The 121896-nt window shown below is 42.8% G+C and overlaps 1 protein-coding gene across 2 annotated transcripts; it reads right to left on the bottom strand.

The window, feature by feature from the left end:
* Positions 1 to 765: 765 nt before the first annotated feature.
* FAM124A (family with sequence similarity 124 member A) lies at positions 766 to 63096 on the bottom strand. Of its 2 annotated transcripts, XM_055244519.2 has the most exons (5): positions 62877 to 63096; positions 53821 to 53852; positions 39821 to 39928; positions 33056 to 33789; positions 766 to 4547 (listed from the first exon to the last, which is right to left on the bottom strand). In XM_055244519.2, the coding sequence occupies exons 1-5, from the start codon at positions 62942 to 62944 to the stop codon at positions 3741 to 3743; spliced, it is 1749 nt and encodes a 582-aa protein (XP_055100494.2). In that variant the 5' UTR covers positions 62945 to 63096; the 3' UTR covers positions 766 to 3740. The 2 variants fall into 2 exon arrangements, with proteins under 2 accessions (XP_055100494.2, XP_055100495.2); XM_055244520.2 differs by lacking the exon at positions 39821 to 39928.
* Between the last annotated feature and the right edge of the window lie 58800 nt (positions 63097 to 121896).

Here is a 121896-nt window from a genome sequence, read left to right as displayed (position 1 = left end):
TACTCAGAATGCTGAGGTGGGTAGATCACTTGAGCCTGGGAGGTTGAGGCTGCAGTGAGCCATGATTGTGCCACCGCACTAAGCCTGGGTGACAGTGATATCCTGTCTCAAAAAAAAAAAAAAGGAAAATGGGGAGGTAGGAAGATACCTGAGTTTCTCCTGATTTCCTTGTGGCCAGGAGCTCATTCTAAGTAAAGTAAACATGTGGTCTCACCTGGGAATGCACTGGGTGGTACAGTCCAGTACACTCTGCTGTGACTGTCCCCCTGCCCTCAGACCCAGGGGCTCAAGGAGCAGCCAGTACTAAAACCCAGTTTATTCAAGCACACATCAACCCTCACATGTCACAAAAGTCTCTGCAGTGGCTCACCCACTGCTTCCACCAGTTTCTCTTATGCTCCTTTTAACCAGTTGAGGTGACCTAAGATGATTTCTGTAGGACTTGCCAGGTGAGTTGGGGACAGACAGAGAAAGATTTGCTCTTTAAAGCAGATACTAGGTGGTGTTTAGTGTAGGCCAAAGTGGGACTGTGAGCAGTAATTTGGGGGTGAGGGGATCTTACTTGGAAAAGAGGCAAATGAGGGATGGGATGTAACTCAACCAGAGCACTTACCAACACACCCCCTTCCCTGGCAATGCTGGAGGAAGTGCAAGGCCAAGGAAACGAGACACGGTTCCATTAAGTAACAAAAAACCAGGGCTACAATCTAGACTTCTTACACTACAGAGCCTAATACATAGAAATAATTTATGAGACAACCTCAATATCTTTCAATTGAACGCATTTATTGAGCACCTACAATGTGCCAGCATCTTTTACAAGGGTAATACTCCAAACGAGTCAGGATCCTCCAGAGAGTATTGGGAGGCCTTCTGGATGAGGAAGATGCTACTGGAATGGCCAGAAATGGAAGGGAAGGCTTTGGTAAATGTGTTCCTGTGACTCCCTCTCCATGGAGGGACTGCCATTTCCATGCGGTCTGCAGTAGGCGTCCTCTCCCTGCTCACCTGATGCTATGGGAACATTTTGCATTTCTTGCTTTCAAATGTTGTCTATGATGTCCTTTGGGGTCACTCAGTTTGGTAGATTGGACTGTGATGAGGGCAGGTCCCAGAGTTGTACTCTAAAGCAGTCCTAGGCGAGCATGTGAGCATACTGAAATAAGGACACCGATTAGGGAGAAAGAAGGAGCCATCCCTTGGCCGTTAGCCTTTTTTTTTTTTTTTTGGCCTCACTGACTTTTGCTACTGATGAACTTGCTTCTCTGTTCATTGGAGGTGGTATCATCACCTCTGAATTATTTTTCTCCTTCTTCCTAATGTTTGCAGGTTGCTTTTCATTATCAGCTATTGACTGAATCACATTTCTGGGCAGAAGGTGCAGTGCTGGTGGGTTTCCAGGAATTGGCTCTGCAGAAAGAAGCTCCTTCCTGTTCTGAGCCCTGTGGTTCTGTAGTCATTGGTCTAACCTGAGTAGCCCACTTTCTTGGCATGACACACCACAGCAGCATTAGGTGGGAGACTTAGAATTTTTGTTGTTGACTGGAGCTGGGATGTTGAATCAACCTCAGGCAGCAGCCTAGCTCAAGGGATAATAAACTATGACACTTGGGCCAAATCTGGCCCACCAGCTGTTCTTGTAAATAAAGTTTTATTGGCTGGGAACGGTGGCTCATGCCTATAATCTCAGTACTTTGGGAGGCCAAGGTGGGTGGATCACAAGGTCAGGAGTTCGAGACCAACCTGGCCAACATGGTGAAACTCTGTCTCTACTAAAAATACAAAAAATTAGCCAGGCATAGTGGTGCGCACCTGTAGTCCCAGCTACTCGGGGGGCTGAGGCAGGAGAATGGCGTGAACCCGGGAGGCAGAGCTTGCAGTGAGCTGAGATTGCACCATTGCACTCCAGCCTGGGCAACAGAATGAGACCCTGTCTCAAAAAAATAAATAAATAAATAAATAAAGCTTTATTGGAACTCAGCCATTCCCATTCATTAACATTATTACCCATGGCTGCTTTCATACTACAGTGGCAGAGTTGAGTAGCTTCAACAGAGACCGTACGACTAGCAAAGGCTAAAACACTCATTATCTAGCCCTTTTCAGAAAAAGTTTGCTTACTCCTTATCCTAAATTAGGAGACTATATGTTTTTAAAAATTTAAATTAGAGCAGAATATTACAATTCTGAGTGTTGGAGAGTCCAGAATGCTTGGGGCAAGACCTAAAGCTGTCATTACAAGGATGGCAAAGACTTGAAGCTTCAGCTGAAGACCGATGGTTGGTAACTGCTGCCTGGAGGGTCGTGTTGGAAAGGACTCTGAGGCTGTGTCTGGGCTGGCGTGGGCATTTCCAGAGAGATGAACACTGTGCCATGATTAATTTAAGGAGCACCAGCCTGGGAATTGAGCTTGGCAAACCCACGCTCTTCTTCCTCAAAGGTAAATAGTATCCAGGGACGGCTTGGCACTGCCCCTGATGCCAGCCTTTGGCATTGCTGAGGTTGGAGCTGTAAACAAACATACTCTTACTGAGGTGAGAGGGAGGTGAGATTCAAATACCATTCACAGTGTGACAGTAGCAGAGAACAGGCAGGAAAAGCCAAGGTCGTTGGGCTTCAGCGTTAATTAAAGCTCCCATGCAGTCATGTGAGGCTGGCAGTGCACTGGTGTTTGTTCAGGAGAGCGTTTCATGTAAAGTTTCCCGTTTTGGGGAGAACATCATTATTAATCTGTGTGATCAAAATGCTGGCTAAAATGTTCCAAATCATTAAAAAATGAGAAACATAGGTGTGTGACCCAGCATGGTCACAGCAGAAAGCAGTATACAGTCCAGCTCCTGTCATTTGAATATTGCCCTTAGACTGTAGTTTTTGAAAGTTGAAGAATCTTAAGACTACCTACCCATGATGTCTAATTCTGTAATCCCAACAAATGCTCTTCCTCAGTGATCCAAATAAATTTAGGTAGTGGAGTGGTCTTCAGAAGCCCATCATCCATTCCAGTGAAATGTGCTATTGAAAAGGTGTATGCAAATCTACTTTCTGAAACTCACATATTTTAAATGCACCAAGAGTCTGTTACTCATGCTAAATCTTTATAAAACACATTAGCGACCTCTGTATAAATCCAGATTTTCAGGTGTTGCATGGCTTCAAGGTGAGAAATTACCTGTAGTCTGATACATGTTTACTTCTCAAGCTGACTTTTTCCACTATAAGCAGTGCTTAAACATCCCTAGGGCCACTGTTCTCTGGTAATGTAAATATATATGGAGAATCCAGTAAGGTGTGCGTCCTGTTATTATGCAGTAATCCCTCATACAAGTCACTTACTATCTCTCCCACACTCAACGTTTTGGCCTTAATTGATTTTCCTTCATACCATGGAAAAATTGCCAAATTGGTTCTGGCTGACTAGGTTTTCTTTTCATTTCAAATAATTATATAAGCCATTTAAATTGTATAAACCCACTAAACCATATCTCAAATGCTGAATATTCAAAAAATATATTTTATGACAAGTTTGTTGAGAATTTATTTGCATAAAAATGCCAGTATTTTTCTGCTGTGTCTCTAGAGATATACCACCCCCCAGCTAAGAGTGGGTGGTAGGCAAATGTGCTACGGGCTCCTGGGAAATGGATCATGAAGAATGTGGTGTGCTCAGTGGCCAGAGGGGCAGTGGGGCCTGAGTCTGTGTCTCTGAGTTTGTGTATTTCGAGAACAAGAGCAGAGGGCATTCAGATGTAGAATTCCTCCATGTCATTATCCCCGGGGCCAGCCGACCCTGGGGGTGGTGGCACGTTTCCATCAGTCTGCTTGACTTTGGGGGTATCACATGGGAGCTGTGGGGAGGAGTCTGTGAGGGTGGAGGTGCTGGGAGCTGGGGGAGCAGCACCAGCTGTCGCTGAGGAGCTGGAAGACCTTTTGATGAAGAAAGGGAGGGAAGCCCAGGAGGCCTCTGTGGTCACCCTGCTGACAGCAGGCAGTGGTCCCTCCCTGGAATCCTTGTGAGCTGCCCAGTGGCTGCTGCATCTTTCGGAGGGGAGAGATGTCTCCACTGTGCTGCAGAACCTACTGGGTGCAGAATACGCAGAGACCACAGACAGGTCCGATGAGGACAGCCGCAGGCCTGTGTCCACGTCTGTCTCCTGGGCCCCCTCTAGATCATCGATAGAGAGGAGGTGGCCATGCCTCCACTCTGATGCCCTGTGCCCTGGGGCACCTGTGCTTGAAAACCACTGTGGTTCAGCTGAGGAGGCCAGGGAGGGGCCACCCGTGGGCAAACAAAACAAGGACTTGCTTCTCTGGAAAGACCAGGGAGGGTTGGGGGTGCTGTTGGCTCGTCCGGCAAATTCCTGCTGGTGCCCAGGAGGCAGGCCTGTCCGGATGGGCCCCGGGTGAGGATTGTTGAGCAGGGACTGCTGACTGCTGCCAGGTGTATGGCTCGGTACAGCAGTGCTCGGCAAAGGAGTGGAATGACGTTTCTTCTCGGAGGAATGATGCACTCTGCCAGGTTTAGGAAACTTCTTATGCACCCTTTGTGCCTGTGGGGGGAGAGGCAGATCATATTAGTGCGGGATGGGAATTGTTAAATGCATCAGGAAACACAGTTAACAATCACTGGAAACTCCTGGCAATGTCATGGCAATAAAGCATTACCATCGTTACCAGTTCTGCAATCTCTAGAGCAAAGACAGAGGTAGCAGAGCTTTGAGGAGCACCAGACAGACTTTTCAGTCTGAGGAGCCATCTCCGAAGCTAGGAGGAGATTCAGCTCCTTATGACAATACAGAATACTTTTTAAAGCATACATGCCCATTGCGCTCAACAAACTGGCAAAAAGAACACGGGCCTGGCTGAGTAGGATAACGGAGATAAGAATTATCACAAAATGCAAAAAGAATGCTTGCAGGGTTTGTTTCCTTCCAACCAAAGAGTCACAGTGTGCTCACCTGATAGACACTGTTTGGAAATGTTACTGATGAGAGGACAGAAGTGATCAGTATGGGCTATGCACAGACAATTTCAGACCAGAACCACATGAGATGTGATTCTAGTACATGCATGATAGCCAGGACACAATCTTAGGGTGGGGTGGTCCATGGTTCCAGACAGTAAATCCTCCATGAGTGAGGGGCTGTCGGGGTTAGCATTTATCTACTTGTTGCTAGTAACTACTGATTCCTCTATATACGTTGCCTTTCAGGAACAGTGTACAGGAAAGGGAGCTGCCACCTGCTGACTGTTCCTGCAGATCCTGCAGGGGTTGGAAGAGCAGCTTTGCCCTGTCATATCCCAGCCTGTCCTCCTGGTCCAGCAGCCCTCTCCCGCCCTTACTGCAGCTCACCAGTAACCCATTTCTGTTGTGCCGAACTGGAGACCTCTCTTCCAATGCGCATTTGCACCAGGGTCTGCTTCTCCCAGGTTCTCTCTCTGGTCTGTGTCCAAGCCTACAGGCCAGAACCCAAGGCCAACCCTACTATGCATCCAAGGTTTCAATTAAATAATGGGTTTGGGGGCAGTCGGTCTGGCTTGACTTAGTATATATTAATAGTATCTGATTTACAAATCCCTGCAATAAGAAAAGGGTTCTGACTGGGGTTTACTACAGGGGCTCTCTCTTGGCATCCAGCAGGAATGGAGTCACCCCTTTGGGACCGGGTAAGGAGCAGCCCCAAAAGGCTCAGATGTGCCTGAGAGGTGTCACAGGTGGGTGGCTGCTGGGGAAACAAACCAATTTTCTTAATCATTTGAATTGGCTGAATAAAAGAGAAAATAAGTCATGAGGCTATTAAAGAAGTCCTTGGGTACAGAGGTTGTTTCCGGGGGACGGGGACAATGTTTATTAATTCAAATGTCTATCTTATTTTTTCCAAAGGCCAATTCCTTTGGGTGCCCTGATGTCATTTTCTTTCTTGATAAGTATGCATCACCTTGTAACTTCTGTCTGCAAAGTCTTATTTGAGAACATGCACTTGGTGAAAAATTATTGCAGTCCGAATCTGCCTGAAAAAGGAAGCCTTTGTGGTTGCTTTATGAGGAGCAGAAGGTCAAGGTTCCCATGCAAGGAATGCCAGGGGACGTCTAAATCTTCCCACTGTCAGGGAATAGGGCACTGTTCAATTTGGCTTAAAATCAGGCACAACTGATGGAGGATGAACATTGTGTAGTTTTGCAGAGATTTTCATGACTGTGCTTGTTTAACAGAAATCTATCTGTACTCTCTTATTTTTACCACATGATGAAGGTAGGAATCCAGACAAACCCTACATTCTGCTGCTTTGAAGAGAGATGGTACCCGGTCTTTGTCACTGGAGGGTGCCCACGTGCACAGTGGAGCTGCCTGCTGGGTGGGCAGAATTTGAGGCTGACATGGCACTGTGAATAACAGCAGGAATCCTGGGCGGCAGCAGGAGGCAGGTGGCTGAGGAGCCTCCACATCCCTCCTGAGGCCTGGAGCTGATGTGCCTGCAGGGTTTGGATCTGGGAAGATCTGGTGGTATTCTCTGGCTCTGTCCAGTGGCAGAGGGGTCAGTTTCTAAAAGTGGGGTCTTGTTGGATTTAAAGACAACTTGCACCTGTGAAGGTTGGAGCTCCTTTATGTGCTGTTCCCCTGGTGATGGTTCCATCTCTGGCCTCTCCTGTGTGCTTGTCTGCTGACCAGAAACACTAGAGGCTGAGAGGGAGTTACTTTAGATGTTTCCAGAGACTCCTCCTCAGTGGACCTTTTTAGAGTGAAACGGGAACCTGAATCCTCCTCACACGGAAGCCTCCCCCAGGGTTTCAGCTCTTGGGGGCTGCCCTCCTGAGCTGCTCCAAGTGACAGCAGCGATGTACTGGTTCCTTTCTTTCTCTTTGAAGCAGTGCAGGCTAGCTGCCTCCCTGGAATCCAGAAGCTCCCTTCTTTCTATTTAAGGAACTCTATCTAAGGAACAGAATAGCATCACATAAATTGATGTGCTTAAGGCAACCAGCCTGGGAAATTTGGTTATGTCCCTAAAGTCACCAAAAAATTGGAATTCAGTAACTGATCCAAAAGTTTTCCCTGCACCTTTGAGTGCAGTTTGCTGTTGGGGAAGCAAAGGGGTCTGCGGCGGACCACTGAGCCAAAGCACCTTTTTCAAGGATCTGGGTGTCAAGAGGCTCATTCTCTGGCACATGGATAGAATCCTTTCTCTTTTTTGAGACAGAGTCTCGCTCTGTCGCCAGGCTGGAGTGCAGTGGTGCGATCTCAGCCCACTGCAACCTCTGCCTCCTGGGTTCAAGTGATCCTCCTGCCTCAGCCTCCCTAGTGGCTGGGACCACAGGCACGTGCCACCATGCCCGGCTAATTTTTTGTATTTTTAGTAGAGACGGAGTTTCACCATGTTAGCCAGGATGGTCTTGATCTTCTGACCTCGTGATCCACCCGCCTTGGCCTCCCAAAGTGCTGGGATTACAGGCGTGAGCCACCATGCCCGGCCAATTCTTTCTCTTTAATTTTTTACTTTTTATAGATTTAGGGAGTACAAGTGCAGATTTCTTATGTGCAAATACCACATAGTGATGAAGTCTGAGCTTTTAGTTTACCCATCACCCAAATAGTGAACAGCGTACCCAGTAGGTAATTTTCAGCCCTCACTCCCCACTCACCCTCCCACCCTCCCACCCTGTGGACGCGCCAGTGTCTCTTAGTCCACTCTGTATGTCCATGTGTACCCATTGTTTAGGTCTCACTTCTAAATGAGAATATGTGGTATTTGACTTTCTGTTTCTGAGTTATTTCACTTAAGATAATGACCTCCAATTCTAACCATGTGGCTGTAAAAGATGTGATTTCATTCCTTTTATAGTTAAGGAGTATTCCATGCTATTTACACACAATTTTTTTTCCAGTCATCCACTTGATGGACACTTAGGTTGATTGCATATCTTTGCTACTGTGGATAGTGCTGTGATAAACATACGAGTGAAGCTATCTTTTTGGTAAGAATCTTTTCTTCTTAAATCACTAGTAAGGTGATTCTGCCCCTCCCCCAGGAGCCCTGGCAGAGTCTCATGATTTGTTCATGGTCAGGGACTTTACCCTCAGCCTCACACCTCCTCTTTCCCAGTAAGATCATTTCCTCTTGTTTTTTCCTTGGCAGAAACATAAACAGTGTGACAATGTCTGCTGGTAATGAGCCCGTGATGGCCATTTTAACACAGGGACTAATACAAATTTGGGGCTGTCTCAAGAAAATTGGGCAACAGGTTCACATTGAGAAATCAGAGTCCTGCTCTAAAGAAAAACACCATGTTTTGTTTTCCTTTCCCTTTCCTTTGGGTGGTTTTCATACACTCACTAAGGATGCTGGCCATGGGCAAAGCCTGTGTTGTCTTTTTGGAATGGTCAGTACAGGAAGAGGATTTGGATGAAAAGGGCAAAGTTCACTCTAAGAATGGACAAAGCCCATACATGTTTTGTAAAATCAGTGATGTTTTTGGTAGAAAGTTTGAAAGTTGTCAAAGAGATGCTGAACTAGACAGGATGGCGGTTGAGCAAACGCTTGCTGGATTGTCATCTGTCTACCTTCTTTTCCTGTCGCCATTATGGAAGTGTAAGGCTTTCTGGAAAATCATCAGTTATGGCAACATACCAATTCCATTCTCTGCATAGAATGGCAGGTAGTATAATACAGGGTAAAAGTACTTATTCCCCCAAATTGGTAAAATGGCAGCAAAGTGATAATTAGCATCGCCTGTGGCTTCCTGCCAAGAGTTACTTGGCCTCCCTAGCTTCACCCCGCATACCTCTTGAGTGATCTTTCTGGAAGTCAAACCTGAACAAGCTCCTTGGCAAAACTCACTCCTTGGCAAGCTCTACAAGACCCGGCCTACCCCTTGAGCCTTGTGTCTTTCTAGAATCCTAACCCATGTGCTCCAGCAGTTTACAACTACCATGCTTCCAAACACCTCATGCTCATCTGTATCTCCTGACTTTACATGGTGCTCCCAGTGTCTGTGCACTTACAGAATATCTGCCATCTTCGGAGACAAAATTCAAGGTGCTGCTGTGAAGCCTCATTTGGCCACTTCCCCTCATTTGGTGAACAACATGCACTCATTTCTCTTGGGCATATTCCTAGGAGTGGAGATGCTGGGCCACAGCATGAGCATGTTTGCAGCTTTAGTAGATACTGTCAGTTTTCCAAATTGGTTGCATCGATATATAATTCTACCAGGAATTTATAAGTATTCAAGTTGCTCCACATCCTCACCAGCATTTGGCATTGTAATTCTTTTTAATTTTAGCCATTCTGGTGGGTAATGGCATTTCATCATGTTGTTAATGCATTTCCCTGATGAGTGATGATATTGAGCATCTTATGAGATGTTTACAGGCTATTTAGGCATTCTTTTTAGAGACATGCCTGCTCTTTATGCATACTCTGGATTTAACACCTTTCTTAGGTATATGCATTGCAAAAAATATCATCGGCCAGTTTGTGGCTTACCTTTTTGTTCTCTTATTGGTATCTTTTGATGAGCAGAAGTTCTTTTTAAAGTCATTTATCTTTTTTTCTTTAAGGCTGGTACTTATTGTGCTCTGGTTTATTTCTTTATTTCTTTAGAGACAGGGCCTCCTTCTGTTACCCAGGCTGGAGTGCAGTGGCACGATCATAACTTATTGTAGCCTCAAACTCCTGGGCTCATGTGATCCTCCTGCTGCAGCTGCCTGAGTAGCTAGAGCTAAAGGCATGTGATACTATGCTCAGCCATTTTTTTTTTTTTTTTTTTTTTTTTTTTTGGGTATATACAGGGTCTGGCTATGTTTCCCAGACTGGTCTTGAATTCCTGGCCTCAGGTGATCCTCCTGCCTTGGCCTCCCAAAGCACTGGGATTTCAGGCATGAGCCATCATGCCTGGCCCCTTGCTCTATTTTAAAAACTTTTTGCTACTGCATCCAGTAGCCATTGTGAACCAGGATTCCTGAGTACTGTGGATGCCCACAGGTAGGACAGAAAATAAGCCACTCTTGATTAAGCCACGATTCTTTAGGTCCCTATCATTCTCCGTTGAACTTGAGCTTACAAATTACCTCAACAAATAAGAGATATTGATATATTTAGAGGAACTGGGTTAATTGTTAAATCTTCACTTAGTTCTGTGAGGCTTTTAGAAACTGGGTTGCTTGACATCTGATCCTGCAATTATGTGTTTAAACAAATGTTCAGTTTTGTACATAGCAAGCACTCGATATATTCCTGAATGAGTAAATACAAAAATACATGTGACATACAAGTACATATCTTCTAAAATAACTTAAGTAATTTTAAGGTACTTATACATGTGTAAGTTATGATATATGCCTATATATCATAAGTCATAAATACCAATAAATATTATTTGATTTTAACAGAAAAAAGTTATGAGGACTCTGATATTTTTGGGAAAAGCAGTAGCAACATCTAATGATAAAGAGCAACTTTTCAAATAAAAAAAATATCTGAGTAGTTGCCTCAGGGACCAGCTTTGTTTAATACAGGTTGAGAATTCCTAATCCCAAATCTGAAATCCAAAATGCTTCAAAATCTGAAACCTTTTGAGTGCTGACATGATGCTCAAAGGAATGCTCACTGAAGCATTTTGGATTTTGGATTTCCAATGCTCAAGTGATAAGCATAATGCAAATATTCCAAAATCCAAAAAAAAATATGAAATCTTAATCACTTCTGATCCCAAGCATTTCAGAGAAGGGATAGTCAACTGGTATCAGTAGCAACTCTTGTGAAAATGTGGCAAGGATCCCAGGAGATACTATTAATAAACAGAAAAGGGCTGGGCACCTAGAAGTTCTAGGAAACAACATGGATATTGATCTGATGTATATTAAAAAGCTATTCACTTAAGGAGGAACAATACAGAAAATCAAAGTGACAGCTGAGGACCCGGAGCTAGCGCCAACAAATCTAATGATAGAATCTGTAAAACTTGAAAGAATATCATGCCCAGGTGCAAGCTTTCTCTTTGTATAAGTTCTGCATCTTTCCCCGAATATTTATTTTTGGTGTAATTTGTGAATTACCCTGCCCACTGGCTGTAAAACACAGGAGTAGACAGAACTGATTTTTATATTAACAAAGGATCATCAGAGTTTCGTTAAGTATCATTGATTTTAGGAAATTTCCAAAGAGAAATATCCCGTGACATAGTTCAATGACCAGGAGGAGCTGACAGAAATGATTAACAATAACTTAGGTTAAAAATCTCATTCTTACTTTATTTGAACAACAAGAGATAATTTTGTTTTTGAATTATCCAGATAATTTCTTCAATTCTCCAATTTAATTTTCTATTGCACTGAGGGTATAATGCTAGCTTGTGGGACTGAACTTTAGCTAATTACTGCATTCTAGCCCAAAGGATTCAAGTTAAAAAAAAAAAAAAATTAAGCCAACACAGTGTTACACGCCTGTAGTCCCAGCTACTCAGGAGGCTGAGGTGGAAGGATCGCTTAAGCTTAGGAGTTTGAGACCAGCCTGGGCAACATAGCAAGCCCCCGTTTCATTAAAAGAAAAAGTACATGCATACATATCTATCCGCGAGCCTGACTGGAATCTTGGATATTCAGTTTAATCTCAGTTTTCTCTAGCTCAGCACAATTGACATTTTCGGCTAGATAGCTCCTTATTGGGAGAGCTGTCCTGTGAGGATGTTTAACCGCATCCCTGACCTCTATCCACTAGATACCAATAGCACCCTGGCTACCTCCCAGTTGTGACAACCAAAAATGCCTCGGGACATTGCCAAATGTACCCTGGTGGAGGAGAGATGCCAAGTGCCCCCAGGTGAGAGTCACTGCTAAACTTTTGTATTATGAAAATATAATGCCCTTGTATAAACCTGGGGGTATAAGTTCTGCAGGAATGCCTCTCTATCATTTTTTGAATTAAATTTTTATTTTTATAAACTGATAAGTAAACAGAGTTTTAAAAACAAAGTACACATTAGTTCTACAAAGCTTATAATGGGGGGAAAAAAGGTTTTACTCTTATCCAAGTCTTATTTCTTAGAGCAGTGCTGTCTGTAGAACTCTGTGCAGTGATGCAAATGTTCAATATCTGGGCTGTCTGATTTGGCAGCCACTAGCCTCCCAGTTCTCCCCAGAGGGGACTCCCTCAGCCTCCTGCCTGGGCAGGTGTTAGGAATCTGGCAATCCCAGAAGTGTAACACAGAATTGCACTTCTTCCTCCTGGGCCCAGTATGGCACTCCTACCTTGACTGTGCTTGGTGTCCTGTGGCCTAGGTCCCTGGTCCATCTTTCCAGAGAGTAAGCTCTGGCCTTCTGATGGGAAGGAGAAGAGGTAGCTGATCTGGGGGTTCAACTGGTGTGTGTGTGTGTGTGTGTGTGTGTGTGTGTGTGTATGTGTGTATAAAGCTTTCTTTACAAAAATAGGTGGCGGGCTAGATTTGGCCTGTGGTCTTTAATTTGTTGACTCCTGTCAATTGCTTTCTGTACAAACTTCTAAACCAATTTTTCCCACTCTCTCATCTAGGCATAGACACTGTCTGTTTCCCATTTAGCCCAGCCATCTCCCTCCTGATCCTTTCTTAGGGCCCAGGCCTGCAGCATCAAGTCTTGGCCATTCAGTGTCTCAGAATGATAAAGACAAGAGGCAATCAGTGTGGGCAGGAGGGGAGTGTGGTTTGAGGACTCTTGATTTGGTAGGGAGCAGAGGGTAGGTGTGCCCCCAAAGCCAGCCTACTGACCTCCTGTGCCCCCAGCTTCCTTCTAAGAAGGTAGGGGGAAAAGGATATTCTGGTTTTGCAGAACTGGGCCACCCAGCCTGCCTTGAAGAGGGAAGTGGCTGGTCTCACAGCTGGAGCTTCTCTGAACTTTAAGTGTGAGATACTTATCACTGTTTTTGCTTTTTGGCCTGGACTCCAATCACTAATTCAGAGAAAAGTGAGCCCCCACTACTTGACATAATAAAAATGGATTATGAAAACTCAAAAGCAGTGCTACTGCAAGGCTGAGCTAGCTGACCATATCAGAAAAGGATCCACGCCTAAACTGTGGTTAACACCAGTGAGTCAGGTCTCCTCAACACCGTCAAAACCTTCCACTGGACTTGGCGAGGTTATATTACTGCCTAGACTGCAGCTGGGCATCATAGTCCCCACCTAACCATCCTCCACTCTGGCCACCCACACCATCATTAGAATCAGTGAATACACGTATTTGCCAGGAAAGATACTGGCAGCGTCCTCAAGACTGAGATTGTCATGAAATCAAGCCAAGAGGAAAAGAAATGAGAGCAGAATTTACTGTATTATGTGAGCCAGTACTCTGCAATCCTGGTTGCACATTAATAATCACCCAGGAAGCTTAAAAAAAACCATTCCAGAGCAACTGAAACAGAATCTCCGGGGTGGGTCCCAGGCATCAGTTGAAAAGCTCCTCAGGTGATTTGAATTAATGTGTAGCCGGACAAGGGCCAACCTTCTGATTTTCCCTGCTGCCTAGCTGGCTTCACTTCTCTTGTTCTGGGGCCCTTATCTATTTTTATGGCTACTGAAATTATTTTATTCTGAATGACTTTATATTTTCATGACTATATACTCTTCAAAACTTAAAAAATGCCTTTTTTTACTCTATGTGAACTAAACTCTTGCAACCTCCCAGCTCCAAAAATCTGTCATTCTGGAAAGCTGTAAAAATGGAGACCTAGAAAAACTGTGCCCTGTATAATGTGCAGTGAGAAAGCTAGTGGGAGAGGCAGCGCCAGCACACAGGAGTGTTCTGTCCCTTTTGTCTTATCCCTACTGTGTTAATTCCTTTAGCATTCACATTTTCCCCTCTTTGTATACAATTATCTTTGCTAAAGTATGCTGAACTTGTCCTTTCAATTAACCTCTGTCTGGAAAATGATATGGATAATGGAAATTCCAGAGAATGATTTCCACTGCCACATTTCCCTCTCAATAAATTTTTATTTTGTTCTTATCTGCAGATCTGTTTAAATAACAAAACTTGCTTTTTAGCCTTGAATCCTCATCAGTTCCACCCATTTCTACGGCTTACATAAGTTTGCTCTTGCAGTATTATCTGTTAACTCACTTAAAACAGAGAACTATTGAATATATTTGCAATGCTTATGCCAAAAACACAGGCTGCCTACATCAGAAGAGATCAAATAACCGCCCACAGGACAAAGACTCAGGCTGAACAAATGGTCCGTCCAGCCTTCCTCAGAATACATGGATGTCATGGACATTGTAGATTCTAAAGAGTAACTATAGATCTAATCTTTTCCACAAATCTGCCTAAGGGGGGAAAATGTTGATTGTTGAGATTAGCCTTGTACTAACAATGCCTCTTCTCAGCAAATAGAATTTAGGACAGCACCTCAAAGTTTCATGGGTTAGTAAGATTCATGCTAAGAATAGGTCAAGAATTCACTGTGGCTATTCTATTATCTGCAAAGCAGCAGTCCTTAGGTGCTCTCCTGGCCAGAATTCTGCGTGGGCTTTCTTGAGTGGTAAAAAACAAGTAAGAACATTATAAATTTAAAAAAAATCCCATCTTTGAAGTGCATAGTATTTAAGACACAGATGCAGAAACAAAAGGACCTAAAGACAGGGCAACTTGATAGATGTTCAAAGAATATGTCAATTAACTAAGTATCTTCTCCAGAGACAAGATGGGATGCAAGTACGTTGTAAATAATGACTTATCTCAAGTTTGCATTTTCAGATATGGCAGCAACCTCGTATGTAGTCAGTGGGCTATTTGCCTGAAAAAGTACCAGCCTCTTAACTTGCTGCGGACCCTTAAGGCTAGAGGATGATCTGGGTCTGGGGTCTCTGATTCAGGCTGGGCCCACCCTGGAGTTGCAAAGGGCCTTCAAAGAGACAGGCCAGAACCCATGTCCACAGGAGCTGGAAGAACCCAGAGTAAACAGGATGTTTCCAGGAACACTGTGGGTGAGAACTGGCCCCCAGAACTGTCTCACTGATTCTAAACTCACCCAGGATACTAGTTGGGTCCTGGGATTCTGGCTGTACCTAAGTAGTCCTGGCTGGGATTAAACTAACCCTCCATTAGTTACCTACGGTGGGGGTTTACATAATCAGATAAAATTCTGGAATATCGAGGTAGGTTTTCTGATCTACTTTTGGATACAGAAAAAAAATCCAAAAAATACTTTAAAAAATTAACATTCAATTAATTAAAGTTACCAATTTCAAGCTCAATTTTCCCTTAAACTGATTGAGTTCAACTCACAAATCTTTTTTTTTTTTTTTTTTTTTTTTGAGATGGAGTCTCGCTCTGTCGCCCAGGCTGGAGTGCAGTGGCGCAATCTCGGCTCACTGCAAGCTCCGCCTCCCGGGTTCACGCCATTCTCCTGCCTCAGCCTCCTGAGTAGCTGGGACTACAGGCGCCCGCCACCACGCCTGGATAATTTTTTGTATTTTTAGTAGAGACGGGGTTTCACCGTGGTCTCGATCTCCTGACCCTCGTGATCCGCCCACCTCGGCCTCCCAAAGTGCTGGGATTAACAAGCGTGAGCCACTGTGCCTGGCCTCAACTCACAAATCTTATTCTATTAATAAGTCTAGCAAATGTTAACAATTAACAATTATTTTTAAAAGGGCTTTGTAGCTTAATTTCCTTTAACATCTTAAACTTCATTTATACATTTAATGTATTGATTTTCTTTTTAAGTAGTTCAGTGGTCTTATTCATAAACAAAATCTTTAAAGTACTTAAGTAACTCTTGTAAATCTAATCAATTCAACATATAAACATGGCGACAATTAGATCCTCTTAACTGTTTCAATGTTACAAATTTACTAAAACTTTGCTTTCATATTCCTCAACTTAAAAGTACAAATCTAAATCAATTCTAAACTACATTTTACATTGGAATCACAAGGTTGACCTCTTGTCTTAATAGGTCAAATTCTCTAAAACACAACAAATTCTTAAAATACCAAACATGACCAAATTGTTTCTCAGCTACCACAAAAAATGTTAATATCATGTATTTTTACTGTATTATTTCTATTCTAAATTTTTCTGAGATTAAGTGTCCATTAAGCAGGTAATTATATCATTTCCAACAGTCTGGTGTTGCTTTTCTAGCTGACTGAGGTTGCACACAGACAGCAATTCTGGCCAGGGGGTGTCCCAACAAGGAGGGACACACAGCAGCCTCTTGTGGTTTCTGTAACAGGGATTCGGAACTGAAAAGAGCTGTGCACATGGCCCATCCTCTCTGCACTTTACTAAGATTGCGGCTAACTTCCATCATGGCTTCATTGGCTCTGCATGTGTTTGTTTCTCCTAAGTTACTTACATCTTATTCAGCTGGATTCTGCATCTCTCTTGAGGCTTTGCTGCCTCTGTAGCCCTCTGATAACTTGGTGTTCCTGAGTTAATGGAAGAGAGGAGCTGGCTGAACCTGGAAGCCCCAGCTGTTTAAAATGTCCCACTTGAGTGTGATACTAAAGGAGCAACCCCAAACCAGCCAGGCAGCTGAAGAGAGAAGCAGGCTTAGGAAAGAAAGCCACTAAAGGTGCTCAGAACTTGGTGACCCACACCATTACACTTCAGTGGATCTTGGAAAGCAACTTCCTTTATTGACATCTGGGCCCTACAACGTGGTGTCCTCTTGTGACCATGCGCAGGCCGCCTCCTGAGGTCCCAGTTGCACCTGTTCATGCTACAGGACCCTGATCCTGCCACCTAAGTGACTGAGCCAGGGTAGACACCTGACCTAATGAAAAGCAACTAAAAGACTGAGCTAAGCCAACTGGATTCCCCCTCTTCTTAACAGTGTGGATTGGGTTTTGACTTTCATCCATTTCCTCTAGTGAAAAGGAGATAAAAGACCTTTTTTTTGTTTTGTTTTGTTTTAATATGACATTAAGAGAAGGTTATAAAATTATTTCTTCACTCAATAATGACCAAGTTCTGGAAACTTCCTCCTTGGTCCTGTTATTTTTTCAGCCGTTCTCATTACTCCTTTCCATTGCCCTTTCAAAGGAAAGATGTCAGAACTGAATTTGTCCCTTAAGACTGTTTTACTCTTTCGTTTGTCAAGGACAGAAACCCAACTCACACTATTAAGAAAAGAGATTTAATGAACTGGGGAGATGTCCACAACTGCAGGAATGCAGCTGGGCCATAGGATAAGTGGAGCTAAGGGTTCAGACGCAACAAGTCCTGTTCCTTCTCTTCTCTGGCCTTCTCTCTGCAGGTCAGCACCCTTCCTCTCACTCAAGGCAGGATGGCTTTCTCTCCCTGGTGGAAAACACAGCTGCTGACCACTCCCCAAGCTTTACATGGAAGAGCCAACTTTTCTTTCCCAATTCCAATCCCCAATGCCTCGTGACATCTGGTGCACAGATAGTCTTGACACACCCACTACCGCTAGGGAGGCGGGACTGGGTTATTCTAACATGGCACTTCTGTGTGAATGGGGTAGGAGGCTCTCAGTAAAGGAGTACTGAAAAGGGAACACTTCAGTTGGCCACAATCTGGAGCTGACCGGTGCTGAATATTAGTAGAAGGGCAGCTTAACCCTTATACTCAGAGCATCGCTTAGGTGGTTCAGTAGCAGCTGTTTCTCTTAAAACAGCTAGATTACATTTCTCATTTACATTGTTCAAAATGAATCAGAAAAGGAGAACACTTTTAGAAAAAAAATCTTATTTACATGAAACCTATGTGACAAGAAACCTATAAAACCTAATTTCTTGGAAATTTATAGGAAATGAGCAGATAGCCATAGCCTAAAGATTTAGCTCTGACTTCAACCCTGCAGTTCTAGGCATTTTCTTGGCTTCTCAATTTCAGGAAGTTATTCTTCTCTTTTGAGGTCCAGAAAAATCTAATGCAATTTCCTACAAGTATTTCAGATAAGCAATATACTAGGATCAAACTAAAATGACATACATTTAAAAAATTTCAAAATCCTATATATTTTGTATAATATATATTATGTAAACACAAGGGAATATATTTGAAAACAAATGTGGTCATTTCTTCCACAGGAGGTTTATCTACATGCTTCCAGAAGTTTTTGGTTTGGATTACTAGTGAATCTTAGCATGTGTGAGGACAATAATGGCTTGATTCAAGTAACCAAAAATCCTTATGCTTTGGAGGTTTAGTAAACAGTGATTTGAGAAACAGAATCAGCCTCCCATTACAAGTTTTAAAAAGCAGGTTGAACCCATTTCCCCCATCAGCTCTCCTAATACACTACATAATTTTTATTACAGCTATTGTTTATTATCTGCCTGCCCCTGCTAGAATGTAATTTCACTAGGGCAGGGACTTCTGTCTGTGTTGTTTACTGATGTATTCTGAGCTCACAGAGCCTGGCACAGAGCAGGCACTCTATAAATTGGCTGAATGGACAACTGGTTAAATTTAGGCATGACATAAATTCCTCCAGACCTAAAGATTACAGGTCTGTGTTGATGCCAACAACTGCCATAAGGATTAACTACAGTGGCAGATGCTGTGGCAGGACTTTTCTTATTCCTGAGTGTCACTATGAGGGCGGTGGTGCATGGTGGAAGCCCAAGGGCTCTGTATGAGCAGAGGCCAAGGAACGTGGCTATGCAGGAGGCAGGTCCCCCTTCCCAAGTAGATGGCCTTGTCTTTCAGGACGATAATACTCAAGCTTCCTGCCCTTGCCACTTCCATTCTGACTTACAGACATTTTTACAATTGCTATAAACTTGCAGTGTTGTTACTGGTAAGTCATCAGTCTCCGTGGCTCATAATGGGCCCCATCACCTTCTAAAATCTAGTTGTCAAGTTCTGCCATAAACGAACACCTGCAGATGCATCGTTAGAGCATTACTGAGTCCCTGCTAACTGAACTGGCTTTGGGGTTGGACGGGTAGATTCCTGGTCACTAACGCACATTAAAAGTACCATTTTATTTGACAAAGGTGGTTTCAAAGAAAAAAAAAAAAGGAAAAGAGTACAACTTAGATACCTACTTTAGGAGGACAGAGACACTGTGTGTGTCTTATGTTTTACCTAGCAGATGTTAGGTTTTATATATTCTAAATAAAAATCTGGCAATGTTTATTCAGTGCCTCCACTGGGAAAAGGCCCCCAAAACTATCCCCTAAAAAATGGCTGAAAATATGTGCACTTTTCTCCAATGTTTATTATAAAACTTTCAAACATCCGAAAGTGTTAAAGAACAACACCCCTAGACCCACCACTTAGATGAAGTTGTCTTATTTTAAAAGTCTACATATGCACATATTATCTAAGTATGTATACATATATGTATGAGTATATATGTAATATAATCTGTATAGCTTTTTGGTGAGCCACTTGAAAGTAATTTGTGGCATCTTCTAGAATAATGTATATAAATCCCACATATGTGAGTGAGATGGGCACATGTTCCCATCGACCAATCAAGCACCTTGAATTCCTATCTCAGTCAGGAAGGTGATATATTTTGTGGTCTGAAAAGAGGCCCTTGCTGTTGGGAAGTCCCTGGGCAGCCACCAAATTCAGCTAATGGTGGAGCTGCCTCTGTGCATTTCAATCCTTAGTGGTTTATGGACTCTGATGATGATGGTGGTGGCGGCGGTGATAATGATAATAACAGCAGCTAATTCTTAATAGTCCTTACCGTGTGCCAGGATTTACCATGCTACATTCTTTCCCTATATTTTGTTCATTTCATCCCATAACCATGTGGCCTTGGCTGTGTTGACTTAGGCATGTGAGAACCACCCAGAAGTCCCTTCCCTGCAGCATTGTATAGGGTTGGGTGTAAGGTGGAAATGCAGAAGCAGCCATTTCTTCATGCTCTGAAGGTTAGAGTAGGGCTATCCCCAATCAGCTGGCTCAGTGCTCCCAGGCCTGCAGCTCCTCAGCTCTCACTAGATCTCCATTATTAGCTTCACCTGGCCCTGGGCAGGTGTGTTTTAGGACCATGGCAAAGGGTACCAGCTCCTCCTCAGGTCACCATGTCACAGAAGTTGAGGCGGTGAGAGACAGACGTGGGTTCCAGCACATCTCCCCGACTTCCCAGCAGCCTTCTTTCCCATCTGGTGGCCAAGCTGACCTGGGAAGATCTCAGCCCCAGCACCAAGAGTCTCCTTCTCCACCAGCTCCTCCAGCTGTGTGCCATCCTTAGGCCAGATCACTCCTAAGCCTCTGAGTGAGCCCTGACTGGTACAGCCATCCTATGAGATGCTTACTTGTATTACCCCCATTTTACAGATAAAGAAATAGAGGCACAGAGAAGGAAAGTAACTTGCCCAGGGTTGTAGAGCTAGCATTTGGAAGAGACAGGATACAAATGCAAACCCTGGCTCAGAGACCAGTCTTTGAATCATTGTTTTACTAATACACAAAACAGGAAAAATGATTCTTAGCATCAAAGCTTAAAGATGATATATATACAATGTCTGAACCATGACAGGTGCAAATATATGCTTAATAAATGTGATGGACATCTCAGTTACTCTGATTTGGTTATATGAGTGTATCAGACGGCCACAAGTACTGTGAAAATATGTACAGCTATTATGAATCCATAAAATGCATAAACTAGAATTTCAAATAAATAGAAGCCACTGCTGTGGAAGATAAACAGTGTATGCAATTTTTTTTTTTTAAGAGATATGGTCTTGCTATGTTGTCCAGCCTGGAGTGCAGTGGCTGTTCAAGGACGTGATCATAGAGCACTGTGGCCTGGAACTCCTGGGTGCAAGTGATCTTCCTGCCTCAGCCTCCCAAGTTACTGGGACTACAGGCATATGCCACTACATCTGGCAGGTGTATGCAACTTTGAAGCTGTCTTCAGTTTCAGTTAAGAGAGATCTCAAAGCACAGGCCACTGAGGAGGGACTGATACAGAGGGGCTGACAGACAGGCAGGGCTTGAGTTTCTGAGGATGTACAAGGTGAAGGGTCAGGTTTTGAGGAATCCTATAGGATAATGGAAACATGGACAACTGGCAGGGAGAGGGGGTGCCTTGGGGGTCAAACCAAGTGGCTGCTTTCATCCAGTGACTACAAGATTTTATTTAAAGCCAATTCTTGTTTCCTCTTCCAAAGTTGGACAAATAGCAATCATGGGCATTAAAACCATTCCAGAGCAAGCAAGACAGCACCACTGGCCTAGAGTACCAATGGGTATAGCTACTAAAGGCATCAGTCACCCTTGTCTTTGTCCTTGGCCACATGAAAAACATTTATACACCTTCAAATAGTCATAATGGAAGGCCATTTACTGTTATTTTGAATGATTCTCCTAAAAGGACCTAATGAGATTCAGCACCCAGAAAAGTTTGTTTTCAGATCTGGATTTTTGTTTTAACTAATAAAAATTTCATTTTTCTTTCTGATTTGGCTTCCAGGAAGCTGAGCACTTAATCCTCAATTCCTTTCTCTGCCCTTGCTGTATTTACTTTCTGATCTCTTAGTGAGGACAACTATCCTGCTATGTATATATTTACTGAAATTTTTTTAGACGGCAGTATATAATTTATAAATACCAAATACAGACACTGAGAAGTACTGAAGAAATACAAACTCAAACTAAACGGGATTATAGGAAATTCCCAGTAAGCAGAAGCACAGTGAAGGGGCACTGTTGACTTGCTTCTCTCTCAAAGGGGATTGGAGGGTTTCAAGTGCCCAGGCGGGGTACTGTGCTTGTTTCAGCCAGGTTTTCCACCTACTTACAAAGCACTGAGTCTGAAGCTCATGTAGTAGAGGGTTCACTCGGCCAAGCGAGGGTCCCCCTGAGAGGCATGTGGGGCTCCATCTCTTGTTAATCCCATCACTCTCCAGCCAGCGCTGTGCAATGCTCTTGTCCCTGGAAGGGTGAGGACGCAGGGGAGAAGAGGCGTCTTCAGGGATGTGGTGAGGTCCAGGGGAACAGAAAGGTTGGCAAAGGGACCAAGGACCATTCAGGCCCTTTTTCCATCCCATGCTGGGGAATGCACAGAGAGCAGGCTCTCTGCCTGGTTAAGAGTAACCAGGCAGGGCTGGCATTATGGCAGGCGGGCCAGCATGGGCTTTTGGGGAGCAGATGGATGGAGCCCCTGTGGGCTGGGCCTGGAGGTCTTCACTCCTTACCACCTCCCTTAGGGCCAGCATGTGCTCTCCCCACCCTTGGTCCGAACACCACAGGGAGATGTCAGAGTGAGAGGCCCCCTAGTGGGAGAGGCTATGGCTCCCCACTAAGGGCCCACAGACTTCCAGCTACACTGACCCAGCAGGGACTACAGTGGGCCCAGGAGCCCTCTGCCTGACCCTGTGGCCTGGGTGAGTGCTTGCAGATGTCTGAGGCCAGTCGATGCTGGTCATGTGGTGCTAACTTTTTAAAGCTTACTAAGAGCCTGCTGTGAGCAGGTGCTAAGCTAGTTGCTTGGGGTAAATAGTAACTGGATTCTCACACATGCCCCCTTCCAGACTACCTCGGGAAGATAGTGACTCAAGATGACAAAAATCCAAACTAGTAGAACCTAGATTCTTTGGTAGCAAAGCATGGACTCCCTTCACGTAAAGTCCCAGGGGCCCAGAGGCTCATTCTCTCAGCATGAAGCCAAGAGCCAGGAGGAAAGTTCCTTAAAGTGAATGTAATGTTTGACCTTCCGTTTGAATGGGAAGGAGGGTGGCAGCAGAAAAGAGACTAACCCAAAGGTCTCAAACCCATTTAGCAAAAGGTTCTTTTCCTACATTTTTGGGGATAAGTGAGGAAGAGAAAGAAAAAAAAATTTAAAGAATTTAAAGAAAAAAAATTGACATGTAGTTCACATGACAAAAATTATGTGGATGAAAATGTACCAAAATGCTCTGTGATGGTGGCAGCACCATGAGTGATTTTTTAAAATATTGTGCAACTTCCAAAACTTTTTTTTGGGTAATTTGGTTTTGTTACTAATAAAATTATAATTAAAAGTATGAACACATCAAAAGAAGGATAAATAGAAGCTAACAAAAAATAACTACTAACATGGGGGAAAATTCAGTGGAGATGAAAGTAGGTTTTTGATCTGGTGTTTGAACAGGCTAATCTGACAAAGCTGGCAGGTCGCAGGACAGACAGGATTTGGTCTCTGCTTTGTGAGATCTAGAGCCTGGACTTTTAACTGCTGCCTCCCAGCAGGCATTGGCTATGCCTTCCTGTTTTCCTGGGCCAGGAGGGTGTCCCTCCAAAGCCACACCCCACTTCCCTGTGCCATGGCTCTCATGAGCCATGCCACAGAACAATCGGAACCAGCTGTGAACTTGGCGCACAGGGACCCTCTGGTTCATCTTTGTCCCCCTCAAGTACTGTACCTGTCTGAAAGGAGCTGTTCAAAGAGTTTGCTGACCTGAGCACCTCCTGGAAGTGCTGGACTGGCCATTTTTGGTGTGGTTTACTCACAGGCACAGAGAGGTTGGCTTGTAGCCCTGTGTCCCAGGGGATGGGCCCTGCCTGCTGGGCACCATTTGCTACATGCAGAAGCAGCAGCACTTTCTTCCAGATCTCCCACCAAACCTCTCTTAGGAAATGGAACCCTGAACAGACCAAACTAAATAAGCTAAGTGAGAAAGGAAGGGCAAGAGGGAGAGCTGTTCCAAGAATGAGAGCAGAAAACATCGCTTAAAACTCCTCACTTTCCTTCCTCTACCTCAAAGATCTGCCTGTAATCATAGTTCACTTCTTTTTTCCTAAAAGAAAATTACTCTTCCTCTCAGGGCTGAAAAGGCAATGATGTCACTTATACCTGCCGCAGGAATATTAAACCCAGATGATGCTCTGAGAAATGATTTTCTGGGGGTGACTTTCAAGCACGCTGGGTAGCCGGCACAGATGAAATGACCCTGTGCAGGCAATGCAGTTGGCTGAAATAGCGATTTCCTTCAGGGTCTCGGCCTAGGGGCAAGCCCATGGGGGGCACATTAGTACCACTTTCCCAGGTCCGGGACCCTCTGCGCTAGCCCCGTGCCCCATAGCCTGCTGTTCGCAGGTGTCTTCCTGCCCCCACATGTGGATCTCCCGCCCCTCAGGTCACTGCACCCCTGCCCAGAGAATACCTAGAGCCCAAGCGGGAGTAATACGGCAAGCTAATGCTTACTGAGTAGCTGCCGTGTATCAGACATCAGGTGCTAATGGGATAAAATCAGTTTGAGGAAGGTTTGTTCACTCTCCAGATACCTCTTGAGACTTGTATTCTTGATGGTCTTACTGAGCCTGTTATGAATTAAAACTACAAATATTTTAAAAAGTGGCCGTGTCTTAGGTGGTGGTAATCAAACCTGAAGCAGCAGCTGGGCTATCCTGCCCTAGAGTGTGCTGTGCCTGGCAAATGTCTAGGAGGGTGTTACTGGCCAGTTCCTGGAGCCGGTCAGAGAGGCAGAACTTCAGCCCCAGCCCACATCTGCTGGACCAAACCCTCTGGAGGTGGAGTCCAAAAGTCTGTCTGACAAGCCCTCCAGGATTTTATGTCTTCTAAAGTTGGGGACGACGCCAGCACTGGAAATGCCAGGTCTCTACTGGGTCCATGAGTCGACTGTGCCTCCATCCACTCCAGTCCTACCACTTACCATCTGTAGTACTGGGAAGTAGGCAGTTTTCTGACCTAAATATCAGTGTGTGCATCTGCAAAATGGAGATAAAAATGGTCTCTGGCTGGTAGAAATGCTGAGGGTTAAGTAAGATATTAGATCACACTTAGCCCAAAGCGTGGAACCTATTAAGCGTGCAATTAACATTAGTTATCACATTATTATTTCTAGGGTAAGTGCTTTCCTGCATGAGCTCATTCCCAGGCAAGACCAATTGGGGATAGTCTGTCACCACTTCTGGCAGCAAGAAGCAGAGATGTCATGCCAGGAGGGTGGACCGTGGCAGTGTGTGTCTCTGGCCTTCCCAGGGACACTGGCTGAGCCCTCCCCTGGGAGAAGGGGGGCTCTCTCACAGCCACATGGCTGACCTGGGGACGGAGGACTCCATCAGCACAGCCACCATTTTTTGTGTGTGGAAGGGAAGCTGGCCCACAGGCCTCAGGCTTGGCATGAGGGTCAGGGACAGGGTACAGGATGGCCACCTCCAACCTGCTTTACTCTCTGGCCCTGCTTTCAGTGGCTGGAGGTTCCTGCTCACAGCCAGCCAGCAGACACCATGGCCCCAGGAGCCCTCATCCCAGATACCTCCTGATACAGCCTCCTCCTGTGTCCTATTGGGGGGTCCTCCTCACTCTGCACACACCCAGGAACTGCCTCTGAACCGCCCCCTCTGCCGAGGCTCCCCACTGCTCCCTCAGTCTCCTGCACACACCCCTACCAGCCCAAGGTCGCCATCTTCACCACCTTCTCTCTCTTTCCTTCTTTTATTCATTCCACAAACACTGGGTGTCTAACACATGCCAGACACTGTTAGAGGTGCTAGGGTGACAGCAGTGGGCAAAGGAGACCAAGTCCCTAACCTCAAGCTGCTTGTCCCTGGTGGGAAGGTGGCCAAGCCTGTGATGTGGGCACCTGCCGTGTGCTGGCAGCTTACAGTGCTACGGGAAGGAACACAGCAAGGTGAGGGGGATGGGCTGGAGCATCTGTGCCTGAGAATGAGAGAGGGACAACTGCGTTTTACTGCGGGAAGACGGACCATTCTTCGCACGATCTCAGTGAGCCTCCCTGTCAGTGAGCCTCCAGGGAGGCCTCACTCATGAGGGGATCCTGAGGGGAGACCTGTGGGGGTGAGGCAGCCAGCGTGTTTTTATGTGGGGAGGGGATCAGGCGGCGGGGACGGGGGCGGCGAGCCTGGGAGGTACCCTGCGTTCTGAAGGACCCCAAGTGACACAGGGTCACAGGCAGATGAGGGGAGAGGCAGGAGGTCAGCGGGAGGGGGAGGCAGGCCTCACCGGCCCTGGGAGGAGCTGGGCTTTACTCTGTGGATGAGCAGCCGCTGGAGGGTTCTGGGCAGGAGTCACATGATCTGATGTGCATTGTAAAAGGATCCCTCGGCCATCCAGTGGAGAAGTGGCTGTGGGAGCCCAGGGCAGAAACAAGAGGAGATGTCAGTCGCATTTAGAGACAAAGGGGGCAGCAGAAGTGGAGGAAGTGGCCGGGTTCTGCAAGCGTCCTGAGGTAGAGCAAGTGGTCTCACGAGAGAGGACTCGGGGATGACTCTGCTGGTTTTGGGCTTTGGAACTGGAGCATGATTTGCCTGTTCTGGAGTTAGTGTCTCACCAGACGTCTCTGGCCCAGGGAAGATGCAGCTCGGAACCGTGACGGCTGCCCCGGCCCCGTCCTGCCCAGGCCATTGTGCCTTCTGCTCCCTGGGGCTCCCCAGTGCCCCCGCAACAGCATCTGCCCCAGCTCTGCTCAGGCATAGGTTCTTCTGAGCAGCCTCTCGTGGCATCTTCCTACCCTGGCCACACAAACCCATCCACCTCTGTGTGGTAACGGTTGCCATTCCCGGGTCATGGGTGCTGACCGAGGGCATGCCAGAGGCATTCTTCCCATAGGTCTCAGTGACCCTGCTAGGCAGGAATTACCATCCTACGCGTTCAGATTTGGAAACAAAGGTTCCCAATGCGGTGGAACATGCCCCTAGCCACTCAACAGGTAAGTACAAGAGTTGAGACTCTGAAGCCCATGCCACGTGCTGCCCTGGATGAGTTTTGAAGCCATAGCGCTGGAATGCTTTGCTAGCTTTCTTGGTTTGCATGTCTGCTATCTCCATTGCTCTGAAAGGTGAAGGCTGGCAATATGGGGCTGCCCAATAACCCAGACATTAGAGTCTGAAGAGGGTTCGGGGACCCATGAGAGATCCCAGACGGCCCTCACTCCTCTATTCCCAGCTCACACTCATTCATTTTTTGACAATATAATAACTGAGACAGATCAGATACAAGTAAACAAACAGATAAATATACAAGATAGTTGTTACGGGTTGAACTGTGTCCCCTCAAAATTCATATGTTGAAGTCCCATCCCCTAGTAACCTCAGAATATGACCTTATTTGAAAATAATGAGTTGTTGGAGATGGAATGAGCTTAATTAGGATGAGGTCATGCTGGAGAAAGGTGAGCCCCTAATCCAGTAGAACTGGTGTCCTTACATAAAGGGAAAATTTGGAGATGACACACACAGGGAGAATGCCATATGAACTTGAAAACAGAGACCACGCTGGTGCGTCCACACACCAAGGAAGGCCAAGAAGGCCAGTACAACAGCAGGCTGGGGGGAGGCATGGAACAGATTCTTCCTCACAACCTTTGGAGGAACCAACCCTGCTGATGCCTTGATTTTGGACTTCCAGCCTCCAGAACTCTGAAACAATAAATTTATGTTGTTTAAGCCACCCAGTTTGTGGTACTATGTTAAAACCAAGACGAAAATTTGGAAAAGTGATTAAAAGTGTGTGAGAAGAAAAACCAGAGTGCTGAGGGTTGGGGAAAGGGAACTACTCTAGGTGGGGAAGGCAGAGAAGGCCCCTCTGAAACTTGGATGATGAGAAGGAAATCATGGAGGAGATTATTCCAGGTAGAGAGAACAGCAGGTTTAAATGTCCTGAGGCAGAAATGAGTTCGCTGCATCTGAGGAACAGAAAACAGGCCAATGTAGAAGAAGGAGAGTGAGCAAGAGGGAAGGGAAATGAGAGATAAATAAAGCCAGAGAGCCGTAGGCCTTGGTGAAGATCTGGAAGGGACTGCAAGGGCCATGGGAAGCCCTTGCAAACTCTGACTCTTGAAAGAGACATGATCTGATGCATCTTTTATGATGACGCACATAAGCACATGCACACAAATGGTCTAGATCTGGAGTGTACAGGGTGAAGATAAAACAAGGCCCATCTCAGTGTCTGCTCCACTCTTTCCATCCACTGTCACTTTCTGCACCTCCTAGTGGAGAATACCATGTGCTTCACCTCAGGAAGAGCAGGCCTTTCTCTGCTTCCCTAAAAAACAAGTTTCTGCCTTGTGCACTCTTGCTGGGAATGTAAAATCACACAGCTGCTATGGAAAACAGTGTGGTGGTTTCTTTCCTCAAAAAATTACACACAATTACCGTACAATCCAGCAATTCCACTTCTGGGTATACATGCAAAAGAACTGAAAGCAGGGTCTTGAAGAGGCATTTATATACCCACGTTCATAGCGGTGTTATTCACAATAGCCAAAAGGTGGAGGCAACTCAAGGGTCCATCCTGAATGGACATGAAAAATCTATCATATTCCTGCAATGGAATATTATTCAGCCTTAAAGGAAAGGACGTTCTGACACATTCTACAACATGGATGAACCTTGAGGACATTATGCCAAGTGAAATAAGCCAATAACAGAAAGACAAATACTGTATGATCCCACTTATATGAGGTACTTATAGTAGTCAAACTCACAGGAACAGATAGTAGAATGGAGGTTGCCAGGGCCTCGGGGAAGAGGGATGGGAAGTGGTCAGTGGGTACAGACTTTCAGTTTGGCAGGATGAAAAAGTTACAGAGATGGATGGTGGTGATGGTTGCACAATAATGTGAATGAATAAAACCACTGAACTGGAGGCTTAAAATGGCTAAAATGGTAAATTTTATGTGTATTTTACCACAATTAACAATTACAAAATAAATCTCTGGAGCCCACATCAGTCCCTCATCACATCTTCAGTGGCATCTGTCTCTCTGTCCTCACAAAACCAGTGTCCCCAGTATTCCAGGAATGATGGCCCAGTCAATCTCCTTGCTGCATGCAGAAGATAAGCAATACTGGCTGGTGTGGATGAGATCTGAAACGCTCTCTGGTGATAACAGTCCCATTCCTCCGCCTGGCAACTCATTTCAACTGGTAATAATTCTCCATGTCAGGTTTTCCTGCCTTTTAAGCCTTATTTAAAACCTTTAGTTGCAGCTCTTTTCTCTTTCTACCTTCTAAGGACCCAAGGGATAGAGGTGAGCATCTTCTACAGAACAACTTTTCCATAGACCTGGAGACCATTGTTAAATTATCTTGCCACTCTGAAGACATGGAACTACCTGCTCTCACCATTTTCCAGCCTAAAAGTACAGCCACAATCTCATTGTGGAATTGAGCTTTGGGTCCTTGGACTGTGCTTCTGTCTGTTGTTTTAGGGGGCCCCAAGTCACTTCTTAGGGAGAACTCTGGCCTTGCTCACAGCACTCCCGTAGCAGGCTTCCAAAAGAGGCAGGTGGCCTTCCATTCATTCAGGCCTGTGTTCCTACCAGGCTGCTCGGGACTCCCTGAGAAAGGAACAGTGCACAACCCCACATGGCCGAATTGCAGGACACATGAGCCTGTCCTTTACCTATCACACAGAGAATAGGCTCCGGGAACCTGGCTGGGAATAAAAAAGGCTAATTCACTGACACTCACTAGCTACTGAAAGCCTGGCTGAGAGAAACAAATTGTGGGAGAGTATCTGAAGGTGCATTCTTCCCTCTGAGATTAAGCAAAACCACCAGAAGGTGTGAGTGGGGGCTACTCTGTTTGCCCAGCCTCCCCCTGTGCAGCAGCTTTTCTGAACTACATCTGGCTGGGCAAACCTGGCCTCACTGCAGCCATCAGTTAAGAAAGACTTGTGAGTCCCCTGCTGTGTTATTCGAGAGGTGCGGCTGAGCACAGGCTGTTGACACCACTGAGCATGTGAGATGCTGGGGGTACTTTGCTTCCAGGACTCTGAACTGGGACGATATGTGCATCTAAAGCATAGTTGATTTTTCCTTTGTGAACTCTGAATCATATCATTGATGATTTTCCATTTTGCTTTTGCTGCTACAAGAACTCAAAGTCAACTTTGGGGCTCATTTCTGGAACAGTGCTGGCTGATAGAACTTTCTGCGATAAGGAAAATTTTGCAGTGGTGCTATCCAATACAGTAGCCACTAGCCACATGTGTCTAGTGCCAATGAGGAATGAAATTTAAATTTTAATTTTAATGGCGACATTAACTATGTAGCTAGTGGCTACCATTGAACAGTATAGCTCTAGAAAGTTGACATGCATTTTGGATGTCACACTTGGTTTATCTAATTTTTCTATGAATACTTGCCTTCTACTTGAAATCCCTTTGTATCTAATTGTTATCACTAATCTTCTTTCATGGTATATATCTTTGCCAGCCATCTTATAGTTTTTTAAATGTGAGATCCACTTATAAATATTAAAAAAAGGATAACAGCCATATGCCCAATTTTTTTGGACTAGAAATTTCTTCTCCCTCCCCTTTTCATGTAATATAGAGTAATTAAGATGTTCATTTAAGTGGAGGGAGTCCCAGGGCGGGGGAGGAAGAATCTTTTCTTTGTTTACTGTCTCTGTTCTGTTTTTTCATCTGTGTGCTGCTTATACAAATGTTAAATTTGTGAAAATTCACTGAGCTATATATTTACAATGTGAACTTTTTGGTATATACATAATGAATAATATTCTTTAATAGAAAGTAAAAAACATATAAGGAGAACCTACTATGTTCAAAGTAGAATGTCAGTTTAGTTCTATGGGGGATCTGGAAAGATTCATAAAGCAATCCTTGACTCCACAAAGCCATAGTTTAGTATCATCAGGCATTAGTGCAAATTTCTACAAAATTCTTCCAGGGGGCACCAGGAAGAACTGGGAACATGTTTGCTGACAGTGAAATGAAAAGAACCAATGGGAAGAGTCTTTCATGCCCTCTCTGCATTTTCCAGAGGAATCTTCGGCAACACCTGATGCTAGTAACTGCCCACCTACCTCCCTGCCCTCCCCCCATGAATCAGGCAATGCCAAGAATGAAGGGAAGATACGTTTCAGGAGGAGGACAGCTTTCCTTCCATTTTATCTGATCTCAGTACGACACATTTCCAAATTCTTACAAGGGGCTGAGTAGATCCCAGAAAAAAAAAGTTTCAATTTTTCTTCTCTGGAGGAATTAAAATGGGAGGAGGAAGTCCCCAAAATATGGAATGTTAAGTCAGTGGTGTAGGATGAGGAAATAAATGCAATCTTTCTTAACAAAAAAAAACTGTATTTTAAGCAAGCAACTAAAAACTACCCAATCAAGATTTTCTTCAATATATAGCTCCATTCAACTAAACAAAAAAAATTTGTCTTAAACATTACAGTTCAAAATGGCACTCAGGGAAGATACGCTGCTAAAGAGAATGTGGATAGAAAGGTTCACTCTCGACTGCTCCTCCCTCCAAGACCTAACTACCTTAATTTTGCTGAAGACTGAAATACAAATTTTTACTTTGGAAAGTAACTTACAGAGATGGGCAGGTGTGGATCTCGTGCTAGCTATCTGCACTGATGCAGCAAAACAGGAACCTGCTTGACGTTACGAGAATCTTGCGGGAGGAGGTAACGCGTCCTTTCTGCCCACATTCATTTAATTCCTCAACATATTACCATTTGAACAAGGGCCTGCATTCCTGAGTCCCAAGATACAAATCTTTTTTCTACTCTTTCACACTCTGTTGCTCTAACTAACTTCAAAAGCCTGCGCCTGTATAGATTTTATAGCCATTTAAATATGTGGATCTTCTTTGAAATATTCTTTCCATGGTTCCTTTGAGCAGAGCCCAGGCCAAGCTTTCACACTGCATTCTGTTATTTATCTTATTAGAAGGATCAGGAGAAAAAAGTGCTCTAATTACGGCAAAAAGGAAGAAGTCACCTCAGAAACAGTCACATTCTTTTTGGTCTTTTAGTATAAACAATATCCTTTGCATTTCATTAACTTTTACTTGGTGCAACTGTATTATATTTTGCATAAAGATCTGGCATTCTTCAAACACAGAGACAATTTTTCTCACATTTCAAAAGGGATTATAGAGTAAATGCTAGAATATTGAATAATAAAACATTACTTAGTTCCTTATCTGCACAGTTCAAAAGGAAGTTTGAAAATTATCTAGTTCCTATAAATAGTTAGTAAGTATCTCAAGGTAACCTTTCTGACGAGAAATGAGGCCTGGCTGTAGTCTGAACCAGTTATCTGACATGTGCCAAATTCTGACTTCATTTCATGTTATGTGGATTATAGTTCTGGTGCTTAAAGCCAAAACCAACAAAAACGATGAAACTTTACCTGTGATTCAAGCAACCACAATCTTTGCCTCTTAAGGCAACGTCCCCCAATTCACTATCAACTTTCTCTTTTCGGGTAGCCAAACGTGAAAATTGAGACATCAGAGGTAGAGGCTTTTCAGAAAAATAAGGCCCTATACTCCTGGAACTAATTTACTTGTAAAATCAAGAAAGCCTGGGTCTGGAAAGCATTTATCAGGTAGGACCAGATGTAGGATGTTCTGTAATATACACGCTGAATTTTGAATTGAGTATAACTAATGACCTTTAACGAGTCTGGGACAACCACTGCAAGGATGAGAGGAGAAAGGGGGCTGATAATGAAGCTAAAGAATTTACCATGGAAGGACTACGGCAGCCTACTTAAAATGAATTCGCTCACCCCTTCCAAGCTTAGTGAAACCAGAAGCTCCCAAGGCATCACTTACTCCTTAAAATGTTTAACGGGACATCCTTTTCCAAGTGATCACAGGATTTCAACAACCTGCTGCCCAGCAGTAGAAGGATGCAAGAGTAGAAGGTGGGGGAGGCACCTGAAGGAAGAGAATAGCTATCTCCTCTATGAACATCAATATATATTTTAAAATTTCCAGATAGATGGGCTTTCCTGAAGTTCCTTTGTGGGAGGGAAGAATCCAGTGGTAAAAACTCTCTAAGTACATGGGCACAGATTCAGGAATCTTTAATAGCAAATTCCCTAGCTTATAAGCTCATCTGAAATCCCCAGAAGTCATGGGTGTTTAGTGGATGCCCAATAGGGGAGGACAGAAGGGGCACCTGGAAGAATTGGGAACATGTTTGCTGACAGTGAGATGAAAAGAACAAATGGGAAGAGTCTCTCATGCCCCCTCTGACTTTCAGGCCACTTTGACTTCGACTAGGAGCTGGGCAGAGGGTCACTGATTCCTTCCTTGATCATTGCTCTGTGACTGTTACTATAGGGTTTGAGGCAAAGCTAACTGACTTGTTTCCTGGGTCCCCTAAACAGACAGACAGGCGTCCCCCCAGTACCTGTAGGAGGATCTTGTTCCCATCGTGGTCCTCCGTCTGCCAGCGCCCCTCGCTGATGGGGCTGCAAGGGTTGGGCAGGAGAGGCACGAGCTCGCCTATGTCCCTCACTCGGAACTCCAGCACGGAGGAGTCGGTGGGCACCGGGCACTGGTCACAGGGCAGTCTTTTCAGGGAGAACTGGATGTCCACATCCAGATTGGAAAAAATCGGGAAGATGCAGAAGTCCGCTTTCTTCTGGCTGGGGCTCCTCCGGAGAATCAGCTGGTAGAACCTGAGGCTGTCGGCGTAGTTGTCGTGGCGACAGTAGACAGTGAAGCGCACGATTTCCTTGCCATAGTGCACGGGCCGGATGGCCCAAAGCGGCGTCCCGGGGGCCAGCGTGAAGAAGTCCTGGCTGCAGGGCAGGTAGGGCAGGAACCGGCCGTGCACCTGCTCGGTGTGGTGGTGGCGCCAGGGCGGCTGCTGCAGTGTGCGGTGCAGCTGCAGGATCTGCTCCTCGCCGTACTCCTCCTGCAGGAACAGCACCACAGCCAGAGCTGGCTGAGCACCCTTGGGGGGCTTCCGTCGCCGCCGGCACGCCCGCCTCTCGGACACCCGGAACAGCGGGAGGTCCGGGTGGATCCACGCCAGGACGTTGTCGATGGCCTCCTGCAGGGGCTGGGACTCCCCTGGGTCTGCGATTATGTGGATGCTGACCAGGAAAGGGTCCTGCGCCTCTTCAACGGAAAGCTCACCTGGGGGCACGCAAAAAACGAATGGATGAATGAATACAATTATGATTATTTCATTAAAGTGTCCAGCGATGATGTGTACTGGCTTGACAGGAAGAGAAGTCAAATTCTAACAACTGAAGTGACTCCATGACCTGTGATTTTCTGATCCCAAGTTTACCTATAAAAACTACTATGCCAGCACTCTAGCAGCCAAAGAGGAAAGGGCTGTTGCTATGTGAATAGTTTCCAAGCTGGACAGGGTGGGGAGAACCTTGGTCCTGTATTTCATCAGGTTGGTTGGTATAGGGAACATTTGACTTTGTATTTAAGTATCAGACAAACAGAAAGTCAAGTCCAGTGACTTGGAAGGAACAACAGGCCCATTAGAAAAGATGGCATAGCATCTTGTGGACACCATTTAGTATTTCCTGAAATAACTGCAGGGCCTTGCCCCATACATGTTCCCTACACAAATGCACTCCTCTGGTTTGCTTATTTCATTTGTTTATTTTGTTAACACACACTCATGGGCTCCTTCCTACCTGCCTCACAGGGAGTGAGGCACAAGGCGAATGATGGAGGACAAGGGAGACCTGTGCTTGCCCCCTGGGGCTTACTCTATAGACAGGTCATGCCCTGGCTGGTGATGAGTCCTGCCCACAGCGTCCCCTACTGTGGGGGCCTGGCCACGATCATGTTGCTGCTGGAGACACAGGGAAGGCTGACCCCTGGAGCCAAGCACAGAGTTCTTGCTGTTAGAGCTTACTGGGGCTGAGGTTAGGGTGGAAGGAAAGCAGGGTGAGACCATGACTACCCATGAAAGGCTGCCTTTTGTGCCCCTTGCTGGGCCACGTCCACTCAGAAGCCCACACATCTTGAATGGGTCGGTTACCCTCCCTGTGATCTCTGGTGAAACACCTGAAAGTATTGAATTCCAAGCATGAAGTTGACTGTTTAACTTGGCAATAGTTTCCCATGGGGTGACAGTTTTTTGGCCACACTTGGCATATTTCTAAATCATATAACTATACCTGATAAAAGGCTTGCTCTTTTAAAAGACGGTTCTATTTGCATTTATATAAGTTTTAGGTCTCATTTAAGGGAACTGAGACATCTTTAGGCCAATTGTGATTTAGGGGGCTAGATTCACCTAGAACCTAGATCTGCCTTTACAAAACACATGCCTCACAGTGTCCACTAGCGGTGTCAGGCATAGAGTGATCATGTGGTCAATTGTGTTCTATCAATGTGGTGTGCTTTTCAGAATCATAACCTTGATCAAGTCACAGGATGAAAATTTTTTTGTGGTAGGCAGACATTCCAAGTGGGCTTACAAGTCCATTTCACCATGTACAGCTGCAATAACATGGTTTTAATTTAATTGGATCAAAACCTGTCTGAATTTTCATCCTGACTCTATTAAGTGTCTCACTTGAAAACAGTCCAGCTTGTTGTCTTCTCTCTCATTCATGCATTCATTTGCACATCTGTTAAGCAATCAGTTTGTACCAGGCACTGGGGACACAAAGAAGCTGGCACTAATTATGTATGCCCAAGCACTATGGGAGTACATTTACGTATACTCTGGCATGACATGCTCCCTGAGAATTGTGCAGTGCACAACCTGCACAACCATAGGCAGCAGCCCTCTGAAGACCCATAAGCCCATAAGATGAGAACTTTGTGACTGAGTGGGGAAACACAAACATCAAAAATTAAAATTAAATCTGATATATGCCTAAAGGGAATACAATGGAATAGTAACTTGGGGTGGGGGCTAGATTCTAAAATCACTGTGAAGAAAAGGTTATCTATAGACACTGAAAGTCTCCTAAATTTCCAATAAAGCACTAACTTGTAACAAGACAAGATGTCCAGATAGATGTTTCTTTAGTTGAACACCACATAAAATAACCATTTTGCTGCAGGGCCATGTATAAGAGAATAGTCTGTTTCTTTAAACACTAAACCCTTACTCATCAAACCCTGCCCTTCACTCTACAAGAGGCTTTTGGGAACCTGAGAGGCTTCTGGAACTTAAGGATGACTAAGGTGAGAGCAGAGTCAAGTTTCAGCTCTCCACAATCAAGGAGTAGAATGGCAAGTGGAATCCTTTAAATTGTGTTCCCTCTCTTTCTTTCCTGCTGGCTGAGCATGCATTCTTTCTCAAATTTGTATGAGTTAAATGAGCATAAAGCAATTCCAACTTACCACATATGACAAAAGAAGGAGGGCTCTGCAGAAGGCTTCCTGGAGGAGGCACCATATGAACTGGGTCTTGAAGGGTAAAGGCAGAGCACATCCTCTTGCTCATGATGCCCTCAATGCTAAGGAGATTACGAAGTGTTTACGAAGGTATAGAACTGTGCAAAAAACAAGCACATTTGGAAGGGGGCCATGGGGAATTCTGAGACGTGGCAACAGATGCAGCTGGAAAAATGGATTAGAACCAAGCTGTATGGGGCCTCAGCTCAATTCAGTAGTTGGTAAGGGGCAAAGGAAGGTTTTATGAAGGGGTGTCAGGATCAAGTTGGGGGAAAGTTGGCTACAGGCAAAATGAGGAGTTAGAAGACCAGTGAAGAGTCCAGACAGGAGATGACAAGGCCTTGGCAGAGTAGGAGATTATGTTAGTGGCTTCAGTTCCTTATCCTATCATGTATCCTTACTTTCTGCCATGTGACTACGTAGTTCCTCCCACTAAATGGGTGACGTATTTCCCCACCCTTTGATTTCGGATGAGACTATATGCCTAGCTTTGGCCAGGAGAAAGAGACAGCAGTGGCATGTGTTTTGGCTTGCCTCCCTGTGCTCCCAACATTTCCATAAGAACATGCTTGGTTGGGTGAGCCCACCAGTCCCGGTAAGGGGATGAGACACGTGGAACAGACCCACTCTAGCTGAGCCTGCCCTAGATCAGCCAACCTTCACACCCAAAGACACAGGGCAAGAGCCACTCAGGTGAGCATGGTCCAGATCAGCTGACCCAAGACAAATGGGAAATAATAATGACGGTTGTTTCAAGCCTGAAACTGAGACTGGAGGTGGCTGTTACCCAGCAGTACTTACAGATCCAGGACAGTCAGTCAAGTGGGTAAATAGAAGAGGCACGGATTCACAGGCTATAAAGATGCAAATGGCAGGCCAGGGAGCCCACAGGCCTGGTGGGTGGGGTGTAGGAAAAGTTGGAGAGGAGTATATACCTTGATGTTTCCAGCTTGAACAAGTGATCTGATGTGATGTTTAACTGAAATAGGAAATAGAGGAAGAAGGGCAGATTCATGGGAAAAGACAGAAAGTTCCACCTTGACCACTTGGCTTGAGATGCCCAAATGGCTTCCAGGAGAGATGTCCTTTGGCAACTGGACCTTAGTGTTGCGTAGGTGAAGGGCTGAATTTAAGGATTGGCCAGTTACTTTCAGATCATATCCTCATTTTTATGCAGTTATCTGATAAGTGTGTGCCTCCATATAGACATGAATCATGAAAATTCATCATGATGGCTAGGAAAACAATCAGAATTCAGAGATAATTCTGGCCCTTTTCTTTGCTTGCCCTTTCTGCCTGCCTGGCATCTTTCGGTTTGGTTGAACATTCATGACACTATCGGCAGAAGTACAGTTGACGCGAAAGTAGTAAAGCTGCAATGAAATTTTCTGCCAGTCAGTAACTCCAGTAAAATTAGGAGACAATACCACATCATCTAAATGGATTTCACTTTTCTCTGGTGCCTTGAACTCCCAAAAGTGGAGACATGCGACTTTGCTAAACATCAGTGAATGCTCCATGTGAATGGAAAAGGACAGAAAGGCTTTGAACAAGGGCATCAAGAATTTTACCTGAAAAAATGACAGATGATTTTAATGAGGGGGGAAAAACGCCATGCGAAGTAAAGGAACGTCTGGGAAAAGAAGCTGCCCGGGCCACCAGGCAGTCCCTTCAAGGTCCTAATCCCACCCCCAGGTGTGCATGTGGCCAGGTACACAGGGTGACATGTTAGCTAACATGGGTGCTTTCTCCATGTTCTACATGTATGAACTCGTTTAATCCTTACAACCACCATAGAAAGGGGAGGTGCTATGATTGTCCCCATTTTAGAGACCAGGAAATTGAGGCACAGGAGGTGAAGTAGCCTGCCAAGGTCACACAGAGTATGAGCACTAACTCCAGCATCCGAGTTCCGTGTACACCATCAGCCCAGGCTCTGCAGAGAAGTGTGCTCGCCTCTCCACTGTACCCGTTTCACAGCAGAGTGGCCAGCTGCCATTCTCCATCCATGTGTGGCCACGGCAGCTCCCGCCTGGCCCCTCTGCACAGCTCTCCCACCTCATTCTGACTGCCTTCATTCCCGGCCACCAGCCAACAGCTTCATTTCTTGGACACCCACTTACATTTCTTTCCTCTGGCCCCAGGTCTTGGAGGAAGAATAAGCTAGAAACTGCCCTCCCTGTTGGCACATGCCCAGGTCTTCACATCTCAGCAGTGCCCTTGAGGGCAACTCAAACAGGCCAGCATCACAGGTGGGTGCACAAGTGAAAGGAATGCACAACAGTCACCCAAGAAAGCCTACAGCATGGTGTGAGAGGCTTGGGTGTGAAGAGGCCCGGGAGAAGGTGGCTTCTGAGACTCCCCAGTGGAGCTGTCAGGGCGCTCAGCCCTGTGCCATCTCTATCAGTTACACAAAGGTTTCCCTGAGAGCAGTAACAAAGACCACGCTGAAGTCTGCATGGATAAGTGAATGTTTACAGCTCTGCAGAAGGGCAAAATGCCCGGCCTCAGAGCAGGGGGGTGAGCTGAAAGGCATTCCACCAAGTATCAGCTCGCCTGGCAGTTTGGGAGGCAGCCAAGAGCAGTCGAGCCAGGATGACGAAGACCCAACCCCCAGAGCCCCCTCTGCACTGCCTGAACCAGGGACATGTAAGTGGCTAAGACCCTGCCCCAGAAGAGCTAAGGAGAATGAGCAATAGCATTAGCATGCTCCGGCCATCACTAGCATGTACCCGCTGCACGTGACCTGAAAACATAAACAAAGAACACAGAACACAGCTTCAAGCTGTCATCAGGTGTTAGAGTTACCCCCCAGAGAAATGTGCCTCTGTGGAGCTGGATAGGAAACCAAGTATTTGAGGGGAAGGACAGAAAATGTGAATAATTAATTGCCACAAAAAGTCTCTATGCCTCCCTGGAGAAGCACAGACGACATGACTGTGGGATGTGCTCTGCCTTTATCATATCTATTACATGTCTTCTCAAAGGACCTAGCGAGCACCTGCTGAATTAGGGTAAAACACAGACCAGAACCAAACAGAGCAGTGGCACAGACTGCCCCAAGGCTGGTGGGAGGATGGGAGCTCCTAGCACACCATTAACAAGGCTTTCAAATTAGTTTGTGTTTTCCTAAGGAGAAGGGAGATTCTTTTTCATTTGATTATAGGCAATTAGGCTTTCCTTTGATAACAAAAAATGAAAACTGTTAAAGAAAGCAGTGCACAAGCTCAGGCCTTCTATGATGCAGAAAGTGTACTATTAGCCTGGGCATTTGTTATATATATATATTTTCCAACATTTTACCTCTCCTTTGTATCCTATTTCTGGCCATTTAAATTAATGGCAGAAAATTAATTTAGACAATAGCAACCATTTATTATGCTCTTATTATTTGCCAGACATTGTCCTACAAGCTTTATGTATACTATCTCGTTTAATCTTTAAAGCAACACTATGATAGATGAACTACTAACTGATCCGCTCAAGACCATTTGGAGAACAGCAAGGGCTGGCTGTCTGAACCTCAGATCTGTGCTCCTCACCAGTATGTCCTCTCACCACTCAAGGGCACAATCCTTGTGATACAGAAGATGGAAAGAAATTATTTAGGCACATAGTGAGTGTAAAAGAGCCCTTGGCAGAATTTTGCTTTTAACAAAAAAGCAGCCCCCAAATCATTTCTTTTCTAACAAAGAGCAGTCTGAAAATTCGAGCTGTAGACATAGATAAGCAACCTGGAAGCTTGCACGGATGAATGCCGGCAGCTGCGCCAATAGAAAAGGGCTACCTGAGGGCCAGGTATGTTCAGCCTGGAGGCTCCATCTTCCCTTTTCTTTGTCACCGTGTGTACAGTAAAGGAACAGGCAACATGGTGTCCGCCAGGTAGAGAACCCATCTGCATAATAAAAGATTAAAGTGGGGGGCGGCCAGATTTTCGCATGCTGTGCAAATGGCACACCTAGTCCTAACAAGTTTTTTGCATCTTATGCAAATGACATACCTGGTCCGACCAATCTTTCGTGCCCTATGTAAATCAGACACCACCTCCTCAAGCTCATCTATACAACCCTAAGCATTTCGTGGCAGACCAGAAACCCGCTTGGGCGCCTTCTCTCTGCAGGAGATAGCCTTTCTCTTTCTTTCACTTATTAAAGCTCTGCTCTTAATCTCACTCCTTGTGTATCCACATCCTTGATTTCTTTGGCAGGAGACAACAAACCTCGGGTATTATCCTGGATGAATGACACCCCTTCACTTGGAATCATTGCGTTGGTTTTTCTAACCCGCTCTGAAATCATGGCTTAGCTCCTTCACCTACCTTAGGTGGGAGAGCCTGCTGTGAATGGGCTGGCTGTTTCGCCTGGGTGGGCATCCTCAGCTGGAGTCTTCGTAAGAAGAGGGCAGTCTGCCTGTTGACAGACTTCCGGGTGCTGGACCTACCTCAATGCTGCTTGTGCCAGGGCCCCTCACAACCACTCTCTGCAGTCTTGGGCTTTAGATCAGCCATGCCTGCACTGCCTCTTGCTGCCCAGTGCCTGTCAGACTAGCCCTCCTCCCAGAACTGGCCAACTGGTGTGTCCCCAGAGCACCCCCTCCCCAGCAGTGGGCATGTCTAGTTGAAGATATCTCTCATTCCAAAATAACTTCCTAGACAAGTCTCAGGATATGACACGCTCAGGTACCCCTTTCTAGAATTTTTGGGCAACGATTAATATGATTGTCACTTTAGAAACAATTTGTCATTGACAATTTGCAATTTAGTTTCATCATTTATTTAATCAAAGAATGTTTACTGAACATCCACCATGTGCCAGGCACTAGAGGATACAGTGGGGAATAAAACAGTCTCTGCCTTCAGAGAGCTTATAATCTAGTGAGGGAGACAGACAATAAACAAATATATAAGATGAAGCCGGGTAGCTAAGTCCTACAGATAGACACTTCACTGAACACACACATGCTCAATGTGGTTTCCAAGGCAGCGGCTGTAACAATTTACCATTGACGGAATAAACTGCCATGCGCCATTCCAGTGCCAAAATTACTGCCAACACCGCAGTGCCCAGTAATCCCCGACAAGGCCAACAGACTGTGAAAGAGGGCACCTCCAGCTGTTGCAGGCTGTTTGGTTTAGGAATCTGGCCCTGGAGCCTGGCTTGAGACCTGCATAAGGTTGAATAAACACTTATTTGCATTTCTAAAGCCCCCATCAACGGCACTGAGTGGCTTGGGGGCTGGGATACTGGTCTGCCAACCAGACCCACATGATCCGGTGGCAGAAAACTCAGGTGAGACTGCGTCACATACACAACAAAGACACGTCCAGGGCACTGGCTGACACTGTGAATAAAGACCAGATCTGGGCTGGGCGTGGTGGCTCATGCCTCTAATCCCAGCATTTTTGGAGGTCGAGGCAGGTGGATCACCTGAGGTTAGGAGTTCAAGACCAGCCTGGTCAACATGGTGAAACCCCATCTCTACTAAAAATACAAAAAAATTAGCTGGGTGTGGTGGCGGGCGCCTGTAGTCCCAGATACTTGGGAGGCTGAGTCAGGAGAATCGCTTGAACCCTGGAGGTAGAGGTTGCAGTGAGCTGAGATCACACCATTGCACTCCAGCCTGGGCAATAAGGGCAAAACTCTGTCTCAAAACAAACAAACAAAAAACAACAACCGGATCTGAAAGCAGAAGGGAAAAAGGCTCTGGGTGACGATAAACATGAAACTTGCAGAGGGCTGGCCTCCCCACATTGAGGCATTCCCCAGAATGCCAGAAACAAATGCCTTCAGAAAGGGGCCTCCAAATTCACTCCTGGGAGACGCTATTCATCCGGAATGTAACCAATAACCTGCCTTCATCTCTTTTTTTCACAGTTTTAGAAGCCAGTTGTTTGAAACTTTGAACTAATTAAAAATGTGTAAGCAACTCCCTTACTCCACCAATATTTAAGACAAAATCTCAGACTTTGTTAATTCTTAGTAATTTTATAATTTTGACAAGGCCTGTTGGCCTGCAATTTTGGGCTGTGAAAATGGCGAGACTGGTTGCAGTGCTGGAAATAATGACCTGTGGTGGCAGTGAAGTGACATATGGGATTTTTAACATGGAGATCCAAACTGCATTTATAATATAGATCATAAGGTTCTTCCTCAGCCTGATTTCACAGAAGTGTCCTATAATTGAAGAACTGAACCTAGGCTGAAATGATTAAGCTAAAGCTTATATTTTCATCTGGCAGAGGAGTACAATAAAGGATCTTTCTGGTCTATAGGCCCTCTCATGTTTTTATAAGAAGGGTGGCTTTGCTATAACAGTTATTCGACTGCCCTCTCATTTTTTTTTATGATTTGCTGCAGAAACAATGTCAGTGATATGGATGCCTAATTCATACTCCTGAGCTCATTCTAAAACCAGGACACTATTAAGAAAAAAAAATATAGAAAGTAAGGCAGATACTTTAGATACTCTGCCGGTTTTTTTTCCACTTGGAAATGGGACATCCATCTTACTTTAAATGTATTTCTAAGCTTCATTCAGGTCCATCATTCTGAAACATAATTTCCTGATGGGAAAAGGAGGGGGAGCAAAAGCCAGACACTAACCAAAGGAATGACAGACACTTTAAATTCTGACACAGCTTGACAGATTCTGGGAGAAGACCAGGAGGTTGATATGTAATTAGTTTGAGGAGGTGTAACTGCAGCTAGAAACACTTAAACATATCTAGCATACGTGTGTAAGTCCTTGGGACTGCAAGGACTTTGAAAGTTTATGAGAGGTAATGCAGGCCTGACACCCAGCAATGTACCATGCTTAATGATGTACTAAGACTCCTCTTGCATAAAAATTTGACAGTTCAAAATGCCTGAAGAGACTATAGCATTCTACACAGAGTCCTGTCTTCTACTCAGTAATTTTAATTCTCTCTAAACCACATTATGGCTTGTCATTTTCATTTGTAGCAAAATCATCCTGAGAAAGTCAGGATCTCAACAAATATTGGAGATCCGGAGATGACAGAGCAGGGCTTGGAAACAAGAGGAACAGAATTAATATTCGTCTTGTATTAGGAAATGAAAGAAATCTGCCAAAAAGAACAAAACAAAAAAGACAAAAGAGGAAGATGTTAGCCTAAGCCTATCTCAAGGATTTGTTCATCAGGAAACTCCAGGCCTCTGTCTTATGCTAGAGCTCGTGGGAGGAATCTTTACAATTATATTAGTCAAGATTTATCTTAAAAAGGGACTTATTCTGGCAGGATATTGAGAAATCAGATGAACAATGATTAGCTGTTGCAACTCTTCTAAGAAAAGCCACTGCATATGTGCTTATAAAACATGTCCTGAATGCAGTAGACGCAGCAGTGACGAAATCCAGCATTGGCTTTGCTCATGATCAAACGAGCAGTGTAGGAAGTGGATGGAACCTGGGGACTCATTTTTTTTTGGCCTAAAATTCAGTGGAATATTCAAATATTTTGAAAGTTTTAATATAACACTGACAAGTCTCCAGTCCTTGTTTCTAAGTCTCCTTAGAAAATGTGTACTTTGGGCCCATTTGGAGAACAAACTTACTGGACATGACTAGAAAATTAAGGATGGGTAAGATAGTCCAGCCCCCTCATTTTACAGTTGAGGTCAGGCCACTTGTCAATGGTGGGTCTAGAAAGAGAACAAACATCTCGGAACTCCCAGTTCAGGGCTTTCTCCTTTATACCTCAGCGGCACCTAGTCCTGAAGTGCCTGCCCCAAGGACTCCAAGTAAGAGGAGACAAAGCTTGTCCTTGCCTTTGGGCAGCTTACAATCTAATTGAGAAGCCAAGACCTTCACACGTGACAAATGTAACAAAAATACAAATGGGAGATGATACATTCTAAATGACATAGAGAATGAAATGCAGAAATAATAACCAAGTTTCCCTTTCCCACAGTTTTCTTAATCGCCTTGGGGCCCTCCACCTACAGAGTCCTAGCTGTTCACTGCATCAGGGAGGATGGCAGCAGATAAACTTAGTAATTGAATTTCTGAAAATTTTGTTTTAACTCTTAACAGAGGAAATGGTCTTGAAGGGCAAGGCTCTCTATTGCAAGAGCTGGGCTTCTGGAGACAGAAAAGGCTTTCTGAGCCAGGAAAGGGTAAAAACCTCGAGCAGAGTGTTCACACTGTGAACCAGAAGGCAGAAGAACATGTGGGGCTGCAAGGGCAGCTTTTCCAGCTCAGATGCCAAGTTTGGGCTTCTGGTGGGAGGACGATGACTGGAAGGAACTTGACCAAAATCTGTGTGCCAGAAGGGTTCTAAGAAAGGATCATGGATCGGACCTCTCCTGGGCTGAGCCCTGCAGGCATTGGGATCCCTGAAAAGGGCAGGACTGTGTCTTCACTTGTTAGGGGGTGAGGGCAGCAGCTCAAGATGAAGTTCAGCTCAATTATAGAGAAATAAAGCAGTACTGCTTTTATGTCTGAGTTGGTGACTGAAAATTCATACTCTTTATAATAGGAGCTTCTTATAGGAGTTCTCAATGAAGAGCAGAACATGTTATAATCTAACAGATGGTGAGCCCTTCATCACACTGTCTCATAGAGAGACCTCTAACTTCCCAGTTCAGTCTATCTGTGGCCCTACATGTTTGAGCCTCACTCTCCTCAAGCCTGGGGCAATGAAATATTAAATATGGACTTGTAGAGAAAGGCCCAATTATCTCCATAATTGACAAAGGAAAGACTTCTTGCAACTATTCTTGTTACGAAAAGGAAAATCATTCTTCTAAGCACAGGTTGAACTGCTCAGCTTCACTTCCTTTGTGTGCCAATAATAACATCAGAAGATGTCAGGGTCAGGTCAAAATAAAAAGGGGAGTGAGAGCATGTGGAACATTCCTTCCCTTCCCGAATCAGGTGATGTACAAAATAGAAGTTTCACAAATGTGGAAGAAGGAGAGAAGGTTTAGAAAGAAGGAAGAATGATGGGATCATCTTAGTTTTCTTCGACTCTGAATTTTGTAACCTTGAAAGGATAGGACTTGGCTTTTTGTATCACATTTTTCAGCTACTTCTAACTTGTTATACCATCAGCGGTTAAAGGCAGCAGTATGGATGTTGAATAAAGATAGAAACTGTACTGGAGTGGAAAATATTTTCCATAAAGGCTGGATGGAGAACCAATGGCTTTGCTGTGGCTGTTACTGTGGTCCGAGGCTGGAGCAGGATTGTCATCAATACCACACTTCCAGTGAGGGCAGCAGAAAAGACTTCCCTGTGGTTCTCCAAAACCTGAAAGTCTCCCCATTTATAACCTACTCCATAGAGTAATTTTACTCATTGTTATTGTTTAAAAAACCTACTATCTATCTATATATGTATCTATCTATCCAGATAACCTTTTGTGTACATAAAATCACAATTTTTATGACACTCTCATCTGTGTCTGTGGGAGAGTGAAATGGCACCTTTGGAGAATACCCTAGCAATAGGGATCAAAAGCTTTAAAGAGTACAGTTTTTACCCCAGCAATTCCAATTGTAGGAGTTTTTTCTAATAAGGAAGGATATGCACAAAGACCTATTAGAAAGATGTTTTTGGCAATGCTGTTTACAGTAGTGAAAAAGTGAATACAACCTATAGGACCAACAACAGGGAACTGGTGAATGAAGTACAGTGCAAAAATATAAGGGAATACTGTATGAATAGTCAAACTATTATAGAAATGAGTTTCCTGGCATATAAAGATGTTTGCACTATAGTTAGAAAAATTAGACTATAAAACAAAATATACAATGCCATTTTTTAGTAAATTATTACCCAAAATGTTATATATCTACATAAACATATAGACGCTCAGGAAAAAATCCTATAAAGGCAGATACCAAATTATGTATAATGGTTGCATCTGGATAGTAGTATTCTGGGTTTTCTTCTCTTTGCTAATCTGTATTCTCTGATTTTTCTGCAATGACTATGTATTATTTGGGTAGCAAAAAATTATTTTGAAATTGAGAAAAGCACCAGGCACATCAAGGTAAGGAGTAGTGGCAGTTATTCACTTTCGTTTCCTCTCTTGGGGGAAATCCTGACGATTCTGGTAGACCAGATATCCCTGAAGTACCACTTCAGCTTTTCAGGTGGGGGAAAAAAGTAGTCATGAGAAGTCTGCCTCCATTTTTCTTTCATACGCCGGATGGAAATCAACACCCTCTGTCGAGTTGAAGTCACACAACTAAAACTGACCTTTGAAACCAGAAGGACTACACCATATTTTTTTTTTGGAAATGGATGCCAGCGTAGCAAAGCATCAAAGGAGTTGTCTGTATCATATATTGTCCTTACCCTGTGATTTCCTGATGCATATCTTTGGTTATTGCTTTTTTCTTATCAACTGTCAGATAATACTGCCTAGCTTTTCAGGCCCCCATTCAGAGGACTCTGAATATACAGGCCCCACACCATGAAATAACAATCTAATAGACTCACACGTTCAGCTTCAGTAGATTCCTTCATCTCAGAGGTTTCATTTGCCACTTCCATGGTCCAACAGGTAAGGCTGCTACCTGCTTCTCAGACAAACCCCAAACACACACCTCTACCCTCTTCATATGGGATATATCCTGTGTTTTAGAATAAACCACTCTCAATGGATAATCTTTTCAATTATCAACTTAAAAATGCAAATATCAAGTGAAAAGTGTTTTTCATCTAGATATTAGGTGGATCCTAGAGACTATAGGTTTTAAAAATTAGAACCCAAAAGTAAGAGATTCAGATAAGCCACCTGTATCAGGGATGATTGAAGAGTGAGCTTGCATAACGAAGAAATGGGCTAGCTCGGTGCTCCTCAAACTTTCAGTACATACAACTTACTGGCCTCGGGAGGCCTGGGATTCTGCATTTCTAACAAGCTCCTGGTGATGCTGATGCAGTGGTCCCTGGACCACACTCTGAGCAGCAAATTTTCCAGTTTGGTGATTTTATATGCTCTATCAAGCCATTAACACCTTCCCTGGGCAGCTGACAAAATGTGAAGCAGCAGGATGCCCTGACCCACAACAGTTGGCATTCTGTGGCTCTGAGGCTATGGCTGAGCCAAAACCTAAGTGGCTGCAAAACCCAGACCTGCCATAAATGCCACACCCAGGCCTGTGGCCTATTAGTGTCACCTACCAGCTACGTGCTAAATGGCCCCAGCCCTAAGAGGAGGGCCCAGGAACCTGACAAGTATCCCAAAGCCCCTCCACAGAAAGCTTCAATGCCTGGGGTTGCGGGAAGAGCCACCAGCAGCAGGGCCCTCTCTCTACAGTTAGGGAAAGCTGGAGTGAGGCCCCTGGCTTCTGGGGCGGGGAAAAGAAACCTTAAGGGTGCTCTCCCATACCATACACCTACAGGGACAGTAGCTATAGGTATACCAGATGTCCCATGCCTGGAATGCAATAGATACTACTGAGTAAAAGTTTGAATTCTGCAGTCACTTTGAAGGAAAAGCCACAGAAGAAGGCAGACTGGATAAGGAAATCAGATTGATCTGTCCAGACGTACAGCATTTCAGTGGTTTCTCACTGGTTTCTGCAGCCATGGCCACACACCAAGATGGAACATGTTATCACTGACACCATCGACCAACACTCAGCCCCTCATGGAGAACCCGATCCAGGGCTGCAGACTCATTCCAGCTGTGCCGCAGCTCACCCTGAATCTCCTTTGAGAACAGTTTTGTGAATAAACATGACTGTTGTGCCAGGACATGGTCTTAAATGTAATAAAAATGGAAATAGTTCTTATTTGGGGTTCGTTGGCTGGAAGTTGCTCACTCAAGTGCTTCCAGCTCTGTGGATGGTAGAGTAGAAATTCAAAACCCTACGATTTTCCTCCAGTTGGAAATAAATACACCCTCTCCCCAGTGCTTTTGTTTTATGTCAACTGCTGGGTTTACTACAGTATATCAAACAATCATTAGTATTACTAATAAGCCCTTTGGAAGCTAAGGAAGTAAAAAACTAATGAAAATAGGGGCAAACCTGAACTGAGACACTCAAGATATACAACTAACTCTAACAGACTATATTCTAATTTAGACAATATTGGTGACTTTTCTTTATGACACTTTTACTGCAGTAGGGTGTGAAGCTGGGGATGGAAGAGGTAGATTTTTGAGTGTTTTCACAAACCTGTGAACACTGCCAACTCCATGCTAATCACAAAATTAAGCAAGTTCAATAGCTAAAATTGTTCTTTATGAGAATTAATAAACAGATTTGAGTTTTGCCTAGATCTTATGGAATAAGACTCTGGAAGAATATTTGTTTTGAGAATTATAGGGAAAGTATTTTACACAGAAGAAAAAATGAAGACTCTAACATTTACAAATGGATAAAAGTTAAATTGACTACTAGCATCTCTTCTGACACATTGATCTTCCTTTTCTGGAGATGTGATAAAAAACTGGTTCTAAAATGAGCAAAATCTGTCAATAAGTTATCATCTTCTCTAATGAAAACAGAAAGAAAATAATAAATACTTCATTATCCCAAGTCTGAATTTAGCCCTTGGATATGGAAACACAGATCATATGTATTCACGTATTCCCCATTGGGGAGGAGTTGTACAGTATGCAATCATATCTTTTGCATGTGTTGCTTTCAAAGCTCCTACATTGGCTTATCACAAATGTAATTGCTTAATTATATCACAATGAGCTCATCTTTCCCTCCAAAATGCTGAGGGGTTGCAAAAATGTGGCCAAGGCCAAAATCAAAACACTTATTGCATCAGTATCCTGAACTTGTAAGAAAATGTTGAAATGACTGAGAAACTAAAGGGAGAAGGCAGCATTTATGAGGAAAGAGACAACTGTGAGGAAAGAGAGTCTCAGGAAGGGATGAGATGTCTTCCCAGACAGAGCAGCGAAGCAGCACTGACAAGCCCCGGTGGTGGCTCTAGACCAGCTATAGTGACTTGTAATTAACCAAGACACCTGGACTTGCCTATTTGAAAAACACCTGTGATCCACCTGACCCCTTTTCTCTCAATAAGAGTGTATCCAGGGGCCCAGAGCAGCAGCTGTGCCTAGTTGGGGCTGCTTCGAGGGCAACCCCAGGAAAGCAGCAGGGAGGATGTCGGCAGGGAGGGAGGCTATCTGAGTTACTAGAGGGACAGAGCAGGAAATTGGAAAAAGAAGGTAGGGCCAAAATGGAAGAGGGCAGGAATCTGAGGCCCCAGGAGGTTGAAAAACAGTTTCAGTGACTCACAGCCACCCATCGTGTGTGCCTTTTTGCATGGCTTGGTACATGTTCCCAGGCTCAAATCAGCAGAGCACACTGTTCATGGCCTTTTCTCCCTGACTTCCACAGCCACAGAGAATTCTTCAGGGAACTGTCAAAGGGCTAGGAGAAGCCCTCTATCACTTCACCCAATCTTTTACCATTTGTGCTTTCTGCTGTCTACAAGGCATTCCTGCCATCACTGGCCGTTCCTAAGGTGCCAGCTAAAGAGTTCATGACTATCCTGAGTTTTGAGGAGGAACAGTTTTAGAGGCAAAATTAGGAGAGAAAATAGAGAAGGTTCCTTCAGAACAGCCTCAAATAGGACTAGTTAATTATTTGACTACTTCCTATCAGCTTATTCTGGGGCTAGATATCCTCAAAAAATGTCATATTTTCCTAAAAATATAATTTTTAGGTTCCTAATATCTTCTAAGAGTAATTCTCTAAGTATGATTATAATTTTAATTTGAATGGAAATATTCAATCACACATGATGCAAATTTCATTAGCATTACGTGGCAGAGTTGATTTTTTTTTCCTGGCATAATTATTGTTTTTCTTTTCTCCTGTTTATAAATAATTTCCCCCCTTTTATTTAAACCGCATAAGAATGTAAATTGTACATAGCGGCTTGATGATCTCACTAGATTTCTGGAAAAACAGGATTCTGGAAGTAAAAATTAATCTTCCATAGCAAGTATTATGATTTATTGAGATCTCCTGAGTGCCAATAGTGTGTTTAGCCTTTCAGAAAACATTGAAAAAAAAAATAAAAATCCTGTCTTCCTTGTCAATATGAAAAAGGCAAATGAACCAGTTGCAACTGGAAAAAATTCATCCAGACAAAACCAAACCATCCATTAAAGAAGCCCCTCGGTCACGCCCCCCAGATCTGGACAGGGATAGAGGACAAGTCAGCGAAGTGCAGTTCCATGATCTGTGAGGTGGAGGAAAAGAGGATGATGTCCAGCAGTCCACATGCCTGCCCCTACCCTAGACCTGTGCAGTTCTGTGAGGGGAGGGGGACAAAAAGCAGCTGCTGCCTTTCACCACAGTCTCTCTACTGTGACCGACTTACAGGCAGCTCACAGTTCAGAGAAGCTCGGGTTGATTCTGGCAGGCCCTTGCTTTAGGATTTACATTACAGGCCACGAGAGAGGATGCCCAGGCCTCCAGATTTTTATTCTGGGTCAAAAAGAGAGCAAACAGAAAAGGTGTAAGTGCCTCAGTACTTCCCTGCTTCTTTCTTTCCTCCTTTCTTCCATCTCTTTGTAGAAGAGTTTCTTGGACATTCATATCTCAGCCTCCTAGAGCTCCTGGAAGGGCCCTTAAAGGCTTTCCAGCCTAATTTTCTTATTTACAGAGGAGGAAACAAAGGCCCAGAGAGGGTGAATGATCCAAGAGCATGTGGCTAATTCATGGTGGAACTGGGACTAGAACTCAGGACACCTAACCACGCCACCACTCTTATACCTTTCGCTTAGTGATAACTTTTCTTTTTCTCCCATGGGGCAGCTGGCATGAGGAAGCAGCCCCCTGCATTTTGAGGAAAAAGACAACTAAATAGAATGGTGCTCTCTGGAGGGAGGTCTCATTACAATCCCTAGTAATGAAAACTCAGCTGTGGACAAACAGGCAACAAGGTCGATGCTCTTGCTAGCTCACCCCAAGGAAGCACTTCTGCGCCTGTGAACTCAGGAACAAATGAGTAAAGGAGCATCATGTGAATGTTGTGTAAGAATCACTTGCAGACGCAGAAAAATCCACTTTGTAATAGTGAATGATTAGAATTAACTCTCAATTCCCAACAGGAATCAGGAATCATTCAAAAGCCACTGAGTCGAGAGAGGCTGACAGCAGTGGCAGAATGACAACGAGATGCAGGAGCTGCTCCCAGGATGTCAAACTGGGACTGGGACAATGCAGCCGTAGGGCAGGGGCAGCCCGGGACCCTGCTGGACACAGACAGTGCCACCCCAAATCTCGACTGTGACTGGGAGAGGCCCTGTAACTAAATCATTCAGGATAAATAAGTCACTACCCTTCTCTCCACTCAGACCCCTGTGATTATGTAGTTTGTAGGGAAACATTATTTTAAAAATCTACTTAGAAAATATTTTTTTCTTATTGTAGCATTGTCAAATTGATACTTTAAAGGATTTAAGACTTTAGGTTTTAAAACTGTTTCCAAATATTTTCAGAAAGTCAACTATGTTACTCTTCACTGACTGCTCAAGGGGCCTTCTCCTGAAAGTGGATGGGGCCAGGATTTATGCTCCTGGCTGGGAGAAGAGGCAGGCCAGGCACCGTGCTGGTGCTGAGGCAGGGACAGTCAACCCTCCCGGCTTCCCCTCACCCGCCCCGCCCCGGTATTCACTCTCCCCTTCTTCCTTATTAATGGAACCATAGCATGTGACAATGTAACCAAAGAAAACAACATTTTTCAGACTCCCTTGTAAGTAGGGTTAAACATGTGACCCAGGTCTGGCCAATAGAGATAAAAATTACTGTGTAGAGTCTCTGGGAAAATTCCTTAAAAAGTGGGGATGGCTCAGCTGGCAGGTACCTTCTGCCCTTCCCCTTTCCTTTTTCCTGCCCAGAACAAGGATGTGATGGCTGGGGTGGAGGAAGCCATGTTATAACTCTGAGACAAGACTGAGGAAGGAAGCCAAAAGCTGAGAACGGTGTAGTCAGATGACAAAAGGAGCTTCTACACCAGACCTGCGCTGCCTCCTTGGACTTTTTTTTTTTTTTCTTCTTCTTAAGGGTTAGAGGAAAACTAATCCCTACTTGTTTAACCATTATTTTCCACCATTATTTGTAGTCAAATACATTTCCTAACCGAAACACATATGCACACTCACTCACCAAGAGGCCCCAACACTGAAGAGTGAGGCAGGAACCACCAAACATTTAAAGTAGAAAGGAAGAGCAATAGCAGGGTATTGATCCCAGCTGCACTAATAGAAATTCCAACTCAGAGGCTGCAATTAAAATAACAGGAAAACATCCCAAACCAAATTACCAGTTTTGATAACTACAGAGGTGTTGTGTTGTGACCCAGAGGACTGATTTGTGAGCTACAAATTGAGCTAAGGCTTCACACAAGTATTTTAGAAAAATCATTCTGAAAAGAAATGTAGCCTCTGGGCAAAACTGAGTGGAATGAAAACGGTGGCACAGAGAGACAGAGTTCAACTGAGCTTTCTCTGGTTTTAGGAATGCAGGAGCTTTGGGGAATGAGTGCAAATCTCTGAAGCATTATTCTCATTATTACTAATGGTTCTTAATAACTAAGGGGCAACATTGGGTCTCCAATTGGCTGAACTGACCAGAAATTGCTCAATGCAGTTATACTAATAATGAAATATAATTTGACACTAAATTACAAATCCAGATATAAAACTATCTGCTCAGTCTGTTATTGCAAAGGAAAACTAAGCCAGAACATCAATAAATAGAATAATCCAATTAAGTGTCTCTCCATTTGGGAACTATTTAGAATTGAGAGTTTAACAGGCTAGTGAGATAGGGCAAAACAATTTAGTATTTACTGATTTAAACAATCAGGGCTTTTATATTAAGACAATTACTTTTGTTAATTTAAAATAAGTATTCAATCAATCTGAATGGCTTTGGTCATTTATGTAGTAATCTTAATCACTCTCAATTCTTTCTAGTTATGAGGCATAATTTCTCATGAGTACATTTACCTGTACTTTAATATTAAACATAAGCACCTTTTTAATAACCAGAGTGTCTTTGCGAACATATTCCTGATCATTTTTTGCTGCATATAATAACCACCTATAAGCCAAGAATTACAAATACAGGATGATGGATTGATAAAAATGTCTGTATTCTTTTAGCCACATTTAAGTGGAAAAGTAATAGCTAAATTCCCTAATTATAACCTACATCGGTTATACATACTGATATATATGCATATCAATGTGCATATGTATTGGTAGATATGTATTGGCATGTATATCCAATGTAGGTTATAATTAGGGAATTTAGCTATCACTTTTCCACTTTAGCTGTAACTGTTCCAACTGTTAACACACTTTGCAGGATTTTGCCAGAGATAGATGTTCCCTGCATTGGAGAGGGAAGGATATTTGCCTGCAGATGCAGACATGCAAGGGAAGAGATTTTGCAAGAGATGAGCTGGAGCAACTGCAGGGATCCAGGAATTGTGCTCTGAACTTTCTGTTTGCCTGAGGGTAGCAGGTATCTGATAGATGTTTGTTCAATAAAAGCGCTACCTCAGATTCTTCAGAGATGATGCTCCTAGAAGCATCCATAAGCAGCTGATAAAGCCTGGGTTATATCCTTCAGGCTGAATTTCTGTATGATCAGATTCTCCAGGAAAAGCCTCCACTTCCAGAGTTACAGCATCCTGTACCACATTTCTTTGGCAAAGATGCTTTGGTGATTCTTACCTACTATAAACCATGTACACACATGGCCTCTATGGTACTGACCTCTCCGGGGACCGTTAGACAATGCTGAAGAATGTTTAAAAGATACTTACTGCTCGTGGAGGACAGGTGGCTGTAGTCGGACCTGAAACACAAGACCTCAGTGTTAGTAGAATTCTTTATCCAAATGATTTATTCAAGCCAGAATTTTAAACAGTCAGTGGTAAGTAGCATTTACCTGGTAAAGAAGTGTCACCAATTAAAAACTGTAGTGCTAAGGCTCATTTTATGCAAAACAAAGTTATGTCTGAATTTGAAAGAAAACTTTAAAGGAACTTTAGAATTCTGGGGGCTCTCATGTGAGTTCTGCAAATTCCTCTGATGAGGTTTGGAAGAAGCCATCTAAAGGTTTAGCAAAAATTTTGAATGGTTATTTTTCTGGGGAGAAGCCCCGAAGTTTTCAACAGATTCACCAGTCACGGATTCACTCCAAAGGTTACTGCAAATGAGCACCCTTCAAATGTTCGCACCACACCATGGGGAAATGTTCTTTGCTGACATAAGCAGAGGATCCCAGCGCGAGGAGAGAGGGAACCTCAGCTGTGAAGGTTTCCACATTCAAGGTGGGGCTGACCACCAGGAAAGAAAAGCACAATGATATTTCCACTGATTTCAATTCCATCTGAGAAGAAAGCCTGCTGGATATTAGAGCAACAGGATGTGAGCTGTGATAGGGAAAGGGAAAAGGCAGGCTAAGGCTGGGGTGAAATCGCCCTTTCAGTTTCTATGCTGAGAAATCAGTTGCTGGCATTCAGCCTCCGTAAGAGTGGGGCTCTGGCCAAGGATCTGCTTAATCTCTAGTAAGTTTCTGCCCTACTTCTGTAGCTGTTAAGACTTTCCTCTCTGGCAACAAATTTGATATGGAAGCTATTTATTTTCTTCCCCTAGCGTCCCAAAGTCATTCTCAGTAGGAAATTAATCACTTTAGCACGTAGGGATTTATTCTGCCATGGAAGTTGGGGACGTAGTTATGCAAATAAACTGCTTAATTATGTTTAATTTTATAGATATACATTCCTTTTATCTCCTGAGTCTCCTGCTGCCTTTCCTGAATCATCCAATTTTCACTCCATTGAACTTCTTGCCACATTTAAAAAAGTACATGCAAAACTTTTTTAAAAAATTATAAGCAGCATGCCTCTTACTGATTAAAATAACCTACATCACTCAAAATGCTGCATTGATTTATTGGTTGAGGAACAAAATGGAAGAAAACAACATGTGGTTTTCACTTTTGCAAATGAAATACTTTAGTAGTCATGGAATCAATGAATTTTAAAACTGGAAAGAATAACAACTACCAACATTTGCATATCCCTTTATATATTACAAACTGCATTCATATATATATATATAAAATTCAATTTTTTATTTTATTGACTAGGAAATTAAAGTGATACTATCTGAACAGAGACCAGGAGGTGAGCAATGATTAGTGACTGAAGTTGAGTGTGCAGGGTGGGTGGAGAGGAAGGACTCCGAAGGCAGAACGGATTGACTGGCTAGCACATGGTGACATACTGGCTAAGGGAGACAACAGAGAGGGGAGGGTCAAGGATTAGCAACGTTCTGAAGCCCAGGATTTGTAACCCAGTACTGGTGCATTAAATTATTTCTGGAACCATTCAGGACATAAACTTTAGAACAATACTTGGAAATGTAATTATTTATAAACTTAGAGTGCTCAGCAAATATCCACTCTGGTAGATGCAACAGGAAAACAATTCGATTACAATAAAATCATCTTAAGATGGACAGACTTTAAAGAAATGTCATGACTATTCAAATACAACACACAATAAGAATGTGCGATATTTCTATTTCTTTTATTCTTTAAAATGTGTATTTTCAGCTAGGATTTTCCAAATTCTCTTGAAGCAGATGGGATTCACATATGCATACATTTTAAAGATCTGCATACAGATGGATATGTATGTAGAATGAAATTTACACTTGAAACATAGTTCAAGAATCTTAAAGTGCAACAGTATTTTAGTGTCTTAGGACAGGTGCTGGCATAACTGATGCCCCTCTATGAGTCCCTCCACGTTTCTAGAGACTAAGGGCACCACCGGGTTGGGCCCGCCGAATGGTCAGCCTTCTGACAATCACGCTGATCCTACTCCAGTTCCCTCCACATACAGCAGCCAATCTTTGCAAAGGATAAATCTGATCATGTCTCTCTCTGGATGAAATTCAAGCTCACTAGTGTAAAACACAAACCCCTCTCTCCGTGACGGATGGCCCAGCTCTGCAGTCCAACTTTCACCCCGGTCCACTGTCACAACAGAAACACACGGAAAGTCACCTACAGCCTCCCACTGCTCTCCAGCCTCTGATCCTCAGTATATGCAATTTGTACACAGTTGCCATAATGACAGAGACACAATTTTGAATTGCTCTTTTCACTTGATACCATCATAACATGCTGCTACACATTTCCTGTAATTATCATTTTAAATTAAGTAATGATTGTTCCTGGTTGTTCACCTTTACAAAACACATGGCAATGAGGTATTTATGAATATAGCTTTATATTTATTTTCTTTTCCTTAGAAAAATTATCATGGGTGGAAATATAGACTGAGTTGAGGTATAAATACTTTTATAGCTCTTAAAATATATTCCAAATAACCTCAAAAGCTTATTTACTAGAAATACTGCTAGGAAACACAAACTACAAAGCTTGAAACAATTTTGCACATAATAAATAGGTTCAAACCATTTCAGAGAACAACCAGGTATTTGATTAGGGTTCTCTGGACAAGTCTGTACTCTGGCCAAGTTTTTTTTTTTAGGCAAGAAGGAACAGCAGTAGGGTACCTGCCTTGAGATTTCTGTTTATTGGTCTCACATCATAAGAATTTAGTTAGCTGGCTATGCATAAGACATTCAACCCTGCCAGAATGAAGCATGAAAGGTGAATTTAGAATGAAAAATTTATACACATGATATAGAGTAGAATACAAGAATTATGTACATTCACACACCTGACAAATATAGACACATTTCCAAATATTATTTAGTATTTGTGCCAATAATGAACAGAAAGATGCAGTCCCTTGACTATATTAATTACAATATTGCATATAGGGATTATATAGAAGTTCTGTACTTAAGACAGTTTACCCTATCAGACAGCAGCCTAGTTACCAAATGATATACTACATATATACAGAATACCTTCCTAAATTATTTTCCAGGAAAATCATGGCATAAGAATTGATCTTGGCATTCCTGTAAAATTGATCTTGATGTTTCTGTAAAACATCAGCTATTGAGCATCATGAACCTCATCTGTTAACCCTCATTGCACTGAATTAAATTTAATGTTAACTAGCTCCACCTTGAATACAAAGAGAACAAAGTACTAACAAACGCTCTGGTCTTCTATACAGCATTTCCCCTTTCATCTTTTTAAAAGGCCTATCCCATTTAAAAATTCACCCCACCTATTCTTTTCCAACCATCTATTTAAAGTCTAGACCCTTGATTTTTTGTTATGTCTTAAGTCACAGCGAAGTATCAATTGGAGGTCCTCCAAAGAAACAGGGCATGGTATGGCCCTACAGGTTCAGAAGCTCAGTGACAGCTGAGGTGGAAGTGGAAGTTCATTAATGCCAGACCAAACTATTGAATGAAAATAATCCATCACATGCAAAAGAGTGGTTTACATGCCAAATCTTGAAGACATCACTAATGAAACAGTCATTATAAAGCATTGGCTTTTATTTGGGTTTACAAGGAACTTTCTATTTAAGGGATTCTGTTTCTTAAGATAGTTTACCACCATCAGCAGCCGACTTGCCAGTTTTTGCTAACAGAAAGTACATAAGAGCACAAGGCTTCTTTCAAGTGGATTTGGAAAATGAGAGTTTCAAAAGGACATCAATTGCTACAGAAGAATACTAGTTTGCTTTTAGTCTTTGCCTGTATTAGGTGGGTGAGACAGCAGCAGCAGCATTTCAAGCAAAAGAAAATGTCTGAGCAGAAAACAAGAATTAATTACAGATCAAACAGCTCCTGGAGAGGCAACTTCACTAGGTGGGAAGCACACTGGAGATCCAGGCTTCAATTCATGCCTCTAACGAGCCATGTGCCCTCTGAGTCTCCATTTCCTCATCTGTAAAACATAATTATTAGAATACCGAGGCATGCCCTGTAGTCTCTCAGATGTTCTGAATGATCAAATTACTTAAGGTATTTAAAAGCAACAGAGGATCTATTGTGATGAGTTTGAAAAACATATGGTCTTGAGTTCACAATTTTCATTATACAAAACTCTAAGTTTATAATTTGGAGTGTTCTTCATAATAATAATAATATAGCATGGTGAGAAATAATCATGTACTAAGGTTCTAGACACTGAACAGCCACTGTTCTAGGGGCTTTAAATATATACGCTCATTTAATCCTCACACCAACCCTAGAAGGTAGGTACTACTATCATCATCCCCATTGTACAGAGGAGGAAACTGAGAGCAGAGAGAGGTTAAGTCGCTGGATCAAGGTTTCACAGTCCCTAAGTGGAGGAGCCAGAATGTGAATGCAAGCAGGCTGGCTCTTGTGACTGTAACTTTCAAAGTGGCCAACATGGCCACTGGCAGTGGGACCCACAAAGTTTCTCAGAACTGTTTCTTCCATCATGCTGCTGAAAGGATGGATAATCAGCTTAAGCAATACCCTGACAGCCCTTGTTTCTATGTTTTGTTCACACTCCCTTACCCCAAATTTTGATGATCCTAACTACCCACTCTCTCTCTCTGCCTGACCCTAGGTAGTTGAGCATTGCTGCGAGAAAATAAATAACAAGGGGAACCTGTACCTCTTGTTATTTATTTAAATACGTAATTGCAAATTTCAACTGGGCACCTGCTCAACATTGCTCCAAACAACTATTCAAATCTCCATTCTCGGCCGGGCGCGGTGGCTCACGCTTGTAATCCCAGCACTTTGGGAGGCCGAGGCGGGCGGATCACGAGGTCAGGAGATCGAGACCACGGTGAAACCCCGTCTCTACTAAAAGTACAAAAAAATTAGCCGGGCGTGGTGGCGGGCGCCTGTAGTCCCAGCTACTCGGAGAGGCTGAGGCAGGAGAATGGCGTGAACCCGGGAGGCGGAGCTTGCAGTGAGCCGAGATTGCGCCACTGCACTCCAGCCTGGGCGACAGAGCGAGACTCCGTCTCAAAAAAAAACAAAAAACAAAAAACAAATCACCATTCTCCTCAGATGGTGGAGGGCTGTATTTACACCAAAGAGAAACCCCATCTTGGCTGCCCTTCTAATTGCAGGAGGGGATGTCCTGCCTCCTACCTAAAGCCATCCATCCCCCTGTGGTCTGAAGTCCATCTGCCTCCACTTTTTCAGAATGCTGACACTATAGGGCCAGAAGCAGTGGCTGACACCTATAATCCTAGTGCTTTGGGAGGCCAAGGTGGAAGGATTGCTTGAGGCCAGGAGTTTAAGACAGTTTCTGAGCAACATAGCAGGACCTTGTGTTTATAAAAATAAAAATAAAAAAATTAGCTGGGCATGGTGTCGGTGGTGCAGGCCTGTAATCCCAGCTACTCAGGAGGCTGAGGCGGGAGGATTACTTGAGCCTTGGAATTTGAGGTTGCAGTGAGCCATGATTCCACCAATGCACTCCAGCCTGGGTGACAGAGAGAACCTGTCTGTTAAAAAAAAGAAAGCAAGCCGACATTACAGATTATCATCTTTTCTCTTCCTCTCCTTTCCCTTTCTACAGAATCCTTTCTATCACACTGATTGCTCAATTAGCGCCTATGTTTAAGAAATCTTTCTTCACTCCACTCTCCCCTTTAGCTACTGCCTCTTTTTGCCTCTCCTTTTTCCAGACAAAGGAATCCACCTGTCTCCTTTTCTTCACCTTCTACTGCCTTCTAGAGCCACTCTAATCTGGCTCCTGCCTCCACCACCCCGCTGTGAAATACCACTCTTCCTTCACTTCATCTCCATTTTAAAAAGACGTTTAGCGTTCCTCATCTTCATTAGTTTCTCAGTAGCATAGTTGATCTCTCTTTCCTTTCTCCAAAACTTAAACCTCCCTTGGCTTCAATGATTCATATTCTTCTTTCTTTGACTCCAAGTCTACTCTTTCTCAGGCTCCTTTATCAGCTCATTCTCATTGACTGCGTGTTTAAATGCAGTTTCTCAAGGCTGGTCTTAAAGAGCAGCTGCTGCACAGAGTTGCTGAAGGATTCGAGGAGTCCATGAAATACATAACGGCTTAGAACAGTAGGTGGCACATACTAAATGCTAAGAAAGTGCTTGCTATTACCTTTAGTTGATTTAGTCTCTCCCAGGACTTCCATTGCCATTTTTAGGTAAATAGTACCCAAATGCAATGTCATCATGCAGACCTCCCTTCTGAGTCCCAGACAGATATACCCAACTGCTGATTTATCATCTTTACTTGGATGTCTTGCAACACCTCAGACACAGTGTGTTGAAAATGAAATGTCTCATACCTTGCCCAAACTTGGTTTGGAATAGATCACCAGCTACTTTGAGAATTTGATAAAAAAAATAAGTTCTTTTCTCATACAAATTCACAAAGCACATCATTCTGCATACAACTTGAAGGAATTCATGGACCCCAAATTAAGGATCACTGCCTTAGCAGATGTGTCACTTGAGCTGAGTCCTGAAAGAAGAGTAGAGTTTCACCTGGCAGACAGACATGTCAGGTGGGAAGGGCAGAGCTGGCAAAGAGGGCAGCTTGACAAAGGCGAGGAAACACAAAAACCTGTTGAATGTGGCTAGATACAAGGCGCAAGGAAGGACCTGCTGAGAAACAAGGCCAGGGAGGGAAGAAGGGACTCCATAACAGGAGTCAGGGCATATAGGCCACATTAAATTCCTTGCATTTGTAGATAACAGAGCCATACAAGTTTGAAAGGGAGAGACATGATCAGATTTGCATTTTAAAAATACTAACAATAGCAAACACTTATTGTTTTCTATGTGCTTTCTACACCATCTCTGTGAAAGCTGGATAGGGTAAGGGGTGGGGGCAAGCTCTTGAAAAGTAGGGAAACGAACAGCTTTTTGATAACTGAAATTCAAGGGCTCTGTGAATATATGGTAAACACAAAACTAATTAGCATACATTGAAACGCATGCTATTTTACCTTTAGCTTAAGGATGTTAGTGATATAGTAAGAATTCCTTTTTTTTGGAGATGGAGTTTCGCTCTTGTTGCCCATGCTGGAGTGCAATGGCGTGATCTCGGCTCATGGCAACCTCCGCCTCTTGGGTTCAAGCGATTCTCCTGCCTCAGCCTCCCGAGTAGCTGGGATTACAGGCATGCGCCACCACGCCCGGCTAATTCTGTATTCTTTTTAGTAGGGATGAGGTTTCTCCATGTTGGCCAGGCTGGTCTCGAACTCCCGACCTCAGGTGATCCGCCCACCTCGGCCTCCCAAAGTGCTGGGATTACAGGCGCGAGCTACCGCGCCCGGCCAAGAATTCTTTAAACAATTCTGTCCTGTTACAACTACACATTTTAGTGACAGAGGCTGAGAACAGAAGCTCTGGTGTCAGCAGGAGGGGAGCCCCTCCCAGGAGGCCTGGCAGCTGTCATGCTGATGTCCAGATCCTGGGGCGATGTCACCCCCTGGGTCCAGGACTTCCTCTCCCTTCTCTAACACAAAGCCCTTGAAAAAAAAATATCAGTTTTAGGTGAGCTCTGCAAATTGAAAATGAATAGACTAGTGAATGCTTTATTTAACGCAGCTACAAATAAGCTGGTTAATTTTGCTTTGTTTCTTCTATTCACGGTCCAGCTAACTAGTGGCAGAAAAACAAAAGCCAATAATCTTCAATTAAAGTTGATAAATGCCACTTATAAAAAGAGTGGGAAGAAGCAAGGAAGTTTGGCATTTAGCATCAGGTTACTCCACCAGATTATAATTGGGTGCTGTAGAGAGCTATGAATAAGTTTGGATAACAGAGAAAGCCCATTGCTGGGTGAATGCCCTAGGGAGTAAAGTCCCGCATTTGGGCTAGGAGTGGTGGGGCAGGAGGGGCCGTGTGGGGAGCTTTGCCGGGGTTGGATTAGAACTCTGGGTCGATCGTGGGCCTGGATTCTCTACCTGCCCTTACAGGGTTGCCAAATCCTGAGATTAGTCTAAAACCCCTCCGACCTTCCAGGAATGAGGCTTTCTGTAGTCTGGGCAGCTCCCGCCCTCCCCCAGGATTACTCCAGATAGGAAAAGACACCCTTTCCTCGTGGGTCTGTACCCGCGGCCTGAATGTGGTGCTGACTCTGCACAGGAAAGTCCTTTAGAGACAGAGGCTGCCTGGAAGCCTTTATAATGACATTCATCTCCTAAAAGGCATTTTGTCTTTTGTTCCGCTCAGGAAAACAGTGTTTGGAGACTAACTAATTAGTCTCCAAAGGTTTGAGCTCATTGTTTGAGCCCGCTGAAGCGAAGAGAATATTAAAAAAAAAAAAAAAAAAAGGCATGGCTAGATCCTAATCCCAACACCATCTCCATCCCGCCGGTACAACAGGCCAACGGGTCCAGCTGGGACAGGTGCACTTAGAGGTGAGGAAGTTCGGCGGGACTGGAGGAGTCGAGGAGGGGGACTCGGCAGCACAGATTAAAGTCCCACGATGAAGCCATATAACGAGAAATGCCATCCTCCTAGCCGACTTAGGAAAGACTTATAGGTGCGAGTGTCCCACTCTGCTTTTCCTCCTCTCCGGATCTCCAGGGCCGGACTCCAGGGGGCTCCGGAGCTACAGGAGGAAAGTCCCCGAGGAAAGATGAAACAAGTGCAAGAGCATCTCCTGTCTCTAGCGATGCAGACAAGGGGTCTTTGCATCCGCCTGGCGCTCTGCATCGCCTCACGGGATGGGTGGGCTTGCACTGAACCTTGAGTCCTTCCACTTTCCTCCCCCTAGGTGGGGCCTGCCCTGCCCAGGGCAGCGCGGCCCGCCCAGGAGGGAGCGGGGGATCCGGCAGGAGGAGAAGCCCCGCGCCCCGGTCCCGTCGCGGGGATCAGGAGGGTCCCCGGCCGGGGAGGAGCCGCCGCGCAACTCGGAGAACGCCCCCCGCCCGCGGCCCGGCCCGGCGCGGCTCACCCTCCGGTCTCGGCGCCCGAGTCCACGCAGTCGTCCTCCTCGCCGCCGCCGCCCGCCTTCGGGTCCATGGTGCACGTCCCGGCCGCGCTCGGCTTGCGGGCGCCGTCGTGACCCGGGGCGCCCTCCCTCCCGGCCGCCCAGTCCGAGCCGGCCGGGCTCCCTCCGAGCGTCTGGCGGCCCGGGAGCCGGCAAACAACTCAAGCGCCAGCCGCGAACCCCGCGCCGCGCCGCGCCGCGCCCTCTCCCGGCCGCGCCCGGCTGGGCACCCGCGGCCGCGCCCGCCCCGCCTCTCGCCGTCCGGCGGGACCCGCGTGTGCGCGCGGCGGCGCGCGGGGAGTGCGCGCGAGCGCGTGTGCGAGCGCGTGGGGGGCATGTGAGCGTGAGTGGCCGAGGTGCGTGAGGTCCCCTGCGTCTGTGGATGCGGTGTGATGTGGGTGCGGTGTGTAATCCTGGTTGCACGCGACTGTGGCTATGCTGAGCGCGTGTGCTCGTCTGTGGTGCGTGACCGCGTGTGTGTTGTGGGGGCGGGGTGAGTGTGCACACGAGAGCCGCCTCTCTCCCCCAGGCCCACAGTCCGGGAATCCCGAGCCCCAGGACTTGCCACGAGATTCCCCAGCTCCTGATCTGGGAGGAGCACTGAGAAAACCTACCTCAGCGCGTGGTGAAAGCTGAAAAGGATTTGTTTCCCTTTTGGGACCAATTCGAACACCTGGGTGTTTTCTTCTAGTTTCTGAAGAATTGCTGACGCCAAATTCATTATCACCTTTCTCAGTACACGTCCTAGTGGCATCCCACCCCCTCAACTTGCCGGTTTACAATAGGTGTCATGCAGTCTTTTGCTACTTAAAAAAAAAAAAAAAAAGGCTTTAAAAATAATTTAAAGAGCATTGAATGAACCTGCAATTCACGGGTTGTTGCAGCAAGGTGATAACCTTAGGATGAGTTAATGATCGCTATTGGAGGGGCTCATCTCCTATTAGAAGGGTGAAGAGGGAGGCAAGTTGCCAGGGTGGGCGGAAGGAGATTCCGAACAACTTGAATTTAGTTCTGACAGCCCTATCCAAGCCATTGGGAGGAATTGTCCTTACTGAGCCTAAAATTTCTTGCACCCCAAACAGCAACGGACGTATTGGTGGGCATTAGCTGAAAGAAAGGAGCGTGCCAGTTCTTCAAGGGAGGTTCCCCTGCCCATGCACTGATCTCTAAAAGAAAATTCTCAAGTGGGGTGAGGAACATTGTCAGTGATGTATTGCACAATGTCATTAATGATCATTTTTAATGTACTGATTCATTCAGTAACCAAATGCCAAACAGGAAGGTAAACTCTGCATATACAAATGAGAGAAAACAGCAACAGTTACGATCCTTGCCTTCATGGCACTTACAATCCAGAGGACAGACAGTCAAACAAATTCTGAGTGTATGTGTGTATGTATTATTATTATTATATGTATATAATAAAATGGAGATAAACCACTATGAAGGAAAAGAATAGTGTGCCCAAGAAAGAGAGAACATAATTCAAATTGCGAGAGAGCAGGGAAAGCTGTCTCAGGGAGGGATACCTGAGCCCTCTTCTGCCTCAGGGCCTTTGCACTTTCTGTTCCTTCTTTCTGGGATATTTTCTCCCAGATTTTCTGCAAGCCTCCCTCCACATTTCCTTCTGTTCTGGGTTCAAATGGCCCCTCATAAGGCAGGCCTCCCTGACTAATCCTACCTCATAGTGTCCCCTTATCTGACTCTATTTCTTAGCACTCTACTAGGAACTGGCAGATGATAGATTTATTTACTGGCCACCTGCTCTTTCCTCCCCACCCATACCTCTAATGTCAGCTCCATAACAGCAGGGACACAGTGTTTTCTGTTCTTGGTGTGTCCGCAACACCTGGAACGGCCCCTGTAGCAATGTGCATGTGTCGAGTGAATGACAGGGAAGCAGCCCAGTGCAGGTTGTGGGGTGAGGAGGTGCTCCAGGAAGAGAGACCTGCAAGTGTGAAGCAGGTTGTGGCACTGAGCATTTAGTTAGAGGGGAAGTGATGGCAAGTTGGGTAACTGGAGCGATGTAAAATTGCAAAGACGGTAGCAAGACATTTGACCTAAGTGTGACACCTCCGAGAAGTCACCAGTAGATCATTATAGTGTATTTGGAAAATAGAAAAGGACTGTCAATGAATCCAAACTAAAAGGAGTAATACAAGTGGCCAAGTAGGTAAGTATAATGAATATTCCACCATTTTTTATCTTGCAGCCAGGAGGGAACCTGCCTTTATTTACTCTCTGTGGGAACAATTCAAACTGTACCTCGTTTGATCCTCAGGGAAGTGTTGTGAAATAAGCAAGATACTTTTCTATTTTACCATTGAGGAAACTAAACCCCATTGAGTTCCAGTGCCTTGTCCCAGGACACCCTATCAGTGAGTAGGGAAGCCAGGTAGTCCACTTAAGGTGGCTGGAGCCTGTGCCACTTACCTAGAAGGCTGATGAGTGGGCCAGTTGTATCCTCAGGAAGATGGAAAAGGCCAGGGAAGAAAGGGTGAAATCAGCACGACTTTTAGAAGATGGGCTTTGGAAAATGAGATGCTATTTAAATGATTTCTGCCTTTCTCAAATATCCAGAGAAAGGGCACGCCAGACCAAAACCTCGAGCCACATCTCAAAATGATGCATTGATTCAGGTTCCCCTTGCCCACAGGGGACACAGTGTTATCATTCATCATTAGCATTGCAGTCTAATGGCAACTCAGTGATGCATTTATTATACGGAAGAGAAGCTTGAACAGTATCACTGTATTCTAGTGATGCATGGCTTTCTGCTTCAGTTCCCAGGTTTCAATAGCCTCACTGCATTTTTTACTTGTTTGTTTTGAGACAGGGTCTTGCTCTGTTGCCCAGGCTAGAGTGCAGTGGTGCAATCACAGCTCACTACAACCTCGACCTCCCTGATTCAAGTAATCCTCCCAGCCTCCTGAGTAGCTGGGACTATAGGCATGCCACCATGCCCAGCTGAGTTTTAATTTTCTTTTAGAGAAAAATACGTTGCCCAGGCTGGTCTCGAACTCCTGGCCTCAAGTGATCCTCCTGCCTTGGCCTCTCAAAGTGCTGGGATTATAGGCATGAGCCATTGCACCTGGCCCATTTTTTTGGGGGGTGGGGTATTAGAGCTGCTGGCAGGTAACCAACACAAGAACCTTGAAGTGATCACTGCAGGGTATCTAGCCCCTAAACTTACATGGTTCCCACACTCCATAGTCCAGCTCTTTAATGTCAGTCTCTTTAATCACGGGGGTACAATGCTTTCCACCCCTTTAAGATGGGGACAGAAAAGTGTCACTGGTCTGCTTAGGGTGTCTTGACTGCTGCCCTCAAGATACTCCTATCAGAGCCTGAGAACAGTGTTGGGGGAATACTGAGGTATGGCAGGAAGTGTAACAGGCCAGGAAACATGAAACCTGACTTCTGGATCGGAATCCATCATGTACTAGTTGTTTAAACTCTCGATAGAGTAAAAGGATAGACCATCAACTGTTTCTAAAGTTCTTACTACATGTCAGGCGTTGTGGTAAGGATTTTACATACATGATTTATTTAATTCTCACAAAATCCTTGTGAGGCTTCCTTTGTCCTTAAAATGGGGTTGTTGATATAAATCTCACAGGAGATTCAAAGCCCCTTAGAAACTATGAAGCATATGAATAAAAGATATTGCTGATTTTTTAATCCCTTTTTCTCAGAAAGGTCTGAACATCAATCTTTTGTTGCATTTCACCTATAAAGCATATTTCAGTCTCTGTTTATATTATTGCATGTGTTGGTGTGTTAGAAAACAAGGCAGTTCACTCATTTATTTATTGAACACTCAGTGTGTACTAAGCAGGGGCTGGTGCTGGGGATATGTTGAGGAATAGGCCAGAGCTATTTTCTGGCCTAATGGAGCTTTTTGAGTCAAGAGAGGGCAAGGCCAGTGGGCATGGCTGGCCTTCCCACCAGGCACCTGAGAGGTATGTAGTGCCATCAGCCATTAGAATAGGACTGGAATGCCAAAGCCCTGTCTTGGAGGAAAAAACTTAAGATAATCGGATGGTAAATACAGTCCATCAACTTTGCTGATGAAAGAGATGGATTAGTAATTAAGAAGGCCAAGAGTAATTGGGAGGGGGCCAAAAAAATGAGGAGCTAAGTAGCTTTAAGATAAGAACTTTAAAGCAAGAGACTGAAAAGAGATAAAAATAAATATCTCCAGAACATAGGATTTGCCCAGATTTGGATTTCAATTAAGAGGGAAGCTAGGCCACTTTCATTGCATCTGTACCGTTTGCTATTAGGCGAGCTTGATTTAGTCCCTTAAGTAAAATATTTGTTAGGGTTATCCAGTAGCAAATAGAACCAGAAAATATATTGGTCTGGGAACTTTTGCTCTTTCGTTTTAATTAATTAATTACTTTTTGAAAACACATTTCCCAGAAACAAAAATTACAGGTTAAAGAATGACATTAAAATTAAAAAAAAAGAAATCTCTTTCTTCCAAATCTCCAGAAGAGTCTGTCTAATGTGAAAAATAAATATTATGATCATGAGAAGAAAATTTATAAACTATTGACAAATCTACTTAGACAAAGAAAGCCACTAGCCCTACATGCAAACATAAGGGGACCAGATGGCAAAGGGATAAATGAAAGGAAAGATAAACTGTTGTGTTGGGAAATAATCTCATTAAAATATAAATGACTCCACTTTGATAAGGGAGAGCACAGATAGTGGTCCTGCCTTGGAGGCTTCCCAAGAATTCTCAGCCTGCAGTTTATACCCGGACGAGATCTGGAGTCCAAGCCAGACATCAGACCACCCACCCACTGTGACCCCCAACAACTGGTGGGTGGGTGGGCGTAAAATGAGATGGGAATGTGAAAGGCTGGCTTCTGGAAAAGTGCTGTGGAAATTTAAGAATCAAAGGGAACCCTAGACTCAGGGCACTGCCCTTCAGTCCCCCGTGAATAGACACGCCTCCTGGGAACTGTGGCTAAGTCACCCATTTATGGTTCTACGAATAACCTAGGCTTGGAAAGCTTTGGCCTTCCGTCCACTTTCATCCTGACACTTTCCTTCAGGGACCCAGTCCTCCCCAGCTCCAACGGCCTGTTAGTCAGCTTGGGCCGCCATTACAAAGTACCACAGACAGCATGGCTTCAACAATAGAAGTTGATTTCCTCACAGTTCTGGAGGCTGGAGGTGGAAGATCATGGTGTCAGCAGGATGGATTTCTTTGGAGGCCTCTCCTTTGCTTGCAGATGGCCACCTTCTCGCTGTATCTTTCTTCTATCTGTGTGCATCCTTGGGTCTCTTTGTGTGTCCAAATTCCCTCTTCTTTTTTTTTTTTGAGACGGAGTCTTGCTCTGTCGCCCAGGCTGGAGTGCAGTGGCGCAATCTCGGCTCACTGCAAGCTCCGCCTCCCAGGTTCACGCCATTCTCCTGCCTCAGCCTCTCCGAGTAGCTGGGACTACAGGCGCCCGCCACCACGCCCGGCTAATTTTTTGTATTTTTTAAGTAGAGATGGGGTTTCACCGTGGTCTCGATCTCCTGACCTCGTGATCCGCCCGCCTCGGCCTCCCAAAGTGCTGGGATTACAAGCGTGAGCCACTGCGCCCGGCTAAATTCCCTCTTCTTGTAAAGAAAACAGTCAGATTAGATGAAGACCAACTCTAATGGCCTCTTTGTAACTGAATCACTTCCTTCCTTCCTTCCTTCCTTCCTTCCTCTTCCTTCTTTCCTTCCTTCTTTCTTTCTTTCTTTCTTTCTTTCTTTCTTTCTTTCTTTCTTTCTTTCTTTCTTTCTGTCTCTCTCTCTTTCTTTCTTTTTTTTTTGAGATGGAGTCTCGCTCTGTCACCAGGCTGGAGTGCAGTGGCACAATCTTGGCTCACTGCAACCTCTGCCTTCTGGGTTCAAGCGATTCTCCTGCCTCAGCCTCCTGAGTAGCCAGGACTATAGGCACGAACCACCACACCCAGATAATTTTTGTATTTTTAGTAGAGACGGAGTTTCAACATGTTGGCCAGGATGGTCACGATCTCTTGACCTTGTGATCTGCCCACCTTGGTCTCCCAAAGTGCTGGGATTACAGACGTGAACCACCACGCCCAGCCCTGAATCACTTCTTTAAAGACCCTGTCTCCAAATACAGTCGCATTCTGAGGTACTGGGGATTAGGATATTACCACATGAATTTTGGGGGACACAATTCGACTCATAACACTGCCTTTGAAGCCGTATCATGTGGGAGGCAGGATCTCATCATGGGTAAGACTGAGTTTCTCTCCAGCCACAGTGCACAAGCCCAAGTCTTCCCTCTCCCTCTATCACCTACTAGGCTTGTGAACTGGGGCAAGTTACTAAACCTCTCCGGTACTCAGTTGTTTGTATCGCAGGCATACTAAGGTCTTTATGAAGACTGAGATGTTATCACGCAGAGAGTACTGAGATAGTGCCTGGCACATAGGAAGTATTGGGTATTATCATTTTACTCTGTGGTCAGCTTCCGTATCTAAATCTTTCTTCATGACCTCTTTCTGGTTCTGCATCTGACTGTCCCAGTGCTCTTGTCCCTGTCCACAGGAATGTCATGCATTCATGCACTCACTCTTCCAAATTATACTAACCCGACTATCCTGTTGGATCTGGTCCAAATAAGACAGAGATCCTGCCCTTGGACCCTGCCAATCATTAGTGGGAGATCCAAGCAAGTAAATCTCAAACCTCAATACAATGTAACTAATGCTATGACAGTGGCATGTGCAATTCAGTTCAGAAAGCTGTGCAATGGTGAAATGCCATCTCTACTAAAAATACAAAAATTAGCCGGTGTGGTGGCAGACACCTGTAATTCCAGCTACTCAGGAGGCTGAGGCAAGAGAATTGTTCAAACCTGGAGGCGGAGGTTGCAGTGAGCTGAGATTACACCACTGCACACTCCAGCCTGGGCGACAGAGCAAGACCCTGTCTCAAAAAAAAAAAGAAGAAAGAAAGCTGTGCAAGATGCTGTTAGGGAGAAAATGACACATCCTCAGGAGGATGGGAAGGGAGGGGGTCAGGGAAAAGAGGAAAAGAGGAGGAAGTGATGAGCACAGGTTTCAGAAAATAGATCATGTAAGTTGAGTTTTAAAGAGTAGAATTCAGCAAAGAGACAAAGAAGGGAAGGGCAGAAACCGTTCTTCCAGCCCCACTCCTCCGTGGCTGCTGGTGTGTTGTTACTACAGACATCCTGGCACCTCCCCCCGGCCCAGTGAGGACCTTGGCATTTGGCTCAGAATCATCCTGTCTACCTAAATTTCTGTCTTCATTTTGTACCTTCTCTAACCCTGCAATTTGAAACTCCAAGATACAAATTTATGACCACTCGTTCCAGTCCTTCCTACCCTCATTTCTGTCTCCCTACCTATTCCTTAGCCTCATAAAAATTCCTACTTAGGTATCTCAATTGAGCTACCCTAAAGGTCTTTGGACATACCTACTGCTTTGAGTTGTTGGCCCACAGCACAGCTTTAAGAACTTTCACTGTGACTGGGCACGGTGGCCCAGACCTGTAATCCTAGCACTATGGGAAACTGAGCTGGGAGGATCACTTGATGCCAGGAGTTCAAAACCAGCCTGGGCAACATTTCAAGATCCTGTCTCTACAAAAATTTAAAAAATTGGCTGGGCATGGTGGGTTGCATGCCTGTAGTCTCAGCTACTCAGGAGGCTGAGGTGGGAGGATTGCTTGAGCCCAGGAGTTGGAGGCTGCAGTGGGCTAGAATCGCACCACTGCATTCCAGCCTGGGCAGCAGAATATAACCCTATCTCAAAAAAAACAAAGAAAAGAAAAGAAAAGAAAAAGTACTTTCATTGCTACCATCTCACAGAATACCAAATACAGGCACACACCTTGGTTCATCTTCCAGCCCCATTTCTCTCTACCTTCCTTGTGATGGGCCCTGTCCTCCTGGCTCATCAATTACTCTGTATCAGGGACTGCATTAGGTACTGGGGACACAGATAAAAAGGGCACAATCCTGGACCCTAGCAGCTGCCAGCTATATTCCAGGGGTGAAAAGTAACTAGGCAGTTTGAAAACAATGTGATAACTTTTCTCAAGTTCCAAGTTAGGCTGAGGGAATCCTCTTTACCCCCCATAATAGGTCCCTGGACCTTTTGTCATAACTTTTATCACAACATCCGTTGGTGCACTTGGCTCATTTGCCTGCTTTTTGGCAGTACCATGCCTGTGGGTCCAGAGCCCTTTTTCTGAGTTGTAGCTTCACAAGTATCATGGGCCACTGAATGAAGAAAGAGGTTGCCTCACTGGGTGGGCTTGAGCAAAGCCTCAGGCACAGACAACCACTCTGGGGGTCGACCAGTATGCAGCTGCCTGACTAGCTTGGGTGTCGTCAGGGTGGCAACAAGAAGCACAACTGACAGTTTCTTTGGGGTTCCCTGGTGCTGGCAATGATGCTGCTTGCTCCTGCAGTGAGTTGTGTGGTTGTTGTTTTTAATACAGTCTGAGAACCTGACCTGGTCATCCCTTTTACAATGACTACTTTACAAATAAAGTCAATCCACCTATATCCTCTCCACCCCTCTCAGAAATGTTACGCTATTGCTTGCTCCTTCTCTCTGTAGCAGCTCCAGTCTTCTATGGGGTCTCTCCCATTAGCATTACATACACTTAACTTTTTCATGTTAAAAAAGAAAAAAATATTAACTCCACATCCCCTTTCAGCAGGTGCTACTCCTTCACACAGCAGATTTTCTGAAACCATTGTCCACATTTATTATCTCCATTTCCCTTCCGTTACAGGTAGGTTGCAGTGTCCTTAGACACATCGATCCCTCCTTCCTTCTTGAAATGGTCTCTTCTCCTGTTTCCTAAGGTAGAAGGGCCCCTGGTTTTCATCCTGCCCCTCTGGTCCTGTCTGCTTTGCCTCCTATGCCACCTTGTCTACCCAGTCTTTATGGACTGCAGTCCCCAGAGCTTGTTCTTAGGTTCTCTGCTCTTATTAGCACGCTATCCCTGGGCCCATAATTTCATCTGACATGCATGTGCTTAACTACTTATTAGTAGTTCCCTCTGCCTTAACTACTTATCAGTTCACCACTGAGCCTAGTCATTTCTGCTTGCTAGAAGTTCCCTGAAATTTTTTCCTCGTCTTCAATTCCATTGCTACCATCTTAATTCCATTCTTCCTTTCTCTGTAGCCTAGCTTATCACATTAGTCTTTCAAATAGCTTCCCACATCCATTCCTGCCCCCTTATATCCAATTGCCATACCACAGCCAGAGTGTTCTTCCTGGAGGACAAATCTGGCCATATTGTCCCCTCTATAGCTGCAAGACTGCAATAGCTTCCTGTTGCACTTAGGATGGAGACAAGCCCTCCATGTGTCATCATAGTCCTCCCCCTACTTTATTTGCATTCTCTGCACTCCAAGTACACCAGCCTTCTTTAGTTCCTCACAGGACAGGCTTCCTCTCCAGGCACAGAGCCTTTGCATATGCCAGGTACTCTACCTGGAATGCTCTTCTTAGCCCGTCTTCATCTAGTTAACTCCTATTTAGTCATTAGATCACCTTTCAGTCATTATTTCCTTCCTGACTAGATTGACACCCCTCTTTTATGCATTCAGAGGACCTTAACAAAATCATTTTGTATTTCTTCATGTGATTCTTCGACTATTTCCTCTTTCCCACCTCTAAATTATAAGCTCCATGAAGACCAGACTATCCTGCTTATCACTGTACCTTCACCGTCTAACATAGTGCCTGTCACATGGTAAGTGTTATTACAAGAAACGCTTAAATGCCTAGCAGTGAACACCCAGCCTAGCACACAGTAGGCATTCTGCAAATGTTGCCGAAAAGTGACTGAACACATGAGCTGGGAATGTTCTGATACCTCTTCTAATCCCATAGAGGAAACTAGAGGGATTCCCAAAGATGTTCACTCTCTTTTTAAAAAAGACTTTGAGTTTTATTCAAGTGTTCATCATGGGCAAAGCAGAATATGTGGGAGAGCTGACACAGTTCACATAACTAGGTTTCCTCCCACTGGGAGTTTTACTTACTGGAAGAGGCATGAAAACAGAGTACACTGAGTGACAATGGTTAATTCCCACAACCCCTCAAGAAGCAACCCAAGTGGATGGTGGGTGACCTCTGGATGCTTCCAAGCTGAGTAATCTAATCTGAAAACTGGCTGTGCTTTGATGCTTTTACTTCTTCATAATATTTTCCAAAATTAAAAGTACTCTATGTGAGTCATCTCTAGGTGCAGTAGGTCATTTTCTTCCCAGTCTATCTTTGACTGGCAATCCCCAACTGTAATAGCTGTGGATGCTGTGCTACCTGGGGGTGCTCACAGGGTAGAGGTTGCTAAGCACCGGGAATTGTTTGTTGGAGGTTGTAGAATCTTTGCCTCTGGAGGATAAAGGGGCTATCTTTTAAATAGGACGATCTTTAGTTCCTTGGAATTAGGTTAAACATCCACCTGCTGAGGGGAGGCGATTGAGTCCATGAGTTCCCCGGGTCTCCCTCTGCCTTATGATTCCATGATTCTATTAATGTTTGACAGAAGGGCAAGTCTAAATGTGCAATTCCACATAACCCCTGAGTTTTCTCCTGGGGATGAAATTGAATAGAAAATGGAATATATCATAGTGATGGGAATCTGGCTGTGTGCTTTGGAATAGTAACTAGCTGCAGGGTTTCGTCACCTTGGAAACAAGCAAAGCCCAATATGGGGATCTCAGAGGGCTTATGCTACTGAATCAAAATTTATCTGGATTTGGCTTCATGGTGGGAGGGAATGCATGTAATATTTTATCTGTGAGTCTGAGAACACTGACAAATGGTGTTCTAAGTGAGTTAACAAGCCAGTAGTGCATTAACCAAAGAGATCAGGGTGCAGCCACTGGATTTTAGTGAGACAGGTGGGAACGTGGGGTCAGCTAGCTGTGGGAAGTTTTGGGTTGTTTTATACATGATGCTAAATATCAGGATGATTCATGGGGGGAAAAAGTCTGCTGGACATCTGCCTGTTTGGTTTACAAGATGACAAATACTGAGATATTTGAAAACATTCAAATGTCTGGCATTGCAATGATAACTTTCTGGATGAACAATTATATATTTTCTAAAATTCTTTAATTTGGTGCTACATAAATAATTTTTGAAAAGTTGTTTTATTAAATGGAACTGGGATTTACATTGCATATGCAGAGGGGTTTTTGTTTTAAATAAACATTTTCTGATACTATTATAGGATTTTTCCTAAGAGAAAGATTGTAGAAACTTGAACTTGACATCTCAGCCACAGCCCACACAGGCGGCCATGCCCCCACTCTGGAGCACTTCCTCTCCTTGGCATCCATGCCGTCACTCTTGCTGGTTTATCTCCCACCTCTCTGGATGCTGCTTCTCTGATTCCTTTGCTAGGTCATAGAGATCAATCTGGCTTCTAGCATTGGAGCATTGGAATCTCTATTTCAGTCCATTACACCCCCCTTTGTCTTCTCATTCTCCACTCATTTCCTTGGAGATCCTGTGCATTCTCATGAGTATAAGCACTATTAATATGCAGATGACTTCTAAATTTATGTCTTTGGCCCATTTCCCCCAGCTGAGCTTCAACCCTAAGTCTAATTCTCTACATAGCATTTTTACTTGGATGGCTCAGAGATATACCAGATTCAGCATGTCCAAAACAGTAACTATGGTTTTCCTCCCCAAATATGCTGCTTTTCTTCCATGTTTCTGAGTAAATGATCCACCTGATATCAGGGAGCCATCTTTGATACCTCCATCTCTTCCATCTTTTTTTTGAGATGGGGTCTCTCTCTGTCACCCACGGTGTTGTGCAATGGTGTGATCTCGGCTCACTGCAACCTCCACCTCCCAGGTTCAAGCGATTCTCCTGCCTCAGTCTCCCCAGTAACTGGGATTACAGGCGCCCACCAACATACCTGGCTAATTTTTGTAGTTTTGGTAGAGACCCGGTTTTGTTGTGCTGGCCAGGCTGGTCTTGAACTTCTTACCTCAGGTGATCCGCCCGCCTTGGCCTCCCAAAGTGCTGGGATTACAGGCGTGAGCCACCACACCCAGCCTCTTCCACCTTTCATATCAGCCATCAGAGATACACCTCATAAATATCTCCTGAACTGTCCAATTCTTTTCATCTCCTGTGTCACCTCCTCAGTCCAGGTCAATGTCATTGTAGACCTAGATAAATTGCAGTATCCTACCTAGCCCTCCTGTATCCACTCCTGCCCTCCGACAATCTATTTTCTATACCAGGTAGAGAACTCTTACAGAAATGCAAACCAGATCTTGTTTCCACTCTGCTTAAGGCCTTTCTTTGGTCTCCTGACACCTCTAGAAGTAGCAGGAAGAATGGGCTTGCAGGGCAATACTACAAATAATGTCTTAGAATTGTTGAGCTTCAGGTAGACATTAAGTTAAAGTCCACCGGGCAGTTGCAGATAGAGGTTATCATAGGATATATAAATGCAGTAGTTGTAGTAACTAAGAACCAACTAGAGATGTTGTAAAGGTAAGCTAGGAGGTCCCCAAGTCATAGCCTCATATTGGCAATCATACCTGGGTGTAGTCACAGTACTGCAGAGACTTTAGAGAATAGGACACTCTTGCTTTCTAGAGCTTCCGAAATTAACCAGTCTTTTAGGGTCTGTTCAAAACAGACAAAACTCACAAAAGATTGATGTACATGTCAATTATTAATTCATAGTAAGAAATACAACTACCAAAGAAAACAGTGGCTCAATACATTTGCTGCCTAAAGATACATAGACTCCAAGCTAGGGAAGTGAGAGAAATGATTCTTATTGAATTGTGGGTCCAGCATATTTATGTACATGTTCTAGCCCCTGTCAAGACTGTGTCTTAAACTTGTTTGTGCTTAGCAAAATTTAAGATTGAGAAAAAAACTGTAAAGCATCCCGTCTCTACTAAAAATACAAAAATTAGCTGGATGTGGTGGTGGGCGCCTGTAATCCTGGCTATTTGGGAGGCCGAGGCAGGAGAATTGCTTGAACCTGGGAGGCGGAGTTTGCAGTGAGCCGAAATTGCGCCATTGCACTCCAGCCTGGGCGACAGAGTCCATCTCAAAAAACAAAAAACAACAAGAAAAAACCAACACAAAAAACAAAACAAAACTTTAAAGCAGTTTTTACAAATATACGATACTTTTTTTTCTACAATGGTTTTTGTCCCTTATAAAAACAGAACAAAACAGCAAACAATTAACAAAAGAAAAACACAAGGGTATGGAAATGTTTAGTATTTAGAAATATTTGGTGCAAAATATATCATAAGTCAAAAGGTAACTTTGCACTCTCAACAGGAGCCAGCTGGAAGAATGTTTTAATTTATTAAACTTTTTGCCTTGAAGCTGATAGAGCAGTTTAGCAAATAGTCATTTGATTCCTCTCTTCTGCTTAGGTCTTAGGAAAAAATCACTAAAGAAGGATAAGCACCATGCTTCTGATATAATTGCCTTGGGGGAAAAGAATCAGTGAGACAAAAGCTCTGCTCTGATGAGCAGAAGTTGGGAGAGGCACAATAAAAGTTCTAAGCTCACAACTGCTGAGATTTGTGGTATTCCTCTCGTCCTCATTAACATAATATTGAGAATTTGACTCTGAGCCAGGCACTATTCTTCACCCTTTAAATATATTAACTCTTTGCATTCTTCAAGCCCTGTGAGTTAGATGTTATATTTACCCAATTTGCAGATAGGAAAATGGAGGTACAATGAGGCAAGTAACTTGCTAAAGCATACAGTCAAGAAAGTGGCTGACCTGGGATTTCAACCTAGGTGATTTGATTCCTGAGTTCACCATCTCAAATACATGATCTCTTCCTTTTGTTCCCCCTGGAAATGAAAGCATGCCCCAAGTCAATGATCCATAGTTCCGGAGGAGATAACAACACAATGTCTGTAGTAAACCACAGTCGCTTGAGGAGACATATGTCTGCACCCATGGAGGGGATCTACCCAAGGATCTGGGTTGGGGAATGGGCTGGGACATTGGTGCTTTTTCTACTTTTTTTCTTCCTTACTCACATAATCTCCCCAAATGCCTCCCTTTCTTAAGTACCCTGGCTCCAGACTGAAACCGTGGGTGAACATGAGCTCTCTGGTGAGTCCACAGGGACTCCCTCTCCTCTGATCTGTGCATTAGACACTTGGACAGAGTTGCACTGTCTTGTGGCTCTTTCCCTAGCTACCTGCTGACCACAATCTTCCATGCAAATCTTTCTTCAAAAAGACCAAAATACAATTGCTCAGATTTCAGCTTCCTTAATTAAAAATCCTACTCTAATTGTGCCTCTCCAAGAGGAAGCTACTAGCAAACTAGCTTGACTGGCTTTGGGCTAACACAAATTGCATGTTTTGTATTTATGCACACTCTCTTTGTTTCCTTCTATATATGATTAACATTATTTACCATGTCATTGGTTTTCTGTTGAATACTCAGCAGGTGGCATTATTTATAAATTATAGGGGTGATGGATGGTATGGGGTAAAGGAAATGTGGGTCAGCACAGACAGGGTGTTATAAGCATCTACGTGGGAGCCTCTGGCACAGAGGGAGAGAGAGAAAAAAAGTCAAAACAGACCTTGGGTACATCACCATTTAAGAAGTCAGTGAGAGTCAGAAAGGCTTGCTGGAAAAGTGAAACAAGATGTCATCACAACGGCTGGGGAAGCTGTGGCTCCTAGTTAGAGAGGCTGAGAATCGGGTGACAGAGAGGTTTATTGATTCCAGCCAAGGTGATTGCAGATCCAAATCAGATCTGAGAATTAGTCAATGTGAACCTGAATCCAGGTATACAGACTGAAAGGCAACTCCACTGGGCAGAAGTGCACGCGGCGTCCTTATTGGAATAATGTCTATAGAAGGAAGCTCAAGTCTTCTTGCTCAAGGTCATTGGTAAAACTGCCCCAAATATCTATAACTAGTTAATAAGCAACTCTGATTCTTAGAGGAATCACTCTGGCTTTCTTGGGAGAGTCAGCCCTGTTTTCTTGGGCTAGTAACTGCAGCCTGTTGGCTGCAGTTAGAACAGTAATCCCCATTTGCTTGAGATAATAAAATTGTTTACTTGGTTAATGTCTTTAACCCTAGGAATTAAATAAATGATGAGGTAGATCAAATCTATTGTATTAATGTCTCCTGGTAAGTTCACAAGTGATCTGTGTATATTTGAAATGTAAAGTTTAAAAGAATTCAGCTTACTGTTTGATCAAGCATATCCACCTCAGGGCCTTGGCACTTGGTACTCTTCTGCCCAAAATCTCTTCCACCTGATAGCCTTGTGCCTTGCTTTACTAAATTCTTTAAGTCTTTACTCAATTATCAACTTACCAAGGAAACTTTCCCGGATCAGCTTTTAAAAATTATACCTCACCCTTCCCTGCTCTGCTTTATTTTCTTCATAGCACTAGCCACCATCTGACATGCTATGTATTTTAATGATTTGCTCCCACTGTGCATCAGGTGCTGTTCTAGGTGCTGGAGTTAGAGTAATAAACAAAACAGACAACGTTTTTGCAGACAAATGCCTCTGTGAGCTGCTTGAGGTAGGAGCAAATGTCCAAGGGTGTGTCCATGTAACCAAAGATGAAAACTGAGGGGTCTCAGACACAATAGAAATGAAGAGGAAAAAATTGTCCAAAATGATTTTATCTTAGTCTGCTTCCTTTTGCTATAACTGAGTACTTGAGACTGGGAATTTTACAAAGAAAAGAACTGATTTCTTATAGTTCTGAAGGCTGGGACGTCCAAGATTTAGGGGCTGTATCTGGTGAGGGCCTTCTTGCTGGTGGGGACTCTCTGCGAGTGTTGAGGTGGCGTAGGGCATCACGTGGTGAGGGGGCTCATGAGAGTTGGCCAAACTGGCTTTTATAACAGGCCCGCTCTTGTGATAACTAACCCACTCCCTCGGTAATCCATTAATTCATGAGTGGATTAGCTCATTCATGAGGACAGAACCTTTAAGACCCAAACACCTCCCAAATGTTCCACCTCTCAATACTACTGCACTGGGAACCAAGTTTTCAGCCAACGCATGAACTTTTGGGAAATACATTCAAACCATAGAAGATTTCGAGTATCTTAACAAAAATTACTCTATTAAATATTAAGTAATTATTGAGTTGGGATGTGATTTCTTAAACTTAAAAATATGTGCAAATGGTAAAAATTTCAAGCAGTATAAAGCCTAATACAATGAAAAACAAGGTGTTTTCTACCCCAAATTTCTTGTCCCATTTACCTAATTCTCTCCAAGTTTTTTCTGCTTCCTTCCAGACATTTTCCATGCATATACTCACATATATGAATGTATTATCTTTCACCAGCTTGCAATGTTACCAACAGACTATGCTTTGACTTCATTTTTTTCACTTAATATATTTTAGAGATGTTCCTATATGAACACATACACATCTACCTCCTTTTTGAAAAAGTTTTTCCTTTTATATTTTATTGCATGGAGTATCATGTTTTAAACTAGTAAGTTACTGATGAATTCAAACAATGCCTTGATTAACATCCTTACAATACCTCTTTGTTAACTTGTCCATGTGTAAATACATTTGTAAGATAAATTCTTAATAGAAATGCTTAAAAGAGTTTAAAGTATTTCTTCCTTAAACTGTAGTTTGAATAAATGGAAAACTTGGTTTTACTCCTAGCATTCCCACTGTGTTAGACTAACACAAGGCTTGATACTTCATCTCTCGCTGCCCAATTCCCTATTCTAATAATGAAGATATTTAATAGCTATGCAAATAATACACTGGAGATGTAATTTATTAAAATGGCAGCAGAAAGTACCACTTATGCACTGGGAGATTGACTTAATAATTCAATTCCTTAAGCCTTTATTAAAGGCTCAACTATGAGCCTGATTCTTTCTTTCTTTTTTTTTTTTTTGAGATGGAATTTCGCTTTTGTCGCCCAGGCTGGAGTGCAATGGCACGATCTCTACTCACTGCAACCTCTACCTCCCGGGTTCAAGCAATTCTCCTGCCTCAGCCTCCCAAGTAGCTGGGATTACAGGTGCCTGCCACCATGCCTGGCTAATTCTTTTGTATTTTTAGTAGAGATCGAGTTTCACCATGTTGGCCAGGCTGGTTTCGAACTCCTGACCTCAGGTGATCCCCGCGTCTCAGCCTCCCAAAGTGCTGGGATTACAGGCGTGAGCCACCGCGCCCTGCTGGCCAGATTAAATTTTTTGTGCACATCTCAGTCCCATATGTGGTCCTCAGCCACAACAGAGAGGAGTATGGAAGTTGCCTGTTATGCCTCACCATCTAAAAGTGCAGCTGTGCTGAGCCTGCTGGCCAAGCCTTTGGTAGCCTAGCTGTGGCCAGCAGGAGAGCTTTTCATGGACACACACTATGTGAAGAGAGGAAAATCCCTCTTTTCTAGGGAATCATGGGGCCATTTGGCCCACTCCAGAACATTCAGGCTTGCTCCACCTCTGCCTATCACTGTATGTCAAGGACGCTGCAGGGATGGGACAGCCCATGTGGAAGCACTTACAGAGAACACTAGAACATGGGAAGCCAACCTGCAAGTCTTAGGCTCATGAGCAGCTCTTGGAACACCACAGACCCCCAGCCTTAAAGCAGCCTTAGTGAAAAAACTGGCAACAAAGCCAATATTTTTTCTTTTTTGTTTCGTTTTGCAGTAAGGCAGAAATTCAATAATAGATCAAAAAGTGAAGCTGCAATTTCCAGTGGTACGCTGGTAAACCAATTCTCTGGGAAAAAAATAAAGCCCTGAATGCCAATTTTCATGCTGTAAATACAACATGACCAGTTGGGGAGAGTTGCACACAACTGGCTCTCACATGCCAGTCTGGGCTATCTCTAGTGCACCACTGCACGTTACTTTTATACAGACCCGAAAGAACTGTTCATCTCTCCAAACACAGCCCTTGCTTGCAAATTTTCAATGGGGTCCAGTTGATATTGGGAGGTTAGAATTTTTCTATAACTAATAACAAAGTATATTGGTATTCTAGTTACTATTGCTGCAGCAAATCCCAAGACATAATGGCCCCAAAAAACTGTCTTATGCTCACGGATTTTGTGGGCCAGGAATTTGGACAGTGGATGTCTAAGGATGGCTTATTTCTGCTACATGTTAGAGGCTCCAACCAGGACACTCAAAGGCTGGGATTACTTGCTAACTGGGGGACTGGCATCATCTAGAAAGTTTCCTCATTCACATGTCTGGTATTGATACTGGCTTTCATCTGTAACCACAGCTGAGGCTATTGTCCAGAACACCTAAACATGGCCTCTGCACGTAGCGGCTTGAACATTCTCCTTGGGCGGTAGCTAGGTTTCAAGAAAAAGCATCCCTAGAGGACCAGGTGGAGGCTGTATTGCCTTTTATGATGTAGCCTTGTTTCTTGTTTGTTTGTTTCTTTGTTCAAGGGAAATTGTAAGACACAGTATCATTTCTGCTAAAGTTATAAACTTGCCTAGATTCAATATTGAAATATAGACCCTACCAATCAACAGGAGGAATGTCAAAGTCATATTTTAAAGAAGATGATGTGGGCTGGGAGGCATGTTTGTGGCCATCTTAGGAAAATATAGTGTCCCAGAATTGGCATTTAGGGAACTCTTCAGAGAAGTAGACTGGGAATTGTTTATCATCCACCTTTTCCTCAAAATTTTTGTGTTAGTCTGTTTTGCACTGCTATAAAGAAATACCTGAGGCTGGGTAATTTGTAAAGAAAAGAGGTGTATTTTGCTCATGGTTTTGCAGGCTGTACAAGAAGCATGGCACATGGTGAGAGAGGGAGCTAAAGAGAGAGGGGGAGGGAGGCTTTTTTTTTTTTCTTTTTTTTTTTTGAGATGGAGTCTTGCTCTTGTCGCCCAGGCTGGAGTGCAACGGCATAATCTTGGCTCACTGCAACCTCCACCTCCCAGGTTCAACTGATTCTCCTGCCTCAGCCTCCTGAGTAGCTGGGATTACAGGCACCTGCCACCATGCTCTGCTAATTTTTGTATTTTTAGTAGAGAGGGGGTTTCACCATATTGGCCAGGCTGGTCTTGAACTCCTGACCTCATGATCCGCCCACCTCAGCCTCCCAAAGTCCTAGGATTACAGGTGTGAGCCACCACACCCGGCCTGGAGGCTCTTTTTTTTTTTAACAACCAGCTCTCACTGTAAGTTACAGAGTGAGAAGTCATTCATTACTGCAGCAAGAAAGGCACCAAGTCATTCATGAAGTATTCACCCCTATGACCCAAACGCCTTCTACTAGGCCCCATCTCCAACACTGAGGATCAATTTTCCACATGAGATTTGGAGGGGACAAATATCCAAACTATATCACCTCCCTTGAAGCTTTGATACTTTGGAGAGACCTCTAAGAGTTCTGTTTTAGACTGTATACCTAGATCACCACAAAACAGCATGAGGAGGACTCTGTTAGCTTGAGAAATCAGAAGAACCATATTCATTTAGTTATTCAACAAAAATTTATCAGGGACCTACAGTGCATCTGGCAGTGTGCTAGGTACTTGGGAAAACAGACATAGTACAGCACTCTTGGAACCTCTTTGACAAATAATCAAAAAAGTCACAAATAAACAAAATGTTGATAGCTTGAACAAATGTTAAAAAGAAAATAAATAGGATATGTGATGGAGAATGATTGGCAGGGTGCCTATGTTAGATGAGGAAGAGTCAGAGATAGAGCCTTTCTGAAAAAGTGACATTTAAGATGACAAAAGAAGAAATAGGAAAAGCCACAAGCCCAGCATCTCAGGAACAGGAGACAGCAAGTCTGAAGCCCCAAAGCAGAAAAGTGTAATGCATCTTCTAGGGGCATAGTGAGAAAGGGGGAACAAAATATGACAAAGAGGGTTGGGCTGGAGACCAAATTGTGGAGCTGTCAGCACAAATATGGCTTTTAACATTGCAGGGAAGGAAAAGATGACCCAGAGGAAGGGTGTAGATAGATGAGGCAGAAATGAGAAGACCCAGCACACAGAGGAACAGCCTGACTTTGAAGTCTGGCCAGACTTCAAAGAGGAGGCTGGGAAGGAGGGCAGTGACGGACGAGGAAACAGAAAGTACAACCAGACGAATGCCAAGAGAAGAGACTGCTTCTAGAATGTAGGAGCAGCCATCAGCTGAATTCAGCTAGTAGGCTGTAGAAGGTGGTACAGGCATGAACCTATGGGATTGAGGGCATGAGGGTTTTCATTGACGTTGTTCAGAGTCATTTCACTGGAGTGGAAAAACCAAAAGCCCCACTGGAGTGGGAGATGAAGAGCTGGAGGCAACATTCCTGGTTAAATCTCTTGAACATTTTTGCTGGAAGCAAGTAAAGAGAAATGGAACGTTAACATTTTCTAAAGTGAGTTCTTCAGAATGTGAGCTATATTGGGTTTAAATTGGTTTAATGCAAATGAATTTTTGAGAAACCTTGGGTTTAAAAAAGTCTTTCCTACCTATCTTTATGCACCTGGATAAGCTAATATTCATTGTGAATTTTCCTCCTTATTTTCATTTAAAATTTTCAAGTTGTGTCTCGCAGTACCAATGGAACAAACTTTAGGAAGCACTGAGCTCATCTATATTTTTTGTCCTCAAGTTTTATAAAGGGAAGACACAGGAAAAGCTTTCTAAATGCGCAGTTCTGTATTCTTTGCAAAACTGTAGTGAGCACATTGTTAATTGAGTGACTCGGTGTGCCTGATATCAAGAACTCTGTGACACATTTCCCCTACAAATTAATACCAGGAAAAATAAATTGCTTCTCAGAATGAACCGGGACATTTAAAAATATTGATCAATGAATCAAGAATAAATCACAACTTTCTAAAACTAAAAATGACCTTAAATGTAATCTGGTGAATCCCATCATTTTACAGAGGAGAGAAACAGGCCCAGCAATGTTAAAGCAGCTGCCTATGCCCTGGATTCTTTAGCAGCAAGCTCCCTCTTCCCAGCCAGTCCTTGGGTCACCAGCCTGTAGGGAAACCATAGAGGACATTTGTTTCACCACACTGAGCTGCTAGGAGTCTTGGTAGTAGATCTTGTCCTCAACTACAGTAATCAATTTGTCCTAGTTGCCTGATAACCTTTACTACAGTCTCTTAAAATTATTGTTTTTCTGGGGTTTTTTTAATGAGTATGCTTTACCTCTTTACTTGGGTTTTAGTTAAGAGCTCTGGATATTTTCAGAAGGCATAATCGTAAATTATATTAATTTTAAATAAATAAGTGCATAAAGGAATTTACAAATTAGTCCTGCATGTTTGGAGTTTGGAAAGTACTTTCCTTATAAATCATGTTAAACACGGTAGTTAGTTTCTACCACGAGAGTCTTTAACCCATAATAGAACTGGAGTTCGTTTGTACCTCTTTCTTAGGTTGGCCCATGTGTTCTTATCACCCTCTGAGGGTGGGAGGGTAAACCTTTGCTCCTGCCTGTTAAAGGTGGAGGCAGAGGTGAGAGCCAAGAACCTCTGTCTGAGTCACAGAGACAGAAAGTCAAAGAGAGAAGGATAGAGAGGAAGAGACAGAGAAAGAGAAAGAGAGAGAGAAACAGAGAGAGAAAGAGAAAGACAGAAAGTCAAAGAGAGAAGGAAAGAGAAAAAGAGAGAGATAAAAGTAGTAAAGAAAAAACAATGTACCCTATTCCTTTAAAAGCCAGGGTAAATTTAAAACCTATAATTGATAATTGAAGGTCTTCTCCGTGACCCTGTAACACTCCAATACCACTTTGTTGTCAGTGTAAACAAGGGCACAGCCCGAAAGCACTGAGGCCACTGACAACCCATAGCCTTCCTATAAAAAATCCTTAACCCAGCAGGTTTCCTAATAGTGGATCTAAATCTTAATTAATTACCATACAAAGGTCCGACCAGATCTAGGAGGAACTCCCTTCAGGACAGGACAGGATAGATGGTTCCTCCTGGGCAATTAAGGGAAAAAGACAAAATAGGTATTCAATAAGTGATAAGGAAACTCTTGTAGAAGCAGAGTTAGGAAAATTGCCTAATAATTGGTCTGCTCAAGAGTTGTTTGCACTCAGCTAAACCTTAAAGTACTTACAGAATCAGGAAGGAGCCATTTATACCAATTCTAAGTTAATATGGTCTAAACGAGGTCTTATTAATAGCAAAGAATAATTGAAATCCCAAACTTACAAGGTTTTCAACAAAAGTAAAGTTTGCTAAAAGTTAACAGTGTAACATGTATTATCCTAACTTCTAATCTTATGGAAATCAGACCCTGTCAGTTCCCTTCAAAGCTCAAGTCCAGTCAGCGCAGGGCCATACAACTAATACCCCTACTTATAGGGTTAGGAATGGCCACTGCTACAGGAACCAGAATACCAGGTTTATCTACTTCATTATCCTACTACCACATACTGTCAAAGGATTTCTCAGACAGTTTGCAAGAAATAACAAAATCTATCCCTACTCTACAGTCCCAAATAGACTCTTTGGCAGCAGTGACTCTCCAAAACCGCCAAGGCCTAGACCTCCTCACTGCTGAGAAAGGAGGACTTTGCACCTTCTTAGGGGAAGAGTTTTGTTTTTACACTAACCAGTCAGGGATAGTATGAGACACTACCCGGCATTTACAGAAAAAGGCTTCTGAAATCAGACAATACCCTTCAAACTCTTATACCAACCTCTGGAGTTGGGCAACATGCCTTTTCCCCTTTCTAGGTCCTGTGACAGCCATCTTGCTATTACTCACCTTTGGGCCCTGTATTTTTTTTTTTTTTTTTTTTTTTTTTTTTGAGACAGAGTCTCGCTCTGTCGCCCGGGCTGGAGTGCAGTGGCGCAATCTCGGCTCACTGCAAGCTCCGCCTCCCGGGTTCACGCCATTCTCCTGCCTCAGCCTCCGAGTAGCTGGGACTACAGGCGCCCGCCACCGCGCCCGGCTAATTTTTTGTATTTTTTAGTAGAGACGGGGTTTCACCGTGGTCTCGATCTCCTGACCTCGTGATCCGCCCGCCTCGGCCTCCCAAAGTGCTGGGATTACAAGCGTGAGCCACCGCGCCCGGCGGGCCCTGTATTTTTAACCTCCTTGTCAAATTTGTTTCCTCCAGGATCAAGGCCATCAAGCTACAGATGGTCTTACAAATGGAACCCCAAATGAGCTCAACTCTCAACGTCTACCAAGGACCCCTCGATTGAACCACTAGCCCTCTGGCTGGCCTGGAGAGTTTCCCTCTGGAGGACACTACCACAGCAGGGCCCCTTCTTCGCCCCTATCCAGCAGGAAGTAGCTAGAGTGGTCATTGCTCAATTCCCAACAGCAGTTGGGATGTCCTGTTTAGAGGCGGGATTGAAAGGTAAAGCCAACCGGACTTCCTGGGTCGAGTGGGGACTTGGAGAACTTTTCTGTCTTACAACAGGACTGTGAAATGCACCAATCAGCATCTGTAAAAACACACCAGTCAGCACTCTGTGGCTAGCTAGAGGTTTGTAAAATGCACCAATCAGCGCTCTGCAGCTAGCGAGAGATTTGTAAAATGGACCAATCAGAGCTCTGTAAAATGGACCAATCGGCGCTCTGTAAAATGGACCAATCAGCACTCTGTAAAATGGACCAATCAGCAGGACATGGGCAGGGACAAATCAGGGAATAAAAGCTGGCCACCCCAGCCAGCAGCAGCAACCTGCTGCGGTTCCCTTCTGTGTGTGGAAGCTTTGTTCTTTTGCTCTTCACCATAAATCTTGCTGCTGCTCACTCTTTGGGTCTGCACCACCTTTAAGAGCTGTAACACTCACCGTGAAGGTCTGCAGCTTCATTCCTGAAGTCAGTGAGACCACGAACCCACTGGAAGGAACAACTCCAGACACAACAGTGCACTGGCTAAGTACCATTCCTATGCTCCTGCTGACCTTCCTTCACTTGTTGCTTCCATCACGTGGGAGTAAAGTGGCTCTTGCAGGCTGCCTGAGACTTGTCCACTCCATCTCACACTGTCTACCATGTTTTCTGCCTGAAATGTTCCTTTGTTTCAAGAACTTAGGGTTTGGGCGTCTGTTCTGTTTGCTTTCTTCTCCTACACTCTCTCAGTCTGCCACTAACTATCTCCACATGCCCAAGGGCCTGAGAGAGCAAGAGTGGAGGTGATCATAGGTCTCTACTTGAGAGAGAGAGAAAAAAAATATTCTTCTCTCCAACCAATGGTCACCAGGGTGCAGGCAAGTGGGGGAAGGATGGTGCCCAAAATCATTTTGCTTCTGTGAACCCCCCAAGAAATCTGCCCCTACTTCTCATGTGGGAGAGTCAGCTGTTTGGATGTTGGGGGGAAACAAACAAACTTTGTATTGAAGTATCATGATATTCCAAATCCTTAGCTGTTACAATACCACAGATATTACATTATTTTAAAGATGATGGCAAAACTGAAGTTCAGAGAAGTTAAATAATATACACAAGATAAGACTTTTTAAAAAGACTTTGAACAATCCATTTTTTGTTTGTTTGTTTGTTTTTTGTTTTTTTGAGATGGAGTTTTGCGCTTGTTGCCCAGGCTGGAGTGCAATGGTGCAATCTTGGCTCACTGCAACCTCCACCTCCTGGGTTCAAGTGATTCTCCTGCCTCAGCCTCCACAGTAGGTGGGATTACAGGCATGCACCACCATGCCCAGCTAATTTTTGTGTATATATATATATTTTTTAGTAGAGATGGGGTTTCTCCATGTTGGTCAGGCAGGTCTCAAACTCCCAACCTCAGGTGATCCGCCCACCTCAGTCTTCCAAAGTGCTGGGATTATAGGCATAAGCCACCACACCCAGCACAATCCATTTGTGTAGTGAAATAGAATGTACGTTCAGAAAAGTGTAAACAGAAATGTAACAGCTCATTTTCTAAGTGTGAGTACTTACCAGGTCAAAGCATAAGCATTCACCACCCCAGAAAGTCTACCATGTTCCCCAAGGGTAACCACCCTCCTGACTTTTAGAATAATCACTTTCTTGCTTTTCTTTATATTTTTTTACGCCTATGCATAAAGTTTGCCGTTGCCTGTTTTTTTGAGCTTTAAGAAAATGACGTCATATAGTATGTATTTTATGTTTGACTTCTTGTATTCAACGTTATATTTGTGCAGTATAAAATTGCATAAATAGATAAAAATTCTTTAAAACCGTGCATATTGAGGATTTGGGGGTTGTCCCCATTTTTTAGCTGCTTCTAATAGTGCTACTCTGAACATTCTTTTACATATCTATTGGTATACACGTTACTCTTGGACATACAACATTTGGATGTGTGTGTGTGTGTGTGTGTATGTATGCATGTATGTTTGTATCAGTATATATACCTTTCTGGCTGTGATATGGGTATTTTCAACTTTAGTAGCTAACCTGAAACTATTTTTGAAAGTGGCTGTCCAGGCTACATTCCCATTAGCAATGTATGAAAGATCCTGTTGTTTCACATCTTTGCCAACACTTGTTATTGTCAGTCTTTTACATTTTATGTGTTCTGGTGCTTATATAGTAATATTTTGGTGTTGTTTTAATTTGCATTAATTAATTTGTGAGGGATCTAGGTTACGTGTGCCTTATGAGAATCTAATGCCTGATTTGCATTTACCTGATCATTAATAAGATTGTACACCTTTACATATACATATTTATTTAATATTTGCATTTCCCATATTGTGAAGTACCTGTTTAAGTCATTTTTCCTTCTTCTGTTGGGTTGTTTTTTTCTCACTGCTTTGTGGGAGTTCTTTCTGTAGCCTGCAAATAAGCCCTATGTCAATTATTTTTATTGTAAATTTCTTCTCCTATTCTATAGCTTCCTTTTTCATTCTCTTCATGGTATTCTCTATGAACTGAAGCTTGTAATTTCAATGTACTCCAATTTACCCATTTTTTTCTTGACAGGTCCAAGATCGTGGAAAAATTATCTAGTATTATCTACTAGAATTCTATAGTTTAATTTTCATATTTAGATTTACAATTGATTTTTGTATATGTTTGTGAAGTGCGGACAAGTTAATTTTTTTCCCATATGGATAGCCAACTATTTCTGAATGATTTACTAAGGCCTTTTTCCTCAATTTTTATAGACTGTTATTGTACCAATAATTGTGATTGAACAAGAGCATATTTCTTTAACTTGAAAAAAACCTCATAGTCACTGAAACACATTTATCTAAAGTTAGGCATTATCTAAAATTTGGAGAATGTAAAGCAAATCTCAGTATTTTTATGATTCATTCTTTTGTAAGGGGAATGAGCAAATCTTTGAATTACATGGCAGCTATTCCAAAAAACCAAAAGATAGTTTATGATATAGGCATCAAGAGCTGTCAGATATGAATATAAGTTATTTAAAGGCAAGAAATAGTCACAGGTACTATTTTGAAGGGGTACAGCAATAAGAAATGGTTATTAAAAACTTTGAGCTTTTTTGATAAATAAGGGACTTTTGCTAAAGTGAGTTACAATGGTGATGCCAAAAGAAAATATACTCAAAGATTTCTCTTTTTCTGACCTATTGAGAAGTTTACTTTAGAAAATTAAATATAATCTTAATACACCTTTATATATCCATGTCTCCAAATACACACATATAAAAATGTAAACTAAAAGCTTTCAACTTTGGCTTAACTAGAGTTAACTTTATCAGCATATTAAATAAAAACTGTAATATACATGTTACATACGTACATACGTATGTGTTTATTGATTGATTGCCTCTCAGCTCTGCTTTATGATACTGTAGCTGGACCCTGTATACATTTCTACTTTGCCAGATGATAGGATGCTAAGCTTTGTCAGTGGAGGACACTGGTAGGACATTGTACAAGCCAGGGGCTTCTCTTCTTGTTTCCAGTGCTTTCTTCTCTTCTTGCTCCTGTGGTGCTCACTGGCATGTGGGACACCCGGGTGTTTTCACACCTTAGCAAGTTTCAGCAGCATCCCTGAGGGCAACTTCTCAGTGACTTTAGCAACATCCACACAAGGGCTCCCCAGTAAGTTTCACCAGTGCCCCAGCAGTTTCCTGGGGAGTCTCAGAGGCAGCTTTATTATTAAGTCTCTCTCCTCTCACTGTACTCATGAAGTTTTATTTATTACTTTACAGTTAATTACCATCATTATTCTCTTCAATGTTTAAATTCTCTCAAATTTCAGCCAGTGGAAGCCTCTTCAAGCTGCCTCCTATGTCTGTTTAACTTGCTCCCATTAGTCTTTAAGTGCTTCATTTCTTTCCCGCACAGCAAGATGTCCAAATGCAATTGATTTTTGTACATTGGCCTTGTTTTCATCAACAAGATCACTTATGTTAAGCTCACTTACTAATTCTGATAATTTGTCTGTAGAGTATTTGGGACTTTCTATACATACAGTCATAGCATTCTCAAATAATGATAGTTTTCATTCTTCCCATCTAATCTGTATAATTTATAATCCCCCAACTCATTTTTATTTTTATTTTTTGGCTTTTCTCTACCTGCTGAAACCTCCAGCAAAATACAGTAAGGAAGTGCTATTGGCAGACATCCTCATGTTGTACTTTGTTTCACAGCATAAGCTTCTAGCACTTCAGTGTTTCAGGTATGATGTTTATAGATACTTTTCATCAGATGAGGAAGATTCTCTTCTGCTCCTAGTTCACTAAGTTTTTGTAATAACAGATGTTGAATTTTATCAAAACCTTTTCTCTGGCTCTCTTGAGATAATCATATAGTTTTTCTCCCTTATGCTATTTATGTGGTGCATTCCATTGTCTAATGTCGAATCAACCTTTTGTTCTTGGAATAAACCATATTTGAGAATTCGTAATGGAAGGCAGTTCCCACTCTCTGTAGAAAAGTCTATGTCTCTACAACTTTCCAGAGGGACCTGTATTTCTGTTCGGTACATCCAATCCAACAATTCTTGGGTTCCTAGGGTTTGGATATTTCTGCATTGCAGCTGTGGTAACAGTGTCCCATGGGTTATCAAAGATATGCTCTGAAGTCCAGATCTTCATGGTGCTGGTGGCATGCAGGTAGTGACAGGGGACATGAGGCAAAGAAGTGACACCTGCTCCCACCCACCCCTACTGACTACCTGTATACTATTTAATCATTTTTTTCTCCATGTTGCATTCTGTATAATTTCTTCTGATTTATCCTTCAGTTTACTAATTCTCTTCAATCACATAGAATCTGCTGTTTAACGCACCCATGTAATTTTAAATTTTATTGTGTTTTTATTTCTATGAAATTTCATTTTAAAATCTGCTTTGTCATTTTTTATCTTTTTCTGTTTCTGCAGAGATCCACAAGTTTTATATTTTATGGATTCAAACATAGTAAGCATGATTATTTTATAGACTGATAATTCCTATGTAAGCCTTGTGAATCTACTTCTGTTATCTGTTGCTTCTGCTGGTTCTTTCTCATGGAGTCTAGCTTCCTACCTGCCTAGTTATCTTTGACTGGATGTTAGATGTTGTATTTGGAAAAAAAAAAAAAAACCATAGGGGTTATTTGAAGCCTATAATTAAGGAAAACTTCATTCAGATAGGATTTCTAATTGTTTCTGCCAGGCATGGAGATGCTACCAGTTTGGGATGACTTTAAAACAAATTCAAGGCTTGAGATTCACTAGATCAGGGGTCCCCAACCCCCAGGCCACAAACCTACCTAGATAGGCCTGTAACCTATTAGGAACTGGGCCGCACAGCAGAAGATGAGCGGCGGGTGAGGGAGCTTCATCGGCATTTACAGCCACTCCCCATCAGTCGCATTACCACCTGAGCTCTGCCTCCTGTCAGATCAGGGCAGCATTAGATTCTCATAGGAGTGCAAACCTCATTGTGAACAGCACATGTGAGGGATCTAGGTTACGTGCTCCTTATAAGAATCGAATGCCTGAAGTTCTGTCACTGTCTCCCATCACCCCCAGATGGGACTGTCTAGTTGCAGGAAAACAAGCTCAGGGCTCCCATTGGTTCTACATTATGGCGAGTTGTATAATTATTCCATTATATATTACAATGTAATAATAATAGAAATAAAGTGCAAAATAAATGTAATGCATTTGAATCATCCTGAAACCATCCCCATACTCCAGTCTGTGGAAAAGTGGTCTTCCACGAAGCCAGTCGCTGGTGCCAAAAAGGTTGGGGACCACTACACTGGATGACCCAGGAATCAGGTTTAGGTGTAATTTTATGTGAGGTCATCTATTCCTGAACTAGCGTCACCTTTTAGGCCCTTTAAGGTCCCAATCTTTTAAGTTCTCAAAACTAGAAATTGTTTTATTGTTGTATCCCCATAATGTTTAGGTCCTCAAGAAAACTGTTTTGGGATGGACACATGTCCTCAGAGCAAAGATAGATATTTTCTCCCTCTTGGACTATAATTTTTTCTTCATTTTTGTATTTCCTTATCATTTTGCCAGCTCTTACCTGTTTTAAAATATTTTGTCCAGAGTTTTTAGTTGCTAAGTTTGGTTTGGCTTTAATAATTTAGCCTTGTTACTGGAATGAAGGAGAGCTCTTAGATATATTTTGAAGACAAACCTGAGACTTTCTGATGAACTGGAAGGAGCATGTGAAAGAAAGGAGTCAGGAGACTGTAAGACCTTTGACCTGTGCAACTAAGAGTGAGGGAAGCAGACAGGGAAGCAGGCTATGGGAAGGATCAGGAATTTACTTTGGGGCATGTTAAGAGGCCTACTGTAGGTTGATTTAAAAGAAATGGCAAAAACCGCAGTTACTTTTGCACCAACCTAATAGCTGTGCCAGTTAAGAAGTTGAGTAGGTAGCTGGGTATATAAGCTTGGAGTTCAGGGAAGAGGTTAAATCTAGAGGTTAAAACCCAAGGATGATTGCTGAAGACCTGTTGTTGAAGTGGCAGTCGTTGTTTAAAATGTATTAAGATCACTTCTGCAAATTTAGATGGACAAGACTATACTAGTGACAAGGGTTTTAAAAACTGAGGAAACAACGCAAGATTTTCTGAGGATATCTGAGTATAGCATTTTTGGTAATCGTTTCTTATTTATTGCAAATTATGTTTGATAACTAGAAAAAAGAACTGTAAATAAGAGACAGGGACATTTCCCAATTCTGTGCCCACTGACCACTCAATTTTATTTCTATACATACATCAATTTCTACAATATAAAGGCATGCATTTTCTAATCTTACAGTCAGAAGAAAGGAGTTGGTTACTCAAGCAGAATGCCCAATCTCTGCTAAGAGTCCCTTTGGAAATAAAATGTATTCTTCCAGGGGTAAGTTGAATGTGGTCCTGAATGAAGGCGACAGAGGAAAGTCACTGACCTTTCATTTTCCTTGGCATTGTTGATTTGATTTTTGCGTCTATTTTTGTAATAATTCAATAGGGTACAGAAATCATTTTCCTTTTCATCACTTTTGTGTTTGTTTAAAATCCAGCATTCCATCCTACTCCCTTTGACTCAATATCTTTATTTCTCTTGTCTTTTTGTCCACACAGATACTATGTCCAAATAACAGATGAATACAAGTTATCAGATAAAAAGCTGTTTTTAATGTGAGCCCTTCAGAAAGAAGGTTTATGGTCAATTCCGATTCTTACTATAACCGAAATACATTTAGTGCTTACTTTGGGCAGGCTGTGTGCTAAGCAGTGTGCATACAATCTTTCATATAACCCTCATCATGACCCTTGGAGGCAGATGCTTCTATTATTCCCATTTTACAAAAGAGGCACAGAAGAGCTAAGTAACTCGTTAACAGCTGGTAAGAGGCAGCCAGACTTCAGAGCTCTTGCATCTACCCTCTATACTGTTAGGCCTGATAGATGGATACCATATTCTAATGAGTTAATATAATCTTCATACATGGAGGACCAGTGATGCAAAAACCTAGGTCAACATGAAGTATAGAGAGTGCCCATGGACCTCGATTTCAAGTGGATTTATTTGCAAACTCTCTTTTTTTGAGCTCCTCCTCTGTTGCTCCACATTCTTTGCTGTTTGGTCTCATCTTCTACCAATATTTTTTTTTTCTTTTCTTTTTTTTTTTTTTTTTTTGCATTCCTGGAATCTTGCTGCATATCAGACACTAAGTTTGGTTTTGATAGGTTCTTTGGCTTTTTTGGGGTAGGAGCTGAGTGTAGAGTGAATTAGCCCTGCATAAGGGATGGGAGAACTTGAGTGAAATGTTGAGTAGGGGTGGAGGGGCTATCAGAGAGTGGAGTCTGTGGGCTAAGTGCCGGATGTGTGGAGAGAAAACACCTTCATAACACTGTCCTATGTGTGAAGTAACTTTTCTCTATGATTCCACAAGTCTTCAGTAATGACTTCAGCAATGATGGCATTCTTACGTCATTTCATTTCCTGTGGAAACTGCTGAAAGGCTGAGTTCATGTTCTGGTTGATTCAGCCTGAATTAGGGTCAACAGGCATGAATGTGGGAGTATGAGTGTCATAGGTAAAATGTTTTTGATAGAACAGTGGGAAATTGGTGTTCACGGTGTTGGAGGTCGATAATTTCCCATGATGAGCAGGCCTTGAGGCTGATCATGGGAGAGGTGACTGAAAGGGAGGGGCAGTGAAAGCTTTAGGAACTGAGAAATTGAAGAAACTAGGCAGAATTCATTCCTAACAACCCTCATTCTCTGATTATCAGTGCTTACTCATTACTGCTGTCATTAGAACAAGCCAACCGTTGCTTTTGTGCTTGCTAACTACTGCATCTGTGTGTTAAATCAAGTTTAGCCTAAAGCTGACTCCTTACCTACTTTAAATTTGGCCTAGAGGTTTTTCTGTACATAGTGAACTATAACAAGTGGAGGTGTAAACAGACCGTAGCCTACGCTTGTGGCTGTCACCGAGTTTTGCCCAATCAAAAGTAGCCAACTGTTTGAACTGTGTTCAAATAAAGCAAATGTTAACCTGTAACCAATCCACTGTTTCTGCACATTACTTCCGTTTTCTGTACGTCACTTCCCTTTTTCTCTCTATAGATCTTGCACCACTGTGGCTGTCCTGGAGTTTCCGAGCCTACTCTGGCTTGGGAGGCCACCCGAGTTGCACATCTTTCATTGCTTGATGAAACTCCTTTAAATTTAATTCGGCTGAAGTTTTTCTTTTATCATGTGTAATGTCAAAATATCCAGTTGGAAAGGGGAAAAAACGATGATCCTCAAGAAGGCGGTTCGGGCACCACCAAGCCTCCAGCAGTGGGAAGATCAATGTCAAGGTGACTGACAAATTTCCCTTTTTTATTCAGATGTTTTGAAGTCAGGTAGGAACTAACAGAAAGTGGAGATTGGTGGGCAGTTTTCTAGAAATGAAATCTAGAAGTTGGACTAGATCATGGCATCTAGCTTGAGAGCCTCCGGAAAATAGGCCTCCATGTAATCTAAAAGTAGAGCTGGCCCATACAGAGATGAAAGGCTGGCAAGAGCCTGGGAAGTCTTTGAAAGGGAGGATTTTTAAATTTAGGTAGCAGGAAGGGAATGACGATGTCACAGCTAAGATCAGACAGCCTTCGAAGTAAAACCTACAGGTGAAATATGGAAGGGGAGACGGTGTTCAGGAGGCTTCAGTGGCCTATGGGGAACAGGAAAGGAATGAGACATAAAGGGGAGTTTTTAAAAGTTTGAAGTCTTATTTTTCACCTGTGGTCTAAGAATTTAAAATCTGGTTGGAATAAGGTACAGATGAAGAACAAACCAAATTTGTCTACAATATAATGTTCATAATTAAGGAGAAGTCAGAATTTTGTATAATAGGACTAGGAATGGAGGGAAAGGGGACCAGTTCTGTTGACCACGCTTAGCAGATAAGGGCGTCTCGGACACCAATGTGCAAAGAGTCACCCGGGGAACTTGTTGAATAAGGATTTTGATTCAATATGTCCGGGATGGAGCCAGAGAGTCTGCATTTCTAATTATCTCCCAGGTGACATCAATGCTGCTTTGGGTGGCAAGGCTCTAGAGCAGGGATTTCCACAACTGAATTCACAAGAAAGCCCCTTAGGTACCTCTGATATGCAGCAGGATTTTGTAACTGGAGCTATTGAAAACCTCGTTGAAGATTAATTAATGCAAGAACCAGAGGAATCAGGACAGTATTGAAGCTTCTTCAAGCAAAACGTTTTATTTCCAGCAGCATGTGGAAAAACATATTGCAGATGTCTGTATAAAATATCTATAACAGCCGTCAGAAATTTGGGATGTAATGTTTTTAATAAACCATAGAGTGCCTGTTTTAAAGATGTTGAAGTCCTGGAGTAACTAAAAAGGATAGATGAAGTGAGTAAATCTGTAGACACAGTGACACTTTTGTCGCTTCTTGAATCATACTTTAAATTATTTGAGTAATAAATGCGACCAGTGACTTCTAGATATTTAAGGAGCTACAGTCAGAGTGTGTGTGTGTGTGTGTGTGTGTGTTAGAGAAGCCCTACTTTCACAGGGAATCCAGGGCCAAGAAAGGCTGACATTTCTTGTAATATATTCAGGTGGTGAAAATATGACAGCGTTCAGGCACCTACCCACTTCCAGTTTTACCAGACTCTCCCTCTTATTGTTGTAGACTCCCTTACTCTTCAGGACTCAACAGATTTCATCTCTGCTGCATCCAGTTTGCTCCTTTTAGTAGAGTGTAATTAGATGCAAATACAAATCACAGCTATTGTCAGAATTCAAATGGGTTCTAATGAGAATTAATATTTTCCATTTGTGAAAGTACTGATTCAGAGCACATAATGAGGCAAAAATTCAAAATTAGGCAGAAGCCACTTATTTCTCAAGCAGTAAGAACTATATTTTATTCATCTTACAGAGATTAGAATTTTGCAATCCAGATATCAGAGCTTTATGCTATAAATGATTTCTAATTCCTCAACCAAATCTTACTCTCCATAATAACAATTGAACATATGAATATGTGGCCGAGTTAATTGAATGCTAATGTCTGCACTTTAAAGTTTTATTGTCAGATCTTGTTTCATTAACACAATTATCCAAGAAAGCGTTATATTAAACGTACAACTGTGATATGCTCTACATATTAATCTGAATTCTTTTGGTTGCAAGTGACAAACTGAACTCACATTGATTTAAAGGAAAAGAGAAAGAAACTTACTGATTTATGTAACTACAAAATTTAGGTATACTTAAGGTACATTTGGACCTAAATAATTAATTTTTCAATCTCTTTATCTTCTGTTTCTTTTAACTGTTGGTCCATTTAATTGCTATAGTAGATAGCTTTTTCTAATCAAGGAAAGTGTTTCAAAGCAGCTTAAACTTATTGACTTTAGGACTCAAGATCCCAGAAGAAGAAAAAGCTCAGACAGAAAATTCCTTGGGAAGACTGTGCCTCAGTCAGGATTACAGGGCCATCTCAGTAAACCATCATTATGGGCATAGGGCTGGAGCCCTGTCATTGGCCTATCTTGGGTTACATACCCATCTCTGGGACTAATGTGTGGTCAGCATCATCCTCACATTGACCACCTTGAATGAAAGTAGAATGTTTCCCCGAAAAAAAGGGTGATATGCAGACTGATGGTGTATTCCTACTCCATTATGGCCTAGCTCGAATGGTAGGTAAGATAGATGCAACTCATGGAAATGCTGCCAAGGACAAGAAGAGAAGTATCTGGAAGGGGTTCAGGGAAGTTTAATGGAAAAGGCACAGAAGCAATAAAGGTGTCTTAAATTAACATGTCCATGTATGTGTGTATAGTAAAGTTTATATCTGTTGATAGTGAACTTCAAACCTTCAAACAGAACTTTGTACTTTCTAAAGTAATTCACTACATTTTCTCACTCAGAAAATTCTTGGTTTGTGTGTGTGTTTTTTTTTTTTTTTTTTTTTTTTTTTGAGATGAAATCTCGCTGTGTCGCCCAGGCTAGAGTGCAGCGGCATGATCTCGGCTCACTGCATCCTCTGTCTCAGGGGTTCAAGAGAATCTCCTGCCTCAGCCTCCTGAGTAACTGGGATTACAGGTGCACACTCCCATGCCTGGCTAAATTTTGTATTTTTAGTAGAGACAGGGTTTTATCATGTTGGTCAGGCTGGTTTCGAACTCCTGACCTCAAGTGATCCACCCACCTCAGCCTCCCAAAGTGCTGGGATTACAGACATGAGCCACCATGCCCAGCTAGAAAATTCTTTATGACACAAAATTTGTCTCCCTGTTTCTTCCACCAACTGGACTTGGGACCACTGAGAACAACTATTATGCCATTCTCAACAGGCTGTTCTTCAGATGTTTGAAGTTAATGGTCACGTCTTTCAGTCTAGTCTTTCCAGAATAAATATTTTTCATTGCCTCATTGTTCCTTGTATAATATGGTGTGAGACCCTTCCCACCCTCATCTGTCTCTGAGCACCCTTGCCTGTCAGAGTCCTTGTGAAGGTATATAGCTTACAACCATTCAGAGTGGGGAGAGCAATGATTATTCTGTTGTTTTAGATTTTATATTTTTATTAATGTGCCAAGACCACGTTAGTGCCTGGGAAATTTCTTATCTAAATATTAATACACCTTAAGCTTACTATAAAAGAAAACTTCCAAGTTCCTTTTTTTTTTTTTTTGAGATGGAGTCTTACTCTGTCGCCCAGGCTGGAGTGCAGTGGCGCGATCTCGGCTCACTGCAAGCTCCGCCTCCCGGGTTCACGCCATTCTCCTGCCTCAGCCTCTCCGAGTAGCTGAGACTACAGGCGCCCGCCACCACGCCCGGCTAATTTTTTGTATTTTTAGTAGAGACGGGGTTTCACCATGGTCTCGATCTGCTGACCTCGTGATCCGCCCGCCTCGGCCTCCCAAAGTGCTGGGATTACAAGCGTGAGCCACTGCGCCCGGCCAACTTCCAAGTTCTTTTCGTGAAAACTTTACATCTTCTTTATGCCTACTTGTTCAGCTGGTTTTGGCCTCAAATTTTTAATGTAAAAAAATTTTTCAGTTTTATATTTTTCATAAAGTCGCCATGTCTGTCTTAATAGCACAATAGAGAAGCAGTAAAGAGTAGTGAATGCTCACATAAACTTTAAAAAACGTTTATATTTAAAAGTAAACCAGATGCAAAAGAAGCTACAAAACAAATGTTTGCTTAATGACTTATAAGGCAAACAATTAGGTCAAGAAATAGAATTTTACCAGTCACTCCAGAAGCCCCTCCATAAGGTCTACCCTTGTCTTAATCCCTGCCTCCCCAATAGTACACCACTATGTTTATATGGCAAAATAAGCTAACCTGGCAATCAATCATGTGTAATATTTAAATATTTTTATTATCTAAATGTACATCAATAGACACTATAATCTTGTCCATTTAAAAAATTACAGCTGTTAAGTCTCTTAAACTCTAGTTTTCCCTCCATCTCTTTCTCTTAAAATTTATCTGTTGCATTTGACCTGAATAGTTATCTACAGTGTGGAGTTTTAAATTACATAATCATAGCATGAGTCAACATCTTCCTCCATCCTATGTATTTCCCGCAAATTGGTAGTTGGATCCAAAGTCTTGATCAGATTCATGCTTAATCCTTTCTCCAAGGCTGTAGGCCATGGTATGTTCTGTGGCGAAGAGGCACATAACGTCTGGTCATTTCTTTCTGTGGTTGCAGCTCTTGATGCTCAATGCCTTGATTCATTACTTCCCTGGGATTTGGAAATAGTGAAATTTTAATTCTATTATTTCTTGCAGTTTATTTAGTGTAAAACTTTATAAGGAGACATTTCACACATCTGCAATTTGGTTATGGAGTGGACTAGTTCATTCAGAAAGACAGGATGATACTTTTTTCTTTCCATTTATTTAATAGTTTTCAAGATGAATTGTTTTTCTATCATTCTCTGAAGGTGAACAACAATTTGGTTTAAAAAATGTTATTATAAACTCATTGATTTAATGGGTCTGTGATTGCAATTATCCCTTTGAATCTCACTTGTTCCTTCTTTGGCCAGTGGGAGCCTCTTCAAGTCAGCTTCTGAGGATTTTTGACATGGCCCTAGTAGTCTTTGATAGCCTCCTTGCTATCTGGTATAACAAAGTGCATCTTGTTCATTTTTTGCCTCGGACTTGGAATCAGTCACTTCCTCAAAGATATTCAAGCCTCTTTGGGTAGAAAGGGTATCTTAAGACCATAATCTGGGTGTTTCTAGGCTCTTAGTAGGCAGTTAATACATATGTCCGACAACTCTATGCTATGTAATCTTATGAATTTATATCGATACTTTTAGTTAAAATTCAGAGATGTAAGGTTTTTTCTTAATCTGTTATATTACTTCTGTATCTTGTTTTTCCATATTGAAAATCTAAGAATCCTGGTTCTCAAGGACTTGAGGAATAATCAAATTAGAAATTTCATAAGTATTTATTTTCTTTTTTCCTCACTGCACACATAGTCTAAGATAAGAATATCCACAGTAATACTGTTCTACCACCACCAGTTAAAATTGTTTTTGCAGATGTGCTCCCTATCATCTTCTACTCTTTGCAATTATATAAAATCTTTGCTGCCTGAACATGTAGACATTATTGTTCTCTTTCCTTTTTATCCTAAATATAATTTAGCTCTACAAGTAAATGCGTATTTAATATTCACCAGTCCTTATTCTGATGTTTCTCAATCAAATTTGAAGTTCATTCTTTAGTATATTCTTCAGTAAGGGCTCATGCAAATAGTATTTCCCAAGTTCTTGCCATGTCAAATAGTTTATTGCCCTTATATTTGAAAGTCAGTTTAGCTGGTTATATAATAATTGGTTCAGTTTTCCTTAAGTGTCTAAAATCCGTTATTCTACTTTCTCTGGCATATGTATTGCTGCTAAAAATTCTGGAATCTGAAATATACTGGTTTTATCTAGATGACTGTAGACTGTAGTGTTTTTTCTTTCTCTTTAAAGTCTAGTAATTTTACTGAAACATAACTTGATGTTGGTCATTATGGGTCATTATTCTCAAATACATGGTGTGCCCCTTCAGTATGTAGTTTCAAACGTATCTTAATTTTAAGGAAGTTTTCATGAATTATATTTTTTAGTATTTATTGTGTTTTCTTACTTTGGGTTTCTTCTTCTGGGATTCCTATTACCTATAAAATGGATCCTTTGCCTACTTTTAATATTTGTTATTTTTTTAATGCTTTTTATCTCTACATTTCTTTTCAATTTAGAAAATGTATTCTTGTTGTCCTTCCATTTCTCTTACACCATCACTGTTGTGATGCTCTGTGTTGCTTCTAGTTTAGTCTTCATTTCTGAAATGATTTTTCTCATTTATTTTCCCCTGAGTTCTATTACCTCATTTCTGAGGTGAAGGACGTACTTGTTGGCTCTTACAGCTAAAAATAAACTGCCCCAAGATGTCATTTTGAGAAGAGAGTTGGAAATAAAATGGATTATCTCAAAGGAAAAAAAAATATTGAAAGGGACTTACTTAAAACAGGTAAGAGCATATTACAATAACTGATTAAGATCCCCGTGTCACTCACCGGTCTCATCTTCCCCTGTATTTCTCCACTGAGTAGGAGCTCAGGAGATAGATAAACCAAGGCTATATTTCCTTTCACATCTGACTAATTTTCTGTAAAGTTTTAACCCTACTGATCTAGGGCAGTCCCTATTCTGGAAAAAAATTGAAGGAGGAATTTATACATAGGCTCTTTGTCAACACTCCAGCCCCAACATCTACACTGAGCATAAAGAGACAAAGTAGAATTCTGAAATGGTTTGAGTTCACTCTTATTATACCAGTCAATTTATTTTTTTAAAAAATCTTTTATTTTGGAATTCTGCCTCTCCTGACTGTGGGTAAACAAGATGTTCTAAAACAGAAATGATTATGCGTTAGAGGTAGTTTTGGGGAGACTCTTTATAGTTCAACATTATTAAAAGAAGGGATATCTCTTTTCTGAATTACTCTGTAAAAGTACAAAGGGAGGATTATGACTAGAAGAAATGAGACAAGATAAGAAGCAGAGTAAGATACATAATAAGGCAAACACTTTCGCACTGAAATATTCATTTAAAAACATTGGCTATGTAGATATTTATAAGTAGTTTATTTTCTATACAGTTTCTGTGCAGTTATGACAGTCTCTAATTGCCTGATTTCAGTTATTATGCTTGTCAAAGCCATATACTATTTTTCTACAAAAATCACTTGTGATATTTTTAGTTTCCAGAGAGAATATAGCCCAAAGTTGAATAATCCAAAGCAAAAAGGTACAAATGAGAAGATGTTGTTATGTGGGATCAATCCATACAAAATTACATCCGATTACATCAAATAGAAATACCTCAAATTTTACTTTGGCCTCTTCTAGGGAAATTAAGGAATAAACAAAATCAAACATATAATACATTTTCACTGAACTCTATGTGCAAATTATTATACTAGATACAAAGGGATAAACAACAATATGTGAGATGACTAATTTGCAAGTCAAAATGAAGACAGATCATTGAAGAGAAACTCTTTCTAATGAAGTTTATACCGATTTTCAAACTCTGTGTGCAATTTACTGATTATAGAAATAAAGAATTGGAGATATCGATTATGAGATAAGGGTGATTTCCATGTCACCAAGAATGTACTAATCTAAAATGAGATAGAAGAGAAAGTAACTATGCATTTTTGAAATGTTTGTCATTTGTTTGTGAATTCAACGAGCATTTATTAACCTGACTTAATACGCTCAGAAGAGCATATTAAATCTGAAGATGTATTTGTAGAAGTCTTTGGCATGTATACAGTAAGTAAAAATATGATATTGTCAGAGAAAGTTTGTGGAGCAAGAAAAGACAAAAAGCAAGCTTCAAGGAACATCAATATTTAAAGACTAAACAGCGTAAAAGCTGGAAAAGGAGACTGGAAGGCTTGGCCAGAGAGGAAGAAGGGAACAGCAGAGCATAGTGCCAAAGAAGCCCAGCAGAGCTTTTCCTCCGAGTGTCAAATTCTGCTGAGAGTTCAGTCAAGATGAGGTTAAAAAAATGCGCATTGGATTTAGTGGTAAGGAAGTCACTGATGAATTTGGTGGAAGCATTTTTTAATGAACATGTCTTGTGGAGAAGCTTGGGCATCTGTATTTTACAACATTTCACAGATGGTATGAACGTCACTCATCTAGCCCCCTCATGTGATACTTCCTTTGGAAATTTACCCAGCTCTCTGATTCACTGTTTCTTGCACCACTCCCTTGCGAATGCCACCACAAATAATGCCCCATATTTGGGGTCCATTTAAGTTTCCTGGATATTACATCTGAATTGGCATCCCAAGGTTCTGCATGTCAGGGAGAGGAACAAGATACAGGAAGAAGTTAAAGATATCTTAGGATCCAGCTAGGTTGACAAATTAGATGGTGAGGCCATTAACCAAGATTTGAAAATAAATAAAGAAGGATGACCTAACAAGAGCAAAGAGAAAGACTATAGTCCTCAAAGAGTTTGGGAAAAGGTGAATTACAGAGTAACTATTTTCTAATATGTTTCCTGGGTAGGGGATGCCGTAGCAAATACACAAATCTAATCTGTGGACTGGATTCATCCTTGTAATGGAGAAGGATGATGCATTGAAGTTATCAATGCTTAGCAAGTTTGACATACCTTCATATACTACCTCTTTTTGCTCTGATTCTCTATTTTACCAAGCAACATTTTAATTAATTTACTTAAATGATGAAATATGAAATACTTATTTGTGAAATTATAAAACTATGAAATAAGTAAATTAATCAGGACTTACCTGATTTTTAAAGATTAGGAATTTGGAGAAAAATGATATTATACTGTTGTTTTAATTTGCACCTTTTTTTGCTTGCTAGAGAGCTTGCAAATTAGTCACACATTTACTAGTCATTTCTGTTGCTTTTATTACAAATTCTGTGTTCATGCCTTATGCTCATTTTTCTATCTAGATTTTAGTATCATTCATACTGATATATTTCATAGCATTCATATATTAAAAATTAATCCTTTGCCATATTAATGCCAGTATTTTTGTTGCTTAGTATTTAACTTGCATTAAACTTACTGTTTATTTTATATCAAGTTTTTGAAATTTTAATATAAATGAGTCTATCATTTTTTTCTTTTCATTTTAGGATTTTAAGCTTAGAAAAACAATTTCCTCTTCACAAGTAAGATACATATTTGCCTACTATTTCTTCTTGTTATGTTTACATTTTAAGATTTATCTCAATTCATATGCAGCTTATTTTAGTATGTATTATAAAGTGATGACCACTATTTTTCTCAATCACTGAGTTTGCAGATCATTTACAGAATGTATCCTTTACTCATGTGTGGTTGTGGAATGGAATGGAATAGAATGCCACTAGGAGAGCAAACCCAAATGAACAGAGAAATCTGCAACAAAAGCCCCATGAGAAGGTATTCACATGAACCCCTACATAACAAGTGTGTGAGAAGGTATTTACATGAACACTCAAATACAAGTGAACTATGCATAGTAACCAAATCTGCTTAATATCAGCACCTACCTATAGATAAAAAAGAAGGGGCCGGGTGCGGTGGCTCACGCTTGTAATCCCAGCACTTTGGGAGGCCGAGGCGAGCGGATCACGAGGTCAGCAGATCGAGACCATGGTGAAACCCCGTCTGTACTAAAAATACAAAAAATTAGCCGGGCGTGGTGGCGGGCACCTGTAGTCCCAGCTACTCAGAGAGGCTGAGGCAGGAGAATGGCGTGAACCTGGGAGGCGGAGCTTGCAGTGAGCCGAGATTGAGCCACTGCACTCCAGCCTGGGTGAAAAAGCGAGACTCCATCTCAAAAAAAAAAAAAAAAAGAAGGGAAAGCAGAGGGGTTTCTGACAGATCAAGGGTGAAAAGCCTCGAAACTGCTAACAGGTTTTCATAGGAAAGGGCAGCTGGCTGGTCTGAGAACAGAACTTCAGGAGCACTTTGCAACCTCCAATTTATGGGTGAGTGTTACAGTGGATTGGACCCCATGGACTGTCAAAACTAACAGTGCAGCCCCCTTGTAGGACGAAACATGCACTGAGGAGAAACTGCTGGACATAGAATCCAAATTGAGCAGGATGCAGACAATAAGTGCAAAAGAAAGAACATATCCTAGATTTTGTTTTCAAGGAAAACAAAGCTGAAATAAGGGCTTATGGGCAGATGGTTTATTTGGGATGGGATCCAAAGAGTAGGAGAGTGGTGCTAGTGAAGTAAATGAGGAAATCTAAAGAAGGATGCTTAACTAGTTGGCCACCCCATGGGAAACCTCGTCCCAATGCCACCAGAGCTTACTGAGGAATTTATTGTGATTTTCTCTGTGGTCTATGATACGATCAATTTTCAAGTGTGTTTCAAGACACTCTTCAGAGATATCTGGAGTGATAATTCATTTCTCAAAAATCTTCTGTTATTGTAAGTATCTTTAGCAACTGCTATCACTGGATTATTTGATCAGAATTATTTTTTGTCATGAAGCTTGTTGAGAATGCTGGAAACTAGTTCCAGATTATTAATAGATTTGTTTGGGCTGGTGGCAGTGGAGTGGGGAGGGCTAAGGTCAGGATGCTGGAATTAAGAGATCACTAGATACCACATTCAGTCTCTGACAATTAAAGCAAGCAAAGGATTAATGATTCAAGCAAAATAATTTAAAAGATGGATGTAAATTCAGTGTATTATACATCACATTAAAAATTAATAACAAATGTTTCTAGTATTGGTCTTTTAAATATATTTTAATGGATATTTCACTTGGAAGTTTGAAGAGTGAAACAGATACTGATAATATGAAATCACAATAGCCTAATAAAGTGCTGATTATTAATTAGGCTGCCAGCCAGGGGTGTCAGTGCTGAGGAGGATTTGCCCTGGCTATACAATTACGTATGATAGATATAGATAGCTAGATTGATATAGATATCTATGTATATATATATATATATATATATGATTATATATACTTAAATGATGATTATTCTGGTTTACAGATTCACCATGCATGAGTACAAATGTTGTGAACTAATTATCACATTCACAATCACCCCTGGGGCATTGATCCTTGAACCCTGGATACCTGTTAGGGAGCTTCCCACCCTTATGATTACCATAGAGATGGTCGTGCCCGGAGAGCCATCTGTTTGTTTTTTTGTCTCTTTCTCATGTGAGTGCTCTGTTTTGGAAACTCCAACACTTAAGTTCTGGAGACATCGTCAAAAATATCATTTAAAACTTTATTGGCTAATAGAGATGGTACAGTCATAAAATTCTGTTTTCATGCAAAGATACATGCTTTGCATGTAATAATTTACTTTTCAATTTTTTCAGTGCAGTCTCTCCCCATTTATACTCAACTTCTGCTAGATATAGGGTTGGCTTTTGTTATGAGTGTTCAAAGAATTTAACTGAGTATAGTCCTTTTCCAACCTTATTCATGAAAGGTGCCTTTTAGAATCTCTCATATTTCAAGTGAGTTGAAGCCAGTTGGCTGGTGTGTTTTTTTGTGTAACTCTTTCCTTCCCTATTCAATTTAGGTCTTGCGCATTCAAATGCAGTCAGCTGTTCTTTGTTTAGTAAGATTTCTGTAGGAATTGATTGAAGGACTACCTCTGGGCAAGAAGATGAGGAGTTCAGTGGGAAGGACTCAGATAGATGGGTTTGGCACAATCTTCTTTTGGAGCAGAATTTAGGGTTTTACACAACAATCTAAATATTACTTGGGGATTAACATGAAGATTGTAAATAGAAATGTAGAGAGCCTGCATTGTGTGGCAGGAATGTCGTTGCTGAAGAACAATAATCTGTATTGGTTCCCTTAAAACATATAGCACTGAATCATTCTGGGCTTTCAGCCCCGTAAGCCTTGATAACCCTGGGTTCGTAGTTCCCCGGACCATTCTTCCACCTGTGAAGAGGAAATCTTAATCATGGCTGATAGCTTTCCTAATCACTCTGAAGACTGGGTAACAGACATTTTTCAAGGAGGCCACAAAGGTCCTTAACGAATTTTAAAATCAAGAAGTGAAAATCTTCACTTGTTCTCCTACCCAGGATTCAGCTGCAATGTGGGCAAAACGGAAACGTGGCCTCCAAGACACGGAGTTGCCTCTTAAAAGTACTTGATAGATAATTCTGCTGAGAGGGGGCATTCTGAGCCAGCGTTAGGGAAGGTGCCCAATAATAATACATTCAGCCCTCCCTGTCCATGGGTTCTGCATCTGCAAATTCAGCCAACCATGTATCAAAAATATTTGAGGAAAAAATAATAAAATATGCAACAATTAAAAAAACAATATAATAGAGCAATATTTACATAGTGTTTACATTGTTTTAGGTTTTATAAGTAATCTACAGATGACTTAAAGTAAACAGGAGGATGTGTGTAGGTTACATGCAAATACTATGCCACTTCAAGCAGGGACTTGTGCATTTGCAGATTTTGGTATCCGAGGGGGTCCTGGAACCAATTCCCTCATTAATACCAAGTGACAACTGTAGTAGCAACATCAAGGATGATAGCAGCTACCATTTATTAAACATATACCATGTGCTAAGTGCTTACAAAAATTGCCTTTAATCCTTCCAACAAGAAATACATTAGTTTTCACTAATACTTTACAGAGAGAAACAAACTTGGGAGGTTAAATAACTTTTCCCAAATCATAGTACTGACGTGGATACTAAGCCAGGTTTGTCTGGAATGAAAGGTGAAGTTCCTAATCCCTTCTGATTAGGGATAAATACTAGGGATATATACTTCTGATTAGGGAAATATCCTTCTGGTAGGATATATACTAGCCTCTATCCATTAAATTCATATCAGGTGCCAGATATTATACATGCATTTTTTGCTAATTTGGCAAAGTAATATTACCACCATCACCATTCATAGGTAGTGAAACAAAGGGTCAGAAAGGATTTATAATTTGTTCAAAGTCACATAGCTGGTGATCTGGAGAATTTGGATTCAACTCCAGGTCTGTGTACTCCAAGACCCATCCTTTTCTCACCGAGGTATAGTGACTTCCCATGGGCACCCCTGGGTATTAAGAGAAGTGTGTTCACTGAAGGGAAAGTTTTTCTGGTCTTCCGGATGAACCTGGAACTTAATGTCAATTTTATTTTTCCAGGAAAATTCATACAAAAGAAAAAAATATAGCACATCTCTTGGAAATGAAATACTTCAGGTTTAATGTCTCTCTTGCTAATGCAGAATTTATCAGCCAAGACAGCTGGCTGGCCTGGTGAGGCACTGGACTGCAAGGAATTTTGAAAGCCTAGCATTATTGAAGGCATGGGAAGTCAATCTAGGAGCTGAATTTCACAACGTGTGAAGGGAACATTTGGAGGAGTGATGGAGAACTCACCTTCAAAAACAACATGTAGCTCTGTGGTTTCAGGATGTTGGCGTGTGTCCTATATTCTATTTAATAATGACCCCGTAGGGTGGTCCTTGGGTTGATCGCTGCGCTGCTTGACCAGGTGTGGGCACTTCATCAATCGACTGCTGTGTGGGAAGCCTGACTTCTTCCCCAGAGGTACCCATTTCTACCTAGGAATCACATGTGGACGTTCTAATTATACCATGGAGGGGTGATTAACTCAGGACAAAGACAGGGTAAAATAGACCCCTGAGAGCAGAGGCAACTTTGTGAGAGGGGGACATTTTCCTAAACATATTGCCTTTTTTTCAATAAGCACTGAAAGAACTCTGAACCTTGTGGCTGCCCTTTCATTACTTGCTGTTCAGCAAGGGGACAAGCAGGGGACAGGAGACCACTGTTACTCAGGTTGTCACTTGGAAGTTAATAAGCCAAGTGAGTGTCATTTGTGGGAGTTCTAGAATTTCCAGAGTGCAAAGGGGCAGACTCTGGTCAAAGTTCAGGATAAGAGCAGAAGACAGATGTGGCCTAGTGATGGGTGTCATTGTGAGGCTGGGAGCCCTTGATTCAATAAGCTTTTCATTTTTCTTTTTCTTTTTTCTTATTTTTCTTTTTAGATGGAATTTTGCTCTTGCTGCCCAGGCTGGAGTGCAATGGCGTGATCTCGGCTCACTGCAACCTCCGCCTCCTGGGTTCAAACAATTCTCCTGCCTCAGCCTCCCAAGTAGCTGGGATTACAGGCATGTGCCACCACACCTGGCTAATTTTGCAGTGGGAAAGGACTCAGATAGATGGGTTTGGCACTATCTTTTTGTATTTTTGTAAAAATCTTTTGTATCTTGTATTTTGTAAAAGTCTTGTATTTTTAGTAGAGACGGGGTTTCTCCATGTTAGGCTGGTCTTGAACTCCCGACCTCAAGTGATCCTTCCACCTCGGCCTCCCAAAGTGCTGGGATTACAGGCGTGAGCCACTGCACCCGGCTATTTTTATTTTTTCAATGGGCTTTTTAGGTATTACTTTGTAGCAGGGGCATCTGAGTTGGGAAAAAGACTCTGAGACCTCTCCGCCAAGTAGAATAAACAATGGGATTACAGGCCCAGGTCATGGAGGCTTGAGACATTCGGTTTAGTTCCAGAGAGTTTGGAGAATGCAGCAGACATGTGACTACAGCATGTATAGAGATAGACACTGGATTGGAAATGTCAATCTTTGAAATCTAGTGTAGGGGACAAAGATGGGTTAGAGATCTGTAGAAAGGGTATGTGAGTGTTTACGTGCCTGTGTGGTGGGACCTGCAGTCTGAAATAATGGCACATGGATTTGGCTATTCAGGACAGTTGGGAATGTGGAAGGTGTGGGGGTTTTGTAGTTCATTCATTTGCGCTGTCTGCATCCTGGAGGACAGGTCACTTCTTCCTGCTCATTGAGTCGTAGTTGGTTGTTTGCTACACGTTTTCATTTCACTTCTTTGGGGTTTATTTCATTGCTTGGTATCTATGTTTGTACTAATTGAAGTATCTGGCCGTTAATTAAAAAGAAGCAAACAAACATATAATGCCGTAGATTCATATGGGAAAACTGAGGCTGACCAAAATTTGATGGAGCCAGTAGATGGTAGAACTCAGACTAAAACTAGTGGCTCCTGACTTCGTGTTTTGTGACCTTTTCTGTGTTCAAGGGTATATCTGCTCACCAGCATGTAAATGTAAACCAAACAGAACTGTCTATTATTATAACTTCCCCCTCTAGTCTTCAAGTTATATTGAACCAGTTTTTCTATAAGACAGACATAAAGCTGCAGGCACAGCCCCTTTCCCTGAAATTAAAGGAATTAGTTGCTGTGAAATGCAAACAAAATTCAGAGCAGGTTGGACCAACCATGGACACTTGCCAAGCTTCTACTATATGTAAGGTTCTCTAATATGGTTCCAAATTTTCTGGGACAGTTCTTTGAGTTATATAATTCTTCCACATTTTTACTCTTCTCTGGTACCTATTGAACTGACTTTTTCCCATATGCTTGTCTTTTATATTTATTTGTTTCTGAATTTGTATATCATTGCTTTTACTTCTTTTCCTATTGCATGAGGTCTGAGTTACCATTAGCTGAATAGTTGTTAATGCTCAGAAAAATTAAAGACTTTACTTGTGCTACTAAGTGGCTGAGCTGGCACCTGGCCTTGATTCTCTTCGATTTCAAAGCCACTATGTTCACATCCATATTTTCAGGACGTTCCTAAAAAAAGGGACATTCACCAAAAAGTTTAAAAATTAAATGAATGCAGCATGTGCTTCTCTGACACACATTACTTCATCAGTGCATCTTAGAAGCAATAATATCTACCCTAATAGGCCCTTGGATATTGCTAAGTTTTTTTATGTTCAAAATTTCTTAATTTTATATATTTCTTTGAATGCAAAATTATTAGCTTTTGAAGGTGTTCTGTAACCAATAAGGGTTTCCCACCAAAATGTGTTATTCTTGTGTTTACCTAAATTCCTTTGAGAGAATACTTGCTCCTAAAGAGGGATATGGGGAGAAAATACAATCTTCTGAAAAAAGAGATTTTAGTTAGGCTATAGCCTTAGTCATGGTGGCAGAGATCTGAAATGATAGTTGATTAAACAAAATAGAGATTTCTTTCTCTTTCATGTCATAGTTGGTGTATTAGTTTGTTCTCACATTGCTATAAAGAACCACCTGAAACTGGGTAATTTATAAAGAAAGGAGGTTTAATCAGCTTACAGTTCAACAGGCTGTACAGGAAGCATGGTTGGGAGGCCTCAGGAAACTTACAATCATGGTGAAAGGCAAAGAGGAAGGAGGTACGTTTTACATGGCTAGAGCAGGAGGAACAGAGAGAGGAGGAGAGGTGTTACATACTTTTAAACAACCATATCTCATGAGATCTCATTCACCATCGTGAGAACAGCAAGGGGGATGTTGGCCCCCATGATCCAATAACCTTCCACCAGAACCCTCCTCCAACATTGGGGATTACAGTTCAACATGAAATTTGGGCAGGGAAACAAATTGAAACCATATTAATTGGTGTGTAAGCAGCCCAGGATTTGTAGGATGACTTCATGGCATTGGTAATGAGGACCCAAATTTAAACCATATAATTCCACCCCAACCCCTCCCAAATATCATGTCCTTCTCACATTACAAAATACAATAATCTCTTCTCAACAGTCCCCTAAGTTTTAACTCATTTCAGCATTAACGCAAAAGTCCACAGTCCAAAGTCTCATCTGAGACAAGGCAAGTCCCTTCTGCCCATGAGTCTGTAAAATAAAAAACAAGTTAGTTACTTCCAAGATACAATAGGGGTACAGGCGTTGGCTAAACACTCCCATTCCAAAAGGGAGAAATCAGCCAAAACAAAGAGGCTACAGGCCCCGTGCAAGTTCAAAACCCAGCAGGGCAGCCATTGAATCTTACAGCTCCAAAATAATCTCCTTTGACTCCATGTCTCACATCCAGGCTACACTGATGCAAGGGCTGGGCTCTCAAGGCCTTGGGAAGCTCCACCCTTGTGGTTCTGCAGGATACAGCCCCCTTGACTGCTTTCACCGGCTGGCTGGCATTGAGTGCCTGTGGCTTTTCCAGAAGCACAGTGCCAGCTGTCAGTGAATCTACAATTCTGGGGTCCGGAAGACAGTGACCCTCTTCTCGCAGCTCCACTAGGCTGTGCCCCAGTGGGGATTCTGTGTGGGGGACTCCAAGCCTACATTTCCCCTCCACTTTACCCTAGTAGAGGTTCTCCATGAGGACTCCACCCCTGCAGCAGTCTTCCTGGACATTCAAGGATTTCCATACATCCTCTGAAATCTAGGCAGAGGCTTCCAAGCTTCAACTCCCACACTCTGTGTACTTGCAGGCTTAACACCACATGGAAGCTACCAAGACTTATGGTGGCACCCTCTGCCTGAGCTGTACCTTGGCCCCTTTTAGCCATGGCTGGAGCTGGGGCAGCCAGGATTCAGGGCACCACGTCCCCAGGCTACACAGAGTAGCCGGACCTTGGTCCTGGCCCACAAAACCATTCTTTCCTTGTGGGTCTCCAGGCCTGTGATGGGAGGGGCTGCTGCAAAGACCTCCGAAATGCCTTTGAGGCATTTTCCCTATTATCTTGGCTATCAACATTTGGCTCCGCTTTACATATGCAAATTTCTGCAGCTGGCTTGAATTCCTCCCCAGAAAATGGGTTTTTCTTTTCTACCACATAGCTGGGCTACAAATTTTCCAAACTTTTACACTCTGCTTCCAGTTTCAGATCATCTATTTGCTCATGCATAACAAAAGTGACTTTGGCTCTGGTTCTCAATAAATTCCTCATCTCCATCTGAGACCTTCTCAGCCTGGATTTCGTTGTCCGTAGCACTGTCAGTATTTTGGGCACAACAATTTAACAAGTCTCTAGGAAGTTCCAAACTTTCCCTCATCTTCTTGTCTTCTTCTGAGCCCTCTAAACTGTTCTAATCTCTGCTTGTTAAACCAAGTTCCAGTGTTGCTTCCACATTTGCAGATATCTTATAGCAATGCCCCACTCCTAAGTACCAATTTTCTATATTAGTCTGTTCTTGCTTTGCTATAAAGAACCACCTGAAACTGGGTTATTTATAAAGCAAAGAGGTTTAATTGGCTCACAGTTCCACAGGCTGTACAGGAAGCATGGCTGGTGAGGCCTCAGGAAACTTACAATTATGGCAGAAGGCAAAGAGGAAAGAGGCTTATCTTAGATGGCGAGAGAAGGAAGAAGAGAGAGAGAACAGGGAGGTGCCACACACTTCTCAACAACTAGATCTCATGAGAACTCACTTACCAATATGAGAACAGCAAGGGGAAAGTCTGCCCCCATGATCCAATCACCTCCCACCTGACCCCTCCTCCAACATTGGAGATTACCATTTGATGTGGGATTTGGGTGGGGACACAAATTCAAACCATATTAGTTGGTGTGTAAGCAGCCCAGGATAGATAGGATGGCTTCATGGCATTGGTGATGGGGACCCATTCTGCATTATTGCTTCCTCTCTGTAGGGAGTTGCCTTTATATACATAGTCCGAAATAACTCATCATTTTTGCCTAAGATGCTAGTGGGCAGGGGAAGAAAGCCCTTTCCTTTTAATGGGGCAGCTTAGAAGAAGCTCACCACTTCCAACTACTTCCCACTTGTCAGAACTTTGCTGCACGACAACACCATGTTGCAAAGGAGGCTGGGAAATATAGCCTTTATTTGGAGAAACTATTTGTTCAGCTGAAATTGAGAGAGAAGGGACAACAATTACTAGGGGATAGCTAGCAATCTCTGGCACATAAGACTTTACCAGACAGTGAGAAACTGCACCTCCGATTTATGCAACTGACAATCTAAACTAAGTTTAAATCTTGGCTTTGCTTCTTGCAAACTGGGCTTTCCTTTGGCATATTTTCTTGTCTATGAAAAAGAGACCATAAATGGGGAGTAATGCTTATAAGGTGTCTGTTGGAGTATCTGGTACATAGTAGGTGGTCAACAATGAAGTGTCCCTTTTTTCTTCTCCTTTCTAGAAAATATGAAACTCTGGAGAGTCTATCAGGAAGGCTGTGTTGTATAGCCACTGAGGGCTTAGAGCCCAGATTTGCTCATGGGAATTTCATCTTCTGGCTGGACACACACACTGAGAGGCAGCAGCTGGATAGCTTAAGATAAATGGTTTTGAAAGATTCTCTGAGCATACAGAGCTCACAGAGATTAAAGGTAAAAGCCACAAGGCAGCAGGATGTACAATATAACCAAAGCCTGGCAATCAAGTTAGACACATGTGTTATCTTCCATCATACCTGGGTGGAATCAGAAACTGCTAAAGTTGATTAGCTGAGGCCCAATCAGGCATTTACACTGATAGAAAAGAGACACTCACCCAGAAGATTAAAAATAAATGCAGCCCTGAGACTTTTTAAATCATGAAAATGGAATTAAAGGCTATTTGTCACTTCCTGTCATTTTGTATCACAGAGAGAGTTGTAGTCTCTGTGAGCAAGGGTATTTCTCCCTCCCGTGCACCCAGCACTCCCAGTGCCACCATCAGGGGCCCTGTGCCATTGCTGGAAGGTAAGGTCCAGGTTTTCAATGGCTAACTCCTTAGGCTCTGTTTTTGGGAGGGATTTGGGGAATCCTCGAGTCATGGGCTTTGTACCTATTGTTGTTAGACAAATATCTAAACAGGGCTTTTCAGCTTTAGAAGGTGCTTGTGTGTGCTTTCTTCTAGAAATCCCCCCTTCTTCTGACTTGCCCAAGACATACAATGCCAGGGTCACTCTCCCTTCCTCTTCCCCTCCCAGATAGGTTTATATAAAAGTGTGTGTATGTGTAAGAGAGAGAGAGCGTTTGAGTGTATGTGTGTTGTGTATGTGTTTGTGCTTCCTTTGGAGTTCAAATGCAGCAAACTACTGATGGGTTTCCTGGACAGAATTACTTGATATTTGAGCTTTTTAATCTTAGTCCTTGACAAATGTTGGGCCATCAGATGTTTCATATTTGTTGGTTTTTGTTTTTTTGTTTTTTTTTGAGATGGAATCTCACTCTGTCACCCAGGCTGGAGTGCAGTGGCACGATCTTGGCTCACTGCAACCTCTGCCTCCGAGATTCAAGTGATTCTCCTGCCTCAGCCTCCTGAGTAGCTGGGACTATAGGTGTGCACCACCACACATAGCTAATTTTTATATTTTTAGTAGAGACAAGGTTTCACTGTGTTGGCCAGGCTGGTCTTGAACTCCTGACGTCAGGCAATGCGCCTGCCTCAGCCTCCCAAAGTGCTTGGATTATAGGCGTGAACCACTGTGCCAGCCTAGATGTTTCATATTTGAATATGGAATTGAGACTTGCCCTGGAAATCATGTTTATTCTACAGAAAGCTTAAAGTCATCCCTGATTTTTTAGAACAACTTTTAGATTGTAAATTTGTTGGTATGCTATTTCAAAGTCAAAAATGTACCGGAAAGAACAGTGTATTATTCAAATTCCAGGTCCTCTACTTCCTGGCTTTTTGAACTTGGAAAAAATTACGTGACTTCTCTATGTTGCAGTTCCTTATTTGAACCTTACCACCAGAAAGTAAGTTCATTAAAGCAGATTAATTTTTCCCTTTGGATAACTGATGTTATATAAGTTAGAACAGTACTTAATCCATAGTAGGTGTTCAATAAATAACTATCAAATGAATCAATTAAATGGGAATAATAATTCTGTCTCCTGGGATGACTATGAAGATTAAGTAAGACAATATATGCAAAACATCTGGCCCTGAGCCTGGCTCTTGGTACTTGTTTAATGGTGGCTGTCATTATTATTTGGGAGTCTCTACATTTGCATAGTGCTATGCCGATTAAAAATACAACTTAAATATAGTTTTATATCTCATTTTCCAGAAAACATGATTATTTATTATCATTGGGAAGAGATCAGCAGAATCTCCCCTCATTTTCTATCTGTAACCACTGTGCGTGGAAACATTCCATCAGCATCCCACCAAAATTGCTCTTGTCAAGGTGATCAGTACTCCCATGTTGCTAAGCCAATGGCATATTCTCAGTGGGTCCTCATCTCACATGACCTATCTACACCATCAACACTGCTGGTCATCCCTCTGGAGAAACTTTCTTCACCTGGGGTCCGCATCTTCTTACATTGTCTCTTACATCCTTGGTTGCTTCCTCTTGTTCTCCTTTACTTGCTCCGGCTCTTCTTCCCAAACTCTTAAGTTGACTGCCCAGGTCCTAGTCCTTGGGTTTATATCTGTGTCTTCTTCCTGCATTAGTCAGGGCCCCAGTAGGAAATACGTGGGTAATTTGAGGAGAGTATGATAATGGGACATTTTATAAATGTGAGTAAAATTTAGACACACTAACAATAGATAATGCAGTATCTGGAGCTAGAAACAGTGGAGCGCCTGAAGGGGCTAGAAGAGGAGTGGTTACTGGAACTGAAAAAGGGTAACAGAAAGTGTGAGCTAGCTGGTGGGAGCTATAGCCTTTGATACAGGGACAGAGTCAGCAAAAGGCAGCTCAGCCAGGAGGGTCTGGGTCTTTGATCTCTTGCTCATGCTCCCATTGGCTGAACTCGAATAGAAGGCAGAAATCTCACTGACAAAGTCCAAATGAGCCAAAATAGAGAAGGATAGGAGGATGGAACATGGCAATAGGGAGGCAAAGGGAGGATAGTCAGCATACCCCGTAGTGATCTTACTCAGTTCCAAGGCTTTCAGTGCCATCATGTGCTAAAGACTGGACTCATCTCTCTGCCTATGGACATCTCAACTTGGATCCCTAATGGATATCTCCAAGTCAGCATATGTAAAGCCAAACTCTTACCTGGACCCTCTTCAAACCTGCAACACCCACATCTTTCCTCATCTCAGTCCGTGTCAAATCCATTCTTTCAATTGCTCAGGCTAATGTCATCCTCAATCCATCTTTTTCCCTCATGTCCCGTAGCATGAAATTTTGCTTCACTGTCTCCACTTTCAATGTACATCTAGGTTCTAAATAATTTCATGGTTTCCAAAAATTGTTATTCAGGTTTTTATTTATTTACATATTTTTAGAGACAGGGTCTTGCATTGTCACCCAGGCTGGAGCACAGTGGTGCAATCATAGCTTATTACAGCCTTGAACTCCTGGGTTCAAGGAATCCTCCTACTTCGGCCTCCTGAATAGCTAGGACTATAGGCATGTGCCACCACTCCTGGCTAATTTTTAAATTTTTTGTAGAGATGGGGGTCTCACTATGTTGCCTAGGCTGGTCTTGAACTCCTGGCTTCCAGTGATCCTCCCGTGTCAACTTCCCAAAGTGCTGTGGTTGCAGGCATGAGCCACCATGCCTGGCTGTTATTTATGTTTTTAATGGAGCATTATTCAGTAAATAGACTTTCAACATGCCTACTTGTGCAGAGCATTAGGACTTAAAGCCAAGACTTGAGGGGTGAAGATTTCAGAGAGAAAGGACGTGTGAAGGAGTAGCCTTGCTTAATATCAGTTTTCCCTCAATATATGTTACTTAAGCTGTTCATGGAGGAGAGCCACAAGGCCAAGGGCAAAGCAGCTGCAGTGGAGCAGGGTTTCTGGTAGACTCACGGTGCTAGGGAAGCAAAATATTAAAGTGTGGGATCTACCCAAGAGGAGAGGCCCTGGGAAGCACTCCAGGCATTAAGTCAGGACTTCTGCAGTGCTGTGCTTCAGGAGAACGTATGAACCAGGAATGGATCAAGGTATTCAAATATTGCATTGAGCCTCGGCTTGCTCGCAGCCCAATTGCATTTAGGTGATCTTCTTTGTCAGCTGCCAGAGGACAGAGCAAATCCTCTTTTGAACCAGTAATGAATAAAGGTATTCAAATGCGAGAGGGATATCATCCAGAACCTCTGTAACTTTTCAAAGATGATGTCCAGCATCCAACAAAAATTACCAGGGATACTAGTAAACAAGACCAAGGGAAAAAATAAAATAGACAAACTAAAAACACTCACAGGTTTCTCTAATGTTGGAGTTATCAGACATAGACTTCAAATTAAGTGACTGATATTCAAAAAAGCATATGACAAGATGGAGAATGTCAAAAGTATATGACAAGATGGAGAATTTGAGTACCTTCCAGTTCTAGTAGTCAGTGCTGAGCTGTGGACATGGGTTTGTTCCGCAGGGTGGGGTTTGTTAAAGTTGTCAAGTATAAGGCCTACTTTAAGAGATACCAAGTGACATTTAGAAGATAGTGAGAGGGTAAAACTGATTACTATGCTTGGAAACACTTAGTGGTACAGGATAAAAATAAGTCTAACATACACAAATACAGAATTTGATTGTTTGTGTGATAAATAGAGATACCATTTGCCAGATGGCTTATGCCCATATAGAATGGGACATGATAGTCTGTGCAGCTTATGCACACGAACTTCCAAAATACGGTGTAAAGGTTGGCCTGACAAATGACGCTGTGGCATGTTGTACTGGCCTGCTGCTGGCATGCAGGCTTCTCAGTAGGTTTGGCATGGGCAAGATCTATAAAGGCCAAGTGGAGGTGACCAGAGATGAATAAAATGTGGGAAGCATTGATGGTCAGCCAGATGCTTTTACCTGCTATTTGGATGCAGGCCTTGCCAGAACCACCACTGGCAATAGAGTTTTTGGGGCTCTGAGAGCGCTGTGGATGGAGGCTTGTCTATCCCTCATAGTGCCTAACGATTCCCTGGTTATGGTTCTGAAATCAAGGAGCTTAATGCTGAAATGCTTCAGAAGCACATCATGGGTCAGAATGTTGCAGATTCTGCAACGTGCATTACTTAATAGAAGATGCTTACAAGGCAAGAACCTTTATTGCAGTTTCCATGGGAAGGAATGGATGAGGCAAGGTAAGCAAGCTTAGGATCGACTAGTTAGAATAATTTCAGCAGGCCCTGGGATGTAGGGGCTGTCCTGAATTGCCTGGCACCTGGTCCTGGGATGATTAGGCAAGGGAATATTGGCCTCGAGTGTAAGAGCCTGATAGAAGAGGTGGGAGAGGAGTGGGCTCTGGATTGGTTGGTTTGTGTATAAAAGGGCACTCATAGTACTATCTCTGGGAATTGACTAGCCCTAGGAAGCCAGTTTCTCCAGGGTGGGTAAGGCCCTCATAGGTCAAAACATTAGCCTAAAAAGACATGCTTAGTATAAGCAATAGCTGAGGCTCGTACATCCATGCATTTCTGCTTCTATCACTTGAGCAGCATACTTAGTAGGATTTGTGTTTGGACCAAAACCTGTTAATGACAGTTATATTTAACAATAAAATTATGATTTAGGGAAATGTTATATGAATTAGTGACCAAAAGCTGTTATTTCTTTGAAAACTAAATAGGAAACTCTTGATGAGAAAAACCACTTTTAAGTATATGTGGGTTAGGCACAACTGGAAAAAACAAAACAAAACAAAAAAAAAAGATCCTGAAGATTCCACAGCAGTGTGGAACTCTCTTATTAATTCTACTTACAGATATCTCTCGAGTTTTCCTTTTTGGACAATGCGACAACTGGCGTTTTTTTTTTTTTTTTTTTTCTTGTTTCCAATCTTTGTAGGTTTTCTTTCGTTTTCTTACTATGCTGGCAGAATCTCCAATACAATGTTGGCTAGAGGTGCTGGTCACAGGTTTCCTTGCCCTGTTTCTTATTTCAGAGAGAATACTTTCAGTGATTGCCATTAGAAATAGCATTTGCTGTAGGATTTTAATAGATAATTAAAAAAAACAGGTTAAGGAATTTCCTTTCTATTTCTAGTTTGCTAAGAGTTTTTAATCATTTATAGGTGTCCCCACTTATTTTATACCTGCCACTCTGAGGGATGCTCTTCTCGTACCACTGAGAAATTGTCTACTTTCTAGTGCCTTATAGTCAAATTCACAATTCCTCATTTGTTTTCAATGAGGGAGGCTTGCTTCCTGGCTCATCTTTTGTGTACCATAAAGTATATCAATATGCAGAAGCAAATCAAATTTATTTATTTATTTATTTTTGAGATGGAGTTTTGCTCTTGTTGCCCAAACTGGAGTGCAATAGTGCGATCTCGGCTCACTGCAACCTCTGCCTCCCAGGTTCATTGACTCTCCTGCCTCAGCCTCCCGAGTAGCTGGGATTACAGGCGCACACCATCATGCGCAGATAATTATTTGTATTTTTAGTAGAAATGGGGTTTTACCATGTTTGTCAAGTCTTGAACTCCTGACCTCAGGTGATCTGCCTGCCTTGGCCTCCCAAAGTGCTGAGATTACAGGTGTGAGCCACCATGCCTGTCCCACGAATCAAATTTCTAAACATTGGCATTGTGTCACCCCACACTGTGTGACCCTTAATGTCAATGCTGTCTGATATGGTTTGGCTGTGTCCCCACCCAAATCTCAACTTGAATTGTATCTCACATAAGTCCTACGTGTTGTGTGAGGGACCCAGGGGGAGGTTATTGAATCATGGGAGCCAGTCTTTCCCATGCTATTCTCGCGATAGTGAGTAAGTCTCACATGATCTGATGGGTTTATCAGGGGTTTCTGCTTTGGCTCCTTCTCTCATTCTCTCTTGCTGCTGCCATGTAAGAAGTATCTTTCACCCTCCGCCATGATTGTGAGACTTTCCCCAGCCATGTGGAACTGTAAGTCCAATTAAAACTCTTTTTGTTCCCAGTTTCAGTATGTCTTTATCAGCAGCATCAAAATGAACTAATACACTGTCTTACATATGAATTGCCAGAAATGAGACACTTCATGCTGTATAAAATGCATAAAAATGAAAATATACATTGCATATTCGGAGTCAACTGACTTATGGAGCTTTATGGCAAGTGAGACTCCATGGCCTTAGGATCTATTTCTCTTTTATTATATGTGAGAATTTTACTTGCATCACCAGTTTCAATAACCCTGAGATCTCAGCACAACAGTGGAACAACAATGACAGTGGCAACAGCCCAAAGAGAGAGATTTTTTTTTGAAAGTCAATGAAAATTCAACTCTAATCTATGTATTTTCTATAATCTATGTTTTCCTAAAAGGGAAAAGCCCGTCTCTCCCCATGGCTGGGGGAAGCATAAGAGCTCAGTGACTCAAGGAGAGGTTTCAGACTTCTCTTGATCAGCCTCTTTATTTTCTTGTCATTCTATCCCCCACACCGTTCCCTAGTCCTCATCCTGACATCTGTTTTTTTAATCACTGTCATTGAAAACAAGTGTGGTGCTGTCTGAAATCCACAAAAAGCAACCTCCAGGGAAGAAAATATAAATCATAGGTGTGTAAATCATCAGCCCTGAGAGTTGGCATACTGTTGACTTGCCTAAGAGTCTGCATTTTCATTTAGTGGGGAAAATCAGCTTTGATGCACATGATTGGTGGTGGTGGTGGGGAACTTATGAAACACAATGACTCAACTGGCAAAAGTCTGCGTGTGGGGAGAGGGAGATTTGGTGGATTCATTCTGGCATCTAATCAGTCCCTGAGAACTGTGAGGAAATTGAAAGGGGCCAGCTTATCAGCATATTGACATGCAATGAAAGCCCCTTAAATGCTTCCCAATTTCTGTGCAGAAGCGGAGAAGGAAAACCACTGTCACTGGAAAAAATTATTTGGCAGAACATTCTCTTTAACGAGCAGATTCATTTGTTTTCTGGGAAACATACTAGCATTTTGTCTCTATCGCACTAAAAGAACTGGCTGGTGCAATCAATTCCACAGAACACCCATCAATTCAGTTAAACAACCAGTGGGGTGGAAAACCCCCAGAAATCAATAGTAGTTGTTTCACTGAATTGATGGGTTACTGCGAGTCGTTCAGATCCATCGGTTGACTTGTGTGTTCAGTTGCTGCCTTGTCTGTGGTGTTGTGTGGGACCTTCAGGCCAGAGACAGACCCTGCTGGAAGGCCTACAAAGTGCAAGGTGACAGATAGAGAGGTGCAAGCTCCCCATGGCCGGTGGGTGTCACTTCCGCTGGGAAGATCCTTGCTGCAAGGTGCAGCCATCATTGCTACTGGCAGCTCACCTCTAGTGAGTGTGATGGTGAATAGTTTTAACAAGCCACCACTGGCTGAGTGCCTTTGATGAGGGAGGTGCTTTTAAAATATTATCACTTACGTTT

Source organism: Symphalangus syndactylus, chromosome 15 (assembly GCF_028878055.3).
Source record: "Symphalangus syndactylus isolate Jambi chromosome 15, NHGRI_mSymSyn1-v2.1_pri, whole genome shotgun sequence".
Classification (NCBI taxonomy): domain Eukaryota; kingdom Metazoa; phylum Chordata; class Mammalia; order Primates; family Hylobatidae; genus Symphalangus; species Symphalangus syndactylus.
This window is presented reverse-complemented; position numbering and strand designations above follow the sequence as displayed.

Excerpts from the sequence above, each read along its gene's own strand:
- FAM124A (XM_055244519.2), bottom strand. The coding sequence starts at position 62,944 with ATGGACCCGAAGGCGGGCGGCGGCGGCGAGGAGGACGACTGCGTGGAC. Across the intron at positions 53,853-62,876 it reads TCGGGCGCCGAGACCGGAGG|GTCCGACTACAGCCACCTGT; the intron begins GTGAGCCGCGCC and ends CTTGTGTTTCAG. Across the intron at positions 4,548-33,055 it reads GGAACAAGATCCTCCTACAG|GCACAAAGGGTGCATAAGAA; the intron begins GTACTGGGGGGA and ends CTCCCCCCACAG.